Genomic DNA, 121,896 nt, shown 5'->3' on the forward strand with positions numbered 1-121,896 from the left:
AACTTTTTTGTTGACAAAAAAAAACCAAGCCAACATATCCACACTGGAATTTTGACTAGGAGCAATTCTAGTTTGATATATCAACAATTTATTTCTCACTAGTCAAAATGTTAATTCTTGATATCAAAAATTAATTTCTTACTAGTGTTAATGTTGATTGTACATATCCTGAACTTAATTACAACTAGCAAATTTTTACCATTGACTTCTATTCAAACTTAATTACAGTCATCAAAAATTTAATTATGACATGTTTTAATTCCAACTTAACATATCCATAATTTTAATTTGATTAGTTGCAGTTGTAATTATTGATATTTACATCTCAGTTTTTGCTTGTGAAAATAATACATTTGGATAATACCTTAAATTCTCACTACTGAAAATGTCAATCTGTGATATCAACAATTTTAGCTCTTATTAGTGGCAACTCTACAATGAATCTTACATTACAAACATAAATGTAATGCTAAATATCTCAAATGAAATTGATTGATATGCTTTGTGGTACTTTTGTTATATGACACCTTCATATCTGAATAATTTGTTGATATGTTTGACATATCAGAGAGGCAACTATTAATATCCAAAATGGTAAATGGCACTTCCATAGTCACAATCCTTTTTCTAAATGTGGAAATTTAATTGCAGATATCTAGAGTTCTTATTCTTACCAGTGCAAAAAAGAATTACTGATATCTATAAAGACATCTGTAAATCGGTTTTGACTCATCAAAATGTTATCTATAAATGGGAAAATATATCTGCAACATGTCAAAATTGTTTTACAGACATATTAAAATACATTTTAACGTGTCAAATGTCATTTTGACATGTGGCAATTTCAATTACACTTGTGAAAACTAAATGGCTACAAGCCAGACCTACTGATTAAATGTGTAAAGGGGTTGCCATATTCAGCTAAGTTTGTATATTGGCATCAGCCAATTACAATTAGAGTTTGAATCAACATTTGGTAAATTAAACTAAAGTTATCAACAACTTGTTTGCTAAATTACCATGAAGTTGAAGGATGAAATCATTAAAAAAAAAAAAAAGCTGCTGTGTTTTACTCACCAGAGCAAAATATGGATTCTTGCTTGTAACTTGGTTGCAAAAAACTTGGATAAACCGAGATGATTTTGGCAGAGAGATTGAGCACTCCCCAATCTAAATTGACATTTTACTTTGGTAGCATATTACTTTGGTACCAGCACAACCCTAATGTTTTCTGAAAAGACGCTCCCATCTGTTTCTGTGGGCTCCTCAGCTGTTTGAAACTGGAGTGCTGATGTAAACCCTTTTGTAAATAATATGCAAATACACAAAAGTCCATGAACTTAAGTTGGGATTTGATTCTTTGTCACCGAAACTGCCGAAACTGCAGTTTTGCATAAATGCACAAGCAGTGAATTTGTCTATGTAATGTTTGAGGCTGCATCAGGTTTGATACTCAAACTTACATGCTATGGCCACTTGATAAAAGGTAGTTTACCAGTCCTTTGGAGGAACAGTGAAGCCTGGACCAACCCTGAAAGCGCAGTGCACAGGCAGCACCCATTGATGAATGATCAGAAACTGTTGGTGTGTAAAGTGATCTCTTAAAAGAAGAACAATCACCATGGGGACATGCAGGAGGATAACTGACACAGTGATAATCAATATTATCCTAAAAGCCTTCAGTTTTGTGTTGCTCATCCCCTCTCTCTGCCTCACCCCCTCTCCTGGACCAGGCTTTTGTAGGACAAGAAGAGTAGCAATACAACAGTAAAGCTTCACCACACAACACACGGTGATATACCCTATAACAGCACTGTAAATTGCTGAAGTCATAAACATAGTGCCTTAGCAGCAAACCAGTGTCCAAAACCAGATTATCCCAGAGAAGGCCAGTTTGTACATCAGTAGCTTTATCCTCAAGAAAACCACAGGTTTAACTACATCTAGATAGCGATCCACACAAATCAGTACTAGAAGAGATGGACGACCTGTGACTATGAACCCCAGGAAAAACCCTCTTTCAACCTTCATCAAATGTGGGTTTGGAAAAACATATTTAGCCACTTCTAAAGAGTCATAGAAGCAGATGATGATTTCAAAAATCACCTCGTTGAGAGTATAGAACTCTGATGTGATCAAGTGCCTTGATATTATCAGTTGCAGGATGTAGATATTGGCAGGGAGTCGGAGGATTGGGCTGGCTATATTGGGTATCACTATTACATCGCTGAGGAGGAAGGAGCTGTTTCCAAGAGTAGTGTGATTCATCCCGAAGGGAAAGAAACAATTTATAATTTTTGAGTATACTTGTGAAAATAGTCTTTGCATTTTTAAATGACAGTTTTGATGGATGTCTCATACTGGAACACCTGCTAAAACACTGGGAAACCTGATAAAAATTAGCTTTAGAATCCTTTCCTATTGCCAGTTGACCACAGCTGTGTACACAGCTCTGCAGCCGACGAGTATGCCTTTCTATGTGTTTTTGACAAGGGGACCTGGGCAACCCCAACTTCCATGTCAGCCCACAGATAAAAGTCATCCCTGGGGCACTTTATATCTGATGGATATTTTATACAGCTCAGGATAAACAGTAGCTGACGGAGCAGCACACAGAGCAGCCGCACAAAAAACCCACTCTGAAAAGAGCACTCTGAAAAATATAAGGACACTGGCCACATTACCTTTTCTCTAGACGGCTGCATATGCTCTCTCCTCATTGGAAACAATTAAAAACAGATGCTGATGCTTGGAAAAAACAACACCATGTGGACACATGCCTTAACTAGGACTATACTAGTGACATGATATGACATGTAGCAGTGTGTTTAAAGACGACAACCAAATTGCCGGCATAAAAAAGTTGGCGTTGTATATTTCTGCAAACCATGGATATGTTACATTTGCACATTATTATGTCATGGCTGTATGTATCTTTACTTTTGAACAATGTTGTGGATGATGTGTGATTAGGTTTTGGCAAAATAAAAATATATAAAATTAAAAATTAAAAACACTTGTCTATGGATAGAAAAAGATCATGTTTTCTCAATGATAAAAGACTTTCATGTGTGTAATCTGATCTGTGATTTTAAACACAAAAACAAATTATATCCAAAAGCAGTTCCTGTTGTAGCAATAATAGTGTTCTGATGTTTTAGTAGTAGCATACATTTTTTTCCTTTTGATCACTATAATATGAGAGCAAAATATATAACATTGAGGAGAAAACAGATCATGAAACAAAACCCTAGAGGTTTTGAGCAAATGCATCTCCAGATAATTTACAATTGTTATAGATATTTTAAAAAATATAATGCCATTGCCAAACCTGTTGTTTTTGGGTGTTATCTCACTCCACTTGATTAAATGTGCCTCTGAAGCCTGTCCTCAAATGTTGCCCCAATAGACTTGATACTTTTTGCATCTCCATAAGTTCCAAAACCCGAGATACACACAGATAATGATATGCAAATTCTTAGGAGCATGGGCCATCGCTAAGGACGTGATTGATTGCTCTTTGGCAGCATGGTCACTGGCCCGAGCTGAGGTTGACAACTCAGGAAGCAGCAGTGATTATGGCCTGAGGATACCAGGAAATCGTAGAGAGGCGAGTTGTTTATGTAATGAGTTATTGGTAGCATTTGAAAAGCTATAAAATATCATATTCAAAGGTCACAGGATTAGAAAAAAATACGAGTTGCTAAATTTTATAGAGGTAGTTATTTAAATTGTTATACAGCAGCCTTAATATGGTGTACATGTATATGTGGTGTTGTTATTTGTACAAATGTCTAACAAAATTAAATCTACGCAGTGTATTTGAGGATGTAGTTACAGGGAATTGGTGATGCCTCTGAACATGAAACCATAGCTCAGTCTCGGCAATTTGAAGAAAAGGTATGCGTCACTAAAGGTTAGTGCAACCTCTCTGAGCCACTAACCTGTATTAAGCAGCAAGCCACTCATGTACTCACGTCATCTACATTCTCTTATTCCTCCCACTCTCAACAATATTGGCAGAATTTAAATCATTCTCAATTAAACCAAGAGCAAAACAATACTAGTATTCCCGCCACATGGTTGTATGCCTCTACGCACCACTCAATTTGCACCTACAGTTTGCATCCATGTCTGTGAAAACATGGATGCTTCACACATCTTTCCCCCGGCAGCACATAAGATCTATACAATCAGCACAGTTTCAAGGTGGACACCCAAGATTAGTGTCACCAATTCAGATAAAAAAAGTCTCCCCTTTTGTTCCTGAGTTATGATGTAAAGTAATGGCCAGGAAAATATTCTGGAGAGAACATTATGATGTCACACTGAAGTTGACTTTTGATATCTTGGATATAAAATGTCAGCACTTCATCATTTCATTAGACATTTTGTGTGAAACCTTAGCATATAAATTCTTGAGTTTTGTCCAAAACATGTTTAATGATGGCACAGCGACCTTGATGTTTGACCTTTCACCACTAAATTATAATCAGTTCGGTCTTGATCTGTGCCAAATTTGAGGAAACTCCCTCAAGGCCTTCTTAAGATATTGCATTCTCAAGAATGAGACAACTTCAAGCTCACAGTGATTTTGACTTTTGTCTACCAAATTTTAATCAGTTCATGGTTAAAGCTAAGTGGATATTTGTGTCAAACTTGAAGAAATTCCCTCAAGGTGCTATTTAGATATTGCGCTCACAAGAATAGGACAAATGCAAGGTCACAGTAACATTGACCTTTGACCTATGACCACCAAAATGTAATCAGATCATCATTCAGTCCAAGAGGACATTTGTGCTAAATATGAAAAAAAATTCCCTCAAGGTATTTTTTTTAGATATTGCATTCACAGGAATGAGACAGACAAAGTCACAGTGACCATGACCTTTGAGCTATGACCCCCCAACATCTGATCAATTCATCCTTGAGTCCAAGTGGACTTTTGTTTTTTTTAAACTGGGTTTAAAAAAATGACCAGTAAATCTACCATTTAAACTTGAAAATATCCTCTTAAGGCATTCTTGAAATATAACGTTCACAAGAATGGGACAGACGGATAGACGTATGTATGTATTGAAAACTGAAAACATGATGCATCTGGCCACAGCTTTTGTTGGAATGGAGGCATAAAAAATAGATTCTACAAGTGTTATTGTTCTCTACAAGAACAGCCCAAAGTTTTTCTCCTCTGCAGAGAATGGATTCATCAGCAACAAACTGGCTCAGAAGTTTATCCATGACCAAAATCAAACACTTGCTGATAAAGGAGTGTTCTTTGCTTATAAAGGAAGGGATGGCTGTGACATCTGTTTTTTCTTCTTGACCTTCCCCAAAGCTACAAATAATTTTTCTTTGAGCCTCCCTGAACAACTGGAGGAAAATGCATGACCTCCACTCCACAATAGGCCCCAACCATGTGTTTCTTCATATTCCATCCAAATGTAGGTACTGGGAGCCAATGCAGCGAGCAAACAGTGAAGGAGTGAGACTCATCATCAAAACAAACATCTGATTTCTAAAGAAAAATGCAAATCCTCTTTACAATTCACATCATCATCACACAAGCTGTGAGTGCACTTCAGCAGAATATGGGTGCTTGACAGCCACACACAAAAACCAACAGAATTTAATAAGCCTATTCATCACACACACTTCTGCACATGCACTCACTCATGCATAACAGTGCCTATCCAGCCGGCATTAGCAACATGTGTGGAAACACAACAGTGGCAGCAGTGGCCAGCCAGAATAATATCAGTAACTTGGAACTGCGATTGTTTGATTAGATTTTAAAACTTCCCCTCTGATGTTTGCAAGTTAAAGGTTAGAAGTTGAAAACAAAATCTTCAGTTGAAAAATGCATTTCCCTACTGTTATGCATGAAGGAGCGCAGAATTTAATGTTTGTACAGCATCTAGTTATTGCACACGTTTTATTTGGGGTGAAATTCTAAATGAAACATGTAAAATACATGCACATGCTGGCATTGATGTTAGGATAAGACAAAAGAGGCACATGATAAGGTTTAGAAAAAAAAACATCACATTCATACAGGAAGAGAATCACTGGACTCCTGCATAAAAGTCTTGATTTTTTTGGATCCATCTACTGCCCTTCATGCCCGCCCTATAGGGACCTACATGCCCCTTGTACAGACACACTCCAGCACTCCTTAAAATTGAGGTAGAAGTTGATGATGAAGTAGAGCAATTTTGATATAGGGTGGATTTGAATTTGCACACCTGTGAAGGCTGAAAATATCAGTAAACAAACATGCATTTGTTTATGAGTCACATTGCTATTAAAACCTAAGTGTAAATTGTCCAAGAATGATTTTCAAAAAACAATGACCCGTGACTTTTTGCTTTGATGCCAAACTAAACAGAGTCTCTCTAAACCTTAAAAGAACGAAACTTCCATGGCGTAGCGTCATATTTGCATACTGAGAAAAGTTCATCCAGGAACAGGTGGATAGACCTCAGAAAACAAAACTTTAGATGAGCAGCACGGCGCTCACTAACATTTACCAACCACTCACTGGTTTGCCTTAATGGATGAACAAAACCTTTGAGACTTTGAATAAGATAACTTTCTCTCTTTAGGCGTCACTGATCACGGTGATAGCGAATAGTTTTCCAGCCTTTTCAAGGTAGAGGAGAAAGTGGAAAAAAACATGGTAATAACAAATGTAGGGGCTGAGACTCTTGAGATTAATGCCCCCATAAGCATGGGAATGAGTGATCACAACTTAAGGAATGCAATTAATCAGTGCAACAAGGGTTATTGAAATAATGAAATTGATGAAACTATTGTTAATCATTCCGCTGTCCTCACTGCCAGAGCAGAAATGTTTCAAAGCTATTGGGATACCTGTAGTTGGGAACAGCCTCCATAGGATAAAAACAAAAAAGTACTTTCTGTACAGTTTTTTTTTGGATGGAATATAAACTGCATACAACATTATCTCAAATAAAGCCAGGTTGGTTGTAAAAATAAAACAGTAATGCAACAGTTTACAACTGTAACTATCAAAAAAATAAGCATGATAAAATTCTACATACAGAAGGCTAAGATTGGTATAACTGATGCACAATATGTATCAGGGCGATGAATTATTGGCTGATAATGAGAAATTTATATCATGATGTATAATTCAGATATGAAATTATAGTCAATAAATAGTGCAGATAACACAAAAGGCAGATTTCTTTCATTGACTTAAAGGCAACATCTACACACCCTGACATAGTTGGTGGTGGTATACATGTTTAAAGTTGGTTTGTGAGCTGCCAATAAACACAGAGAAGATGAATAAGAATAAGTAAAGCACACTGACAAGAGAGACAAACATTTCAACAGAGGTGTTTTTCACACTTTAAAAGAGGAAAACACAATTGTGCCACGGGGTCTGATGACCAACAGTCCAATCCCCCCAACTGATGAGCAAACTTCCTGCACTGTTCATCAGGTTTAACATAGCGCTGAACTGTAATTTCAGCATCTGCATTAGCTTGACGTTACACAGCAGCAGCAGCTAACATGCAACACCGAGCCTTTAAACAGTCTCAACAGATTCTACTTTGTTGTTAAACCATGAATAGCCGTTTGGTAACGCTAGCTGTTTGATGCTACAGTTAGCCCTTTCTTATTGTGCATAACATTTAGCCAGTCAAAACAATCAAATTGCTTGAAAAAATAATGTCGTACATTTCTACAAACCACAAATACATTATATTTGTATTTGATTATGTAGTGGATAAATGTTCAACAACGCAGTGGTTAAATGGCACAAAAAACATCAGGTTGAAAAAAACATCCATGTTTGGTGCCCAAAAAGCTGCTGGAAAAACAGCAATGACTTGTTCAGACAGAACCAGTTTTGTTGTTGCTCTCGAACAGTGGTCTGCAGTGGTCTGATCTTTGTGTAGGAGTCTCACGATCCAACATCCCCCACTCTTCTGCATGACAAAGTCAGACGCAGACAGTATTTGCAACAACAACAAACTATGACTATATCTGTTACTGAGCTAGCAATTAGAGGAATGACACATTAATCATCTCTGTCCCCGTCTACGCCTTGGTAATCATGCTGCTATTCTATTGTATCATTTACTATCAAATGATGAATGAACATTTCCTTGCTGATGGGCAAAAAGCCAATATCTGACTTCTCTTGTTGTCTTGTCTCTAGTGCTGTTACTAGATAATTGAGAGTTACATGGTTCTCTGAGGAATAATTAAATGTTTAGTCATCATTGGTTTATAGAGCACTTCAACACCCATAGTTTCATATCAAAATCTCATTAAGCAATAACTTTTCATCATTTGTCAAATTATAAATACAAGGTGGCTCGTTGATTCCTTACATTTAGAAGAACCCATATGATGGATGCAATAAAGATTATGTGAGAGTTTTCCACCTCAAGATTCTGTTAAGTTACGCAGCGAAAACCACTTGGCTATAATTAGGGAAAACCATGACTGTGGCTGAAAGACCTACAGTGTTAAGGTTAGAGAATGACTGTAGTTGTGACTAGAAGAGACCAAAGGTAAGTATTGGTCTGATCTGGTTAGGGTCAGGTACAGAAACAACTTGACTGGGTTTAGGGAAAAATCATGGTTTTGGGTAGGAGTACTCTGAGAAACTTTCAAATGTCTTTTTTTAAAAAATCAAATTAAAGTATTTTTCTCAGTCTACAGCAGCTGCTAGAGAATGTAAACAGTCTTTCATTTTAAAGTTATAGTTTTGTAATGTATGAAAAACTTGTCACGGTATGAACAGCGATTCAACCAGCCACAGCTCAGTCCTGAGCATAGAATGTTCATTTTCTACTGATTAATGAATGGACTGCAGTCTTTCTAGCTCCACTTTGTAGTACTGGATCTGGGTGCTAGGTACCCCAAGCAATGGTGTTACCAAAAAGGTGAACAGTTCCGAAGGTACTAAACAACTTTTCACAATGAAAACACAAAAAAAATGTGTACCAAACTGAACAGTACTGACCTGCTGGTGGAAACACCCTGTGACACTGGCAAACTTACTATCAGCACGCAAACGTAAATAAACCACAAACGTTACACAAATCTGCTGATTTTGATGTAATAATCCCACAAACGTAATAAATTTCCCACAAATGTAATAGCAGTTGCCTACTAGAAACGTCATACGGAATTTCCTTCAAATGTCCAGAAAAGACATCCATATGACATCCAGAAAAGACATCTATAAGTCGTACAGAAAAGACATCTATACTTCGTCAACAAAGACATCTATACTATGTCCAGAAAAGACATGTATACTATGTTCAGAAAAGACATGTATACAACGTCCAGAAAAGACATTTATATGATGCACAGAGAAGACATTTATATGAAATCCAGAAAAGACATCTATAAGACATCCAGAAAAGACAACCAACCAACCAACCAATCAACCAAGCCCTTTAGAGGGTTATTCTATGTCAGAGAATCCTGCAAAGAAAGCTGCTATTTCAGCTTTTGCAACAATTGCCAACACTGCAAAGCAACCCAAAAAAGGAAAACAGTCTTATCAAACAGAGAGTTTTAAAGAGAGTCTGACAATAACCAAAAGATGTGACAATATCAGTGAAGCCTTTCAGAAATTAGGAAAAATGCTAATAATTTGGACTTCTGCTTTTTGCAGCCAGAGGCTCACAGCTGTGGCTACAAGTTAACGTTTATGTAGCCAACATTAGTTAGAGCCGCAAATCACAACGTGTCATCTCAAAGGGCTTTGAAGACCTACCAGTTTGCAAAGAAAACAGGACAGTTATTCTTGCAGAATTGCCACCCTATCACAACACTTGGATCACAGTCACGATCAGGATGACTGAAATGAATGATTCATGCTCATACAGGTACAAGGTACAAGATGGCTTGATTGAATGATTCGTGCTTATAAAGGTTATTGTATGAGGCGCGTGGTACGTCTGGTTGGTGGGAGGGGCTTAAGACAGCCTACCCCTAAAACTGACCACCCCAGCTTTAAAGTTACAGGACTTTGACTGTTTTAATGCAGTCACTGTCTGCACACAGTCAGGAGTGGTGTCTCCCGAGTAAAAGTTCAACATTTTATTGATTGTCCAACCACCTCCACCCCCTAACTCTGCACTTTGTGTCTAGCTCACAGAATGCAGTAATGTTATTGTATAAATTGTTGTTACCCTGATTCGGTCATAGCGTAAAAACACCTGATGAGTTTAGATTCCATCCATTCGATGATACATAACATAATAAGAATCATAACAAAAATTGTTATAATCCTGACACACATGGCTTATTATGTATGAACAATGGTGAAGAAAATGGGGAAAAGGAAAAACAAAACAATGGAGTTTGACAAGATTTAAGTGGGAACATCACATATTAAGTTTTACAATTCACATTTGTTTTTTGGTTCACACTGTATGCTATTCTAGCGACCCAAAACTGTCCAATCATTATCTGTGCATAGAAATATTTTTTCAAAGCTGGGAGGCAAGACTAATCTATCATGTCAAACAGATGTGCAGCCTTAAGCTTTTCAACTTACTTTTCAACAATTTCTGGATGGTTATTGTCTTAATGTTTACAACCTTAGGAGCTTTCCATCATTATAGTGCTCTAAGTTTACCTCAGTTTTCAAAGATGTGTTAGGGATACTGCCCCCCACTGGGATGTTATCAGCTCATTAAATTGTTGTTATCTGTAGTTATGAGCAGTAAATATAGGTCAGTGGGGGGCTGCTACACCTACTGGTAGGTTTGGGGAGCTTTAATCAGCTTATTCAATGGCCATTATCTGTTTTTTTTTTAGGTTTCTCTTTCACTCTTCTAAGGTTAAGGCACTAAACTTATGTGGTTTATGGCAGTGTCATTAAATTGTTACATTCTAATGTTTTCTCACACCCCTTGGTGTGTGATACTGACACTGAAGACAACCAATGGTGTGTCTATGAGATACATCCTTTAGCATCTGTATGTGACACCCGCCTGTCTCCTATGTGAAACACGTTCTAACACTTGGTTAAGGCTGGCTGTCAAACAGTCAGGGTTAGATTTAGGCATCAAAATTTCTTGGTTAAGTTTGAAAAAAAGACAAAGCAAAGCAAAGCCTTGGCATTTGACAGCCTGGAGGAGAATAGGTTGGGCAGGTTTAGAAAAAGGTCACAGTTGGGTGTAAATGCATGGGTCTCAAACCCTGGTCACCTGGGTCAAAGTCCCCATCCCTCTCACCCTATATGTGGGCTTGCTTGCATATGGGAGAAAGTCCAGTGAAAGCTCTTCTAGGCAGAAAGTGTCTTTTCATGGCCTGATAGTGGCCTCCTTTCCTACTAACCCATACATATGATCTTATCCCCACCAATAAGCCATATTGGCCAGTACTGTCAATATAGCCCTAACATATACACTAGAAAAGACAGATTTAAAAGTTTTCACATTTCACACTCTTTTGAGTGGTGGTACTATACAGCTGCAATTAAATCTTTGAGTAGTTAAATGGTCTCAGATAGCTAACAGAAAAGCAGTGCTAATGCTGTTATTTCATTGCACTTATATGGGACAACAACAGTGTGAGAAGTAATATATTTTTAAAAAGTAGCTTTAATCATCAATATAATTAGCAAATTGAATTACTTTTCTTTCTTTAACATAATATAAGCCTGTTCAGATAACAAGCAGGATTCCTGGAGTCATGACAGAACTTCACAAACAGTAACTATCTTTAATAGTCTTTTGTGTGAAATATGCTCACCAAAAATGGGTTAAATATTGATTTTCAAGGAAAAGAGATTTTTAGATATGACCTACGCGGAAAAAGATGACTTTTTATGGTTGCAATCTTGGATAAACATTATTTCTGTAACTTCAGATCTAAATTGGGTGTTTGACAAAACTTTATGGAAGACACTCAAAACATCAATATGTGTGTTTTTTTTACGCAGTTGTCATTTATCACCATTTCATGAAATAATACTAAAACAAAATTTAAAAACGAATAATTTAAAAAGTAGAGAAAAAAATATATGCTGACAGAGTGTTTTGTGTAATTGCCAAGATAGGGAAACAAGTTAACACACACATGCTGAGTGGGAAGAATGAGAGAGCCTTTCTTTTGTGGGCAGCAAGTCTCAGGCTGCAAGTTTCACTATTTCCATGATTATTATTATCATGTCAGGATTGTTTACACCTACGTTATTCTGTTCTTCAGATGCCACTAGTAATCTGTGGCTATGATGAGCTACTTTTCAGCTAAATCAAATCCTAATAACTGCGTTGAGCTTGATATGTTGTCATTACATTTTCTGCAGTGTTATTTCACCAAATATCACTAGTTATAATCACCAGCAAACATGTTTTGTGATGACATTGCAGGAGGATGCAATAAACCTGTGCTCCTCTTGTGTAAACCAGGGAGGACTCATTAGTAGGCTAAATAACTTTTGGTTACTCATGATAAAACCAAAAAAAAAAAAAAAAACAGCTGATGTAATGTAGATTCTTACCTTTGGTGTGTTTGTAAATCAAATACAGGGCAACATACGACTGCAACTGATAATGATTTTCTAGTGCCAGCCAGAACTTTTGATTTGTGCATGCCCACAAAATTGGCCATCATTACAGAAGCTCTTAGACTGAGTATTGGACATACTAAATAGACTTGTATTATAGCAAACATTTGGACTTACATAGCTGGAAAAGTGCACATGTGATTGGTAACTTTAATGATGGCTCTGTTCCAGTGGGTCCAAGGGCCCTGAAACCTAACAACATGTACTCATCCTAAGTTGTCATATATTGCTACTTTGTGAGTGGACTTTTGCATACACATTTTATATTCCAGGAATCATTGTCCATCTGCTGTTGACATCCTGGACATTGCAACCAATTGAAGGATGTCAACAAAAGCACATGATTTGGATTACATTAGAAAGGCATGAATGGTTAGGTTTAGGCAGCAGAAGCACATTGTTGGGCTTGGGAAAAAACATCATGGTTTGGCTTTACATTCAGACAGAAAGCACATGACGATCTCCTGGGGGAAACCCATCCACCACCCCTTCCACCCACCCTATAGGTACCCGTGTGCTCCTTATATTATGTTGTAACTGGCAGCATTTCAACCTGACGCTGTCCTGTGGTGTATCTATGCTATGACAATGGCAGTGCATGTAGATGCAGCAGCTGGTAGCCATGCAAATCCTTGCTACTTTTTTGTTTCATTTGGCTATTTTTTCGGTACCATGGCCCCTTCTGCTAAAGCATGACTTTTCAACATCGGGAGAAGTTGAGTGGGGTTTGAACTGAATGCTGCAGACCACAAGAGGATCTCCACCAGTGGCCTATGCTGAACGGCGAGTCAGACCAGAGGGGAGCAACGAAACCCAAGGTACCTGACTTAGACCAAGAGCTGTTCCCCTACAAAGCCTTCTTCTGACTAATGTCTAATAAAAAAAAGTGGATGAGATGCGTTTATGGCTCATTCAGCAATGGTTTTCCAACACTATGGCCCGTTCTGCTGAAGCATGACTTTTCTACAATTTATCAGCATTGGGAAAGGTTGTGTGGGGCTTGGACTAAATGCAGCAGACTGCAAAAGGGTCTCCGCCAACGGCATACGGCAACAAGCTGGTCAGACCTGAGGGGAGAAACGAAACTGAAAGTGCCGGAGGGAAGGAGGTAGAAGAGTCGGTATCCCGGTGAGGCTGGCCTGACTCGGAGCGGAAGCTGTTCCTCTACCAAGCCTTCTTTTTTCTAGTGTCTGATCACAGGAGAGTGATGTGGATGAGATGTGATTTTGGCTCACTCAGCAATGGAAGATCTGGGACTGCTTAGTACACATCTTCACAGAGACATGGTTAACATCTGACATCCCGGATCAAGCTGTTTTACTGTGGATGGACTGACCTTGTGGAGGCCGTTTGGACGTGGGTCTCTGATGCAAATTCAAAAAATGCACTGCAGGAATTGAACAATGCCATCAGCAGCAACATCACCAAGCAACTGGATGGAATCTTCATAGTAGCTGCTGGTTTTAATCAACTCAACCTTCAACTCCAAAGATGTAGCAGGATCAAGGATATATGTAATTTTGTTTTTTAAACTTTGTTTAAAAAATTACCAATAAATCTACCTTCTACCTTCTATCATATGACAATGACAGTTGCCATCTAGCTGCATTTTACACTATACCACCCACCCACAAATTACACGGCCATAACAGTTGCCTTCCAGCCAACCAGTGGCATATCATTACAAACACTGGTGTTATGTCGGGTTGCATTAGAAACTGACATTGCCTGTTGGCATATCATACTGCCACAGAAGGTTACTTTTGTCGTTGGTATCTTACGCCAAAAACACTGACAAAGCGGCAGTATATGACAACTTCAGAATGAGAATGGGCTGAACTTGCACACCAAAATGGAATGCAGCCATAATCAATGTAATTAATTATACATGCTTGTCCTACTATGTCAAAATGTCTGCATCAAATGTACAAATGTAAACATCAACAACTAAAATGTGTGCGATACATCTGACACTTTTTCCTCAAAATTTTGCCAAACGCCTATAGTGGGAGCTGGTCTGAAGTCTCCCAAAGCCAAGTCTTGGAGGAAATAACGAATTTTGACCAACTTGTGGTAAGACATATTATTGAAGACACATTTAGAACTTAGGAATTAGTAATATTACCCATTATTGCCCCCAGTAATGGTGACGAGTAAGACTAATCAGCCAATCATGATCTGTCCCCTCTGATAATGTCCTGTAAGGCAATCTAATCAACAGGTGAAAACAGTGGTTACCTTTGAGGCTATGAAATAAAACCAATGTGGAAGTGCCAGAAATGGCAATTCATTGTATGGCCACTTGTGGCTTGCTCAGAGACAGAGTTTATCCCTATAGACCCAATGTTAAAATGCCCAACTTTACAATAGAAATAACCATGTTTACTACCTGGGACAAAAAAACAAACAAAAAAATACAGGTTGATTTTGATCTCTATAGTTAATCGCAACATCAGTGAGAAAATATGGTCACACCTGGCTCCAAAACACCAAACAACATTAAAAGGGGTTCTGACAGAAACTGTTAACGTTATAGCCTGCGAACAAAACATTTGCTTTTTTCACAATTAATTGTGTGTATTTCATAACAATTGGGTTAGGGTTCAGGGTTGGGGTTTTTGGGTTAGGGTAACCCCGCAAATATGCCCACAGTGAGAATGTGGACTGTCCATTGAAAGGATTGGATGATAGATGTCGGCACCAACAACCGTGTAATTTAACCATACCAGCTCAGAAAACATTACTCTGAACACCAGAAGATACACCTGCACAGTAGGTATTACTGTACACAGATCAGGTGCTGGAAGCTGCTGTATATCTGATGCTAAAGACTATTGTGGAGAGCAGCCTATTTGCTGGAGGCTTTATGCACAGTATCAACCCAAAAAAAAGCTGCATGGTCTCGGAAGCAGTTGGAATGGGAAGAACTCCCCTCTCTCCTCCACTTACTATCAGCCACAAGAAGTAGGCACTGGTGGGAGGACCCCGCATGAAGGAAAGAGAGTAGGCAACAGTGAAGAAGTACTTGGTGGGTCGCATGGAATGCTCCAGGAAAGTTTCTGAGTGGGAGAAAGTTGAACTGTTGCCTGAAGAGATGCTCATTTCGGCAGCCATTAAAATGTTCCTCAGGTTCTGTGATCTTCAGATTTACAGGGCTCCTGGAGGCAAGATAGAGCGAGAGAACTCAACAGTCAGGGATCCCAGAGGCAAGACAACAACCAGAAAACAGTGTAATTAGATGAATCCCATTAGATGAGGATGTGTAACACTCAATGGCCGGAAAATCATTATTAATCGTTGTAACTGTTAGCATATTACAGAGATATCTCAGAGCTGTTATCTTTCCATATTGGATTTTTTTTTTTTTTTGCATTTGTCTTGTCTGCTGGCGTCCAGTTCGACTTTGATCAATATTTAATAATGTTGGGGACATTAGTGACAAGGCAATCCAAGTTTGGTGTCTTTTGAGTTTAAATAACATTATCAAGACATGATGCATGTCTCTTGTAACATTTACATAAGTTGCTGATGTTGCAATGAAAAATGCAGATACATCTTTAACCAAACTGCCACAGTTTTAGACAGAAGCGGCACAAGGCTCCAATGATGTACTAATAGTGAACCTTACATCAAGAAACGCTTCATTATATTTTATTGAGTTTTGTTTTAACTTATGTTAGCATTCTAAAGAGCCCCTAAAGTTCCCAAAAAGTGATTTTTATATTATCCTGTGCAAACAAGATAACTTGTTCTGTCAAGATAATTATGTGGTGCAAATGAGTAAGCCTATTAATTTGGTTGCACTCATATTGAGTTATCATCTTATGAAAATAAGTTATTATTCTGTGTTAAATAAATAATTTACATCAACTTTGAGGAAAAAATAACCTATTTTTCTTTTTTCGAAAAATCTGTGTACTTCACCTTATTTTGTTGTCTTGCAACATGAATCTTAATAGTTTTGCTATAAACAGTGAAAACACTTTTTTTTGTTGATTCAACATGAATCAGGTTCATTTAACTTTAGATTCACCATTGCCTCAATACACCAAGAATACAGGTGACTTTCTGTGTATTTCATTTTTTGCCATGTGCTCATAAATACTTGGTTATCTCTGACCGTGTATTGTGAAAGAATATGGTCAAAATCACTGACTTCATGAAAATAAAGAATGTACAGGAAGAGTGTTACAGGTTGTAGAATGTTACAGTTTTACACGAGGAGATCTACATATTATAGTTCTAGAATGTTAAGGTTCAGTTGTAGAATGTGAAACAATAAATATTTATTGGCTCTAGAGTGTTAGGGTTCCAGACTGTTTCTAGCATGTTACAGGTAATAGGCTCTTATGAGTTTTACAATAATGGTGCTTTACAATGAAAAGGTCCAGGTCTAGAATGTTAGGGTTCATGGATGTAACTATTATGCCACAGGTTCTAGAGTGTTATCGGTTCTAGTATGTTCTGGTTTTAGAATGTGACTTTTCTAGAATGTTTTGGGCTGTAGACTGAAGGAATTCTAGAATGTTATAGTACCAGTCTGTTAAGGTACATTTGTAGAAGCTTTTCAGTACTAGACTGTTAAGGTCCCCATATGTTTCTATTATGCAACATGTTCTAGAATGTTACTGTTCTAGAATGTTTGGGGTTTTGGGAGTGTTGTGGCTTTACAATGTTAGGGTAGTCAGTTGTAGAATGTTCATTCATGGATGTTTTTCAGTCTTAGAATGTTAGGGTTCCATAATGTTTCTATTATGTCACAGATCTAGACTGCTCTCGAATGTTTGGGGTTTTAAAATGTAGGAGTGCTATAGTTCAAAATGTAAAGGTACAGTTGTAGTGTGTTAAGTCATGGATGTTTCTCAGTACAAGAATGTTACGTTTCTGGAATGTTTTTAACATGCAGCCTCTAACTCAGATTCTCTCTGCTACAATCGGGTTGTAGAGTCTTATGTATTATAGAATGTTGTGATTCTGGAATGTTACAGTTCTAGAATGTCTTGCGCTCTAGAATGTAGGAGATCTAGAATGTTAGAATCCTAGAATGTTAAGGTAAAATTGTACAATGTGAAAAAAAATATTTGTTAGTTCTAGAATATTAGAGTTCCAGAATGGATCTAGCATGTCACAGGTTCTAGTGTTTTCTTAACGTACAGAAAGTATATTGAAAAGGAAGCATGATGAAACCTTTGACAAACAGCTTTCCTGCAGATGAAGTCATTTCTGTATGAACTATTCAGCACAGCGTGGCACATGGATCACTTGAGGTATGAACAATGTTAAATTGTTTTCTTCTACTTTACATAATTTGTGAGGTGTCTTATTATCAGTTTCAGGCAGGAACGGTGCAGAGAAAGTGTGCCACCTGTCAGACGATATGTTTCTCTCCTTTTTTGCTCACTTCCTTGTTATTCTCCTTTGTGCCTCCGTGCTTTCCCACCCTCCCGAGCACAATGGCAGAATTACCACTTTCATCTTCACACCTAGCATCTCGGAACGGCACTCATTTTGTTGGAGGCACATTATTTAAATGTTATTTTATTTAAAATGTAATGTCAAATATGTATTCGTGTATTTCGCAAAGTTACAAGTGCAATGCGCCTTTGAATTGCTCAAGTTGTCATCTGAGGATGACAGCCAACTGGTTTCGGTACTTTTTATATTTAGGTGAGGCATCAGGGACACTAGTCGGATACAGTGCGCACACACAGACACACATGCGCCGGTGCCAATGCTGCGCAACAGTGAATGCTGTAGGGAGGGGGAGAAAATGACTGATTGCTTAATTCTTTTTATCAGAGAAATTTTAGAGAGAGAGAGAAAGCAGAAAAAGGAAAAAAAACTGTCATCTCTCTTCTGCCGGTGACTGGATATAAATAGCAAGTAGGTTCTCTTAAAAGTGGAGATGAAAACATATGCTTTGTTTCCAGTGCGTTGCTGTAACGTGGCTTTGAAACCTGAAGCAGGGAGAAGACACTCCTTCATGTCTCCCTCAGTAAGCCAGAGAATAACGAACAAGAAGAAGGCGCCTCTGAAATGCCTGACCTAATATTTGACAGATAGTCAAGACATATGTATCCAGGGACTGAAAGCTGATTTAAGGGAAAGATGAGCTCATATTGTATTTTATTGTTAAAAAAAATGGGTTGCTGTGTCTGAATTCCAGCATCGAAAGAGAAATTATTTCCTTTGTTCTTCTATTATCAGTGGAAATTCCAGCACATAATCATTCATACTGCCGTGAGAAACCTTGTTACGATAAAAAATACATTTTTACATAGTGGAAAATGTCATGTATACCCTACAATGAAGATACCTATCAGCGCTAATGACATTACAATACGAGGAACGTTCATATGCGGTAAGTATTTCATGCGTCATAGCTACCACATAAGATTTCCTCACTTGCTCAGAGCAACCCAAAGGCTGATTGACAACCTATATTGTGCTCCTTATCACAAAACAGATTGTGCATTGCATATGATGTGTCAAAAGTGGGGGGAACCCTCTCAAAATAAAGAGCTGGTGAAAGACATAATGAGGCATTATATTCATGAGATCCACCAGAGTTTTCTTATCATACTCCCTGTTGTGTAATTGACTAATCAACATCATCCAAAGTACACAGTCTTTGTTCTGCAGCTAATGCATTCTGATGGGTTCAAAGGCATGGAAAACAGGAGACTGAGCAAGTGAGAGAGAGCACACATGTGAATGTGTGTCTGCGTGCGATTGCATGTGTCAGGAGACCAATTACACATCCGAGTTGTACTTCAAATGAGGCACGCCGAATCGCTGCCCTTCCCTGATTTGGCTCCTGCAAAAATGAGAGCAAACCTTAGCTATATGCATGCGTACACAAACACACACACATAAACACATCTTTTGTCTCAAGTAACTCTCTCTGTTCGTGTTTGGTGGGCTCCGTGCCGAGTTACATAAGGTCTTTTCCCTGCGATGGCAGCTGCTTTGCTTAGCAGGTGAGGATGTAACAAAAATATTGATTCTGGACAAACAAATAGCTACCGACTCACTGACTGGGCAGAACTTGCAAGTAAACAGAATAAAAAATACCAATATTGATTCTGACAAACAAATAGCCACCAACTGACTGACACAAGCCCAACTTGTAAGTAAACAGCATAGCATGATTCAAATTTGAAATGGAGGAGGCGTACCTCGGTCGTTTGTCATGTGTCGATTTAGATTTGCTGACTAATCTTCCCTCCATCGGTTTTCTGTGTTTGAAAGGCTGAAAGTGGCCCAACTCTGCGGAGGTAATCTCACTGCAAGTAATCTTTAAAATGCACGAATATGGAGGGAGAAAGCCCTGGTTTCAAAGTACATATAAATGCGTAAATATACATGCTGTATGAACTTAACCCAACAGTGTATCCATGCATCCATTAATCCTTGGTTGTGAGTAATCCCAGTGTGTTTATGTACAGGGCTAATCTCCCTCCCTTCTGCTAAGGGACTGAGGACTAGGCTTCCACTCGCAGGTAAGCCTCATTCCCATACCTCGGCCATAACCACTAATCCCACTTCCAGATACAGAGGAGAAGAGCCGGAGAGAGAGAGGCAGCTTATGTGTGCCTGTGCCAGTTTGTTTGCGCACGTCTGGCAACTAGACACCACATTAAAACCATGATCTAATGGTTGCTGACTAATTTCAGTGACTTCTAACAACAGGTCAGGACCTGGCTGTTACCCAAATTAACCTTTGAAGAGTAACTAAACCCCCCACTTTTGGCTTGAGTGCCTCCTCACTGGAATGGGAAAAAAGTCTCAAAAATGAACAGGGCTGGGAGGGGGGATAAGATCGTGCCATCTCTCGATCCACAGAACCTCCCTGCCACCCACACACACACAAAGTAGTCAGTTGGTGAGAAGGTGGCAACAGAGCAGTGACAGGGGGCTCGACTAGTGACGAAACCAGGCTCCTGCTACCAGGATAAGCCAATAGCAAAATTCAATTGACAATGCAATCAGCAGCCTGGTTTCAATGTTTAGAGGGTGAGTCAGTGCTTGTTTCCAGTGGCAAGGTGTTTTGGAGCAAGGCAGCATTTTTTATGCAGTATACAGGGTTAGTGCCTTTTTTTCACTGCTGCATTTCCATCAGGGATTGCTTCCCCACTATCAGGTATTTAAGCCAAAATATGACCTTTCCCTAACTAAAATCAAGTGTTTTTTGTGCCTAAACCTAACCACATATTAACTACAGCATTGTTGAATTGTAAAGTGTCAACATAAAGTTTCAATGTATCAGCTACATTATAACGTACAAGCGTCACGTATCTTTGGTTAGCAGAAACATACAAATGCCATTTTTTTTCTGGCAATTGACTTGCTAATGGGGCTATGATTTCAGTTGCATATGTTTTTTGTCTATTTGTTTGCTGACATATCACAATAACTTATCAGAGGAAGTAATCCACTTTTGCTACAATTTTGTAAAGAATTTAGAAATATCTTTCTAAATGGTAGAAAAGTTATCTTGTTGATATTGACAATCAGCTAGTAAACCTTGTGGAATTTATTTGGCACAGGTATAATTGTCTACTACAATATTTATTTTATCTAAGTCCTGATTTAACTTTTATTTTGACCTCCCTCCAGCTTTATTTTTTTTTTTACCTCACTGCAGGGAAGTTCTCATTTCTCTAGCCCCCCATCTGGGAAGAGGTTAGAGGGAGAGATCAGACACAGAACAGCTCATCTAAACATGGTATTGGCATTCACAAGCTTCTTGCCCGGGGACATTTAAGCCAGACACGTTTACTGTTAGTGGCCCTTGAACCTGTGTACTTCCAGGAAAAGGTTGTTCTGTACTTCACTTACATATCACATTTTAAATACTGTTTTACCAATTTTAGATCTTGTTATTTTTACACTTTTTTGCAGCTTGAGCTGTAATTAATTCGCACCACAGTAGCTCAGTGTTCGAAAAATGTCATCAATTTTAGTGCAAATTTAATTTAAGATGTTTTTTAAAGATATAATTATAATCCTATGTCTTCTCAGCTTGTGGAGACTGTTTGTAGTTCATAGATTTAGAGTCACAATGGCTTTATTCTTCAATAGAAGGTCATTCTCTTTTCATTTTTTTTCTGAAACTCAATGATTGTACTGTTGAATTAATCAGAGATTTGACTTCCCTACTCATCATATTCTGAAGCCTTGGCAAAAACCTCTGGCATAGCTTTAACAATGATGGGGGCAGCCTTTTGTATTGTATTTTAACACATAAGGGGTTGGCGGTCAGATTAAAGCAACAAAACTTCTAAGTTAGGGTTAGGAAAAGATCATGGTTGACTACGTCACGGCTAGGGTCAGGCTTAGGGGTGACTGATGTGGCCCACTCACATAACAAAATAATGATAATGTTGACTTTTAGTTTCACATGGGACACAAACTCCGGTCTCCTGGTTTTAAGTCTTGTGCTTGTTGGGGCCATCCACCTCCCCTACCACATGCCCACCGACCTTAAACAGACTTTCTTGCTCTTTATATTATGCCTGTTGTTCTGTCTGTCTAAGAGTTAATTTATGTTCAGCGTGTAGATCCGTACATGGACACGTACTCTACATCCATTTTGTCCATTTTTGTGCATGTTTTCGGAAAGCTTGGAGATAGGGACTAAATGTAGTAGTACCAGCGGAAATCTTCGGGGTAGTTTAGTTGATGCCAGACACGGCTAAAGGCAATGGCAAAGACAGCTTAAAAATGGCGGAATGGGATGAAATACTAATATTATGAAAATAATTGTCTGGCCACATATTGTAATGTATTTGATGTCCTCGCCGACCACCACCGTCTGCAAAACTGCCTCCATCAAAAGGAACGTTTTTACAAACTCCTTCGCTGCTGACATGTTTGTTGCTCTCCGAGACTTTTGAGTCTGCCTTCTCGTGCCAAATATTAGAAGACTATATGCCAACGTATAGGACACATGGAAGTATGTGGGCATTGACGTTTTCAATGCTTGAAATAAACGCATCTATTTTCGTACACTAAGGGAGTATAAATACATCTTAATAATTCTGCTGATGGGTTTACATCGGAGTTTGTTCAAAGCATTGTTTTGATACAAAGCTGGTAAAGTATCCCTTTAAATGAAGTAAAATCACAATTTGCCTGTCATTCACCCATTTACACACAGCATTTGCAGAGAGCGAGCATGCAAGATGCAAGATGATCATCCAGGGCAATCTGGAGTTCACACTGTGGACATGTGGACCAAAGGAGCTCCATCTATTTTACATCTACCTAAAACTCTAAAAGTAATAGTTCTATGTTTGCGTCTGCCTCTCCTCGTTCATCTTTGCCGTCCTTGTTTTTAGCTGTATGTCTATTTCTATCTTCCTCAAAAATGTTCTTGGAACTGAAACTGGAACTAAAAACCAGTCAAATTACTTGCACACATACTTTGCCAATGAAGCTGATTTTGATTCTGATATTCCAGTAAAACACACACAAACGTCTCTCTTTTTGTATGTGTTTTCATGACATGACTATACTCAAGCAAAACAAATCTCCCTCTGGGGTATTAATTAGGAGTAATAATATGTCCAAGTTGATGACAGACAATGGCTGGTCTAATACGTATGAATTGTAGGTTACAGCATGGCCTTGAGATGGAACGGTTTGCAGTGTGTGTGTGTGTGTGTGTGTGTGTGTGTGTCTGTGTGTGTGTGTATGTGTGTGTGTCCTAGACACAGAGAGGCCAGTCTTCCTATCTCTAGAGGCCCTGAGGTCCCTGACCTATTTCTGCCTAGGAGTAGCTGTTTCATCACAAGCAGACACCAGCCACTGCACCTGGATGGTGCGTGTGTGTGTGTGTGTGTGTGTGTGTGTGTGTTGTGTGTGTGTGTGTGAAAGAGAGAAGATGCACCCTGTGTCTCTCAGGTATTTACTGTATAGCTCTGTTTAATGCTTGCTGATGTGAATGCACACTCACTCCCTCCTCCTGTCTTCTTTCCCCGCTCTCCATCTTTTCATAGAGCAGCATTTTCCCACCACACACACACACACACACACACACACACACACACACACACACACACATACATGCACGCACGTTCCTTCTTCAATCTCTCTCAGGTGCTGCCCGCTGCGATGTCCGGTGCTGAGTGTTGCTGTATCTGCGTTCACAGTAGGACCTGCGCACACATGTGCGTGCACACTCACACAAACCCACACACACACCCACACAGATCCTGTTACACTAAATGTGTTCACAGCAGGGTAAACCTGATTCAAACAGCTAGCGAGAAAGTCTAATGATTGATGATAAGACCGGAATATCCGCAGCCACAGCAAAATCACACAAACAGGTTATCTGGGACCTCCAGGCGCTGAGCTGCTTTCACATGGCAGAGGAAGAGGGCTCGGGATCATTAGCCCACACACACACACACACACACACACACACACACACACACACACACACAACAAGACTGTAACACCCCCCGATGAACATCCACATGCATACAGACCTGGGCACCGAATTATGCACAAATGCCTCTACATGCTAGCAGATCCTCATGTGCACACTCACACTCCTCGTGCACTGTGCTGCTGCCTCCCTTTTTCTCGTGTACTTTGAGACAACTTTCTGCTGAACTGCTGAGGAGGCAGGCAGGTAAGCAGGCACATCAGCAGCGGGGCAGAGGTGCTGTTAGTCTGATGAGCAGTAAAGCTGTCTAGAACACCAGAATAGCTATGAGGAGCTGCATTTGCTCTCATGCTTGTCGACCTAAAATCCTTTATGCTACAGTATATTTAACACCTCTTGTGCATGCTTTTCAACCTTCAAAGCATATAATGTGCAATTTAAGTCCAGATCTAACACGTCTTCTGCATCGTTCAATGCTGTTTGGACTGTATTTGTTGTTGTGTTATAGCATGATGAAGGTGTTGCTCCTGTACCAACAGTGTGATTGGAGTCTTTCCCACTGACGTAAGCCGGAGAAGGAGTATTCTCATACAGAACAGTGATGTAATGGACTGTGAAGGTACTAGTCAGGCTCCTTCGTTTCACTCCCTCCTCCTCTCTGTCTCACTGTTTCACCTTCCCTCCCTCTCTCTGTTCCCATCTCGTTTTTCTCTTTCTTTTTTGTCTTGGCAGGCTACTCTTTCTACTCCTCTGGGATCATTGAATTAAAAACCCAACAGCTCCCTCGCTCGGTCGCAAAGGGGAACTACATCCGTAGATGTCAGCTGCTGCTTGTGTACTCCCCACTGTGTCTCCATCTCCTTCCATAAGTTCCCCCCACACTTCTATTCTACATTTGCCTTGATCTTATTCCGCTCAGTCGCTGGTCGCCGCGCTACGATACCCAGGTCGCTCCTTGAAATGGTTTGTCAGATACTTTCTAGACACAGACGGTTCTTTTGTCACGTAAACTGTCAGAAACGTGAAAAATTTATTAGACTCAAGTTCCCACTAAGGAGTCCCATACTAGTGCTCCTCCTCCTCTTTTCTCCTGTTCTTCTCTTCTCTCCTTGTTCGCTGTCTTCATCAAAGAAGAAGCGCTGTCTGCCCCGGGGAGACACCACAATGAGACAGACAAAAAAAAAACTCCCGGCTCTCTGCTTGACTTGACCATCCCCGGCATGGGGAGGAAAAACATATGCACACATAAATGTAATAATGGCACCACTGCTCCATCTGCACACACACACAAACACACACTCCAGCAGTCTTGACTCTCTCCTGTGGGGGGCCCTCCTTGACTTTTCATGATGCAAAGGGCTCACAAAAAAGACACGCATGCACACACAAACATGCATACACACTTCCTGTTTTTGAATGAATCGACCAATAAGACGACTGCTGTCATCTTTTTTCCAGGAAAACTGCAACAGCAAAACAGAAGAAACACACACACACACACGTGCACACACACTGTATGCATAATTGCACACACACATTGCGACTATATATATATATATATATATATATATATATATATATATATATATATATATATATATATACATACTATAAATACAAGACACATACAAAAATACCAAAGTGCAACGGGGGTTTTTAGAGAGGAAGCCCACATCATAAATATCCAATTACCAAACACATCAAACGCACAGAGGATGAAATATTGATAACTTTGAGATATTTATGTAATCCACAATGGTGCCTTATATAAGTGTTCCATTTTACAAGGAGAAGCAGAAATGTGCAGGGAGGTATTGTTTTCTCTCTTTTTTTTCTAACATCATGGAAAAAGAAACTGTTGTATGTTGGCAGACAATAGTGAGCATATGAGAGTTGAAAGCGGTCGGACAAATGTGCTCCCTCTCTAGCTCCCTCTCCAACAGAAACACGGAAGAATGCACCCATACAAACACCTTTAAGTGACGGTGAGGCGCAGATCATATCATTATGTTATCTTAACAACAACGGCATGATCGAAAGCAAAACGAGGGATGACTTCACCGCTCTTGGAGCTCTGTTCTAGTGTTGGATGTACATTTATGAGGGGGAGTGACTGGGATATTTCATTTGGCAGTTCATATGCGGCTGTCAATCGTTCAGTGATAAAGGCTGTTCCAAGCATATGGAGCTGACGGGGGAGGTTTTTTGGTCTTCTGTCTTCGCTGCTCTGCTTTGAGCTGCAGATCATAGAGCCTTTGCAAAAGGCATAAACAAGCAACGAAATATGGATTCCCTCTAATTAATTGTAAATTGTCACTACTTGAAGAGAGGATGCTGAGTGATGCGCGCATGTAGAGTATGTGTTTGTGTTTTTCATGTGTGAGAGAGAAAATGAGGGGGGAGAGAAAAACAGAGGGGAAGACTGAATAATTCGACTTAACTTTCGTGCCTTATCAACAAGCCACTCTTCGTGGTTTTTCCTTTGAAACTGCTGTTCCCCACTAAGGCCGAATAAATTAGAACTCTAAATAGGAATAATAATGAGAGCATACATTATTTCTGTTGTTGGTACTGGTTGATGTTGTTGTTGTTTGTGTCGGCAGGAAGGCTCAGATCTCCATATATGCAAAAAAAGGTAACTTCTCTGCATGTTTTATAAGTTTGGAGGATCATTTTAATGGTGACCCAAAAAGATGTCCTAGATATTTGGGGAACATCCTTTTGAAAAATTCCTGAAACTACAGACAGAGAGCACAGAAGGGAGGAGAGAGAGAGAGAAATAAAGAATGAAAGACAGAGAGAAGAAAGAGAAGACAGAGAGATGAAACGGAACTTCCTCCTGTATTTTGAATGGCATGTAATTTCAAACGTCTGTCTGCTGTATCAATCACAAACTCTGTTCTCTTTGGACTAACCCCCTGCCTATATTAAAATCTTTCAAAAATATGAGAAGAAGGCAAAGAGCAGCTTAACAAAAAAATGACCCAAAAATTTGCAAGGAATTAGCGACAAGTAGAAGTTGTTTACCTAATAAAATTACAAAAATTAAATTAAATTAAATAAAAAAGAGTTAAACGTTAAAGTTAAAAACTGAAAAAAATAAGAAATAACCTTAAAATCGTTACAAATTCTAATAATTTTGAAAAATATTTTAAAATTTATTATCATAACAATCATAAATATAGCTCTATGGACATTTTTTACTCGCTTTTAAATTTTTTTTTTTCCAAATCTACAATTTTTTTGGCAATTTGTGGGACATTGCTTGCCAAGCTACTCCTTGCCTTTTCCCCATGTTTTGGAAAGAAATCAAACCAATTTTCTCAAGAATAAAATAATTGAATACTTGTGAAAGATGTCTGTATGCAGTATGAAAAGTGATCCAGGTTTTAACGGGTTAACTACTCAATGTGTGTAAGATTATACCATCATTATTAATGCCTATTTAAAGATAATAGCCCCCTCTGCTGGCTTATGACCTCCACCTCAACAGCCTCCCACCCTCAGTGGGTTCCACTAGCAGGGACTTTCCTGAACTGGACCCTCTGCAGTCTCACTCTCACTTTCACAAATGTTAACTCTGTTTTCACCCTCATAGCTAAATGAAGCACCCTTCATTACGGTGAAAGACAGGGATACTTACTTCCCTTGGGGGCCACTTTCTGCAAAATGACAGGAGACCAGGAGTCAGTTGCAGCAGCCCTGTATATGTACACAGGAGTATTTCTAAGATTTAGGACATTGGGGGCATAACTACGACCTCTGTGGAAGGATGGGGAATCCTCCACTGGCACTTTTTTGACAAACAAGCTCTGTTTTTATGTTTTCATGCACTCTGTCACCTTGTGTATATTATAAGTAAAAAAATACAGGGCCAGATTCAGACCATGGGCCATACATTAAGTATCACCTGTGTTGGGGATAATACTGCTCTCAAATGGGGTCATGTTTACTTTATTCACAAGAAGAATCCATATGAACACCCCCCTCTTGTGGTATTCATGACCTTGTAAGGGGAAATTTTCTGAAAGCTCAGAGTTCATGAGGTGTGACTAGTTGCCAGCCTTTATTTAAAAATGACATATGAACCTTCAGTTTTCAGTGGATGGCAAGTAAATATAATGTTTAGTCATACTGAGCTCTTCATAATAAGTCTGATGAGATTGTTGATATTCCCATTGGCTTCATCTTTTCTGTCTTTAGGGTTTCCCACAGTTATTTGAGGCAGCCTGCCGCAATTAAAACATCTGCTGCTACAAATAGACTGACTTTTTGGAGCAGGGCCATTTGTTAATAGCACTGTTGAAATATATACCATTTGGTTTTTATTTACTCAACACTCTTGGAGTCTAGAGCACACTCTGGGCACAGACAGAACAGCATAACACCAGGAGCATTGAAAGTCTAAAAGGTTTCATCCATCGATCTGATCTGATCATCTCTGAACAGATTAACAGATTAATGAAGTCACCGCTGGAGGATCCACCATAAGCATTTTAGTATTTAGCATTAAGCCCAACCCAGCATGCACCTATTGGTGACAGCACTGAGACTAAATGTTATTTGTCACCTACCCTCTGGTTAAGGTAGACATGTGTTATGATAAATGGCACAAAAAATGTGAGTTTTTCTTTATCATCTGACACTGCAAATAAACTTACTTGTTATCTTTTTTTGTAACTAGGAGTCTGGTTCAGTTACATCCTGCAGGTTCAAAATGTAAAACAAAATATTTATTGCAGATAAACTTAGAGAAAAAAGAGAGAAAACTGCAGTTGTAAATATTATTACCTGGAGGTGGCATATGGCAAAACTGCAGAAGTGATTTCTTTCCTTGCCTGTAAATGGCACACATTGGGATGTCAACATCAAGCGGAAACCTCCAAAGCTGAAAAAATGAAAGCAGTGCAGAAGTGCCAAAAACTGCAGTTCCCCTAATGGCCACTAGAGGTTGGCTCCAAAACAAAGTCAATCCCCATAAACCCTAAACCCCTCTTGCCTAAATGTGCCACAAGACTTGAACTGCACATCAAGAAATGTAGGTTTTTAGGGTGCTTTTACATCAACAACTTTGACAGCAACATAAAACACCATTTTCTGATATGAATAGCCAGTCTTTTTTTAGACTTTTAAACATTATGACTTGAGCAAAATGTTAGATTCTCCTGTGAAGTAACATAATTGCTCAATTATGCATCTGATTGCAACATGACAACAGAAGAAATACTGTATACTTAAGCAAATTTTGGAGGCAATATCACCCAGCTATCATATTATATAATATCTGGCCCACTTATTCCTTATATTAAGTTTTAGGTTGATAGGTTGAAAGAAACTTTTCTGCCCCAATTACCAGTGGAACGTCACCTTAAATTGTATGTAAATGTAGGTAGATGTGCCATATTTTTCTGTAGTTAGTGTTGCTGGGTATGGACAGTGGACCAGGCTGGGGTAGAGGTTAGTGCTGGTTACTCACCTCCACCGCCCTGTTTTCATGGAGAGCCCATCTGAAATTCCAACGTTGACATGTGAAATACAGACAGCATCTCCTATGGCCTCACAGTGCTGCACAGGGTGCTGCTCCTCCCTGCCCTAAACATAGACCAGCTGCAGAGGCTACACAACCACACACCAGCTCTACTGTCACAATATTCATTTTGGTGATTTAAATTACATGTACAGGCGTGATCTGACACTGTTAGGTGCATTACTTAAAGAGAAGGTGGTGTTTACTGGTTAAAGAAGGTTTCTATACCATGATTTCAGTTCTAAATGTGTTCCTTCATATTCTAATAAATAAATACAGAAACTTTTTTTTTCTGTCCAAGTCAGATGACAGATCAACATAAGAGGCTAAATAGGCCACAGAAAGGTTTTGTGAAAAAAAGTTGCTCTCACTTTGATTCAGTTTTCCAATACTATACAGTGTGTGTACTAGTTAGTGTTGATGGTGTGTGTGTTCGATCATACACACACATATATACTGTATATGTGTGTGTATGTGAGATATCGAGGTAAAGAGGGTGAAGAGGCTGTGTGTATGTATGTAGACAATATACAGTATGTATCAATGTAATAATCCCCCCTCTCCAGCCCAGTCACACGCCAAGTATGAAGTGCTACTGCCTGGTAGCACAAAGCACAATGTGAAGCTCATGTGACTGTATTAACCTTTCAGACCTAATCTCCTGCAGTCACGAATGAGAAAGCGAGAGAAAGAGAGAGAGAAAGATCAGAAAATTTAAAGTTGGAGGAATTTCAAAAGAATGCGACAAAGTAAGCAAAGAATAAAACAATTCAGATATGTTTTGTTGATACTCTGAAGCCCTCAAGAATTGGTTTCTATCTATGGTTGGTTTTTGAGACGGAGAACAGAGACTCTTGATATGCAGGAGTGCAGATTTGGCACTGAATTGTCAAATAAATCGAACTGAAGGCGAGATCACTGCGCAGCACCCCCCGTGGCTTCAAACGCAACACAGAGACCACAGAGACTAACACTGACATGTTCTTATACCAACACTGACAGCAGAAAAGTCTCTATTATTTCCGTAGCTAGTTTTATAGCTTGGGGCAGATTGTCAGTGTTCCTGCTGAGGGGGCCAGCGGGATGATAAGCTGGTGGGTCGAGGAATCTCATTGGTTCCATGACACAGGTTTATAGTTTTGTCACGCTTGGCTTTTGGCCTGAGAGTCAATGGAGCCTGTGGTCAGGATCAGCTGATTTCATTGAAAGGAAAGTTACATTAAAGCTTCCCACAGGGGCTGCTATTATTGGGCAGATCACAGGGAAACCATGTATGACCTCTCAAAGGCATATTATGTTTCTCAAATGGGAGGGAGACAGTGGACAGACATCTGAGAGAAAAGATGGAAATTTCACATATCCTGAAACGTTTAATTCCTTGAACACATTTATTAACTCTTTAGCCTTAATCGTTGTTTTCCACTGACCTAGCCGTCCATGAATGGAGCTATTTATACAGAGTATAAATGGCTCAATTCACGATCCTAGAAATGATGGCACAGCACATTCAAATGGCAATATCGTAATTGAGTTAAGCAGCTGAATATTAAGTGCTGAAGATGGATAGTGCAAAATTCCACACATTCTGACTCTATGGCCCATACGCAGCAACATTTAGTTAAAATTCTATTATATTTTACTTCTAAAAAAAAAATAATGAAGCCATCGCCAGATGCACCAAATTTTATTAACCATCCAAATCTGCTCTTATCCAGGTGGGCTGAATGATGAATCCCCCTTAATCATAAGTAACCTATTAGCATAGTAATGCCCAATAAACTATATAAGCACAGGTGTTGTGCTGTGTGCAAAGACTCTGGAGGGATGCCAACAAAAAAGGCTGCAAAAAGAAGAAAAGAACTTCTGTAATAGTGAAATGGACATTCTGATAAATAAACTTAAACAAAGTAAACATGTCAATCAAATAGATCTGTGTGATCTCCAAAAACATGTTCTCGGCGTAACGCCTGGATGGCGAAAGCATCAAAGAGCAGTATGTAAGCCACATACATCCAAGGGATCCAAGGGTTTTTAGTCTTAACTGAGATCAAAGGACCAATAGTATTTCTTTAGCGGACGACTTTAATAAACAAATCATTATAATAACTCAAAAACATGCATTATGAAAAAGAGGAAAGACGGTACCCCAAGGACTGGAGAAAGGTCACTTAACCCATCATAATTACACTAAGAGAGAGGTAAAAAAAAAAAAAAGTTCACTAACACTGTTCTGTCAGAGCTTTCTGTGTATGAGTGTGACGCCAAAAGCCACCTTCTGCATCCAACTGGAACACAGCTGGACGGTATCAAATGACAACGTAGTAAGACAAAACAGGTGGCGTTGTTATTATGTGCCAGCGGCCATGCAACCGCAAAGGTGGCATCTCATAAGAACATACCCGTATGGAAACAGTCACATGTGCATGACACACTGAAGGACAGCGTCAGGTAATAACACTGCTGGCAATAATGAAATATGAGGTGCATGAGTACGCTTATAGGGTGCATGGGTCCCACAAATAATTGACTTTTGTGCTGCTTTCTGCCTCAAACGTCATAGGTAGACACGGAAGTTCCTGATAGAGCGGCATCATGTGACAAGTTTGGAGTGAGAACGTGTTGAAAGGGCTGAGTGCTGACATTCAAATGGCAAAAGCCCCGCAAAAGAAAACCCTGAATAAACATGAAAAGATGATTTAGCATGTAGGTTTCTGCCTCATAGGTTGTTGCTGTTGTTTTACGCACAGTTCTATAATATAGTTTGGAGATAGTGTTGGTTATGTGAGACTATTTTCATGCAGTTACAGGGATTTTGAAGATGGTAACAAGTAGAATTGCGTTGAAAAAAAGAAAGCCACTAGCAAGTTTATACCTTCACTCTACATCCTGTGAGTCAGTCTAAGTTTGGACCAGTGTGGTTGACAGGGATGCATAAAGCAAGCATGGCGAAAACTTGGCCCACTCAGCAACACCCAAGCGCTGTTATCTATGCTGTACAGCACTTAGTTTATTTACAGCATGGATCTGTGCTTCCTTGTATTAACATAAACATACATTTCCTTAGATTTAGTAAATAACAAATTTATGATTGCAAAAACACAGATGCTTAATCTTATATATAGCTGCATCCACAGAGAAAATTTAAACACTTCAGTCCAAGTGCTTTTTGTATACTCTTGGGATGTGTCAATGATGCTAACCTGGATAGGAATATAAATAAACTGCTGCAGAAAAACTCAGCTGGGGATTTTTCATTGCCTCTAGCAACACACCGCAGCTGACACTGTACATTTACAGATAGATCTCAATTAATGTAACATCAACGTCCAATTTTCATGTATTCCTACACTAACCATTCCATCGTGAGACTGAGCTGGTACACGCTAAACATCCATGAACATGAACACTCTTTATAATGTATTACATAACATGATAGACACAGATGTCTTTGTTAGATAACAGTTAGAAACCACGGCACATCACCATTCTAATCTCAGCTATGTACACAAGACTGGTGACATAGAAATATAGTGCAACAGCAGAAATAAAGCCCATGAAAAGTGAGAAATAAAAACACATGTAACACACACACAAGTAAAGCAATCACACTCTCTGCATGAAAAACTAGAATACAACTTTTGTCAGGTGCAATGTGATATAATCACACTATTTTTTGTTTTACACTCAGATCTACTCTCTCTAGCTCTATGTCAGGCCTTAATGGTAGAATCACTCACGCCCAAAAATCACATCCCACCTATAATTGCTCCTGCAGAGTTCACTGTGTGTGTGACATGCCGTCCAAGTATCACCACAGTCCTCGCAAGGGTCTCAAAAGCATTTAACACTGAAGTGCCACTTTACCCCCAACTCCCATAGAGACACCTGGTGGTACGGAGACACCTCGGGGTGGCAATATTTAACATGGCGATGTTCGTTTTTTCACCCTCCCTCCTTTCGGCGTCACCTGTTAACATCGCCCTCCCTGCCCAGGCCCAATTTACTGTCCAACCACCCGAGTCTACACACTCAGTGCACGTCTTGTGGCGGTGTACACACTCACACTTGACGTTTGAGCAAGGAAGTAAAGAGTGTTTTCCTGGGAGACACTGGGGATTGTTTTGGACTATATTTTTTTATGTTTCCTCTGACAACATGGAGTACTGCTTTTTAAAAGGTTTCCTAGTGGTTTTGTTGATACAACACTGCATGTCTGAAGGTAGGGTGGCATTATGCAAATAGCTTTGATTATCTGTATGTGATGATGTCTTTGTATTTGGATAAAAGGAGTTACACCTGCAGACTGACTCCAAACCACAATTTTACTTAATAATTTCCAATAGCTTTGCACCTGATGTGCATATAGCTACTGTCTTTGTATATTCAATCAATGAATAATGACATAACCAAACGGTTAATGGTAAAGATACAGAATGTTGCTTTTCTCATTGAGCGACTTGCAGAGATTATGCTGCCACATATGGCGTTATAATCAAACACTCAATGACCATACTTTTTGGACTTGTTTCATGAGTGGTCCGCAATTCTAGGTCTGTTTACAGCAGCTACAAAACACCAAAATATTTGATGCTATCTCCTTAGGTCTGTCCATCCAATCCTCCACGGCGGTCACCTTGCAAGACAGCCAGACCTCACCCCAAGAACCAGAGCTTCCCTCTGCAGAGGTAGTACCTGTAGTGGCCCCTCCTAGCTTGAAGGAGGTGCAGCAGGCTGTGCAGGAGGCCTCAGAGCAGGTGGAAGGCCGTGGAGCAGAGGAAGTGCTGAAGGAGCTGCTCGAGAGGGTGGTTGAGGCAGCTCTGGGGCAGGCAGAAGTGGGAGGTGAAGCGAGAGCAGATGAGGCTGCAGTGCAGGAGGTGGTTGAGGAGGATGCCCTCGAAACTGACACAGAGGCAGAGGTGTTGGAGCAGACGGTTGAGAAGGAGGTGAAAGGTGAAGCTATGGGTGCCGAGGAGGGAGATACTGATGTTGGAGAGGAGCAGGAGCTGGCAGAGGTGGATGCATTTGAAGATGTAGCCGATGGAACTGCCGAGGGGGAGGCTGCAGATGTATCTGTGGAGGAGACTACAGAAGGTGTAGAAACTGGGGGCAGGGAGGCGGAGGGAGTGGAGGTTATCAATGAGACTCTAGATACCCAAGTAAGTCAGGAGGTTGTAGAGGAAACTGGAGCTGCTTTAGAGGAGACAGGGGGGTATTTTGCAGCGGAGGAGGCACAGGAGGAGGAAGGGGAGGCACAGATTGTGTTGTCTGAAGGAAATGGAATAGCTGAAACAGAAATGCAGGAGGTAGAGGAAACTCCGGCTGTTGTGGAGGCCAAGCAAGAGCAGGGGACTGTGGTAGACTCTGACCCAAGCCTGGGGGTGTCTGACGTGGAGCAGACAGGGGACTCATGGGGAAATGGTGAAACTCAGGTGGATGAAATTGAAGGTGGGGTGATTGTACCTTCTGATAATTACGAGATACAGAGCACACAAACAGCAGTGGGAGAACCAGCAGAGGAGGAAGCAAACATAGTGAAGGATGCCAGAGGACCAGAGGTGGAGGATGAACAAGGCCATTTAGAGTTGGAGGGAGGAGTTGTTGAGGAGGTAGAAGCAGAAGGTACAGAGGCAGATGGGGGTGAGAGACATGAAGAGGGTTTAGTCAAGGAGGACTCAGTGGCATTGGTAAATGAGGGGGGCAACCAACAAGCTGCAGAAGAGGAGCAGATTGCTTTAGAGACCTCCCACGACAGCGAAAAGGAGGATCAAGGTGAGATATTTGTTTGTGCAATGGTACTGAAAGCTAGCACAAAGAAATTAGGCTTCAGTGTGGTGGTCTGAGCATGGCACCATGCCCTGTTTCTCACAATTCTTCTCATTGATTTCTCCCCATGAATGAGTTCCATGTTTTAGCCGCCCAATTCTCTTTCCTTTAAGCTCATCCTCCTCATCCTCATCCTAATGACTATCTGAGATGTTGAATATGTAAAACCTGTTCATAATTTGGGTCACAAAAACCTAAAACTCCAATGGTATTTGTCTTTAAACATTCAGTTGCATTAGATTCAGCAGCTTTGGTTAAGCTTGCATTGTTTGCATCTTAACCCACTTTAAGAGGGGAAAGCTCTTAAATGAAGATTATAAGCCCCTTAAATGCACTTTACAAAAATATTGGTTAGTGGCCCATGTCCTGTGGTACAAACATGAGCTGCTCTGGTTGATTGGGAATGAGCAAGAGTTTGAGATGTTTTTAACAAGATTTTCGCTTTAGAAAATGTTTACTCAAAATATCTTGACACGGGCATGAATCATTTATCAGTTCCAAACTTCCAAAATTCTCTTAAGCCCAATGATTACTGTGACACATGCTAAGACTGATATGTTAAATACAGATTCTGCACTGTAGAGATACTGTAAGTAAGCTTCCAACTTCCAGTCTCAGCTGCAGCACATCTATGCATTATTCTACATTCCATAGGTCCACTCGACAAACCCTAAACCTTGACCTCTTTGCTTCATTTTCATGTGTGTGTCACATACCAAACCCCTCTTCTAGAAGTGCTGGTGATCTCTGCCCCAGAGCCAGAGGACGGAGATGAAGCCTCCATAGAGCAGAGCCCTGAGAACCAGGCGCCCACCCCCAGCCCATCCCTAGGTGGGGTGGAGGCCGGGGAAAACACCCTCAGTGATGAGAAATCCAGCGACGGCAATGAGATCATCAGCCCTACTGATGACCTTTTGCCACGTGACCCCGTCATGGCCCAACCTACACTGGATAATTCTGTAAAGGATGTTCTAGCTGAAGGCCCTCAGGCAGAAGGGGAGGCCAATGAGCTGGTGGAAGATACAGCCAGGAATACAGGTAAAATGGAATGTAAAATGATATCCAAATATAATAGAAAAATACATTATATTACTTTTCCACTAACATGGAATTAGTTCTGTTTTGGTTTCTGCACTAAATTTTGAAAAGTTCAGAGCATTTTGACTAAAAATGCAGCCTGAATGATTGGTTCCTTGCAAAGCAAACCTCCTAGAATAGCAAAATCTTACTCTGCCTTTTTCTGCCTCTGACTGGCTTATCCTAAAATTGTTACCCTTAACTGATCCTATTCCTCTTGCCTAAACCTAACTTATCCAACCAACATAGGCAAAAAAAAATATCAGCTAATTACAGGAAGAGTAGGGCGGGTTATACTTCGCTATCCTACGATTTTCAAATTTGTTGCTGGAGCCAAAAGTATCAGGTTTTGATTAACCTTAAGTGTGAAACTGTGACAACATCAATGGGTTTTATATTTTACAGGTCAGAGAGAGTCTTGCACATGATAGTCTTCTATGTCTGCTCATCACTAACATTTGGGTCCTTGCTTGGTTTGGGGATAAAAACAAATATATGTAATAACAGAACAAAAGTTTGCAGGCAATGCCCTGCGCTGATGACACATCCTTGAATATAATGGTTCTGATCAAACCTGGTGGAAACGTGGGATGAATCACTGAATAGCACCAGGATTCCAAGAATACTGAGGGGAACTCATTTAAGAACCAGGGCTAATTTGTTGGAAAAGGTGAAACAGTTTACTCCTTGGGCCCATTTGTACTCCTTTGGCTTTGACCTTAAGGCTCATTTGTAATCCCTTTACATACAAAAATGGATTCAACTGCAACTGTAACCGTCACTGCCCTCATACTTCTATGCATCCTTTATGTAGGCATAGTGACAGCATGGCAATAGAAGCTGGAGTCAAAAATGGCACACAGCAACAACAAAGAGGCAACAATGGAGCAAGTCGTAATAATGTACCTTTGAATGGAGGTTGCGTTTTAGACGGCAAGGGTCTGCTAGGCCATTAAACAGATTGTGATGTGTGTACAGAGACTTCAATTCACTATATTATTGATTTGTTCGGGTACGCCTTTTTTAAAATGTCTTCATCATCTCCTACTGTTTAATTCCCCCTGATCTACCCTACACTGCCCCAAATATCTCCAGTGGCACTGCTTCATGTTGTCCATATCCGCAAGCCTCAAGGAAGGGTGCACAGATGCAGATAAAATGAACACAAAGTATGGACAAAGGGTTTGTCAGTTTTTGTATACCTATCTGATGTTGAGCATAAAGGAGCCCTTTATGCCTCTATTCACAAAAAAGAATAAGAGGAATTGGACTTAAAAATATTATACTGTAGTTCTCAAGTGCACTTTCAGAACTTGCACATCCGGCTCTAAATGGGCTTGGGCATACATTACAACAGATTTTCTGCAGCTTAAAACTTGGGTAGAATAAAGAAGAGGAAGAAAACAGCTCATCATCGTGATTCTGCCAGCAAAATATGCAGATGGCCAAGTTGATGTTGTTCCATTTGAATAAACAGTGGAGCAGGCTAACTACACACTGACTGGTGGGGGAAGACCAGAAAGTTGGGACCAATCCGTCACTATCTAATATGCTGTTTTCTGCCTCACAAAAATGGATGAAAAGTATTTACTTTATACTCTCTCAATGCCCCCATGCATTGCACACATGCCCCTTTAAGCTGGTGTATTGTAAACAGCTGCGAGGTAGAGTGTTAAAATGACACAACAGCAGAAAAACAGGTATTTTCTTTTTGCCCTGCAAAACTGTAATGTAATAGTGGGAAATAAATGGGGTGTCAGGGTACAGCTTCCTTTATGTGCAGTTGAGGGACAGTTGATTGAGTTGTAGCAAAATGTAGTGCATCAGATTTCATGTTTCCTCCTCCTCTGCCCTGCCTTTCTTTTGCTCTTTCTCTCTGCCTTAATGTATCTGTTTAGAGACAAGTGAGCTGGGCCTGGAGGCATGGAAGATTGGGGCTATTTCTGCTGCAGCCTTCCTGGTTTTGGAGACGGTTATCATCATTATCTATATCCTCAAATGTCGTAACAAAAACAGGTAGGTAGTATCGATTTTTGTGCACTGAATCTCCAGGAACACTAAGGCAAAAAAGTTACCTTAAAGGCCATAAATTTCTGTTGGACTGAAAGTACCATCCAAATGTCCTTACCTAATACTTCTCAACTTCCAGCCAATATTATTGCCTGTAGTTTGCCATTCGTTGACATAATTTTAGGAAGCTGAGCTATTATACATCCAACAGCCTTGTACAAGAATAGACTTTCATTACAACCCTAATCTGACTGTAGTGTAGCATGAATTTTTGTTCTGGCACAGTCTTTGAAAAGCAGACTCTTCCCCTCTCTTTACTTTTCATGAATGGTAATCAAAATAATACTTTGTCTGTCTTTGCACTCGTACCAACCATATCACAGTGCTTCTTCTCTAATAGCCGAAATAAGCCATCTGATTGCTAGCTGTGCTACCAGCGGCACTACAATCACAGATGGGACTTACAGCAGTGCTGGTACATGATTGCTTCTGATGTTGCCCAAGCTGCAGCTAACATTTCCACACTGATAGATGATGACATGAAGAGACTGTGCCCAGTAATGGTTCAGTATTTCTCTCCCAAAAAGAGAGAATGACCTTTCATCTGTAATATTTTCCATTTTTTATTGATTTTTTCCACATGCCCTGATGAAGCACGTAGTTCATTTATAGATGGGTAACAGTAAGCAACAACATTAATATCTGAGATTTTTGTGTGTTTGTTTGTGTATGTGTGTATGCAGTGCCCCAGCCCTGCAGCGGGCATGTGAGGAAGGTTGTGTTGAACCGGAGGCAGCTACAGGAGGTGACTGCAGTGATGACACACTTCCTGCAGGCAATGGGGACGCTCAACAGTATGTTCACTCATCTATCTAACATCCATAGTGGTTAGATACATACAGATGGGCTATACATGAAAGGAAAGAGTCTTCAGGGCTCACGCAAGCTGCCAGAACAGCTTCAGTGCTCCCTGACATAGATTCTCTGAGTATTGAGAGGGATGAACACTATTCTTTAAAAAGATATTTCCCCATTGTGTGTTTTCATGATGGCGGTGGAAAGCGCTGTGTAACACATCAGTCTAAAATCTCCACTTCAGTGACCCCTTAATGGAATACTTCATCCAATAAGTGACCATTTGTATATCTATTACTCACCATGACAAGAAACTATTTTTCTTTCATGCCTTCATGGTGAACGAAGAAACCAAAAAAGTAGCAAAGTCTCATTTATGCAGTCATATGCTCAATACTAACCAAACACATGCATTTTTGCTAAAACCTTACACTATGAAGCACTTCCACCCTATAGGCAGGTTTCTATTAGAGATTTGCACAAAACAAAAGTGATAATTTCCGAAATGTCAATAAAGCATTATTGCAAGATCTTGCAGTAACATTCCAAGAAACATGGCGATGGACGTTCATAACATTAGCAGGTTTATTTTTATTGTAGCCACCGCATTAGCTGTCATTATTTTCAATCAAAGGTGACGCAGGCGTGTTATGCAAATAATAATGGAAAGGTAAGCCCCTTATACATGGGAGCGGCCACATATGATTTTTGGGAGGTGATAGTCTATGATTTCATAGAGGAATTATGGATTTAAAACTTCCGGGTGATCTGCTTAACTTTATTAACTTTACTTTGTTATGTGATGAAGTAACACCTTTTATAGCACCTGCTGCATCTTCCCGGAGGGAGCCAGTTCCTACTGACAAGTGCACAGCCGTAGCATCATGTGACCTATAAAAGCAGCAAAACTGTTTCCTTTGCAATTTTGCTACATTTGGCTTTTTTGAATCGCCTGAAATACCACCTCATGCAATTTTAAAATGTTTTTTGCAATAAATAGGAGTTTTTTTGTTTTTTTTTTAAAAACTGACATGTTTCCATTAGACAAATTTTATATTCACAATATGGATTTGCACAATTTGAGGGTTAATGGCACAGTTCAAATGCATGCACAGGCCTACATGTGCTACTCATCTGTGAGTGAGTCTGTTTGTACTGACTTGTTTAAATCATAACCTTTTAGCAAAAATGCATGGGTTTGGGAAATACTGAGCATACAACCTGATAAATGAGATAAGTTTTGTGAGAGTTTGTAAGCAGATGTTTTGATATAATTTTGCTGTTTTTAAATGTGGACTCTGATTACTTCAATGTTCAAAGAATGTTCACCTTTTTGGTTTCTTTGTTCCCCATGGAGGCATGGAGACAAAATATTTCCTATTATTTAAAATTGATAAACAAATAGTCATTTTGTGAATGAGGTATTCCTTTAAAGATAAACTATGCTGGATTTTAATTTATTTAAAAAAAGAAGAAAAAAATGTATATACTCATACAGAAGTAGTCCCTGTAGTTGTATAGTAGTCCGTCTGTCATTACTTATGACCCACTAAAGTGTGTTGAGTGAAATGCAAAATGAGACTTAATCTGTGGTTGGCTTTTATTTTCACTTCCGCTGGCAGATGAGTTTTGAAAACAGACGATGCTGTAAAGTATAGACCTACAGAATACAAAATGTATGGAATCAATTCTTATTCTTTTTACATATGCTGAATAAAAAACTGAAAGTTAAGATAGAAATCAGACAAAACATCTGCTGATAGCTTCCCGTAAATGTAATAAAGCGGAGACACAGATCTCACCATCAGCCTTCACCAGCCTTTATTACAGATTGAACCCAAGGACAAAGATCTCTAAACATCGCTATTCGGATTTATTGGGAGCTGTAAGTACAGGGTGACAGTCTTTTGTCTGATTTAAACAATTTCAAGGTTTCATTTCAAGGTTTACATGATCTCACTGAGCTCAGAGAGTACCTCTCTGCTAGGCTCTCCCTGTCTCTCTCCCAGATCCCCTCCTAGAGTCAGATTTTCTGCTACCACCAAACTGACTTTGACAGTATCAGTTTCCTTGTCACTAACACTCGCCGGATGTCGGGCTTGCCCATTGTCAGCCCACTAAATGCTACTCACTGACCTGAAAACTTGTGGTTCATAGGAACCACCAGTTGTGTGCTTCTCAGCTGATTCCCTCCAGGCTGTTTTGTAAGCTATGTGCTCAGGAGGCTGCCCACTGGGTCACATGAGAGTGTGAGTCCCGTGAACTCAAAGCATTACTGTGTAATACCACTTTCCTTCTTAATCAGACTAGCAGGCTTGGATCAATAATAAGCCAAAGGTGTGTGTGTGTGTGTGTGTGTGAGGAGTGACCATGTGAAAGTATGGGGCGAGGGTATGTGTAAAAAGCGAGAAAAAACAAGACAAAGATTGATAGTCTGTGCATTGAAACAAAATCCGTGCACGCACAGCGTTGTGTGTATTTCGATCCAATGAGTCTGTTGATTATGCTCGTGGAAGTGTGCAAGACACAAAGAGAAATCTGATGTGTGCCTAGTGCAGACGATAACAAAGCAACACTGAATTATTAAACAGTCGACAGAGTCATCTTGAAATATGTCCTTGTTAAGAGACTTTATAGCATCAGTGACAATCCAGTTGTCAGTGGAAGAGGGAATCACTAAAAATGCTGCCAACAAACAACAAAAGTCACTTTTAGAATTCTGTGGAAGTCACAATTTTAGCAACAGTATCATCTCAACAACAAATGCACAAAGTGCTGCTCCTTGTACACACAAGGATGCCAGAAGCCGCCGTGCAAAGCAAGCAAATTCAAAGAGTGTTGATGAAGCTATTATAGAGCTCAGGTACATTTCAGAACTCAGAATGTTTTTGTTTAACTTGATGTTTTCTGACAAGACGTGCATTTTGAAAATGAAGGAGACTTTGATTCCTACACCAGGCAAATGGTTGTAACAGAACCAAATTTATTAGTATTCACAAACTATTTTAAATATGCTGATCAGAATTCTACTGAAGTAGGTAGAGTATTTGCAAGGGCATTATGGTGCATTTGTAATGATAAGGAAGGACTGCACCATAATCCCAAGGCAGACCAGCTGAACCTATACTCACGTACTGAACAGGCCCTGCTCCCTTCCTACTTAGAGTATTATGTAGCACCATACATCATGTAGCCACTTGGAAAGCAAAAAGAAAGGGTCTGAGGGGGTTTGAAATGGAAAGTACTGTTTTTTAAGTAGGACTAATAATAGAAGACATGAGATCCACATATTGAACACACTGGGTGCTAGGGTTGCGTCCATACCTTTGAGGTATCAACTAAAATAACCCAAAACTTAGGAGTAGCAAAACTTCTCCGGCAAATACCTGTATGTGACCTTTGTTGTACTAGGAATGTCATTGCTTAACCCTTAAGTAGTTAACCGCCGAGAATATTTTGAATAGTTTACATATGACGTGCCATTTTTTTTAGACAGCTACACTGCACACCATGCGTTTCTGCTAGCTGGTGCTGCCATGATTACCTGTAATAACACTGTCTAGACCCAATAGTATTACTCTTGAAACACTGTGCCCACCCTCCAGCCGACCCCAGCTCACCCTCCGTAAAACCCACTGCTTGATCTGTCAACACCATCAGCAGTATCAGCATGGCTAGTGGTGCTAGCATACAAATGACAATTTGCTCAGAGCCAATCACTGCAACTCTTCTTGGATTTAAAGGTACAGTGGATATGATATAGAGGGTTATACTGGCAGCAATGGAATATGATAAAATAAGTATAGTATACTTTTTTTAAGTGCATAATCGTCTGAAAAAAAGGGATTGCAACGTTTTAGTTATCTTAGAATGAGCCGTTTATACTACGTTGGGAGCAGGGCTTTGTCTACAGAGTCCGCCATGTTTTTACAGCCGCCAAGAATGGCCAAACCAAATACTGGATCAAGATAGGGCCATTTTCGCATCAGCCACTGCAGTTAACAGCCACTCGTGGCTAACAGCCACAACACAGAGATTCACGATAAAACTGTTTGTTTTTACAGTATGTTCACTGCTTTCAACTTGTTTCTAAGAAAAGGAGACATCTGCTGATAACTCGACTCCCAGTTTAAACCTCCTGAACACTGAATACTGATGGATTTCTAACCAGGACTTCACGCTTGGCACATAAAAGAAGTTTCCGCTAGTTGCAATCTGTACTGTAATTGTTCTATGCTACTAAATCTTACCACAGCAGCCATAACCTACGTAGTCTGTGGAGAAGTTGAGCACAGTGTATTTGCAAAGTTGGCAAATTAGCATGCCGAGATGCCACCAAAATGTTTGAAAGTAAAGGCTAAACTACATGCCAGCGGCATCTGATGGCATTTTGTACATATGAAAGGTATCGAATGAAGTAGAAAAAATAGTGGTTAATATGCAAGAAAGGTATCAAACGTACTCAGTTGGTATCGGTATCACTTTAACAATACTGGTATTGGTACTGATATTGAAATATCCAGCTTACTGGGTGCACATGCATGGATGCAGGCACATTTTACAGGAAAAGACAGCAAAAGCTAATTAAAATATGTTTAAAAATAACAAAACCCAAACATGATCCAAGCCACAGCCTTGCTGAGAAAGACCCAGTGCTGTGGCAGCACGCTTGAGGTTCGGGCAGGTAGCAGAATTCTCTTGTGCACAATGCCAGACTACAGCAGAGGAAGTAATGAATGACCAAAATGCATTCTGGGTAAGCCCTTCAGCATGAGTGCTTTCCACATTTGGAATGACACTTAAGATGGTGGTTTGGATACCCTTGAGGGTAAATCAACCGGGGCATGCAGCACTTTTAGAAATTCATCCAGAACACTGTCACCTGCAATTAGTCAATAATGTCAAGTGGATCTATTTATATCTGGGTGTGTCATTACCTCCCAGCATATCTCCTTCCACCACAGTTTGTAAGCTTCTCCATCTGGTGCGTCATAAAATAAACAGACCTTGCGGTGAAAATATTAGCATTTGCTCGCAGCCCCATATTCAACAGCAGCTCGACAGCCATTATGAAAACACCAAATTAAGAGGTGTTTGTATTGTACTGGTACTCTAAGTGTCCCATCAGGATGGGCCTGCCTTTGTTCTCATGTAGAGCAAAACAGATTTTATCCTCATTTGTATCAAATAGCTTCTCCTGCATGCTCTCTGTGAGTGATTATTAATGCACTCCAACAGCCCCACATTTTCTCTCTCTGCAATTTATCCAACTGTTAAATGGCTGTCAACTGCCCCACTGTCCTCCTCTTTACCAGGATAGCAGCACTTGATCCATCTGATGTGGCTTCAACCCTGGCCCAAAACAAAGAGCAGCACCAAGAAGAGCATGCAATAGCCATGTCCGACCTCCCACCGAGCTCCATGGAGGAGTCAGCCAACACTGGCCCAGGACCAGACTCCTCACAAGACCTCAGGACTTCCATTCTCTAGGGCGTCCGACTGTTTTTATCTGTTGCTAACTGTATCTAAATAAAATCCAAAAAAGCCACTGTCCATCCCTTCAACCAGTCTACCCAGACCATCCAATGAATTACCCTAAATTCTCCAACCCAACACAGACTGCCTTGGATTCTGACTGTAATAACCAGAGGTGTGGAGTCACAAATTCGATGACTTTGGACTTGAAGAAATCAAAAAAAGGCTATTGACTTGAATTGTACTTCAACACCAATGACTCGATTTCACTTGGACTTGAGCTGTTTGACTTGATACCTTTTCCCAAGCTCAAATATTAAAACATATCTTATTTCAAAAGTGCCACAAATCAATAAATTTCCCTTCATTCCTGATCAAAACTAACATCAGTGCTATTTATTTTCAGCAAGCCAACACTTTGTTTGAACCAATCTGACAGCATCCAGTCGAGAAAGGAGAACCATTAGGAAATAACGTTATGTTACTGAGTAGGAGAGAACCATGGAAAACTAATGCTATGTAACTGAGCGCTAGCTGGGGAAAAATGATACCAAAGATAATAGCTTGTTTACCAAAACAATGCGGTGGTCAATAATATCAAACTGCAGTATGCATTGCAGGTTGAAAATTACATAGCTACATTATTTCAGTGGCTACAGAAAATATTTTTGCTGTTATCCTACATAGCTTGGAAGGTTATCCACTGAAGATCACCAACAAACTTCGTATAACAAAAAAAAAAAATCCATGACTTGTTTTTTTCTAAAACTTTGATTTTTACAAAATCCATGAATTTTCTGGGCCTGAAAATTGTGTTGCTGAAATTCCTTGATTTCCAGGACTAGTTAGGACTTGATACATGACTGGGGACCTACCTGTCTCGACTTTGAACTTGTGTATAAAAAATTCAGACTTAATTGTGATTTGCAAAACAATGACTTTGTCCCATCTCTAGTGATAACTACTGTATATGTAACACATTTCTATTTTGTCTTTTCTCTGCATGTCTGTGTGAATGTAAATTGAAAAAAAAAAAGATACTGTCACATGTTTGGTGTGTGCGAACGTCGGGGTGTGCGTTAACAGGTGCACAAACTTGTGCGAGTGAGTGAACAGAAAGGGTGTGTTTTAAAACACTCTGTGCATGTATGAGTGTGTGTGTGTGTGTGTGTGTGTGTTTGGGTGTGTGTGTAAATGTGATAAAAGTGTCATAAATCTAGTTTGGTGTCTGTAAGCTCCCGAAATTGAAATTGTTAATAGATGTTTTTCATACTGACCACCACTGTTGAAAATTATATTAAGGGGGCAGCGGGTGTGACCAATTTTCTTGCTTCACCAGTGATTCATTAAGTGCTTTAGCAGCACCACAGAGTACTGCACAGTCTCATTACAATGTACAACGCTAGCCAACAAGAAAAAAAAGAGATTTTCTCATTATTGACATGAAATTTGAAACTTTATTTGATGTTCATTCTACATAACTCCTGGCCTTTGTATCACCATTTTTGTGATTTGAGCAAATTAAAATAATGTTGAATCTTTCGTTCTTGCCTCCCAGTATGAAGCTTTTCGTATTCTGCAGGGCACAGTTTGAAATTTTTGATTACTTGAGCGCACAAATTAAGTAATTCGAGGAAGCAAATGACCAGTCTGTACATACAATTATCAAGGATTCCTCCCCCAGACACCTGACTGCCTCCATGGCTAACAAACCATTAGCAAGTTGTCGAAAGTGCCTGAATTCACTGACTGAATCTCACAGTTGAGTCTTTTTATTGTGCGAGTGACCACGCAGACTGGCGTCATTTGGGTTATGATCACAAGGCATATGAATGAGTTTTTGAAAAAAAAAAAGTAGCTGAAGCCTCAAGTGTATCGGGTGTGTGTGTGTGTGTGTGTGTGTGTGTGTGTGTGTGTGCGCTTACACAAGCTCCAGAGAGGTCCGGTCATGCGCTCAATAGCTATTTAAGCCAGCAGAGGGAAATGGGCTGACTCTTGGGGGGCTTTACAGTTCTGCAGAGAGAGGAGCAGCATGCACAGTCAGAGGTAGGGGAAACACATTCCACTGATCATTTTTCACATCATGAACTATAAAATGCAATAAGTCTTGAAAATTAACAGTGTGAGTGATTGCTTCTGCACTGTTTACAAACTGAAAGCGGATATGAGACTGATGCACAATTTGCTATTGGCGAAATTAAAGACTGAAAAAGTTTATTTCAGATGATGGATGTACGACAGATTACCACATAACAGCCTTTGTTGCAGTGGCTGAGCATTACGGTTGAGAAGTGCATTCAATCATTTATAGTGTACAGCATCTAGCAAAAGCGCAACATGTAAAATCCTTTTTTTCCCCCAAGTTTTTTTTTCTTAAATTGGCAACTTTTCTTCAATGGCTGTTATCACTGTTTTGTTGAAAAATAATTGCTCCTGCCAAACTATTAGTCCCTCCTTCATTCACTCCTAATCAACAAGCTTCAAAAGACAAAGCAAATCTAACTACATAAAAAAAGGTTGAAGCAAATCATCTCTTGCCGTCTGTTGTTGAAAGCATTTCTGAACTTGTAAGAGTTGAAAGCTAATGGCTTTGTGAATTATGAATAATGACTCGCACTGCCTGCAGGGGCGTGTAAGAAGTGAAGTTTCGGAATAATGTTAAGACAATTGGCTTTAACAAGAGAACACAAACCCAGCTGAGTTGTTCTTGAGCTTAATTGAAGTGCATGTCTGCGGAGTATTGAATTTTTTTGTCTTCATCTTACCAAAAAATGTGTGCGGGGAAAGGCCCGTTACAACCCCGAACATGATAAGTGGTTTAGAAAAAGACAGATGGATGGATGTGAAACAACAATGTAATATCTGTCTACTCTCTTTGTGTTTCTAAAATATCTAACCTACTTTATTCTTACCTTATTCCCCCTTTTCTAACTCACCACATGCACCTAAAACTCATTTTCCATCTGTGTGGATTTTGGCAGTACGTGGAGAGCGGGTATACTGGTGGTGACCCTGTGTGCCACCCTAACGCTGGCCCAGTTTCCCCGGGAGTGTGTCACTCCCGCGGGGCTGCTGAGTGGCCAGTGCTGCCCATCCCCTACAGGAGTGGCAGGGGACGAGTGTGGCTCCAGCACAGGAAGGGGGCAGTGTGTGGCCATTGCGGCGGACAACCGGCGCCACGGGCCCCAGTACCCTTATGCTGGGCGTGATGACAGAGAGAGGTGGCCGCTGAGATTTTTCAACCGCACTTGCCAGTGTAATGGGAATTTCAGCGGCTTCGACTGTGGGCGGTGCCGACACGGGCTGACTGGACCGAACTGTGATCAGAGGATCTCTGTGGGTAAGAAAGTTGATGCAGCGTTGGCAACCTAAAAATTTTGACTGTACGCTTCAAGATCTCAGCGGGCCTCGAAGGCGAAAGAAAAGACATCAGTTGAGGGAATGAGGGCAGCATTTATTGTTAGGGAAAGACTATGTCTCTTTTAATTTTTAATAACATTTTTCTCTTCTTTTGTCTTCCTTTGTTTCTCCTACACCTCACCAAACATTCCTGCCCTCCTTTCTTCCTCCACCCCATTAACCTCGCTCCAGTCAGGAGGAACATCATGCAGATGAGTGCAGCTGAAAAGCGGGCATTTGTGAACGCTTTAGATCAAGCTAAGAGGACTGTCCACCCTGACCTGGTCATCTGTACACGCCGGTACATTCAGTTACTGTATATCACACTACCCAAATGATTCTCTATGGATTGATTATGATTAAAAGCTAGGAATATTTAAAAGGGCATTTAATTAAAGAAGTTTGAAGGGAGAATGATCTTTATTCAGCCAGTCTTTGGTCTTGTATCAAGACTGTTAAGCAGACAGCCCAGCTTTGCCCAAAGACCTGCAGCCTCTTTTTAGCTGGCAGTTGAAAGCTCAGTAATATAGCTTCGGGTACATCCATGCTGTGTTTTGAACATTATCAGTAAAATCATAAAATTTCTCATGTCAGCTCTCTGTTCAAGCTGCAGGTGGAAGTGCAAATTATCAGTTTGGATAGAAGTAAAGGGATTTATAATCTTCTAAGTAGCAGTACATAAATCTGTGAATAACCTCCTTCCAAGTCAGTTGAGGATTATAGTAGATTAATTTTCAAAAGCAATTCTCAGCTGCAGGTAGAAGAACCCTTTTAACCTCCTAATTAAAAAATTAAAATTCTCTTGTATTAATGGGCATGCCTAGGATCTCAGCTTCAGGCCTCATATTTGAAGACAAATGCCCCCTCCATAGCTACAACACAGAAATCAACTGTAGTGGATACTGGGTTTAGTTTGCATTCAGCTATTTTATGGTCCTTTGAAAGTCACAGAAACAAAAAATGTGATATAAAAATAATTGTTTTCCTTACTTGCACTTATCCACTATGTCAAAACATCTGAAATTCACCTACTTTTTTTTTTCTCGTGAGGATAATATTTCAGTTCTATAGAATCAAAAGTAAAAAAAAAAAAAGTCTGTTGACTTAATGTATAAAATTGTGTAAGATATTGGAAAAATGGTATCGTTAATAGACAAAGGAATAAGCTACGCTGTAAGATTTGAAAGTATGTGATGATTGATGATACCTGCCACCATAATGTAATCTTAAAGTTGGGTCAAATGTGAGCAGGGTTGGGGTTCATCAATTTTATAATTGGTTGGCACACGTGACAACCAACTGTAAAATCATTAGTTGTAACTATAAATGTATTTTGGATGTTTAAACTTTTTTAAAGGGGTTTTAAAACAAAATTGATATTTTTAGTAAATTCTTACTATTTTGAATGGTAAGTAGCAAAAGTAATTAGACATTTTACTGATAAATTAATTAAAAATGCCGTTAGGTTTTAAAAATGGGCAATGGGTCTCTAGAACTTTCATATTATCTGGTTCTTGTTTCTATTGGTTGCTTCATGTTGTTGTTACTGTAGCACACTGTGCCAACCAAACCCATAATGTTTGCCAACCTACCCCTTGATGGGGCTGGTTGGCAGAAATGCACAACATGACTTTAATCCCAAATCACCTAATTTTAGAAAACATTTCTGTATATTAAAACATATTTATTTATAGCTGAGACCTCATCCTTTCATTTATGTTTGGTTTAAATATTCTAACAAATTATGCCAGAAAAATAGAGTGGAAAGTGAAGTGTGCTAAACCAACTCGTCTCATCTACATGCAGTGTCAATTAATTTGTAGTTTAACTAAACGGATGTATTCTCACTCATCAATCCAGCCAATATGATTTCTGCACTGAAAAATGAGGATAAACTTAGAGAAGTGTGGAGAAAACACAAGGTGACATTTACCCTGCTGCTCCTCTCACCTGCAGGTACCAGGAGGTGTTTGGGCCCGATGGCAGCACCCCGCAGTTTGAGAACATCACCATTTATAACTACTTTGTCTGGAGCCACTACTACTCTGTCAGTAAAACCTACCTGGGGCCTGGCCAGGCCAGCTTTGGAGGTGTCGACTTCTCCCATGAGGGCCCTGGTTTTGTCACCTGGCACCGTTTTCATCTTCTGCAACTGGAGAGAGACATGCAGGTGAGAAGAGGGAAGGGCGGTAGGGAGTGAGAAAAAGTGTGTGTGTGTGGGGGGGGTGTTACGTCGGGGGGATTGGAGAGGCAGCTCTTGGGCTGATGGAGTGATGAAGGAAGTGAGGACAGGAGAAGGGATGATAAGAAGAGGAAGGAAAGAGAGTGGGGATTTGAAGAGATGGAGACAGAGCGGAAAGCTATCCTGGAGGAGGAAGAGGGAGCAGGCAGGGAGGACAGACAGAGGTAAGAGAGAATTATACCAAGTTCACATCCATGTTTATGAAAACATGGATTCAACACACACATCCTCAACCCGGCAGCACAGAAGATCTATACAATCAGGACAGCTGACCCAAATGTCTCCCGTTCTGTTCCTTTGACACGTCGTAATTTAATGACCAGAAAAGTGTTTTTGCAGAATATTATGATTTCACAGTGCAGCTGACCTTTGATCTTTTGGATATAAACTGTAATTACTCTATTATTATGTCCTATTCAACATTTGTGTGAATTCTTGAATTATTGCCAAAAGCCACAGTTACCTTGACCTTTTACCTTCCGACCACCAAATTCTTATCAGTTCATTCTTGAGTCTAAGTCATGGATATATTAAGAAAACCTGAATACAGCATGCAGGCTGGGCCCCATTCATTCTTATGAGAGCTGCTCAGTATTGCATGAAGCAAAAAAATCTCTAGCGGTATGAATGCACCCGAATCTTCCGCAGTACCGTAGACATATCTTTCCCAGTGTAAGTCAATGGGAAAAATTCCTTCTAGGCCCCATTGCATCACACAGCGGACCCAGACAGTGTAATTCCATTTTTGGCCACTATGGAAAATTTGCTTCAAAGCCTGGCAGTCTTCGTGGGGGCTTGGTCCAAGTGGGCACAAAAATGAGATGAATGCAAGGTCCTGTGACCTTAAGCTTTGACTACCAAAATTGAATCAGTTCATTGCTGAGTCCAAGTGGACATCTGTGCCAAAATTGAAGAAATTCCATATTATTTAGGGGTTATTTAGATACCACATTTACAAGAATGGAACAGAAAACCCCAAAACATGTGCCTGCGGCCTTGGCTTTTGCTGGCACAGAGGCATAGAAATGAGGGATGTGGTGAAAAATCATGAGCTATTGAAAGCCCAAAGACAGTGGAATACACCGCATCATTTAATGAAATAATGATGATCAATTGTGAAAAACATTATTCCATCTATGCAGGACATGCTGGGTGACTCCACCTTCGCCCTGCCCTACTGGAACTTTGCTATAGGAGGCAGCGAGTGTGACATCTGTACCGACGACCTGCTCGGAGCCAGGAGCTCCTTCGACATGAACTCCATCAGCCCCAACTCCGTCTTCTCCCAGTGGAGGGTCATTTGTGAGAGTGTGGAAGACTACGACACTTTGGGCACCATCTGCAACAGTAAGGCCACTCGCAGAAACACACAAACACACACACACACACATTATACGGCACTATGCAGGAGAGCGGTGTTGATATACAGCGTAGTCTCAGCTGCATCAGAAAAGAGGGCAAAGAGCTCATAAAGAGAGCATGTAGAACATAAGCTGCTATAAATAATGCCTCACAGCTGTTGTGCCGCATTCGCTATTGCTCGCTATTACTAACAGTTTGTTTGAAACTACTTGACTTGTTAAACAACTTCTGCGTGCATCCAAAGCACTGCACACTGGATTTTTTTTCTCCCACTGAGCCTAATTTCTCTATAGCAGACATACAGTTTTTCAAGTGTTAATTCCCACTGGGTCAAGCGGTTTAGACAAGAATAAGGCAACTCTGTGTAACACTGTAATAAGGTAGACTTTGTGTGATCAGATTTGCAGAGATTGGCTCTCATTCCATGCTGGCACCAGATTACAAATTTTGCTTTCCAATAAACCTTATTCATACAATAATTTTTCATCTCGTATTATGGAATAATAGAAGAATGTCAATCCTCTTTTAGCGTAGGCCTCGTGTTCTGCTATAAACACAGTAAAGACGGGGGGAGTGCTTTTTGAACAATTGTACATGTATAAGAAAAAAGCTGATAAAAGGTAGAACATGTGAGCGGCCAACGTGTCAGTGATCTGTCTCATTAATCCCCTTAGAGAGTCATGACAGGCCGGTATTTCCTGCGTCAACAAGCAACGTCTCCTTAAATGGGTTAGGGGGGGTTGCCTCATTTGTGCATGTGCTTGTTGGAGACAGGAATCTAGCAGTCTACTGGTTTCTTTGATCTGAGAGAATAATCTTCAAACAGACAGACAACTCAGTTATGTAGCCTTCTGTTTATGGGCTCGTGTGTGCGTGCGTGTTTGTGTACGTGTGGGAGAGAAAGAACAAAAAAAGAGATCATGCATGCAAGAGACAGAAAAAAAACTTGTGTTCAGTCACAGAGCTCCCACTCACTACTGTTGACTTTTAGTGAATAATTAAAAAAGAAAACTGCCATGCTGTCATGTTTAAGGCTGATCAAACTAGTCTGGTCTCCCACATAGAATTAGAAAGTAGTTCAATAACACAGCATTTCTAATCATCCGTCTTTGCTTTTCTGTGGGGACCGCTGGCCTCAATCTGAACTACGATGCCCCACTAACCAAAAAAACTACAACTCTTCTCGTTTAAGACATCTTTTGTCTCTGATATTAAGCTTGGGTGGTATCTATTTGTGAAATTTCACCAGAGTATACGGTAACTTATTTGACGGTATTGGTCTGCGCTTCTACCTACCTACCACCCACAGCAGTTTGCTACATTCCACAAGCTCACTGAGCTCTTTAAGTCAAATACTTTTTTTTTTTAAAAAACTCAAAATTGGTAGAAAAGTACATTTTGACACCCATTTTCCTATTTTCCTTTTTAAACAGACAAATAAAAACAGTTTTTCTCCTCCACCAAAGTAAGATTAACATTAGGTTAATTACCTTGCTAACTCATTGTAAAACACACATCATTAAAACTTAACAAAAACAAAATAAAACTTGCCTAAAACAGTCTTGGTTAGTCTTGACAGTCCACTGTTCCAACACTTACCAACTCGGTCAAAATAAATAGTTGATGGCCAATCACAAAAAGATGCGACGCCAGAAAAGCGTCGCCACATAAGCGTTGCCAACAAAACCATTGTTATCCAATGTTACAGTGCGCCTGTCGGATGCTCCTCTCTTGCTGCTGCGCGACACATTTTTCTGGTGGATTTTTTGGCGCACATAAAAGTTAAAATATTTTTAGCTCAAGGTGTAGAGTCGCACTGCTCATCAATGTAACTTTTGGCTGAAGCAGCCAATCAAATCAAGTAGGAGGCGGGCTTTACTTCTCACCACGTACTTCCTGTTTTGTTCAGGGGCAGTGGCAGAAACAATAGGACAATGGCAAACAGGGACGAGAAATTAATTTTGTCTATATTTACATACAAAGAGCTTTACAATGATAGGTCTCCCCATTATTCAAACAGTGACTGCAGAACTCATGCCTGGAGCTGTGTGAGCAGCCAAATGAATCTTCCTGGTGGGTAAAATAGAACATATTATATTATGCACACGCAGTATGTGCATGCAGCTCCGCTCCTCAGGCGCTCCCAGTCATTTTTCCAGATGCACTTCCAAAGCGTTTTTGCAGCACTAACACCCACCATGACGCATTTGATCAACCCCTTAGATGTGAAACTATGCTGGTTTTCCTAATAGTCACTCTGCCGTTGCTAGCCAGGTGTTTACAGTCTTATGATGTTTTCCCTACCGCTCAACGTCTGCATGCTTCCACGCTTTTTTACTTAAAGACTGACCTCTGGTGGCATGTAATGTGAACTATATACAATACAGCAGAAGTACACAACTTGCAATTGATATATTGCAGTTTTGAATTTGTAAAATCAGCAAACAGTTTTTGGTTGTCTTTTTAGCTGTAATGTTGACATTTAAAAGATATATAGTTTAAACAGTTGTCTGACCTATTTGACATTTCTGCTGTCCTTATTTTATGTACTGTGTTGCTTTGATAAACCAAATCTACCAGCATGGAGGCTGCTGTGAACAAGAGCCACAGCAAAATAAATTTTAGCCACAAAAAAAAAAAAAAAAAATTAGTTCACTTTACCTTACACACTAACCAATCGAGGCTGGGGAAGACTAGCAACTCCCTTTGCACTGCGTATAAAATCATTAATTTTATGAATGGCGTCTGGTAGTTATGAGATAATGGTATTAGTTCCCTGTTGGAAAGGCATGTCTGGCAGCAAGTTAAAATGACGAAAATATTGTGAATATATTATATACTTAAAATGACAGACTTTTTTTTTAGCTGACCCTTTTTTAGTATGGCTAAAAACTAACCAACTGAGGCAGCGTTTGTTCATGGGCATTTTTTAAAATTTTTTGGGGGGGGGGTACGTGACAGGAGGTTTTCTACACAGAAGTTATTATTTAAAGAAAACATTCTCATTCGGTCAATACAGAATCTCTGTCTGAGAAATAGAAAGGGTTTGTATTTCTGATGGTATTGAGAATCAATCATGCTACCAATTTCTGAATATCCTGGTATACTAAACACCCAAGCTTAGTCACCTCAATGCTCTTTAGTTGGACCATACTATCTCTCACCTTAGGTTCTGTCCTTATCACCCAGACACAGAGACCAGTCCCATCAGGAGGAACCCAGCAGGGAACGTGGCACGGCCCATGGTGCAGAGGCTGCCACAGCCGCAGGACGTGTTGGACTGTTTGGAGCTTAACGCTTTTGACACTCCACCTTACTACTCCACATCCTCAGAGAGCTTTAGGAACACCATTGAAGGTGAGATGCCATGCAACACGGGTCAGAATTAAGGCAGCACCTACGACTTAACATATACCATCAACCTATAGAGGATACTCCGGTTTAATCAAGCTCAGACTGCAGAAATGCTTGAGCAACACACACACTACACCCTCCACTTAAATGGACATATGGTTAGCTTCCACACAGCATTTGTTGTTGTCCCTAATTTTGCTCTATTGGCGTTGTTGTTTTGTTTTGTACTTTCTATAGGCTACAGCGCCCCCCAGGGGATGTACGACCCCGTGATCCGCAGCCTCCACAACTTGGCCCACCTCTTCCTCAACGGGACGGGCGGGCAGACTCACCTCTCACCCAATGACCCTATCTTCGTCCTGCTGCACACATTCACTGATGCAATCTTCGATGAGTGGCTCAGCAGGCACCAACCAGGTACAGGCACACTGAGCTAGATGCAAAATACTTACTCAGGAGGAAGAATAAATAGATAAAGATATATTTTTCTCATCCTGCAGGTGAGGTAGTTTACCCCGAGGAGAACGCTCCTATTGGGCACAACCGCAGATTCAACATGGTTCCCTTTTGGCCTCCTGTCACCAACGCCGAGATGTTCGTCCCTGCCCCAGAAAATCTTGGGTACTCCTATGAGGTCCAGTGGCCAGGTGAATATCAACACACACAAATTCACACACGTTCACAAAACCCCTCATAACCTTCCTCTCCTTTCCCATAGCTCGTGCCTACACCCTGTCCGAGATCATCACCATTGCCATTGTTGCGGCCGTGCTGGTGGTGGCAGTGGTGGGCGGTGTCATCGCCTGTGCCGTGCGTGCCCGGTCCTACCGCTCGGCCGAGGCCCTGGAGCCACTGCTGGGAGAGACTTTCCGACGCTACTCGGAGGATGACCGGAGGTTGGACAAATCACAGTCCGTTGTCTAAATTCACGCCTTTTGAGAGAGGCCTAAATATTTTACTGCATTTTTTTTTTCTTTTTTTATGCCCCCCATTTCTTCTAATAAAGATGAACTGGTTTTGAACCCAGAGATCTGGTGTCTGTGTCAGTGTTTTTGCTGCAGCCAAGAGGTCAGACTGCCAGGAGCAGCTCGTAATGAGCGGGCAAATTGCTGCTGGTAGACAATAGAAAAGCCTTCCCTATTATGTCCCTTTTCAGCTCCCAGTTACATGTTGCTAATTCATGCAGTCAAAGTTCATCTATCTGTGGGATGAAAGCCAACCATCCTATCAGGTTTTGATGATGATAGGATTCCATTCATTCTGCACTTAATCTCGTCCTTTTATTGTGTGAATAATATGCTGTATGATGTGAACACACCACAGACAGTCCTTAACACTAGAGGCCTTTGCTGCAGGCGTGAATTTGCTCGTCTGAAGCCTGAGGCTTACCAGCAAACTACTTAGATGTAATGTTGCCTCTCACCGATGAGTCACATCAAGTCCATGCAAATGTCCATGTCTTCATAACAGCACACACACCACCCCCATGTGGATTTAACACATTACTGCACCCAGTATGAGATAACTCAATTTACAAGTCATGTACTTTTTTCTGCTACACAACCATTAGTCATCATAGCCTATATTCAAATCATATATTATAGATAAAGAGCAAAACATTTTGCTGAATGTAGGGAACAAGGTAATACAGGGAAAAACTGAACCATGATTAAGGCAGGAAAGGAACTTTCATTCCAAAGCTGTGATATACCATGACCTCCTGTACCGTAATTGCTGTATTCTATAATTCATAATTCACTTACCTCTTCCCTTTCTTCATGCAGTCCCTGCTCTCGCCCTAATGGGCTAGTTGTTCCTGCTGAGACACAGATACAATAAATGAATTTGAAAAAACAAAAATATTTTCACTGTAAAATCTGACAAGTTAATCCTACATAATAAAAGATTTTTTTTAGGGAATATATAGCCTTGGAAAAGGTGCGTAAAGATAACAATTAGTCTTAAAAGACTACTTTGTAACGAGGCCTGTGTTACCACAGTATAGCGAGAGAGTGCAGATGAATGGTGTCAACAGGATTTTTTCATTCTCATTCTCAGTATTTTTATTTGTGGCAGCCTGCCACAATAAAAACATCTGCCACCATGTATTGATTTTATATTTTTGGAGCTTGACCATTCCTTAGAAGCTCTATTGGAGTATATATACCTTTTGGTTATTCATTATACCACACTCTTAGAGCACAGAGTGTACTTTGGGCACAGACAGAGCAGTGAAAAGCCATACACAGAGAAAGCGATTCTTAGTCGTTCTTGGGCCAAAAAAGTTTGCTTTCCCTTGCATCAATAATTGATTTGATCTGATCAGCTCTGACCAGATCGACAGATCAATTATACCCCCTACGACTCAAACTTCTCATGACAAGTTTCGCCTGCACCGTGTTCACAGATCCACAAAAAAATTTAGAGAAGGGGAAGTTTGGCTCAATTCTGCCATTTATATTTTATTTTTTTTCCAATAAACCCTTTTCTTGCATTCACCAAAATCAATGTAATGTAGGGTAGGTTCTGAACTGCACAATGCGTAAAAGATCAGTGTGACCTCTGTCCTGTTTGGACCTTTTCATCTGAAGCGAGGCCCATTGAGCCTTTGATTCGGGGTCTCTCAGTAATTGCAGCCACATGCTGCTAATTATCGTAATTACCTGCCCACAAAAGCAAATGCAGCATGTACTTTGTGTTTAAGATCCCGTGTTGCATTTGTTGAGGCTGTACCTACCATTGAGGTCATGTTCTCATTTTTTGTGTGTTTTGTTTGTGTAATAGTAGTATTTAGGGACTGTACTTAATCACTTTATTTATCAGAGTATGGGGACCAGGGTGTGATTTCAATTTTTGTTGTTGTTTGTTTTGTAATATCATGACTCTCCCAGGGCGACAAATATTTTTCCTTCAGGTTACCATGGTGACTCGGGGAAAATGCATGACCCTCTTTTCAACATAAATAATCATATTTCACAGTTTTTGGCGATGATAAATAGTTTGACTTTGGAATTTTGTTTAAGAAAGCACACCCATATACTGCAAAATGAACTTTAACTTTGAGTTAGTGTCCAGGCTGCCTTAAAATTTATTAACTTGTCAAATCCAGTCAACTTAAAATTTTAAGGCAGCCCGGACACTCATTTTTCCACATTTTTTTTTTCCACAGCCAATGGAAAAATCCAATAGGCTTTTTTAGGGCCACAATAACTTCCATGTCAGCCTAAAAAAACATCATCCATGGAGCACTCTGTGGAAACCACTTGCAGGTTTGGCACTTCTGAGGATATCTACAGTAAAATAACCACAAAATACAACCATTTAAAGTTGAATATCCCACCCCTAAGCCAAATTAAAAAAAAACAAAAAAAAAACAAACTCTCTCCCCAGTGCTTAAAATATTATCTGAACAGCCTCCTCCTGTTTTGCAGAACTGCCTCCCCTGTCATAGAAAACAAACATTCCCTAAGAGAGCTGAGGTGCAGTTGAGCTTTCATAATCAAGTTTCTTTTAACAAACTGAGAATTCTACACAAGAAATTAATAAATCAAATGTGGGAGAATATATAAAATTAATGGAAACATTTTCAGCGGTTAAAAAACACTCAACCAGATGATGTGGCATGTCACACAGAGCTTTTCTGCTATAACTGCATGACGGTGTCTAATTATCTCTTGCCTCAGGCATTGCCACTGAATAAAACGGCATGACATAAGCACACATGCTTCTCTGCACCAAATTTCCCATCAGTCCAGCTCATTTGCTTGTGACAACTTAGACCTATATTGGGAAATGACTTAGAACTGGTGGCACTTAAATTTATAACTAATTTACGGTAACTACTGGAGACCTACAGTATGTACAGTGGCTGTCAGGGATATTTTTATCTTGCTTAAAGGAAGGCAAGATTTTAAGACTCAGCAGTGGACTGAACTGCTCAGGAATGGCGTTTTTGCAGTGCGTGCAGGTATCTTGAAAAAGAATCTCATGGGAATGGATGGAAAGGGAGAAGAGATTTTTTTGGATCCACCTTTAGTTGGCTGTTCTCTCTGTACCAGCAGGTTACACTGACAGCAAAAAGACAAGCATTTGGATTTATTAATATGGGTAGCTGTGACAGTCACACACACAGAACAATCATTTGGCCACTGCTAGCCTCCTGAGAGAGTGGATCATTAGTGGCTTTCATGTCAAGTGCGCTCTCATGGACGTCCTCTTAGTCTCAGCTGCAGAGAAAAGCACTGCGTTTTTGCAGACACAGTGGACAGGCCCCACTTTCAGTTTTATACATGATGGAGACAGACCACGGGGTGGAAAAGGTGCAGTGCCCTGCTGGCATATTCCTCATAAATGTTTGAGGTAAAGGGACTTTGAGCCTAGTTGTGAAAACCAGCAGATCAGTTTTCTCGCTTAATGAAAGAGAAAAAAGGGAGATGTCAATGCATCTGCCCCCTGCGACTCCCACAAGACTTGTATGGAAATCCATTGAAGCTCGCATGATAGAAATACAGAGAAAATATGTTTTTTGGGATGCCAAACAAGTAGCAGATATAAAAGTTTTATCTTCCACAAAATAGCCATTATATTGTTGGAAAATTTTCTGCTTAAACGCACAAAAAATCATTTAGCCATTTCTCCATCTTAAAACCCTCTTCACGCCAGCCTTTAGGCAAGGCAATTGTTCATCTGGAGAAGGATAAACCAGCCTGCGATGGCTGGGTTTCAATAAAGCTTGCAATGTGAACAGATGGCTTTGATTAATGCGGAGGCTCCAGACAGGATCTCCCTAGATGCCTCCTATTTCCTAAATGAGACATTTGTGTGCAAATGTATTGTTTGTCAAGTTGTCACCAGTAACTCCGGTAATTAAAGCGAAAGTTCTGTGCATTCACAAAGAAATGGCACAGGTTTACCCTTCCTCAGTGTTTCTTTGACTCAGGTAGAAAATGTCTCATTCCCAACTTTGGACTCATTTCTTTAACTGCCTGCACAATGTTGCACTTCACAAACAAATCATTCTCTACTCAGTGGTGAAAAGTAGCCACGTACATTTACTCAAGTACTGTGCCTCAGTTCAATTTTTAAGGTATTTGAACTGTACTTGATTATTTCCACGTACTTTTCACTTCCATTGCACTACAATACAGAGGTAACTATTTTCAGGGCTTTTATGGCCTTTACATGACAGGAAAGCTGGAGAGATGACAGGAAATGGGGATGAAAGAGTGGGGATGACATGCAGCAAAGGGCCGCTGGTCTGATTTGAACCCAGGGCTGCTGGGACAAGGACAAGTAGCTTCTTAATATCGGGCGCGGGCTCTACCAAAGGAGCTACCCAGCGCCCCAGAGGCAACTTTTTACTCCATGACCAATCCAGTCGCCAGAAGAATATGTTGGCATTTTACCTCTCTGCAAACCACCCTTGTTTCATTTGCACATTTTACACATATCAACATTTCTAAAGTGAAGCAATATGTGAGCTGACTGTATTATAAGAAGGTGAAGAGGATGGTAAATGCTGTGTGACCTCAGTGAGGTGCCTGCCAAGCTGCAAACAACTGTTAGAGACATTCAAACAACAAAACTGGTGTGTTTTAGCCAGTCATTACTTTGTTTCCAGTGGCTTTTTAGGCACCAAACAAGAGTGGGAGTTGCTGTTTTTCTAGCAGGTACTGTGCCACAGAATTGATTTTTACTGAGACAGCACTGCTTTTCCAGCCGGGATAGTGCAAATAAAAGTGGTTGCTTTTTACCGACACATCTTAGCATTTCCGGCAGAGAAAGTGCCAAGAAAAGTAGTTGTTGGTAACTGAGACACTGAGAAATTTTTCAGTGGGGATTATGCCAAGAAAAGTGGTTGTTTTCTACCACCACCACCACTGCATTTCCAGCGAGGATAGCACCACAAAAGTGGTTGTTTTTTACTGAGGCACTGCTACATTTCCAACCAGAATAGCACCACAAAAAGCAGATGTTTTTTACCGATAAATAGCTAGATTTACAGCTGGGACTGTGCCATTACAGCTGTGGTCCTTTAAGTGAGGAATCACTGCATTTCCAGTGGGAAGTGCCAGGAGAAGCAGTTGTTCTTTACAGAGACAATGCTGGCTTTCCAGCCGGGATAGTATCTCAAGAAGATTTTTTACACAGACATTGCTGCTTTTTTAGCAGGGAGGATTGCACCAAAAACACAGTTGTTTATTATAGAGATGTTGGCGCAATTCTAGCCAGTAAAGTGCCAACAAAAGCAACTGTTTTTTACTGAGACATCACTGCTTTTCTGGCAAGGATTGTGTGGAGAAGCAGATGTTGCTACTGACACATCACTGCTTTTCTAGCCTACATTTTACTAAAGCAACTGTTTTTAACCAGACATTGCTGTGTTTTCAGTTTGAATTTCCCCCCCAAAACAGGGTTTTTTTAAGCCAAAACTTGATCTTACTCTAACCATAACCAAGCGTTTTTAGAGACTAAAGCTAGCCACACATTACCCACAGAGTTGTTGAAACGTAACGTTTCAATAAATCTGCTACATAATAATGAACAAAATGTGCACAATGCCAACACTTTTTGGCAATTGTGTCGCTACTCCATGTATTTGACACCTTAAGTTATTAACTTTTCAAAATCAGATTGATATTGCAAAGCATAATCAGCCAAGAAATTGTGACTAATTACTATAATAATATAATATAATGAGTTATATCCAACATTATGAAGAACATTACTCTCAATGGGCCATTGTTCATGATTAGTACTTTTACTTTTGTCACTTTAAGTATATTTGGTATTTGGTATTTCAATGCTGTGGTTTTCATCTGTTAACTTAAGTAAAAGATCTGAGTGCTTCTTCTGTCACAGCCTCTCCTGTTGTCACTCACCTGCTCTGTGATTTAGTGCTGCCCTGCCACTCCATGATATACGGTGTGACACACACTTCACTGAACCTGAGTGATATTGAATATGTATTCATGTCTGACAAAGACAGAGAGAAAGAGGGAGAGACAAAGAGCATAACCAAGACAATAAAACACCCCCAAGGCAAAATTCAGTTCACTGGTTTGAAAATAGATGCAAAAATATGCAACAGAAAATCTTGCATCTTTCCTTAAAAATGTAACTGCAGGCACAGACGGCCTCGTTTAACAGTTCAAGAATCTCAGAGTTTCTCAGATATTTCTTTCTGGTCTGCATCTGTGGGATTTGAAAGTCAAACAATGTGATATCCGCCAGCTTATCCTACTCAGTATTATTCCTGAGAGACATCTCAAAGCATCAAGACAGATCTCTGTGTTGTTGTCATCCCTCATTAAAATATGACCATAGTTAGGTAACTGTTTATGCACACAAGTACACCAGAAAGTAAGTAAGAGAACCAATACAAGTCCTGAACTATGTAAAGTTTTGTATACAAAACTCTAACAAATGAACATTTAATAGGATGACTTACAGAACATTCAGTTATACAATATTACATCCCAGAAACACGCATGTTTGAGGACTACCGACATACATGAAATAAAATAAATGACTGTGAGGAAAACATAAATATCACAGTATAAATAGATTCATATAAAACATATGAGGTTTCTAAATAAAGATTGCACATTGAGCTAGAACAATACTTCCTAAAGAAAATGATCAAGATATAGATTATGAAAACAGTAGTAATTGACAAATAAATCGCACATGCTCGCTGATATTAAAAGTATTGGAGATATGTAAAGTACAGTGACAATTAAAGCAATCATGACACACTTTTAATTATTAGAATATGAGAACGAAGAATAAAATAAAACAGTCTTCCAAAGCAACTGTCCTAAAACCTTATTGCCATACAAAAGATTGGCAGAAGCACTTGGCATGTTTTTGGGTCTTAGTAGTCGATCACAGTAGTTAACTCTGAATGAACAGAAGTCTATAGACAGTAGGTCATACATGTGACATTGTGTGTTGAGATGCTTCTAGTGCATTCATGTGCATGGATTAAGAGGTTTTGCGATGGTAATTTATTCATGAGTGGGTTTACATGAGCAATGATGCATATCATTGCATAACTATATTATAAATACCTTGGATGGGTTAATTAAGACAAGGTATTATCAGTTGGTCTACTGCTGTTTACTTAAAGGGGACATATTATGCTTTTCCTTATGTTGTCAAGTGTTTGCTCAGCACCCGCCCCCACAAAAAAAAGAGGTTTTTTTTGGGGGGGGGGCAGGTGGTGAGCAAACACTTTGTTATAAATAAAACTTAAAACATGTTTTACAATGTAAGTATGTGTAAAAAGTCTGACAGGCAGTCGAGGAGGAAAGGAAATGTACACGTGCAGGTTAGATGCTGTTGCTTCATTTGGGAGATGAGTGCAACGCCTTTTCCCTGTGAAACTCCAGCACTGCTCTGCGGACTACAAAACTTCACCCGACTTTCCATCGGCATGAGGGTCAGTAGATAATGAATTATTACTCCTTTGGTGCTTTAGTTTGCTTTAGCATCACTTCTATGGTAAATGTTGTGTTTGTAAATACGAAGATATTCATGATTGGGATGCGAAGACTGATATAACATCAATTTATTAGTTCTAATAACACCTTGATGGGAATATGAGTTTGTACTGCGGAAAACTGTGCAAGTGAACACACCCAGCTGCAGTTAGAGGTAGCTTCCCTATACTAAACGTAGATACATTTACACCAACAGACTCTACTCTTCTCCTGATTTTTAACAAAACTATATCACTTAAACTGTCCACATTATCTCCTCAGGTTTAAATGAGGAAGCTACAAGACTTTACAGAGATACATGACAATGAGATTTAGTTGGATATGTCTCACGAGAGTACCGTTAGGACTACAGTTCCCTTTGTCCTCTTGAGGATGTCCACAGCTTCAGCGTGTGTCACACCCTCCAGACAGTTTCCATTCACAGCAATGATCTGATCTCCACGTTTCAGCCTGCCGTCCTCTATGGCCGCCCCCTGCAGAGGACAAACCAGACATCAAAAACTGTTAATACAGTGACGGACATACACACAACAGACAAAATAATACAGTTTCAACTCAACTCATACTGAAACAAAAGTCTTGAATTCAGTAACATTTATGATCAGAATTCTAAATAATGAAATAATTCATGATTTTTAACAGCAGTGACAACATTGTGATGGGGCTGGTATTGTTTTTACCTTGTTGGTCTGTGTTTGTGTGTAGGTGTGTGTGTGTGTGATCATGGTGAAATGGGGTTCTGGTGACACCTACCGTACTGAGTACTACCACAGAAGCAGTTTTGAGTATTTTAGCAGGTGTTTATATGTTTGTATGTCTGTCTGTCTCGCTGTCTATGGACAGATTTTAGTCAATATGAAAATGCTGCTACTGTGCAAGATGCAGTTGTAAATTTTTACAGATGTGAATTCGAGATCAAATTGAAAGCTGAGTTTGATGATAGGTGTGGTCTGAACAATGGTGCAAGCAGTATGGGGGTAGGAAGGTGGGAAGGGGCTACCTAACGCTCCTAGCCAGCCTTCACTTCAAGTCACAGATCATGGACTGCTGGATTGTGTATCGTCATATTGCTAATCTTTGTATTGTTGTGTCGCTGTATTGCTGTATCATAATATCATAAGATAGTCTTTATTTCAAAGAGTTACAGCCAGTAGTAATACATGTACTAACACTACAGCGTAAAGATACTCTGTCATAAGTATAAGTCATGCATTTAGTCTCCAAATTAAAAGCAAAGAAGCAACAAAACATAGTTAAAATATCAAAAGCAAAGGATTACCCAATAGAATGGCCCAATTTACAATTGTATCATATTACTGGATTCTAATTAGTGATGCATTAACGTGTACATCACTTCAATTTTGTGGACATGATTTTAATAACTTTATTCCGCTTGGTAGCTTTTCCTATAATTTGTTGATTTATTTGTTGCATTAAAAATCTAAATCTGGAAAAAGTAACTAAAGTTGTCAAATTAAGTGGGGTAAGAGGTAAAATATTAGCCTCTGAAATATAGTAGAGTAAAATTATGAAGTAGTATAAAATAGAAAATATTCAAGTACATGTACCTCGAAATTGTACTTATATGCAGTACTTAAGTATATATACTTAATAACTGGTATAGTGGAGAGTATATAAAAATTATGGGGTATACCCGCCTCTTTTTCTGGCTGTTTACAGTATTTCAGCAAACGAGAAATTGGAAAACAAAAGAGAGTATATCTACTTCCTCCTCGATAACTTACCCATCTTCCTTGCAGTACACACACCTCATCGACTACGACTTCACAACTGTACCATCTCCTCTCTCACCAGCTGTTAAAAACCTTAAGCCATTAATTTGCTGTTAATTTGCCCAACCTTTGTGCTCTTGTCTCTCACTGTACAGTATATGAACACAGACAGTTTGCCAGTATAACTCAACAGATTACATTTCCCGACCAGGATCCTCATGAAAGATTTTCCCCCCAGAGTACATCTCCTCACCTTGTTGAAGACTGTTTTGATGTAGATCGGCAGGTCTCCGTGAGGGCTGCTGAACCCTCCTACGATGCTGAAGCCCAGGCCTGCGGAGCCTCTCTCCAGAGAGATGGTCTTGTATGTGCGGGCACTGTGGGATGCAAAACAATGGAGGTGTGTTGCAGGGCACGCTCATGCTGCATATTAGCTCAGTATGTGTTTGTGTGTCAGTAAAAGAAGTATTTTGTCTCACCAGGACAGACAAAAGGTGAAAAACTCAAGCTGCTGGCACAAGGTTGTATGCCTCTGCACACCAGTGAAGTTACACTTACTGTTTATCTGACCAGTTCATTTTTGAGTCCAAGTGGGTGTTTGTGCCAAATTAAAGAAAACTCCCTCAACGCTTTCTTCAGATATTGCGTTCACGAAAACCAGACAGATGCAAGGTCACAGTGACCCACACCATTGACCACCATAATCTAATCAGTTCATCATTGAGTCCAAGTAGATGTTTGTGCCAAATAAAGAAAAAAAAGAAAAAGTTTGGGAGTTCTTCAGATATGACGTTCACAAGAATGAGACAGACAACCTGAAACATAATCAGGCCATGGCTATCACCAGCATAGAGATATAAAGAGAGGTCTTTTTTCTGAAATGTTCTACTAATCAGAAGTACAGAAGTATCAGAAGAGCACAGTTTCTTGACTTTTGTGAACAAGAATTAAATTAAGGTTGCAAATAATTACTTTTGCAAGTAAGTCTTCTTTTACTTACTTTACAATATCTTCAAATGTATTATGTAGGAAGTGTATTATTTAGCTTAATAAGCTGTCAAAACCCCCCACAAAAGTGTTATTTTTTAAAATGAAATAAAAAACAAAGATTTCTCTTTGGTTTTGTTAGCTGAAATTTACTTTAAAAATCATTGAAAACACTCAATTGAGAACAAAGCAAAAGTACAAATCACAAGAAAAACTGCGGTTCATTCTGTCCAAATGCGACCATTCGTCTCAATGCATCTCACACAGCGGTTGCACTTTCTCATTATTGTCAAGGAATTGTCTGCCTTTGTCCTTATTTCGGTGACTAAACCAGGAGGCAGCGAGAGTAAGATCATAAAGTACAACAGCAGGAGACTGTCAGAAAACTGATTCTTACCAGAGGTTGTTGTGAATGCGGGGCAGGCTGCTGGGCTGGCCTGACGACCGCGCGATCATGTCATTGTGGTCCTTTGTGCTGCACTCACCCGAACCTGCTGACACCTAGATACACACAATCGGACATCCTACTGCTCTAATAACACCATAATGCCTGCCCCAATGTGAATACAGTGGAGTAAAAAACATTAACTCTTTTGATGTTTTTTTAAAATACACAATGTACTTGTCACTGAAATCCAGCTCTTTACAAATACCTCTTTTTTTTGTTGCAACAAAAAGCTTTCCAGAAGCTTATTAACATGAAGACAAACAGCGTGAAATCAGTGTCAGACACACTATTGTCTTAAAATTACAGTATAGTGTTCACATATGAAATGCTGAAAATGAGGGGACAACTGAAACTACAGCATAAAATCATTTTTATTCCTTATTAAATACATTTTTAAAACTTTGTTATTATGTCTTGTTGCATTTTATAAAAGTAATAATGACCTAGAGAAAGCAGGTAATGGTTCATTAAAGCAAAACTTGCTGACATTATTGCAACTCAGTGCCTCACAGGCATTTTAAATTAACTAATGTATGTCTCGCTGTGACATTACCTGCAGACTGATGGTTCCGGTGGCATTCTTCAGCAGGACTCCAGCCTGGACATGAGTCATCCCCTCCACAGACACATCATTGATACTGAGGATCCTGTCTCCTGTCTGATTAACACACAAACCTCTATATTTGCGGGGACATTTTATTGACTTATGGAACATTCATTCCCTGGAGACATAACCTAATACAAGAACACAACATAACTAAGCCCAGCGCTTACCCAACCTTAAAGGGACATGTCACCCTAAAATCAAAAGAGCTTATTTTTCTCTCATTTTCTCACATGTACTGCTATTTATCAGTGTAGATTGTTTTGGTGTGAGTTGCCGAGTGTTTGAGATGTCGGCCGTAGAGATGTCTGATTTTTCTCCAATATAATGGAACTTTCTGGCACTTGTGGTGCTTAGTTCCATTATATTGGAGAGACGGCAGACGTTTCTACAGCCAATATCTCCAACACAAGGCAACTCACACCGAAACAATCTGGACTAATAAACAGCACTACAGCTAAGAGGAAAAAAATATGATTTTTGACTGAAACAATGAACTAATAAGAACAGTTCTCCCCAAAAATATGTATTTTGGGGAGAACTGTCCCTTTAACCCCGTTTTTTTCTTTTCTTTTACACAGCCTTCTTTTCTTTTTTGAGGCTGTGTTTCTTAATCTATAATTGGAATAGCTTCATATATATTGAAGGTATTTCTGAGTTTTGCATGTCTCAAAATATAAAATAATCCTTTATTAGTCCCACAGCGGGGGGAAATTTGCATCGTTACAGCACGAAAGGGGATAGTGCAAAACAAGAAGCATCAGTAAAAAACACAAAGCGAGATAATAAGTAAACAGTAGAATAAGCGAAATGTACTATACATTTATTCTTTTATACTGAATGTTATAGAGGTATTTCAACCTCTATGCACTGCAAGTTTTTAAACTTTGTCGGTCTCAATCCTAATGACCCAATCTGCATCTGCAAATATGCTGATCAATATGTCCTTAACACAGTCATAAGTCAGATCCCAACCCTTAACTGACCCATTGTCCCCAGACAGGAGTGGAGTTCTTATGATTTAATGACAATAACAGATCTGTCCCCACAATGTGGTAAATACACAATGCACACACACACACACACACACAGTCACATATATACATTGGCACTCCCCACCTGTAATTGCTGTGTTTTGGCAGCCAGTCCATTGGTATCCATGGCAGCAATAAAAAGAGGTACGTTGTCATGGGGACTGCCCACTCCTCCTGCTACACTGATGCCCAGGGAGTCACACGGACCCTGTGGTGATAGCGTGCACACACACGCACGCACGCACGCACGCACACACACACACACACACACACACACACACACACACACACAGTATAGACCCTGTTAGACAATACCGGTGAATCACATGGCAGATTGTGCACATGAGATAAACACCTAATGTTATGTAAGCCTGGGTCTGGCCAGGTAACAAGGCTATTTATAGCTCTAATTTGGAGTTTGACATTTGAAGTGAAAGAACAAAAGCTCTCAGCTGTAACAACTAAATATCAACTTTCTTAAAATATACACACATTGAAAGTCAGTTTCTCCAAGACAGTATGCAGCACCAATAAAAATTATATTATTATTTAAAGATTTCACGCATTACCTTTTGTATTATAACTTTTCTGATGTTAGGGTAGTCTTGAAATGCTGTGGGAGGGGAAAAAATATATATGTTAACAACATTATATCCAATCAAAGTAAATTGTGACTCAATCACAAGCATCAGAGCCTAAAGCCTTAATAACAAACGTGTATATGCTTTAAGAAGATGAGGGCCACTCACAGAAGCTCCCTGTCTTGTTATCTGTCGCCCTCTGGTGGCTGAAAGGAGCATCACATCCACTTGAGGGGGTCAGGGTGGAACAGTCAGACTCTTCGCTCTGGATAAAACACAACTTAAAGTACTCCTAGGTTCACAAAGTACTATTGTTAAAATGTGCAAAAGAGCAATAGTTGAATAACAGGCAAAATTAAAGCTACAAGTAGTTACTCTAATGAAAATAACTTTTTGTCATATTTGCTGAAACTGTCACTATATCCACACGGTGAGATTGATAGTCTGTGGGGGAAAAAAATCACATCCTCCTCCTCCTTACAGTGCTTCTAATGACATTTGCAAGAATGAGTCACAACAAAAACAACCAATCAGACGTGAGGAGTCTCTAACTTAGCTGTCGATCATGTCAATTGCTCCATGAACTGCAGTTAAACTAGGCAGTGCTGATAAAAAATGAATAAAGATTCTGTTACTAAATTGCCTATTTTTTAATTGCTAAAATGTTTTCAGAAACATATTTTAGCGTACTGTTTAGCTGTAAAATGAGAAAGCTTGCTCCGGTTGGTGGGCAGTGCTTGATTTTGGCTAGATTCTTTTCAACATGGCAGCCACATGACAAGCTTTCTCATTTTAGAGCTAAATAGTACACTAAAATATGTTTTCTTGCTTCAAATGTTTTCAGTGTTAGTGTGTTAGAGATTCCATGGTTCTGATTGGCCAATCATGTGGTGGATTCTTGCAAATGCTTTTAGAAGCTGAGCTGGTTTAGGAAAATTTGGTCTCTTAATACCATTCAAATCAGAGCTAAATTGTAAAAAATGTATATTTAACACCTGATAACACATAGTTTTCTATGAACTTTGACAGGCTGACTGTTTACCTGGCTCTGCTGTGAATAATGCAGCCCAGCTTTAAATCGAGCCACCTCCAGGTGGACCACTCCACTGCAACTCTGAGAGCAAAGTGACACAACGCACATATATAATGAATCCTTAAAAAACACATAACCCTGTACCTATTTACTTATTATTTTGTATGTGTGAGTATAAATGTGTCTGACCTGCAGAAGTTTGTGTGCATACTCCTGCGATGCTGCACGGACATCATCACCATTGATTGACAGGATTTGGTCACCTAGTGACAACCTGCCATCCGAATCCGCTACGCCTCCTCTGATGATATCTGACACAAAGATGCCCGTGTCATTACTGTTGAAAGAAAACAGAGGTCAAAAACTGTGTCTGCGCCACGCTTATAGACTGAATTATGTGACCTATAATCCTGCTGTTTTGCATAGCGTCACACTTGATTGTGCAAATTATGATACGATGATTATAAACCTCTTTTTTTACAATAATGATCTCTTTTGCTACAGAGTGCCTGACCTCTAACTGGGTAAAGGCCCTGAAAGTCAAGAACACTTTCCTCTTTTGATACTTGTAAAGGACTGTTTGACTTTAAATTACTGTCATTACCAAAGACTTTTTAGTATACACCCTTCACTATTATAAGCACTGGAAAAGATTTACAAGTACAGCTAATAAATATTTTTCCACACTGAAAGGGTCCAATTAACAAGAGGACAAAAATAAACGCACAACTTTTGAAAAGATACCTTGAAAACAAACCCAACTTCAAACATGCTTAAAAGCAAATAATAACATCTGAAGCTACATCAAAAAGAAAAAATAAATTGTAAATATGTATCTGGATGTGAATTTTGTACTCGTTTTTCCTCATCAAATGAGGGTAGATAAACTAAGCTTCAAAGTCCTTTTGATTTTTAAAAATGAATAACAAGAAAGAGTTTTACATTAGGATGGCAACTGTGATTAAGTGAAACTTACATATCCAACCCTGTAAATATGCTTTATGTCTGGAGCGACCACAGTGAACACACTGGTAATTTCAGAGTTCAGAACTTTATTATTAGATGTACATAAATATTACTTTGTGGGCCAAATGATTAGCGTTAAACCAAGAGACAGAAGGTTGGCAAGTGTTCTTTTTGACTGAAACATCAACATGAACAATTTCTGATTAAAGGTAAACTACGTTTTCCTAAAAAACTAGAGTTAGCACCTTGTGTTTGTATGCCTCTGTGAACCAGTCATGTTGCACTGGAGCACATGAGATTTATACAATCAGCTCAGTTTCAAGGTGGACACCTAAGATTAGTGTCACCAATTCAGTATCTGACCAAATGTCTGACCTTTTGGATATAAAAACTCATCATTTCATCATCTTTTCCAATCATTCCAATTCCGATTAGCAAATTGATTCTTGAGTTATGGCCAAAAATGTGCATTGTGAGGTCACAGTGACCTTTAACCACCAAAATCTTATTAGTTCATTGTTTCAGTCAAAGTGAGCGTTTGTGTCAAAGTTACGGGTATACCTCTTCCCCACAGTGGTGAACCCCAGCCCCTCTCCAGGACGAGGCCTCAGCTCCAGGCTAAAGACGTCCCACAGGTCCTCCTCCCTGTAGGCCTCCTGATGCCTGAAGACACACAGGCAGACGCGCTGGGTGGTGAGCCTAAGCACACCGATGGCCTCATCGTGAGTGGCCTGCCGCAGGTCTATACCATTGACCTGGGAGGAAGTGAGACAGATAAACGCCACAGTAGTTGAAAGGAAGTTAAGAGGAACTGCATTTTTGCAAACATCAGATGGATTTTAAAACCTCTAATGACAAAAAGTGCGTTTGTGGCTACATTGAGGCTCATTGCATCAATCACTAAGCATGCTATTGCTTTAAACTAAACCTAGACATTTCAGGCAAGACGCCCTTCTTGCTATATTGACAAGTCTAATTGCTTTCCTAGTCTTTCCTTTTTTTAATATCTGCTGTACATCAAAGAACAAGCACTCAGTTTTCAAGATCTAATCATGAGTTGAGCTGGTCGTGCTTATTTTTATTGCTTTGAACCAGGGTGGATGGATGAGTCAAACAAACACAGGACTTTTACCAAGGAGACCTCTATTTATGTCCCGTGTGCAACCAAAAGTCAAATTTGACTTGTTTTAACTGACATACGAAAGTTGACTTAAGTAATGTACTTATCTTACATTACATACATAATGTAAAAAAGAAACGCTATTTAACAAACATACTTATCTCTAGGACTGCCCCTCGACTCGGCTCGAATCATACGGTTGAGACCCTCAGTCGACTGAGATTGCTTCAAGATGAGCAATTGTTTTTTCTGTTAAGTGTACCTCTGGGGATGTTTTGGTCTCCAGAAATTCCTGGAACGTGAGTGTTCATGACTTTGATACTACTCTTTGCAGCTGCAGACATGCAGGCAGCTGCAAACATGCAGACAGCTGCACGGAGGGAAACTGCACTGTGACGTGAAGAAGTGGTGACTTTATAGCTAACAGCAAGTTAATGAGATACAGTCTGTGTTTTTTGTTGATATCTTGTGTCGACAAAAATTTTGTTATGGATTTACTATATGATTTGAATGCCATTGTCACACTGAATGTCCCACAGAGAAATTATTAAATTATTGAAAATAGTGCCATGGTATTTTACATCTCATTTGTTAATATTCTTTACATTTTTAGTATTTCCTCATAAAATTGTTGAAACTGTATTAATTCACCACATGATTAGGCACACATTTTTAATAACAAATGTGCTTCAATTGCAAAACATAGAAACCTGAAAAATTACACTGGAAAACACAGAATTTGATGGAAAAATAAAACAACATCTGGAAAAAAAATGAAACAAATTTCATAGGGCCCTTATTTTGGGCAAGAGACTGCACTGTGCCATCAGTGTGTAAGTGTATGTGAATGCTTATCTGACAAGAAGGTTACACCTTGTGTGGTGGCCTTGGCTCCAGTGTATGAATGTGTGTGTAATGGTGCTTGTGTTGTAAAGTGCTTTGGATGGTTGCTTAGACAAGTATTACAAAATAAGTGCATTCCATTTACCATTGACTTTATAACATGTTGCCAAGGCCAACCACATAACACTGGCATATACTTCACCAAAATTAAATTGTAAATATTGAAATCTGACCCAAAGTTTGATTTTTTTGCATCCACTTTTATGATACTACTATAATGCCATCTAATCAAATAGATTTGGATAAAACTGTCAGTGATTCAGTCAAATCTATAGATAATGGTGTGTTATCCACAATACCTCTAATATCTGGTCTCCAGCCTGCAGCCTTCCATCTCTCTGTGCTGCTCCTCCATCGTTTACTTCATGGATTATTACTGCCCCCTGGTGGAACAATCACAAAACACTTGTTATTACACAGAATTTAATCCAACTCAATTAAACGAGCACTGAACTACTTAGTTTTTAACAATACAGCATCACTACTTCCTATGACAATGCCTCAGCAGATGCATTGTATTGTGATGAAAACACACAAACCCATAATGCCAAATTGTTTAGGATTATCATGGAAATTATGAGTGATATGTGCTAAATGATGTCAAATATTAATAAGCTTTCTCTCACCAGCAGAGTGTCACATCCTCCGACGATACTAAGGCCCAGGCCTACGTTTCCTTTACAAAACTGTATGGTGGTCTCCCTGCCAGCCACAACCGGGCAGCTCAGGGGGTCCGAAGCTGTGGGAGCTGATCCCGGCCAATCAGACGGCCCTGTGGGAGAGGGCTGCAGGGTAGCAAGTGATGAAGAGTCAGAGACAGGGAGGGAGGCAGGAGGGAGAGAGCAGAGGTTGGGTAGAGATGTCGGGGAAGGTAGAGGAGAAGAGGGGGAGAGACTCTCAGAGCGGCTGATGGAGAGCTTGACAGTGACCCGGTGTTTGAGAATCAAACTGGACACCTGAGTACAGAGAAGACAGGTGAGTCATAAATCATTAAATCAGCTTGACCTTGTCTGTGTGTCTGCATGTGTAGGTGTATGTATGTGTGTGTGTGTGTGTGTGTGTGTGTTGGTACCTTGTCCACTGAGAGTCCTGCCACTGGTTCGTCACCCACCGCTATAATTCTGTCTCCAACCTTTATCCTGCCATCCTGCACCCAGACAAAAACGCGAATAAAAAAAAAAGGAGGATAAGCAAAAAAAATGTATGAAAGTGTATGTAAACGAAGGACAGAGAGGAAATGAGAATAAAAATCAAGCACACCCTCTGGACAAATACTGAATAACTGTTGCCTGGGGGGCCAACATGAAAGCTTATTAGTATATGACGACACCACTTTAAAACATAGAAACCATCATCTCAAGGTTTCTGTGGTTCAAATATAACCAGAAATACCAGGAGACTAGAGTCATCACAGATTACGCCTGCATAGATTGTGCAGGAATGTGGTACTTATTGATGCCTCTTTATTCTGATAGATTATTGATTGACAAGTTATAATCAAGTCATTAAGGCTTAATAAGCTGTAGGTGTAAAAGTTTGATAAAAATTATTCACAACCTAAGTGCTGAAATAATTCCAAAGTATGTGATGTGCTCACAGATATTTTATATAGGGGTGGCCAGATGGGCCCCCTGAAAACCAAAAGTCATTACTGGATTTCAGGAATTCTGTCAAGCCAACAAATTCACAGCCCGACTCCTGCTTTGTCAGTGGACTTTCGTATCTACATATGACGTGCTCTGTATCCTCCTGTGTCTGTTCTTGACCTTCTGGGACGCCTTGTTAATTTACGCCTATAACATGCATTGTATCTTTTCAATATACACTTACATTTGTAAAAAACCTTGTATTTAAATATATTTCTCTCTGCAATAATCACACTTGGTTAGGTTTAGGCCACAAAAGCATGTGGTTAGATTTAGAAAATGGGCTCCCAGGTGAAACTCCAGGGTTTGTTGGACCCGACCCCCACCTACTCCTGCTTTACTTGAGTATTTCCACTTTATACTTTAACTTTATACATCTAGGTGGCAAATACTGTACTTTTTACTCCACTACATTATTTTGATAATATACAGTTACTTTAAAGAACAGTATTTTACATGCAAAACTATCTTGTAAAATATGATGCATAATTATAGATTAAACTACCCAACGGCCCAATAAGTTGTTTAAGATGGCTCCACTTTACCTGTCGAAAACACTGAAAGCTGCTTACACCTAAATGCATCAGTAATAATAATCCAATAATATAACAGCACTCCAACTACTGCATATGCATAATGAATGAGAAAGTGTTAAGGATTCTTAAATATTATATACATATATATATTACTTATATATAAGTAAGAGAGGAGCCAATCAAACTGAAATGGCTGAGATACAGTAATAGCATGAAGGCTACACAAAGAAATAATGTTATTGATTCAGACGTTAAAGATTATGATGATGCTGCTGGTGATATCACACCTTACTGGCAGTGCCGTGCTGGATCAGCGACCTGATCACCACTCCGTCCCTGGACTCCCCCTCTGCCAGGGAGAGGCCGAGACCCGCGTGATCCTGGAGGGAGATCGAGAAAAAGTTAAAAACTCTGAACCAAGAGTTGGTGAAGCAAACAGCTGATATTACATTGACAACAATATGGGAAGGTCATATTTTGACTGTTTTTTTGCCCCAGTAAGAGTCTGCTATCACTTTACTGGTTTGCTCAAGCTGTTAAGATATGTGCAGCTGGAGGCCTGACAAGAGTTAATGCCAAGATTTACTGAAGGTATTCTACCTGAGGCAGGATGATGTGCTGGATGTCTCTGGATAATCCTCCACGCTCTGCACAGTCTGTCTCAGTGTCCTCACACTCTGTTGGGGATCCCTGCGCCGTTTGACCCACAGCTGCTTTATTCCTGGCGAAACAAAGCCAAATCTGGTGTTATCCCCGAGCTGGTCATAGAACCCTTCTATCCTGTTTAAAGACTGAGATAAATGCCACCAGAATATCACTCTGCATGTTACCTGATGAGGATGATCTTGACTTTAGACGGCGCATTATTTATGATGGTGGAGGCGTTTTGGTGACTTCGGCCGTACAAGATTTGACCATTAATCTGTAAGAAAACTAGAGTTACCACTTTGTGGTTGTACTGTATGTCTCTACAAACCAGTCAAGTTGCACTTACAGTTTTTATATTCCTGTCTGTGAAAACATGAATGAACAACAGTGACCTTAACATTTGACCACCTAAATCAAATCAGTTTATTCTTGAGTCCAAAACAGACATTTGTACCAAATTTGAAGACATTTCCCAAAGGTGTTCAAGATATTATATATTCATGAGAATGTGACGGATGAGGTCACATTGACCTTGACCATTGACCAACGACAACAGTTAATTCTTGACTTAAAGTGAATGTTTATGCCACATTGGGAGAAAAAAACCCTAAGGGTGTTCTTAAGATATTGGGTTCATGAAAATGAGACGGCTGCTTGGTCAAAGTGACCTTGACCTTTGACCAACAAAATCTAATAAGTTCATCTTTGACTCAAAGTGGATGTTTGTACCAAATTTAAATGAAATTGCTTTTGGTTTTCTTGAAATATTGCGTTCATGAAAATGAGAAGGATGCAGGGTCACAGTGACCTTGACCTTTGCCAACTTAAATCTAATCAGTTCATTCTTGAGTCCAAGTGGATGTTTGTGCCAAATTTGAAGAGAGTCCCTGAGGGTGTTCTTGTGTTATCAGGTTCAAAAGAATTATACATACAAGGTCACAGTGACCTTGATCTTTGACCCATGACAACCAAAATCTTATCAGTCAATCTTTGGTCAAAGTGAATGTTTGTGACAAATTTGAAGAAACTCCCTCAATGCATTCCTGAGATATCTCATTCATGATAATAGGAAGAACAGCCCCAAAGCATAATACCTCTGGATGCAGCAATTGACGGCACAGAGGCATAAAAATCATGTACTGTCTCCTCACTGATCTTTCCTCTTTATTCTCTCCACCTCCGTACAAATCTTTCTCTCTGCCATCTTCTTCTGACTCTCCTCCCCCTCAGCCGTCAGCCTCTCCTCCACCTCGATTTTCCTCATCATGTCTATTACACGCTTGCTCATCGTGAGAATCCGGCCCAGCACCAACCATCCTTCAAATGGTAATTTGTCTGATAAATCTGCTAGTGCGGGCACTCAACGCTCTCTACTCATCCATGCCTCCTACCCACAACCCACTCCTCTCTTTCTGCTGTTCTCACTTTTGATATTTTATCTCTCTCTATGACTCCAACCCTTCTTGCCCTCCTAAAAACTCTAATATCAGCCCTCCTAAATGTCCCTTACTGTTCTCATTCACGGTCCTCCTTACCTCCAGTAGCTCATCTCCAACTTGAATCCTCCCATCCAAACCAGCAGGTCCTTGAGGGTCTATATCCGCCACGTGGACACTCATACGGGCCCTGGACCCATCTTTGTTTCCAGAGAGGCTGATTCCCAGGCCAGGAGCTGCAGGGTCCTTCTCCAGCTCAATCATATGGAGCTTCCCAGACAGGCTGCCATAACGCTGAAGCATCTTTTCTAGGAGAGACAGAGTTAACAAGGAGGGGGAGGAAAGTGTGGAAAGCTTTATGTTATGACTGACACTTGATGTGGAGAGTAAGCATTACATCCTAAAGGAGCTTGTGTAAGTGTGATGCTGCAATTTATCTGTGCATTTCTATATCCATATGCATTTACTTATGCTCATAAATAAATGTGTGACTCAAATTTACATGTGTAGACACTGATCTAGGGGATGCCAAATTATAAAGCAACAGAGGATGTGGATATAAGCAATTCGGGTTTCAAACTTTAAGAATCTTCTTTTCAAAATGTTTTAGGAGAAAAGAAACATTTGTTAGACCTCAAGGATACTGTGCTTTTTGTGAGTAATACTAAATGTAAACAGAGAGTTTGTTTATTTACAAGAAAACTCCAGGGGGCACTCTTAATACTATGAGTGTAATATGAGTATAATATGAGTGTAATGCAAACAAAAGAATGCAAAGAACCTAAATAACTCTTACTGTGTGTGTGTGTGTGTGTTCCAAAGAAGAGACTGGAAAATCTCAGCAGTTCTCATCTGAAAAGCTCAAGCCCATTCATTCAAATGAAAGCTGCTCTCAAAGAACATACTGCGCTGTATGCAATTTTCTGTGAGCGTACTTTACTTTAGCTTGCTGTACTTTAGAGAAATAAGAGTTCTTTAGGGTTTTGCATTCTTGGCTCATAATACATTTTCATTAAAGTCTGATATGCAGTGGTGCCCCCAAAAAGGGACCAAGGGCATCCATGGCCCCCTGATGCAATTGCCTGATGTCATCTGCAATAATAACTGGAGGCTGATAAAATGTTTCTAGCTCATAGGTTCTAGAGTGGTACAGGTTCTAGAACGTAGTGGTTCTAGAATGTTACAGTTCTACAATGTTGTTGGCTCGGGAATGGAGGAAATCTAGAATGTTATAGTTTTAGAATGTTAAAATTGTAAAAATAAAATTGTAGAATGCTGAATAATGAATATGTGTTAGTTCTAGAATGTTAGGGTTCCAGATTGTTTCAAACATGTCACAAATTCTAGAATGTTGTCATTCTGGAATGCTAAGGTGCAATTGTAGAAAGTGCAATAATGAATATTGGTTAGTTATAGAATGAAGGAGTTCTAGAATGTTACAGTTCTGGATGGTTAAGGTACAATGGTAGAATGTTCAATAACGAATATTTGTTAGTTCTAGAATGTTAGGGTTTTGTAATGTAATGTTTTTAGCATTTCAAGGGATCTAGAATGCAGTGGTACTGTATGTTAGAGCTCCGGATTGCTTCAACCATGTCACACATTCTAGAATGTTGTGGTTATGTAATGTTACTGTTGTATAATTTTTGGGGGTTCTAGAATGTTATAATTCTGACATGTTAAGGTACAATCGTAGAACGTTCAATAATGAATATTAGTTAGTTCTAGAATGTTAGAGTTCTAACATTTTGGCAGGTTCTAAAATGTAGGAGTTCCAGAATGTTACAGTTCTGGATGGTTTAAGTACAATGATAGAATGTTATATAATGAATATTTGTTAGTTCTACAATGTGAGGGTTATGTAATGTTTTTTTTAGCATTTCAAGGGATCTAGAATATTGTGGTTCTAGAATGCAGGAGCTCTAGAATGTTATAGTTCTAGAATGTTATGGCGCAATTGTAGAATGTTAAATAATGAACAGTTTTTAGTGTAGAATGTTGGGTTTCAGTATTTTTCTAGCGTGTCACAGGTTCTACAGTGTTATGGGGTCCATAATGTTACAGTTTTAGAATGTTTTAGGTTTTTGAATGTAAGAGTTCTTGAATGTTACAACACAGCAGTAGAATGTTACTAAAGAGTATTTGTTAGTTCTAGAATGCTCGAGTGCAGGAATGTTTCAAGCAGGTCACAAGATCTAGAATGCTGTCGTGGAATGTAACTGTTCTAGAATGTTTTGGGTTGTAGAATGGAGGAGATCTAGAATTTAATAGTTATTAAATTTCAAGGTATAATTCTAGAATGTTAAAAAATTAATATTTATTAGTTCCAGAATGTTAGTGTTCCAGAATATTTCTAGCATGTAACGGGCTCTAGAGTGTTACATATTCTAGAATGTCATGTGTTATCCTGTGAAAAAAGACAATCTAACAAACCTTGTTGGGAGGGGAGCTGAACAAAACTCACAAATTTTGTTCAATTTTGGAGAAGAAACAACTGACATGGCCATTTTCAGGGATCCCTTGAACTTTCACCTATATCTGAATTCCTGTCAATTCATCTTTAATTTGTGATCATTCAAAGAGAAATTTGTAAATGTGTGTGAGACTTCAGGCATTTTCATTTGAGTATTAGAGCTTTTCTTTTGTGGTGGAATTGCAAAACACAATGTCTCTGGGCCAGAGGGCATCACGTTACCTGCACTATGAAACTGGCTGCTACACCAAAACACCACACAGCTTCTGTTCCTGGCTGCTCTAAAGAAACCCTGTGTGCATTTGTGTAATATCTTCATGAAGCAGACTTACTCCTGCCAGTATCCCCCTCATCTTCAGCTGCCGCTGTGATTGGTGTTGTGTCACTTATAGGGCTCCTACGATCCATTCTATCGTATGTCGGCGAAGGTACCTTGGGAGAAGTTTTGCATTATTGAACAGGCAGAGTTGGAAATGCCTCAGGGGTCCTTCGGGCATGAGTTGGACTACCCCTGAGGCTTGTTCAGTGTGCTTGATGTAGCAGTTGGGAAAAACTGACGAACAGGATGAATTAATGAACACAGTTTTAATGTTGGCTAAAAATAACATGAAAGATGACCAGAATCATGCATTATTTTGTAACCAACTTACGAGTGCATGGGAAAATAACTTCAAAAGAATGCACTGTCTATTTAGAGAGTTATGCATCTCCACCAAAGAGGAAAACAAAGGGTTTAAACAAACAAGGTAGCTGCAAGGGACTTTGAACTACAAGGGTTCTATCTACAAATATGCACGTTAATTAAGTTTTTGGAAGTTGGCTTAGTGCAAATGCTAATGCAAGGCTGCTTTTAAGATGCTGCATACCCACATACACACACACACACAACAGTGTACCAACCTTAAAGGGGGTGGGAGTGAAGGGGTTTGTAGGGGAGAGACTAAGGAACAGACTGGGAGTCTCTGCTTCCTACGATCATGAGGGGAAACACAGATATAGTCCAGTACACATCATCACCAAAACAGCAGTCTGCCTCTCAAAAGACACTTTAGAGCTCCTTCAGTCCTTTTGGAATACCATGTGGGCGTTAATGACTCATCACTCTATATATAATATAGTGTATACATAACATCCTCTATACACTACAGCTGTACACAGCCAAACATCAGTGGCTGTGTGGGAACAGAAACTGTGAAAAAAAAGATTTCACAGATTGTCATCTGTTCCAGTGGAAAATAAAGTAGTGGTCACGACCTTAAACACGCAAAAAAGTAGCTACTGCTTTTGACTTTGTTGAACGCTATATATATACACACACATATATATATATATATTCAATGCATGTCATTTTTCACACTACACCATCAATACATCAAAGTTGGAGTAAATTTTACGCCACATTCATCTCTGTAAAAGCGTAAACAGCCTTGTGAAGCTCAGAGTATCGTGTAGAGCAGTGTTACCTTGCTGCTGTGTGAGTTGGATGTTGGAGTTAGTCTCTCATGGTTGGTAAGCAAAGGGGACTGTGGGTGAAACACAAGATGCAAAGACGGCAGATGGATATCTATGCGACTGGGAAACATACTGCAGCTGCTTCTAACGATGCATCCAATATGTTACATTGTATACTAGATAAGTTCCAGTCAAAGATAATTTTGTTCAATAGGCTTTGTGTCCAGAGGACATCAGATTGTAATGCTACAAAACCCCCACGCACAACATTGCTCAAACAAGTGATGGAAAGAATATACTCTGCACCTTCTCTTTCCAATTGCTGAATATTGAGATTCACTGTGAAAGAATCCATAGCCTCAAGGGACTCAAATGCTAAACAATGCAATGTATGAATACCTGAGTATATATTGCACAATATATTCTAAGCCAGTAAAAATGAATTATTTGTTGGCTGTTTTCTAAGATGCAGTACCTGAGATCGGTGCTGTCCAGACTGGACCAGGAAGACCACTGAGTCTCCAGCCCTACGGATGGCCTCCACCGCCTGCTCATGGCTGGCATCTCTTAGGTCCACACCACACACCTTGGCCAAATCAACACACAACACAGCAAATGTTAAACGAGATGACATTAGACTAATCTCATGCAATCATAGGGAAAATTAATGTTTGGTCAATCCTGTACATCCAAATGTGTCTTCTGCAATGATCTAATATCATAAAGATGGCAGAAACCAAGCTGCGACTTTCAGTGCTGAAAAATAAATCCAACACATAAATGCCCAAAACTGCAGTTCCTAAAATAGCCACATCCAAAACTGAGTCAAACCTGTAGACCCCCATGTTAGAATGCCATATTTTTCAGCCTGGTAAAAAAAAAAAAGTTTATATATAGCTTATTTCCTTGTTCATAGCAACTGTACACTCTCCATGGTAGCAACAATGCGACATAATCTGTTGGTTACATATGCTGCCTTCAAGTGCTCCTTGAAAATATCGTATTTATCATAATTACGAGGTACAACCACATGAATGGCCCTTCAAAGTTGAATAACAATTTAATTTTGGGGATACCTAAGCATGCGCGGTGAGTATGCTTACATTGATAACGTAAATTTAGCTAACACTGACATTACAACATTGATGAGGATGTTTTTTCAGGCCATGTGCGCGGAAAAAAAAACTTAGCGTCTATGTTTGTTGCTTTTTTCTGAGCAGAGCACTTGAATGCATGTGTGTTGCAATTATGACTGCACAACTGGGTAGTAGTAAGTGTGATATTTTCGAGGAGCACGTGAAGGCAGCATTACATCATACAGTTATGATTAAAGTCATTTAACAGTTTTCCCTTTTACTCTAATTCAAATGCACAGTTAGGCTCTAGATATTTATTGGCATGAGGCACAGTAAGTGGCACTGTGGAAGTCCAGTGTGCACTTTATTAGTTTGTATGACAAACTATCGCACCTAAAACACCCGTGTGTACAATTGAATTGCATTGCTTTGTGCAATCCTGTATTGTATAATGATGATAAAAGTGAACTGTGAACCTACAGCAGATAACAGGCTGGAGTCCAACCCATTTTATGGTTATTTAGGCAACAGGATTGCTCATTACTATAATGTATTATCATCAAATCGTTATCTTTCAATACAATGGACACCACAAACAAAACCAAATTAGGGCACATGCAGCCACAATATATACACACACGCACACATACACTCCTTTTTATTGCCGCTTCTCAGTCTCTTTACCACTAACAGGCTTTTATACAGTATATAGAGGAAAACACACACACTCTTTCCTGCAATTTCTGTCTACATTGCACACACACACAAACACACACACACACACACATACACACACACACACACACACATACACACACATACCTCTAGTATCCTGTCTCCAGTCCGGAGGGTGCCATTATGTGCTGCCGGGCTGTCGGGGCTGATGTGCTTGATGAAGACTCCCCTCATCATCTCTCCACTGCTCAGTCTTCGGCCCATGCCTCTGCCTCCCATTATGCTGATACCCAGGGACTGGCCTGGCGCTCGAGTAAGCCGCACACTGGAGCACAAAGCAGGATACAAGACACATCCACGCATATTGTGGAGCTGAAAATCCTCCTTACAGTACGGGTTACACTGATGATGAATGCATGTCCTCTGTATGCCTGACGAGGATCTACTTGGTTTGAAATATTACTGCACAAGAAGGAAAATTAATCCAATGGGTGTGCTTTTTTTTCTCTCCTTTCAGTCTCTATCCGCTGCTTAGGGCCGCGGATCGAGTTTCAAAGATTAAGTCAAAACAATAGAATAATATACCTGCCGGGGAGAGACACACAAAAGCCGCTCTTTGCATGCAGTGCGGCTTATGTGATTTATCCAAGCGGGATGCAGTCATAAATGCGATAAATGCAGGTTGTGAAAGCAGTCGGTTTCTCCAGGCCTGAGAAACATGAGCGTGTTGAGTGTGTGCTGTGCTGCTCTGCCCCTGCTGTGAACATAACCTGAGCACACTAGGATTGTGCTAAGCCTTCTCTGGCAGAGAGAGGATAAAGGGCATCATGGGCAGAGTTTGAAAAAAAGGGGAAAAAATCTGAATATAATCTAATGGCTAAGAAAAAAAATCACAGGTCCTTACATCAGTGATTTACTAACCTTCTAGGCTGATCCCAGGAAACGAGGAGGGTACGAGGAGAAAGCTCCTCCTCAGCCTCCTCTTTGCCATCCACCCTTATCTCCACCTCCAGCTGTGGTATCTTCCCATCTGCACTGCTCCCGTTCTTTTTCTCCTTCGCTATCTCTCCATCTTCTCTCCCTCCCTGCTTCTTCATATAAGCTAGAGGTTTTGGAATCTGCCAACTGATGATGAAAAAAAAAACATGCAAACAGAATCAATATTTTAATCAATGTGTCATGTTAAATGGAAAACCTGATGATGACATGCATGCTCAAGGTAAACATGGGGAGATATGAAAATTTCAAGTCATGATTATTCTAGACCAAATTATTGCAGTTTGTTATATTTCCCAAATAATTATCCAAAATAGGCTTGAAACTCTTAAAATGGCACTAAAACTTACTGAAATGAATTTGCATATTGTTGAGAAACAACAGAAGAACAGGACTATGTAAAATGACATATCTTTTAATATGAAATATGCCATTACTTGATTAAGATCTTTTGCGTGTTCTTAAGTTACTGTGTGCAGCCTGTTTTTGCTCTTTTGTTTTTGGTCGCCCTGCAATCTCTTTGGTTGCTACTGGACACAATATTTATGACTGTCAAGATAATGAAAATTCTCCACAAATTAACTTAATGTGTTTTTATCGTGATCCACATGAAAAGTCATATATTGTCCAATTTCTAGCTCAAAGTTTTATCAATTTCCTCAAGATATTTTACTTAGAACAAATTTCCGCACATTCTCGCTCCTAACTTGTCAAATACTGATGATCAGTGGCCCTACATGCCAAACTATGATGATTTAGGGTCCAATTTTTGATGCTCAGAGACAGTGTGTCAATTTACGCTTATTACTGTCTTTTCAAAATAAATTTCTGTAAGCTTATGTTATGCATGTTCTGCTCATTATAGCATACAGTCTCCTTTAAAAATAAACATAAAACATAAGTTAAAAAAAAATGTTTTTTTAGGCTGATTTCCTGAAGGTTTGGGCAACAAATAACTCCCCTGATTTTTCTTTTACATGGGACATGAAATGCAGGCTGCTCGGTGAAAGTCGGAGCTTGTTTGACACATCTGCTTTACCCTCTCAACCGCCCCATGCAGATTTTCTCCTTCTTTATACTACTGTATTTGCCCTGAGTGTCAAAAAAACGCTGCTGCCTTGTGCATGCCGCTGCAAAAGGGGGCTTCATTGCATCCGTTTGACACCAAGGGTCACTGACCAAATATTTGCATTTGAAGACCGGGTTGCAAAATATGTATTCAATTAATTGATGAGCTGAATTAAAGACAATGAATTGGCAGTCATTTTGTTAATTAATTATTGATTAATATCAAGAAAAAAATATCAAATATCAAATAAATATTCTTTCTTTCTCTCGGACGTGCATTTCTGTTTTTCCGTCAATGGGTTAAGACAGTAAGTTGGACATAAAAGATAATAAAAAATTGAAGACATCACTTAATGCTCTGCATAACTGTGACAAGCAGTTTTCACAATTAAAACAATAAAAAAAAATCTATAGATGAGTGCTTGGTGAAAATAATCGTTAGTTACTTTCCTCTCTCTGAGTTTAATAGCATTCGACTACATCTTTCCAGCTGAATTGCTGTGAATAACAAGGTATTTTGGCATACTTTGTTATTCTTTCAAGTCCTGACACACTGTGACACATGGCCAATAGCCATTTATATTGGCAGGCCTTGAAAAGATATACTGCTTTCAGTGCAAATAGCCCTGCAAAGACACATTTTCTGCCAGCGAGTTCACTGTAAGGTAGTGTCTTTATGTGTGTGTAACACATACAGCATTTATACATATATTTCATACACACACACATATATATATATATTTCCTATATATATAATATCTCTCTCTATATATATTATATATATATATATATATGTGCGTGAGTGAGTGCAGAAGAAAGAGGGAGAGAAGGAGAGAATTTTTCATGAATATATTTAACGGTGGAGGCCTGTAATAAGCCCATGGAGGTGAGTGATAGTGGTGCTATCTGCGCAGCAGGAGCCTGTAGCCAGTTAAGTTACAGAAGAGGGCAGAACAAATGGTTCCACCAGGGCTGAAAGAGAGCGGCCAGGAGAGGAGGATAGGACCAAGGCTCGCACGGGAGGGAGGAGAGGGAAAATGAGGTAAAGAGAAAAAACCAGAGAGGGAGAGAGAGAGAGAGAGAGAGAGATGAGAGGCAGATGTAGACACAAAGAGTCAAGAGAGGAGTCTAGCAGAGAGAGAGACAAAGACAACGCACTGGAAGATAAGAGCGAAGAAAAGGCTGCGCAGAGAAATGGGAGTGAGCGAGGGAGGAGAAAGGCAGAGGCAAGAAGATGGAGCGAAAGCAGGGATAGACAGAAGCGAAACAATTCATTTTCGCTGACAGTCAGCACCGAGATCCATAAGCGAACGGCTAAATATAACTCAGAGATTCAACATTCAGAGAAGCTTTTTTTTCTCTTTACCACAAAGAAGAATGGAGAGGAGAAAATGCGGACTGGAAGAGACTCAAACTGAGCCGGCAGCGTACTGAAACACATTGTTTCTTCCATGGATACGCTTAATTAAAGTGTCAGATAATAACTCAGATCATTAGCATGACTTTCAGCGGCTGAAAAGTGCGATCCGTAACAGTAATAAAAGCCTGGCTGCTATAATATCAGGAGGTTGACACAGAACGGGCAGAATGTATAGAGTGTATTTCACAGCCTGAACTCTCTGCAGCAAACATATCAACATGTAATAAAGCAGGAGCCTTGAAGTCTAATAAACCCTGAGACAGGTTTATCTCACACTCTGGGGGCCTGACTAGGGATTAGGTGACCATAAATAACAGAGTGAGACCTCTGGATCTTACATTACCTTGAGTCTGGGGCCGGGGTGATGGTGGGGACCACGGCTGGGCCCCTGGATGGAGCTTTGAAGGAAGCCGAGGTTCTGCGTATTGCTGGATCTGGAGCTGCCGATTTAAATTTGACCGAAGCGGAGGGTCTGAGGGTGAACGAAGCCGGAGTCGGAGCCGCAGCAGCTCTGATCGGATCTGGGGATCTGGCCGGAGCCGAGGCAGGCTCTGGAGAAGGGGTCGGTGGGGTGGGTGAGGGACTCGCGCTGGTTGTTGCAATGGATGCCAGAGGCGGTAAACACAAACGGGCGCGGTACTCGTCCACCTGATGGGCTGGGACATAGGTTATGCTGAGGGCAGAGGAATGTGGGAGAGGAAGTGTGGGGGCAGGGTGAAAACATTTAAAATATTAATATGGAGTTGACATTTGCACATTTTTTTTAACATTCTGCACCAAACAATAATACATAGGATGATAAAAAGTGAGAGGAATGACACGGCACTTTGTGAATGGTTTCTATTCATGATAGATGGATGATTATTTCAGCCATTGAAGGAGGGAATAATGAAATATTATAGTTTAGAGGAACAGTCTGACATCTTGAGAGATTCTTTTAGTAACTTTCTTATTGAGGGTTAGATGGAAAGATTGACACCACATCTGTACTGTAGCAACAGCCAGGAGTCAGCCATCTTGTAAGCTTAGCACAAAGACTGGACACAGGGGGAAACAGCTAGCCAACATTGTACGCTTCCAAACCTTGGATGCACTACAATTGTATATATCATTTTTATCATATCAACGTTTCTAAAGTGACGCAGTGTATGAGCGGACTTTGTCGTCAGGAGGTGGAAGGGTTGGTGGATGGCGGGACTCATAGCAGACCACAGTTTGAGACCAAAACCCAAAAAACCCAAAATGGTTGTCTTTTAGCATGTTATCCCTGCATTTCCTCTGGCTTTTTAGCCCCCAAACAGGGGTGTTTTAGTAATTTATTGTTGTGTTTCCACAGGGGATAAAAAGCAGATATTTTCTATTGAGATATCGCTGCATTTCCAGCCACGAATGTGCCGCCAAAAGCCAAAGTTTTTTTTTAGCCAAAACATGGTCTTTTCCTATCCATAACCAAGTGTTTTTTTGCCTAAACCTAACCATACATTAAACCACTGTGTCCTTGCACTGTAAAGAAGTGAAAAATGTCAACCTATCCAATGCATAAGAATGTACAGATGGATCGTGTCTGGGGTTTGCAGAAACACAAAATTCCGACACTTTTTCTGGTAATGAATTTAATTTAAAAGCTCACTAGTAAACACATTATATCTTAATGTTAAATGTTAAATTAAATTTAAAACTGATAAACTGGGGTTTCATGGAATATTTTTTGACTAGTTGTAGGAACTTCCTGGAGTCTTGTTGTCTACATGACATTTGAGTGCGATTGGTATCGATCTTTTCAACCAACTCTTGGTAAGAAAGCAAATAAGCATAATTTCAAAAATACCAGTGCTTTAATTCATATTCATTCCAGGTACAGGTTAACTTCACAAGGTCAGAGCTGTCAATCAGGTGATTTGACAGAGTGGATGCTAGATAGTACCCATCAAACCACCAGAGAGTCTCACCTAGTCTTTCCCTGCTTATGGTCATTGGCTAGTCTTCAAAACTTGATGAGTCAAGGTTGAGGTGGTTTGCGTTAGGGCAGAAAGGTTCGTGTTAGGGTTAGCACTAGCCAATCACAGCGCAGTGGGGTGGGACGAGGAATTTGGTGGGTACCGTCTAGTATTGACCATTTGACAGCTTTTAGCTTTAACAAATATGTACCCTTAAATAAAAGATGGTAAAGCTTCAAGCACCTTAAGCAATGTTTAAAGTGGAAATAGAGAATATTTCACTCTAACATATAAATGTGAAGAAATTGTTGATTGCACAATTTATTGACTAGACTAGAATAATGACAGCATTTGTCTTTAGATTGCAGCTTCGCTTTCATTATACAATTCTGTTTGCCCCTGGAAACGACATACAGGGCAAATAAAGGCTCTGCTTACAGCACAAAAGAAATGCGTTAACAATTGTGCAACCAAAACAGGAAGAGGATTGCGCTTTTGTTTTCTCTGGTAGCTATTGACTGCCATAGAGCATCAAGTGAAGGTCTTTGCAGTCACTAGCCTCAGTAATGGAAATTGTGGCATGAATGAAATGAATGAACAACTGGACTAACTGCGTGAACTCTACCCTGCAGAAAAAAAAGGAGTGCTGTTGCTAAGCTCTTCAAACATGCAAAGTGATAAAAAGTTGCCAGTTTCCACTTTAATAATGGTTAACTATTCTACTCATCATTAGTAATCGATAAGCAATAAACCCTTTGAAACTTGAGCAAATTGACTTGATTTCTTTGAACATAGGAGGGTGAACTGACAAGAAATAGCCCAGAAATTAGTATGAAAATGACTTGAAAATAAGCACCCTCAAAAAAGAAAAGTTAAAAAATACACTCAAAAAGAGTGCCAAGAAAAATTGAAAAGTTTTCCTGTCACAGAATTTTAAATAATTAAGAGAATTAGAAATATAGTTTTTTAGACATTTTTCCCATGTTTTTGATCATATGCAATAATTACCCCCCAGCTAATTTTCAGGTTATTTCCTTTTCACCCTCTTTTTTTTATTTCAGTATGCAGGCTATATTTTGCCAATCAGACCATCAATTTCTCAGGTTTTAGAGGTTTAAATGCAAAACTGATGAAGAAAACTGATGTCAATCTAGGTGTTAAAGGGTTAACAATTATTATTATTAGTTTTATTTATTTATTTTTTTTTATCTAAGATCTAAAAAACAATCAATAACCAACCACTAATTTTAAGGCTGCTGTCTTACATGTCAAATGTTTTTCAGTGGCCTAAAATGACAGATGTGCCCCACTCTCTCATCACTGCTTATGAGAAAAATGAAAACAAAATGTATATTCCACTGTCACTACAAGATGCATTTTTGATTCAAGACAGCTCTAAGCATTTCTGAAACATAACATTTGGAATAATAAAATGTGTTTTGCATAAGCCCGGATCTGTCTAAGCTATGGCGTAAATGACATCATTTAAATAAAGTGTCAGTGGGACATCATTAAAGCCCCTCCCCCTCCCACTTCCATTCTTGTGTGACGCCACCAGCAGACATGCTGTTTGAATCCACTGAAAGAGCCAATTTCTCTGTTCCACTCATGGTGGCAGATTGAATATGGAGGTCTTCCACACTAAGCTGTTGTGACTGAGCCATGTGGACAGCCTGTCGTGTCTCAACAGAGGCAGTTTGATAGTGACAAGCCCTCACCCTTCTATGTCTGTCTTATTCTGGGGCTGCCAAAGCAACTCATCTGCCTCCACTCTCTGTTAGTTTGTCTGCAGTGCTGTCAGGAGGAGGCAGTGTGAGCATGTGTGTGCGGGCGAGTGTGTTTGTGTGTGTGTGTGCATGTGACGGAGAAAGACAGAATGCATGTGTGTGTTCATCTGTGTGTGTACTGTGGTGTGCATCTGTGAGAGGCTCTTTAAAACGCTCTTTTATTCAGAAGCGCACTGTTCAAGGTGAGATGAGCGATGAATTATTCAGAGATATTTCCCATAGCAGGAAAAAGGTGTTTTTGGAGGTTAGACCATTGAAAGGCTGTGTATGTGTGTGTGTGTTAGTGTGTGTGTGAGTGTGTGTCGGTAAAAGCAAGAGAGAGAGAGAGGGAGAGGTTGATAGAGAGAGAGAGAGAGTGGGTGTTTTGCAGGGCAGCACAGTAGTGGAGGTGGGGCACATTTCCAATCAGCCAAACAAGCATTGTCAATGTGGAGCCATAACTGCTGATGTTAGAACAAGTAATGATTTACCCAATTTTCCCTCCGGCAATCTTTAAAATTTCATCATCTAATCTAATTTAACATGACTGCGGCGCCTCAGTCAACTATGACTGCAGTGTCAAAAACAAGGTGGTAATGGAGATCCAAAGTGAGACGAGATCGTTTAGACGTGATGATGCAGTGAAAGTCATGTTTGTGACTGCGGCAAGCACATATTTATATTTATGATGCACATATACTCACTCATTCGAGTCACACAGACTGTCAAGATCTGCATGGGTGGATCTAGAAAATGTGAGCAGTATTCAATTACTTTTTTTTGTAGCAGTTGATTGTTCTCTACATTCCCAAAGGAGCTCTCTACATTCTCTCTAAAGTAAGAACTCTGGCTTTCTCGTTTTTCAAGCAAAGACGTGTTTAAACTATGACATGAGGGGAAATGCATATGAATGCAGTATAAATAACTGTGCTATATAACTGACTGAAATCTGCTTTACATGTGCCACACGTGTCCTACTTTCACGCTGAGCCCAGTGCAGGGCCTTGTTTTGGGTCATAAGTGGTGGTCACTCAGCCCAGTCACCAGAGGAAAATGTTGGCATTTTACATTCTGCAAACCACACATTTCATACATGGAATATCATCATAGGTAACATAGTTTATGAGCTGATTTTGTGATTGGGAGGTGGAGATGATAATAATGGTACCATCGGCGAGACAGCTCCCGAGCTGCAGACCACTGATCAAGACAAGACCAATAACAAAACCTGATTGTTTTTTGGCAAACCTTTGCGACATTTATTTTGGCATTTGAGCCACCGAAACTGGGTATTTTTCCATACTTTTACAGCGGCTTTTTTAAAAGTCAAAACGTGATCTTTTTTTCAGAGGGGAGTCCTGATCAAGTAGTAATTTAATATTGAGTACTTGCCCATACCGATTTCTGAGCCAATACTTTATTTTTCTAGATAATAAGATAAGAAGAAGTACAGCATTATCAAATCAATCAAACGTATATGCATGACTATTAAAAAGCTCTCAAATGTGTGGAGAAAAAAAAATAAACCTGCATCCAAGCTGTAGATGTTTTTTATTTTGCTTTTTACACAATAACTAACAAACCCTCCCTTTAAGTTTTTTTTGGCCTTGTGACTGTTGAGAATGAATTTCTCTGTCCCTTTAAGAGAGTATTTTCCAGTGTTAGTTGCTTCCATGTAGCTTTTGTTACCTGCATAACCTTTAATCCGTTGAATAAAGCTGATACAGAAGAGCTGACATAAACACGGAATTGATTCGAGCTCACAATAGCTCAATACAGCCAATCTTGATCAGTTGAGAAATGCCTTCAGTGACTCCTGTTACCGATATTTGAGATCAGATCAGGACATCCCTAGCTTATTGTACCTAAATCTAACCAGTCTATACCACAGCGTTGTTAAGAAACAAAAAGTTTCATTGTATTCTCTAAAAAATAATGCACAAATGCAAGATATCCATGGTCTGCAGAAATGCACAATGCAAACACTTGTTCTTTTGAATCAAATTTTTCCAATACAAAAAACAGCAGTGTTACCATGTTATGTGTTATCTTTTAGTCACGTTCGGCCACATTATAACCTACGAAATTCACGATTGTGGTGTAGTAGCCATGGTAACTGGTTGCATTTTAATGATCTGTACATTTTCATACAATTTTTTAAGATAAAGTAAGCTCATAACTGATCATAGTTTACAGAGATAAGTAAGAAGAAGTTATCCAGGCATAATGCACCAAAAAAAAGTCCCAAATTTCAATTTACCCAAGTATCATGCATTTTGTGCCAGGTGGTTGCAGCACACCTCTGGCACAGTTAGAGATGCATTGGATTAGGAGGATCATCATCACTGGGTGTGTTGGGGGTTGGGAATCATCATCAAATCTGTTTTTCTAATTGCTTTCGAAAGCAGATCACTTTTTGTGATGGCTTATTGATGGTTTCCTAATACTGAATCAAGACCGAAATCTCCAAAGAGGAAACTGATTTTGCTAGGCAGAAATAAGTATTGGATCCTAAATATGAAACAGTGGGAAACATTTGGAATACAGCACATTGTGGCCACTACTGAAATAAATTCACAGTTCCAGAGATAGTGAAGTTTCAGTCATGATGTTTCCTGCATGTAATGATGTAGACTTACATCATTAGGGTGATAAAATGTGTCTCAAATAATAGAACTCAATTTTTTGAGTTTCCTTTATACAGGTGTTTTCACTTATGGTCCACAATTTCACCTCTTCTAAGGTCAGTGTGGGCATACACAGACCTTGTTTGATCTCACAGTGCATTACACTGGAATGTAAAAGTTGGAATATCCGAGTGACTAATCAAAAATTCCAACTGGAACGCCCCCAAAAGTGTCTGATTTCTGACACAAAATCTAGTTGTGCTTGATTAGTACTTAATTCTTTCGAAGTCGTTGCAACCTAAAAATGACAAGTAAAATTAACTTGTTCATTCTAAGTGTTAGCAACTTAATAAGTTAACCAAGTTAGTCTGACTTAACTTGATCGTGCCAAAAAAAGTTTTTTCATGTGGTGTAGTGAGGATATCTGCAAGTTCTCTTTTGTAACATAATTAAGAATATATAAGCAAAAATTATTGGAGTTTTGCAACCAGCAGTTGCAAAGTGCTGTTTAGTTTATTACTCTTAAAAGCATAGACATAATATGCATATTTTGATGGAATGTTTCAATTTGATTGTAAGCTGACTAAATCTTGATTGAATATTTGTTTTTGTGATAATAGTGTGCCTTGGAGCCCTGTTAAAATCTTAAATAAAGTCGCAGAGAGAGATTTAGTCTGAGTATATCTAGATTTTTTTTCCCCCTAAGGCTTAAAAGTGAATTTGTTGAGAATGAATAATTCCATTTGTTTCTACAAACACTGGCCTTGTCTTAAGATGCTCAGAATAGCATTTTGTTAAAATAAAAAACAAACCTCTGAATTAAACAGTCTTTGTTGTACTTACCTTGTTTATCTGAGGCAAACAGCTTCCTAAATTACACTAAGTAAGCAACACTGTTCAATTAAGTTGGACTAACTTGTTTTACTTAAGGTGCTAACACTTCAAAAGAACAGGTTCATTTCAGTTGTCATTTTGAGTTTCAACAACCTCACAAAATTAGGTTAATGCAAGAAATGTTAATAATACATAAAGTCAACATAACTTACATCTAATACACTGAATAAAGAGAATTGTTAAACAACTTTAAATAATGACTTCTATCGGTGACACATAAAGTTTTTTCAACTTAATTTCCAAGCAGTTGTGTTACTCAAACTTGATCACTTGATTTGAGAATACTTAATTATTTTATGTGTTACTGAATGAAGTAATTTTTTAAGTTGGTTAATAATGCTCTTTTTCACAACTTACCTTTTTCAAAGTAATCGTTTTAAAACAGATTGATGTGTCAGATATTACAGTGGGTTGGAGAGACACATTTATCATTTCATATCGCAAAGTTACATAAATCCAACATAGCTCAGCCTGACTTCAACCTCAGAAGATGTCTAATTAGCCAGAATAAGTGAAAACACCTGTCTGGGTTGGCAGGGTCTTTAAGCCATGGGCCTTTTTTCAACAGAAGGCATTCTGACGTTGTCACGGCAGAGAACGCACAGGGATAAACACTGAAATTAATGACGGCTGAATTCTATTTAGCTGCTTCTTTCCGAGGATCCTGATCACTGACACGACTTACTGGGACACTAAAATGAAGCCATCGTTATTGGTATTCGTAACACCAGTGCTTTTACCACCATGACAAGTCAAGAAGACCACATAACATTGCTGCATATCATAAAAACTGTGGTTAACATTCTGTGCTGCTGGGCTGCTACTTTCAAATTAGCAGAACTTTATTTTCAGCTGTATTTGTACTTGATGATGCCATGTGGGGTGTCAGAGCCAGAGGTCCCTCTCTACGACAATTAAGAAATCTGAAGCAGCACTTGAGCCATTGTAAGAGGGTGACGCATACAGTGTTCCATATCCAGTCACCTGGTTTTTCCGGAGTCACACTGAGAATTATTGAAAACAGGTGATTCATAGGGAGCACGGTGATGTAGACTGAGAAAACTTTATAATGCCTGGAAGAGCTTTTATAGAGTTGTGCAAAGTACACCATGATTCTATGGTAGCCATCACCTGCAATGGTGGTGCTTGCCATAGGCGATCTATGCGGCTGCCTAGGGCGCCATCCCAGGTGGGGCGCCAAATTTACTACCCAGAAGCTTCCACTGAGTTACACTGTAGGTGGGTTTCAGTTAAAGATTTTCAAAAAAAAAATGGATTGCACAAAAGAAGAATAAATGAAAACAAAAAACAACATATAAAAAAACATTGTCATCAGCTATCTGCCACATTGTTAATTTAAACATTGGTATCAGTATCTGCTGAGATTTTCAAAATCTGTGCATCCACAGTTCAATTAGAAAGTGAACTTGTATTTTTTATTATTATTTTTCAGGTCAAGTTAGTTTATATTTTCTTTTTGGCCATTTTATTTGAATTGTTTAATGAGCATTTATTGGTTATTTATGTATTTGAATATTATAACATATGCCCAACATGTTACTAGCACTAAAAGCAAATTAGCACATATTCTTTTTTTTTTTTTTGTTGGTTAGATTTTTATTTGTTTTTTTTTTAAGGGGTAGGGGTGCCAAGGGGGCTTGTCTAGGGCACCAAATGTGCTAGAACCACCCCGGATCACCTGTTCCTTTTTCAGCCCAAAACAAAACCCTCTACATAATGCAATGCTGTTGGACAGTGACTGGCTCCTCACCTCATCTCTGGCCCTATGACAGAGTGTCTGCGGAGCGTGGCCCTGGCCCTGGCGTTGGTCAGATTGGATGTAGGTTCTCCGTTGATGGCCAAGATGGCGTCCCCCACCCCCAGCCTGCCATCCTGGCTAACAGAGCCCCCCTGGACCACAGTGCGCACCAGCATGCCTGAGCCGTCCTTGATAGCACTCACCGACATCCCTGCCAACGCGCACATACACAAACACGTACACAAACACACACATGAGCACAGGTGAGTGGAGGGTTGGCTAAGGCTGCTTTGAATGCATGCCAAACAGACAGACAGTCGCCCAAACAAACACCTGACACCTGACACCTGGCATAATCAGCATAATCAAGACAGACACTAGGCAGATTAGCACACAAACATGGCTACACATGCTTGACATTTACACAGCGTCATCCTTCCCAGTCACATTCGCATAAGGTGCACAAACACAATCGCACCCGCAAAGGGCGCAGGGCACAGGTGACTCGAGGGGGTGACACATGCCAGTCGCACAAACACCTGACTCTGGCATTATCAAACCGGACGCTAGGCGGATTACACAAACACTTCATTAATGCAAACAGGCAGAAGCAGGTAAATCAGGCATCACACACACACACACACATACGCGCACACCTCACACACACACACACACACACACACACACACAGTGCAGACAGGGAAGGCCACAGCAAATTAGGAAGTCTAGTCTACGGCGCCTGCATACTACATTGCCATCTAATGGAGGACTATGCACATCCACAACACTATGGTCGTACAGAATTTGAAGTTGGTCAAAGAAATGACTTTGTGCTTATTTTTTGATCAAATAAATAGTTTATTGTTTTTTGGTGTTACATTCAAATTACAATACAATCATAGTGCATGGAATACAGTCGACTGGAGACACAGCTACTGACGCTGACAAGTCACACATTTTGAAGACATGAGAGGAAGTCTGAAGACTATGATTAATGTCTCAGGTGTTGCTAATAACACAGCATCAAAATACATTTTCTGTAACAATTTCCATAAGAAAATCTATTTGTTTTGACCTCAACAAAACTTCATTAGAGTACCACAAACATACAATAAGTGCAACAGATTCACACCATTCAAGAATTCACAAAGACTTCTAACTAGGCTGCTTATATTCACGTATTTAGACGAGCAAGGCAATAAAAAAGACCTCATTTTAGTCCATTAAACCTTCTTCTTTAACTTTCTTCTTGGCTCTAAACTCCATTCAGTCCTTGTTATACAAACCAGCCATATGCTGTGCTTGCTGAACATGTAAGGATGTCTCATAGTGATGCGCGGGCCGACCGACGTGTGGGTCGGGCTGTTTGGGTAAAGTTGTTGGAAATATTGCTGGTTTTGAGTGGGCAGATCACAAAGTTATACAGCAGCCTGCTGAGTAAGTTATTAAGTTACAGAAACATTGTGCAATAATCCAGTTTCCACTTTCTCTTCCCCTCCCTCTGTCTCCCTCTTTCTCCTTGTCTCTCACCAAGCAAGCAGCTTTTTCATCAGTGCCGCTGTGCTCAGTTATTAGGCTTTTAACCAGGAATGTTTGTTGAAGTACGACATATTTTGGCTAAATCTTTCCAGTCATAATGTCCGGTAAAAATATTTTCCTCTGCAAATATGGCCTAACACCATGTCCTAACAGCCAGCACGTGCCGCTCTAAATCCGTTAAAAATCCATTTCTCTAATGGTATGTAAACAAATCATCGTACTTATCAGCTGTGTGCTCATGTCAACAAACCACAGAGGTTATCAGCTGTGCGCTCAATATCATACTTTAGATATAATCATGTAACCCTTTGAAGCCTGGACCGATTCTTGTGCTGCTTTCAGATGCCTTTCAAAAGTAGAAAAACCTTTGAGCTCAGAGTATATTAGTGTGATTTTTTTCAAAAACATAGGAAAAGGTAAATGAGCAACTTGATAATAAATGTTTTACAAATTAGTAGATTTAGAAAATTATGTTTTAAAAAAGCTAGGGAAAAATGTCTAGGAAAAAAGCTACTTGTAATTATCATAATTTCATAATTAGATATTTAAACTTATGTGACAAAATCATTGTAATTTTCACTTTTTACTTTTTAAAAAAATATTTCATTTTTAATACTAATTTTCAGGTAATTTTCTTGTATTTTTAACTAATTTCTTGCTATTTTTTAATAATTTCTTGTTTCATTGCTCATTGTCTTCTTCCCATGTTTTTGGAAGAAATCGAGCCAATTTTTCTAGGGTTTCAAGTGGTTAAAGATGGATGAGCAGTTGTTGTTTTCCATTATTTTTGTAAGCAAAAAAACATGTTTTATATTGTAATATCGAATTACTTACATTATGGCCAATAGCAAATATGTTGTTATTACGGGTGGTCATTTATCTAAAAAACTTTAAGCTCCGGTTTGCAAATTGCGGTTTGGGTTCAGGTCTTCGATAAACTCATATGGGGCAGATTGGCTCTCAGACCCTGACCCACACATCACTAATGCCTCATCTCCAACATTGGGCATAAAATCATAGTTGCACAATGGATAGAATAGTACATGGCACCTAATAATAGGAAAATTGTAAAGTAGTGCAAAGAGATATCGTACTACATAATAAAAAATCTCCAATAATTGGGCTTTACAGATACAAACCATAACTCTGCCCATGCTGAAGTTTTTGCTTCCAGTTTAAATATATTAAAATTAACAAAAAACACAGGCAATCTGTATACCCTCCGCATCCAGAAAGCCATGCTACATTAAATATCTCTGCAAGAGGGCCTACAATATTTTAAACAGATGAAAACCAAAGAATGTAGTGACACACAGACTGTAGGTTATGACCTTGATTTTCTCTACCTATGAACATTTACATAATTTTAAACTTTCACACACCCACAAGTAGTGTGGCGCCTTATTAGAGCAAGTTTCCAGAATACAAATGAGTTTGTTTCATTATGGTTTGCACAATACCCTTAGATGAAAGTGCAGGAGCGCCTTACACCCTGTTGTTTCCTCCCTGTCATGTTTGAAAAACCAATGTACTCTCAACATTGGAGTATGAAAACATGTATATTTAGATCTGCATTCAAATTTAAATATACTCATATTACTTCTTAATGTTATTTCATATTACTTTAACCTTCTGTGCACCCTCATACAAGCCTCTCAGACAAACACACACACACACACACACACACACACACACACACACACGTAATCATCTCCTCTCTCGGGTATGAGGAGCACATCATTTCACCACTCCTCTTCAGGGCAGTCGTCATCACCACCGCCTATTAGCGTCATTATCGCCATGCCAGCGACGTACACACACCAAGACATCATTACCATGAGAAAGACGGAGAACATACCAAGGCTACGGTTGCCCCGGACAACAGTGATTGTCCTCTCAAAGCTGGTGCGAGGGGGAAGAGGCGGCGCTTGCTGCCCATCCTCGTCTTCCATGATGCCGAAACGATGTCGCAGACGGTTTTCCTTCGAGAGAAACGACAGAGGGCATGAGTGAGTAAGAGCGTGACGATGGGGTGAGAAATTCACAACTCTGAATGGATTGTCGTGAGATTTTATACAGACAATCATGGTCCCCAGAGGAAAAGTCGTGACCATTGTGGTGATCTGCTGACTTTACCTCTAGCTATACAGCCTCAACTGTACTCTGTGTTTTGTGCTTTTTTGCTAAAAAAAAGACACGGAACATGGTTAACATTATACATGTTAAACATCTGCTTTGTTAGCATTATCATTCTAGGCATGTTAGCATGTTAGCAGGCATTGCTGTAAGTAAATACAGCCTCACAGAGCTGCTTGCATGACTGTAGACTCAAGCTAAATCCCAATACAGCCCTTGACCCTACCTTGGCCCTTACACCTCTGTTTTTTTGCATTCACGTCTAGGTCTAGGGTGTCCCGATCCTTATTAAGATAGAGGGGCACAGCCAAGTGTTCAGGCTTTTTGCCCTCTAAGTTGAGATTTTTTTTTTATCCCAAGACTGCTGAAGAGGCAACAAAGAAAGCCACAGATGTATTTTCTTTATTGATGAAGATTTACAAATCTAAAAACCATTGAATTATTTTAGTTTAGTGTTGTTTCAACATATCATGGCCCTTTTCTTTATAACAAGCATAACAAAAAATGCTAGTAGTAAGCTATGCTATCCCTGTAGCTAACTAGCTAGCTAGCCCAAGTTATGTAGTTTATCTCACTCTCATACATATTTGTTTGTTTTGCTATTGTTGTGCACTGCTGTCATTACTACCTGTAAAGCCCTGTGTATGATGCTTTGTAAGACAGGGCTATAATAAACTTTGGAATTATTTCCATATCAAATTTCCCCTCTTCGATGGCATTTGATGCCTGAAATTTTACTTAAGTCCACAAACAAAGTTGCTGCACATGTTACCACTACTCTAACATCAGTGTAGACTGCCAGGATAGGAGCACTGGTTGCTAAAGTTAGCTTACAGAGCACCCCTAGAGACCTAGTAATAAAGTAGTGTTTTCTTTTGTTTTTTTTTCATTTATTTGATGACTTTTTATTTGATGGCAAACTGTCATTGTGACAATACCATCATTGCCATAGTAGCGTCTGCTTATGTAAATGTCATCTATGACTACAGATGACTCATAAGGGTCTTGAGGGTTCATCCCAATTCAAAGGATTCTAACCAGCATTCCTTGTGACTGTGTTCTGATGTGCAAAGGGACACTCGAAAACAAGGGGTAAGGCTAAAAATAAGAAATTGGATTTGATGTTACTCTAGTTTTATCAAGTTATTTCACTCTGAATTACAAATATCAACCACATGATGTCACAAGGAGTATTCATTCAATAATTGTTGCAATATTTGTGTCTGGACCAAAGTGGTGGACCATCCAACAAACAGACATTGCCTTTTTAAGAGGTGTGCTGCCATTGTAGATTTCCGACGACATTAGCTTCGGTGCACATTCAATGGAGCACATCTCACAGCTTCTAAGAAAGTAACCCATATTGCAAAGATAACCTGGCATTAAAGTCCCAAACTATTATCATCACAACCAATCAGATTTCTGATGTGACAAAATTGATTTCAAACAACTATTAAATCTCCGGGGTTAAGGCCTTTGGAGTAATTCAGAGATGTAAAACATGCAGGAAGGTAGACTTCTTTGGTCCCCCTGGGCACTTCACAAAGAAAAAGGGCAAGGAGGAGATTGTCTTTGAACCTTCACAGAAAGTACAAGAAGCACTGAAGTTCTGAAGCTACCTTTGCAACAAGCCCGTCTTTGATGAGAACACACTGACACTTGCTGCTCTGGGTCTCTTTGTGTGTGTATGTGTGGGATACATCGAGGCAGGACTGTATGCCCTTGTGCTAGACCAGGTGCCAATGTCATGCAAGTAGTAAGCACTTTTCATTGAGAGGCAATTGTTGGTAATTAAGCAAAAGCGAGTACAAAAGGCTGCCTCAATAGGATTGAGTCAAGGCCACAATGGAGGAACAAGTCTTTGACACTGAGCACTTTCTCTATGCCTGACCCAGTGATACTGATACAGCCGGCTCTAAGCTCCCTGCTATAGAACATGAACAGAGAGAGCAGACGCCGTCATGGTAATCTCCCTTAGAGCAGCTAAAATGGCTACTCACAGAATCTCAGGTTTGCATGGTAATGAGCAATGCTTCCTGTGTGATGGACTACATGATTCAGACTGCTGCAGTGTTACTGTAACTGTCATTGCAAAGATGCTTCCTGCTGAGTGTAAAGCATCAAGCAAATGCTCATTTACAAGGATCCCATTGTGCATGATTATGAAAAAACTGTACAAGTGAGTTTATATTTATGAACCAAATAAAACATGTCAAACTCGTGAAATTCAACAAGGACTGAGTCGATTCTGTTTATTTCAGATTTATGTTTTGCACTTTAAACAACTGTGCAGTATGGCACCTAACATTTGTCAAGACAAATGTAGGAAACAAACACTGCCCTTCACTCTCCTGTAAGCTGAATGTAGGAGAAAAACACTGTCCCTTACTCTACTGTAAGCCAAATGTAGGAGACAAACACTGTCCCTTACACTACTGTAAGCCGAATGTAGGAGACAAACACCATCCCTTACTCTACTGTAAGCCAAATGTAGGAGACAAACGCTGTCCCTTATTCTACATTAAGCCAAATGTAGGAGACAAACACCGTCCCTTACTCTACTGTAAGCCAAATGTAGGAGAGAAACACTGCCCTTTACTCTCCTGTAAGCCAAATGTAGGAGACATACACTGTCTCTTACTTTACTGTAAGCCAAATGTAGGAGACAAACACTGTCCCTTACTCGACTGTAAGGCGAATGTAGGAGACAAACACTGTCCCTTACTCTGCTGTAAGCCGAATGTAGGAGACAAACACAGCCCTTTACTCTCCTGTAAGCCGAATATAGGAGACAAACACTGCCCCCCCTCTACTGTAAGCCAAATGTAGGAGACAAACACTGCCCTCCCTCTACTGTAAGCTGTATGTAGGGGACAAACACTGTCTCTTACTCGACTGTAAGGCGAATGTAGGAGACAAACACTGTCCCTTACTCTGCTGTAAGCCAAATGTAGGAGACAAACACTGTCCCTTACTCTCCTGTAAGTCACATGTAGGAGACAAACACTGTCCCTACTCTACTGTAAGCCAAATGTAGGAGACAAACACTGTCCTTACTCTACTGTAAGCCGAATGTAGGAGACAAACACCATCCCTTACTCTACTGTAAGCCAAATGTAGGAGACAAACGCTGTCCCTTATTCTACATTAAGCCAAATGTAGGAGACAAACACTGTCCCTTACTCTACTGTAAGCCAAATGTAGGAGAGAAACACTGCCCTTTACTCTCCTGTAAGCCAAATGTAGGAGACATACACTGTCTCTTACTTTACTGTAAGCCAAATGTAGGAGACAAACACTGTCCCTTACTCGACTGTAAGGCGAATGTAGGAGACAAACACTGTCCCTTACTCTGCTGTAAGCCGAATGTAGGAGACAAACACAGCCCTTTACTCTCCTGTAAGCCGAATATAGGAGACAAACACTGCCCCCCCTCTACTGTAAGCCAAATGTAGGAGACAAACACTGCCCTCCCTCTACTGTAAGCTGTATGTAGGGGACAAACACTGTCTCTTACTCGACTGTAAGGCGAATGTAGGAGACAAACACTGTCCCTTACTCTGCTGTAAGCCAAATGTAGGAGACAAACACTGTCCCTTACTCTCCTGTAAGTCACATGTAGTAGACAAACACTGTCCCTACTCTACTGTAAGCCAAATGTAGGAGACAAACACTGTCCTTACTCTACTGTAAGCCAAATGTAGGAGACAAACACAACCCTTTATTATCCTGTAAACCAAAGTTTCATTTGTTTCTAAATCACAAAAAGTAAGGAGAAAGTATGTGCAAAGAACTGTACAGCAATATCAATAAATTACGTATTCTACATATGTTCGTTTTGTGATGCGCAACATACCGTTGTAGTGTAACACGGCTGGATGATGCTGTTGTCCTCAGAGTTGTAAGAGTTGGTGTTAGCCTCCGCTGCCTCAGCTAGCAGGCTGATCTGAGTGTGGCTGTCAGTGTCATCACAGGAAGCCCGCAAGCTCCTCTCTGAGATGGGTGTTAAGCCGCCACACAGTTCCAGCTGAGAACACAGAATTCCACAGTTGAAATTAAGGAGTTTAGGAGTTTACTTTAAAAGTGTGTAAACTCACATGGACACAAACAGGCTAGAGAAGGTGACTGTGAATTAGACACCCTCTTCTCCTCTCCCCTTCTCTCTCCATCTGTAGTGTGGTCGAGCATTGTGTTCATCTCTCAGCTGCATTAAAAATTCAGACGGCCTGTAACTGGATTCTCTGTTCCTTGTTACCAAGCCACAGTCCACAACAAAAAGGAGAAGAAATGCTGTACTCTCAAGAAAAAAACAAAAATGTGCATTTAAGTAATTGTCTTGCACATGTGTGAATACATCTCTTTTATAAGTTTATTGATTTATATATATTTATATTATTTTGGTAAGTAATCCTGGAAAGAGAATCCATTTTTTAATACATAGGTGCACGTGCTGCAGCCCATGATGTGATTGTATGTATGTATATATACATAAACACCATGACAATATACATTTGTCAATTGTCAGATACATACATCTATATGATAGTGTTCATTCATTCCATAACTCTGGGTGATTAGGTCATTGTGGGCAGTGCTGCAAATTACCGAGTAGGAATTCCTCAAAGCTATTGTGAAAATTTGTGTTTTTTTTTAAAATAAATCATAAACAGTTTGTCATTTGACTTTTAAGAAAATGAACTTGACAACATAAAATAACATATCAGGATGAGAATTTGATCCACATCAGCCACTTCTAGTTCTGCAGATTAGAATCTTCTGGGTAAAGATTTAATGTCACAAAAACTCAATTCACTCAAGTGCTCCACACGAAAAAAGTAAATGCACTCCTCCTTATTAAAATAAATTGCTCGCTTGAATTGACATCTCTTTACATACCGGTAGTGGTTTGGCAACTCCAATGCGGACAGGGCCATAGCCGGTGGACTTTAGGACGTGCACAGCATAATCCAGGCTGGAGCCTTCCAAGTCACATTCATTAACAAACATGAGTCGGTCACCAGGCAGCAGGCGACCATCTCGATCTGCTACGCCTCCAGGCACCAAGGAGCGGATTACCAGAACTGTTTTAGTGGCATCCTCAGGATCCTTCAATTACACAGAAGAACAGAGAGGATTATTTACTGAAGATATACATGGACAGTTTCAGAGAAATTACATGTTGACAGAGGTGGAACCAAGTCACTGTTTTGCAAGTCACAAGTAAATATCGAGTCTTTGCGCTCAAGTCTCGAGTCAAGTCCCAAATCAGACTGACAAGTCCCTAGTCAAGTTCCAAGTCAAATCCCAAATCAAGAATAAGTCTCTAGTCAAGTCCCAAGGCAATTCTCAAGTCAAGTTCTACAAGTTCCAAGTCAAAATGGACAAGTCCTAAACTATGCTTTGAGTCCTAAACGAGTCATGATGTGCTCTTTGCTAAATGCAATACCGTTTTAGCAACAGTGAGTGATAATATATCAAATGTACAAAAATCATGAATACTAATACTACTTAAAAATTTGTATTTTAAAATTTTTATTTATTTGTTAAAAGCAAGTTTGTTCAAACTAGTACGACTGAACTTAATTGTAAAAAAATAGTACTGACATTGTACTTACACATCTTTAACTCTATTTCTATAAGACCTAAAAGTGATATTGTATGTTGTTACATGTTTAATGTTCTTTCTAAATGAAATTTAAAAATCATGAAGAGAAATGATGTATAGTGCACTTTTTAAGTAACATACCTTTTAATCATTGGGCTTGGAAGAAGGCATAAAGTATTTTGAAGTCAAAAAGCTCAAATCAAAGTAGTGTCATGAGTCATTGGTGTTAAAATCCAAGTCAAGTTGCAAGTCTTTTTTGATTTTGACAAGTCTAAAGTCTTCAAATATGTGACTCAGGTCTGACTTGAGTCACAGTGATGTGACTCAAAGCCACACCTCTGAATATTGCTGAAAATATTGATAAATACATACAGTAGAATATGAGTAAGATTATGAATAGCATGCAAAACAAATGCAGGTAAACAACAGAATAAAAGGCACCAGTGTAAAAGCTACTCTTTACATGGTTTTGAAAGCCTTAATGTGGATTTTTGTTGAAGATTAGACGTGTTGTGAATCTAAAACAGCAACTGACAAAGCACTTTCCAGTCTCAACGGTTTTGCTCACAAATATACAAATATAAGAAGTCCATATGCTTCTCTGTTTTCTTCACCCTATGCAACCCGACATTGATATTCTTAGACTGCAGCCTATTTGAGTGTGTTCTATTTGTAGAAAGGCTTAGGGGCATGTCTCTGACCTGGTAGTCCAGGATACTGAAGCCCAGTCCCGACTCGCCTTTCTCTAGCTCGACCACCTGCGCCTCTCTCTCCCACATGGCCAGAGGAGGTGACATGGGGGGCACGCCACGCTTGGTGATGTCCTCAGCTGTAGGACAGGGGATAACACAACCCTGGTCCAACTGGGACGAGAAGAGAGGACGGAGAGGACACGGGGAAAGAAGATTGGTTTAAGAGCATGTCAGTGTTGTTTCAAATGCAGAGGATGTAGAAAATGCGGTTTGTACTATTTTAGATTTGAAACACTAATGCTCAGGCCTTCATCCTTTCATCAACATGCACCTTCACCTTGTCATTGAACTCAGCCAGCAGCTCTTTCAGGGTGAGATGGACATCATCCTCGTCTTCCTCATCACTGTCGGGAATCGCAGGGGGCACAACGTGAGAGCACACAAGGCAAACATGCTTCGGCAGCTCCTTCAGAATATTGACCACCTCCTTATGTGTCTCTCCAATGAGAGGGATCCCATTCACCTGCCAGGAAGATACATAATATATGTATACAGTATTTCTAAAATAGATATCCCCATTGTCAGATTGGCTGAGTCACTCTCTTCCTATGACTGCGTGTGTGCAATCTTCATGCCAAAAAAGGCGAGACAGCCCTAAATTTTGATATTATTTGTGATATTTCAGTTTTGGGTGTCGAGGAGCAATTAGTGGCCACAGTACATCAAGTCACAGCAAGTACAATTAAAGCTGCGAGCGGTAACTAAAACAAGCGAGGCTCATTTAAAAGCAGACAAGAACAATGGCTCGCCATGCTGATGTCGTCTGAAGGAGATCAAAGCGTTGAGCTGCCACGCAGATGTTCGTTTTTAGAATCAAAGATAGGAAAGACATGAGCCACTTTGCAGCATTTTCTCTATAATGCAAAGCAAAGCTACTGTACATTGTCCAAGAGTTCATCTGAGTGCTTGTCATGGTGAACGATGTGGGTGCATGCACTCGCCCGGTAGAGGGGGCGGAGGGCTAGCTCTCCCTCTACAGTAGAGGCACAAATGCACAGAAGCGCACACACTCACACCCACCTTCTTTTGCTGCATACTGTACTTAAAATTGTGTGGTATTTACTATATGTGTAAGGCTTTAAAATGCAATTTGCCTCTCATTCCAGATTTATAGCTGTTCTTACCACTTGAAAGAACAGGCTTTCATCGCTAACTGCATTAATGAAAGGCAGAAACATGAAAGAAACTGAACTGTGAGCCTTTGTGTTAGTCATTCAGATACTTCCTACAGATTTGTCAAAATAATCAGTCCCACACAGATCATATCTTATTCCACTTTACATGATCTCACATCTTTATCAAACGAATTAAGGGTGAGTTCCAGAGCAACTAGCTTAAAGGATCAGTGTCAGTCGGTTACCTCCAATATCTGGTCTCCGGGAAATATCTTGCCGCTTTGCCCAACGGGCCCCTCAGGTAAGACGGAGCACAGGTAATGGTGTCCCGCCCGAGCTTCCAGACTGATGCCAAGACCACTTGTCTCACCGAAACGCTCCAGCTGGCACACCTACAAGAGTGATGTGAAGTGGAACAGTAAGAAACTAATGAAGAGAAACAAAGTTTAATGGGTAAGAGAGGTGTGGAAGGGAAGAGTTGGCATCACTCTGTGAAGTAGGTAGGCTTTTCTTTTTAAAAGGGGACTTACTATGGTCATTTTAAGGTTGATACTTTTCCTTATACACTTTGTGCTGGAACACCTGTATATGCCCTCTGTCCAAAATGCTCCATTTTAGCGCCTGTCTCTTTAAACTCCCCTCTCTCAAGAAAGCCCAGTCTACTCTCATTCATCAGCATTTCCGGATACAGTAATGACACTTTCTACAACAAAAAGTAACCAATAAAAGCTTCAGACATCTAGAAGGAAAATAAACCAGAATTGGGGCGACATTAACAACCAAGATTACATGTTTCCCTGACATTAGCATGTAGCTACATGTAGCAATGTACATTCAATGACTGTTCTATAGAATAGCAGCACTTTTTCCTGGTGAAAACAATAAAAGCTTCCAAACACAGTCAAAGATGTTCCAGGGGGGATATGATCCAAAATCAGAGAGAAATTAACATCTGCAACTAAGATTAGATGTTTCCATGATGTTAGCATGTAGCTGCATGAAGCAGTATACTTGCAGCAAAGGAAATGACTGTAACAGAGAAAAGCTCTACTTTTTCCTGTGTAAAAAAAACCAAAAACTCTATAAAAACTTCTTAACACAAATGAATATGGTCCAGCAGAAATATGTTCCAATATCAGGGAAAAATTAACAATATCAGCAAAGAAGTTAACCCTGCCATTAGCATGTAGCTACATGTAGCAGTGTGAATCCAGCCAGAGAATGACTGTGTATAGCTGCACTTTCTCCTGTTCAAAATTACTAGTAAAAGCTTCTAAAGACAACCAGACATGTTCCAGCAAGACTATGATCTGAATGTTTCCCTGACATAAGAAATATGTAGCAACTTGTAGCAGAGTAGGCTTCATATATAAACACTATCAGTTGTGTGCTTGAAGCAGACAACTGTAAAAAAAATGTATATAGCCACATTCTCTTGCATCAAAAGTAGAAAAAAAATGGAAGTTGGAAGTATTCAGAGCTGTCTGAAGCCTGAAGTTGTTGCGCATACGGTTTACCTTTAAATATGTTTACCTGATTATTTGAATTCTTTCAAATGAACATCCAAAACTGTGCCATTAAAAATGTCAGCGAAAAAGGAAACACATAAATAGAAATGATAAAGCATTTAGATATGTACAACACTCATATTTTTAGACCGTGCTTTGTTGTATTTAATTCTTATTTAAATTACAGAGAGACGTACAATAACTTCATATCGCTGTCCCACTGCATGCTGCCACCTCATTCTCAGGTCTTCCTCCTCAGCTGGCGTCAGTTTCACACCTGTGAAATGTGCACACATACAAAGACAATCAAACTCGCACATACACACGCATTCTCGTTCATGTTGTTCCCAACCCTCTGAGCCAATCAATAAAGAATGGGATCCTATATGAAAACATCACTTTGGCTGTTTTATAGAGAGAAAACATCATAATTGTCTTTGTGGCAAAGGAAGATGTAAACCACAACCACTCAGAGAGGAGCACACACACACACGCCCACACCACAGGCGCACATGCATATTCACACCCCCCATCTTATGACTTCTTGGCAAACTAATGTTTTCTCGTTCGTCTATTAAAGCCTCAGCGCAATCAGGGCTTATTTGGCTGTGCTCTCTAATCAAGCCCAAAAATCCTTGTCTAAATAAAGCCATACATGCAGGCGGGGCGAGAGACAAATCATCTGGAATGAGCTGAATGAGTTGGATAAACACATGACTGAACAACACTATAAATAGACTCCCATCAAAGAGCGTGCTTCTGCCACATTGCCTTTCCCTGAGCCCAATCAGCATATCAAACTAAGACCCATGATCCAGTCCCAGACTGCAGTGCAGCATGGGAAGGGGAGCTTACCGTTTCTGGAATCGTGTCGGGGTCGTCTGTTGGCGTATGCTGCTCGCCGGGAGATTTCACGCAGTGTGGAGATTCCTGGTAGACAGGGGAAACACATTTTAAGCACACATGCAGGGATGCAAACACACATGGACACAGACACATTTGAGTTAAAACAAGACTGAGTAATGGCCAGAGAAGTGTTTTTGCAGAACATTATGATGTCACAGTGATACTGACCTTTCACCTTTTGGATATAAAATGTCATCCCATCATTGTTTAATCCTATTAGACATTTGTGTGATTTTTTTAAAAAATAACTGAAATTCTAATTAGTTAATTGTTAAGTCCAAATGGATGTTTGTGCCAAATCTGGCATAATTTCCTCAAGACTCCTTAAGATATCATGCTCACGAAAATCAGACGGATAAGAACACAGTGACCCTGACCTGTGAACTATGACCACTAAAATCTGATCAGTTCATCCTTGACTCAAAGTAGATGTTTGTGCCAAATTAGAAAAAAAAATCACTCAAGGTCTTCTTGAGATACTGCATTCACAGTAATGAGATAAACGTAAGACACAATGACCTTCATCTTTGACCTTGACCACCTAGATCTAATCAGTTCATCTTGGAGTCCAGGTGGATGTTGGGCCAAATGTGACGAAATTCCCCTTCGGTGTTCTTGAGAACTCGTGTTCACCAGAATGAGATGGAGGCAAGGTAACAATGACCTTGGTTTTTTAGCTTTGACAACCAAAATCTAATATGTTCATCTTTGAATCCAAGGGACTTTTGTGCCAAATTGGAAGAAATTTCCTCAAGGCATTCTTGTTAATGAGACTGAGATGGACACAAGGTCACAGTCACCTTGGCCTCTGACATTTGACCACCAAAATCTTATAGGTTCATCCTTGACTCAAAGTAGACGTTGGTTCCAAATTTGAAGTATTTCCCTCAAGCTGTTCTCAAAATATTGCATTCACAAGAATGAGATGGATGCAAGGTCACAGTCACCTTAGCCTTTGACATCTGACAGCAAAATCGAATTGGTTCATCTTTCCATTAAAAATGGATGTTCTTGAGATATTATGTGAATAAGTATGGGACGAATGGACATACAACCCCAAAAAAATACTTATTGCCAAAGCTGAGGCATAAAAAGATATTGTATAAAAGTTTTCAACAGGCATGGTGCTGGTTTAAAGAGATATAGGAAAGAAATTTGATCATGATTTAACCAGACAGGGCAGGTAGCACATGTGGATGATTACCTACATAATAATTTACATGTTTTATTATTTTATTATTATGTTAGCACATGCTGTCAAATCACATGCTCTCCATCTGCTCAATTACTTCAAAACCAATCCCCTTATGATACCACTGAGTCAATATGTCCCCCTTTCTCAGCACAAAGCACCTGTCTCTTGAATCTTGTTGAGGCCCACTCTGTAGGGGTTGCCCTCATGGAAGCTGTGGGAGTGTCGGAGGGGCTGCAGAGGAGGAACTGGGGGCAGAATGTAACTCAGACGGACAGCCTTCCTCATCAACCTCAGTCTGACCAGGGGACCTGTCCTCCTCAGCACCTCCATGGCACGCTGCTCACTGCAGCCCTGCAGGCTCACCCCATCCACCTAAGGGAGGGGACGAGAGATTATTAAGTAGAAAGTAGAAAAGAGCCAGCGTTAAAGTACAGGTATGATGAAGTGGATGGTATAGAGGTAAGTGCAGGTAAATTAAACTAAAGAGCAAAAAAAATCAATAGTAATCAAAAATAAAAATCGAGCAAGATGGAAAGCACAGGTAAAGGGAAGAGATGATGAAGAGATGGATGGGAGTAAAAGTAAAACTCAAAGAATTCTCCTTCATCAGCTTAAAAGGACCTTAAGTGGTTTGTATGGAACTACTAAAAGTTGCAAACTGTGCAGATCTGGAGATGCTGAAATCGTTAAGATTCAGCAGAGAATATATTTAAGACAACACAGTATTTGTCTTCAGAGGGCACAATAAAAAAGCCATCTGTTGTGTTTTTACTGGAACTCACAGACAGAATGATGTCTCCGATGTTGATGCGTCCATCTTGATCGACAGTGCTGCCTTTCACTATGCTCTTCACGATCACGCCAGCGCTGTAGACTGGGGAAAGCAAAATAAATGAGAGGGAAACTTAGTATTGACAGTAATACCTTGGCAGCTATTATTCATAATTCTGTTATTTTCCCAGTTTGTGTCCATCAATTTAGCTTGGAAGAATGATAATTGACCAGTTTTTCCACAAAGTGAAAACTTGGCAAGTATTGTTACCTGAGTTTAGGTCACCTATGTAGCTGGAAATGGAGAATCCCAGACCCCGACTGTTCTTAGTGAACTGCACACTGAACTCATAGTCATCATTCAAGTCACTGAGCTGGAAAGAAGCAAAGTTAAAAAAAAAAAAAAAAACTCGATGAACCTTTTTGGAGCATAGGGAATACTGTATTATACAATTAATGTCACTGATAAGCCAATTATTTGACCAAAAAAGTTAGAATTTGACTTTAATTATGTGCTGTCATCCTTTACACACACTCTCTCTTTCTTACACACACACACGTACCTTGCCGTCCAAGCTGTTCTGGCTGAGGACAGGAGAGGAAAGGTGGTTGTCCTTGGTAACATCCCTGGCGATGAGCAGTTTCACCTTGGTACCAGCATTTCGTAGCACCTGGGCCAGGTGGTTATTTGTGAACGGATGAAAGGGAAAGTGTGTGAAAATTACTGAATAAATAACATAAACTGAAAAATCTGTAAAGAGACAGCTGCCCCGTAAAGACATTATGTCATACGGTAGATTAGACCTGCTTGGGACTGTCTCATCCACTGTGTGGGAGACAGTCCCTGATGGTTCCATAGAAAAGCTCAGGGAAGCGTCTGTGCGATGCTCTTTAACACAGGTGGGGAGGTTAACTGGACATACATTTGCCAAACGAACCAGTTGGTCCTCATCCTTTATGTGTTTTTTCTTGAAAAACTTAAAAATACAGTGTGAAAACACTTCTGATTAAGACATACTGCACACTTCCCTGAGCTGGGCTAAAAGTGGATACACACAGTTACTGGATCAGACTAAGTCAGGCATAGCTGTTACTTAAACACACATTATCATTAAATACAGAACAATGACATCGTTTTTTTTCAAATGATAGTTTACCTGTGCCACCTGCTCGCTGTTCATGCCTGCCAGATCTGTATCTCCGATGCGCAGGATTTGATCTCCACTACGCAGGCGCTTATCCTACAGAGCCCCATTACAACATGACATTAACATTTTTAAATACATGCTGCAGATTCTACAAAACACACTTCAGTGAAATACTGCATTCTAATATGTTGTTTGTTCCAAGATTTCTTTCATCCGTTAGGAAGGAAGAGATTGACAGTTTGCCACTTTGAGTTAGATGAGAAGAAAAATACCACTAAAGCCACAGCCAGCTTAGCTTAGCTAAGATAGCCAGGTCACCAGTGAAACCAGTGCTTCCAGTCTTTAAAGTATTTTGGCATTTTTATGATTGTCCCCCATTTCCCCATTCAGAAGTAGCAAAATTCCAGCTAATATCAGACTCATATTCATTCATATTTCCTTCATAACTTATGTTAGGATGACTACTATTGCTAATAATGATGTTGACACACGATAAAATGATAATCTGGTTGACATAGTTATGAATTACAGCTGACTATTAACCACAATCCCATTTTGGGTTAGGGTTAGGGTTAGGGTTAAATAAACAAAGCTAAGCTAAGCTAAGCTAAGCTAAGCTAAGCAGCTCTAGATGTTAACTTAATATTTATATTTAACAAACATGACAATGGTATCGTTTTATTATCCAAGTCTGGCCAAGAAAGTAAAAAAGTGTGCTTTATCTGCTTATTAAAGGTTTGGCTATGTCATCGAATGGCAGGTGAATTTACCCGTCCAGCAGCTCCACCAGGAAGGATGGTCTTGACCATGACCCCTGTGCTCCGCCCTCCTATGATGCCAAAACCGAGCCCTTTTCCATCATTGGTTAGCTCAATCATCTCCACATGACGCCTCTAAACAAGGCAGGGACAGGAGAGAGAGAGAGAGAGAGAAAATCAATTCTAATTCAACTGGCATAAAAAAGGGAAACACCATTGACAGGTTACCAAAATCTAATCAGTTCATCCTTGACTCAAATCAGATATTTGTGCCAAATTTTAAGAAATTCTCTCAAGGAGACCTTGGGATATTACGTTAACAAGAAGAACAAGAAGAGGGATGCAAGGCCACATTGACCTTGACCTTTGACCACCAAAATCTAATCTGTTTATTGTTGAATCCAAATGGATGTTGTGCCAAATTTGAAGAAATTACCCAAAGGTGTTCTAGAAATATTATGTTTAAGCGAATGAGACAGACAAGGACACATCACCTTAACCTTTGACTTATGACCCCGAAATATAATCAGTTTATTGTTGACTTTAAGTACATTTTTGCCAAATTCAAAGAAAAATTCTCTCAAAGTATTGTTGAGATATTGCGTTCACAATAATGAGACAAATGCAAGGTCACAGTGACCTTGGCCTTTGACCTTGACCAACCAGGTCTAATCAGTTCATCTTTGAGTCCAAGTGGAAGTTTGTGCCAAATTTGAAGAAATTCCCTCATGTTCTTGAGATACTGCATTTATGAGAATGGGATGGATGGACGGACAACCCAAAAATATAATGCAGTGCACATACAGCGTAGGGTTGTGTGAGTCACAGATAACGTACAACGGTCAGAGTTCATTTTGGCATTGTACTGACTGTTTTATCAGTTTTTGGACTAAGCACTGTGAAACTTCAACTTTTTCATGGAGTATGTATAATATGGGTAAGTTATCTACTGACTACAATCTACACATTAACAGGTTAAAGTGCTCAACCTGTTTAATTCCATGGTTTTTCTACATTCACAGACAACGCATTTACCCACTCTACAGTAACACATCACATGTACAGTGAGTCTGTAGCTGTACCTCATGAGCAATGGCAGATAGGTTTCTCCCCATCGACATGGTGCGGGAGATTCGAGGGGGAGTGCAGTACTAAAACATAAATGTCGTGTAAAACAAAAGCAAACATGAGATGACATCGAGTTAGCCGAGCTGCCTCTTTCGATCAGCTACAACCCTCAGACAATGTAATACCCAACTGTGCTGGAGTTTTATAATGCGATGTAATATTCCCTAATGTAAAATGTGACATTTGCAATGGGGATGTGTTACATTTTACAATTGAAAGAAAAAAAATATTTGGTTGGCTTGTGGCCTTAAAGAATAAATTACTTCCTATCACTAAACTTCTCCTAAATGACCTTGTATTGACGACGGGTGTTTTACTTACTTGTGATTCAGCGTGAATGCAGTTCTCTTGGTAAATGTCGGAGAGGGACAGATCCTGCGAGCCCAGAGAAGAGATGCTGCCGTCCCTGTTGATGGATCTGGCATTGCTGGGCCTCCGGTTCTCCATGGCCCATGTGTAGGAGTCACTGTGGCTCAGCGTCTTCAGGCCCATCGCCATGCCTTGACAGGGGCCACAGTTCATGGACACCGATTTGGAAATCCTCCCCTGGTAAGATGGAGAGCAATATGTGATTGATAGATAGGACTAGGGTTGTCAAAAAAAACATACTTATTTGTTACTAAAAATTAGTATTGGATGCAACACTCATTTGCAACAGTATCGATACCAGCAGTGCCTTTCTCCGCCTACTCATTAGGCGGGTTTCCATCACAGATTTGCACCAAACTTGTGTTTCCAACCTTGATCCGCAACAAAAACACCAAATCACCAGGAGCACAACAAATAAATAGACATGAGCATGTGATCTTTGCTGTTTTTTGTTGTTCTTCTTTTTTTCACTACCTGAGGCAACCTAAAAGTATTGTTGTCACTGATGTAATAGTTTGGTATCGAAAATGGTATCAAGTATCGAGTATTTTTCTGATTATTGGTACTGAGTTAGCAATTCTAGAATCGTGACAACCCCAGATAGAACACATGGTGAGACGAGAGGAAGAGGATAAAAGTGTAAAAATGGAGAGGATGCATGTAAAAGAAATGGATGGTGAGAGACCAGATGAACCAGAGAAGGATTGAGGAATGAGGGGGAAGGGAGGAAGAGAGATTGGGAGGGAAATGGATGGGGAAAATAAAGAAATGGGGAGAGGGATTGATAGAGATGTGGAGGCATTAATTGAAGAACGGCGATATGGAGACAGAGAGGAATAGGATGAGAGAGTGATGGAGATGGAGGGAAATAGAAAGGATAAAGAAATTGAGAAAGGAGGGCAGTGTGATACAATGAAGAAAAATGTGGGAGGGAGAACAGGGAGGGAGGGTGAATGTGTGTTAGCCAAAAGAAAAAAAGTGCAGAAAAATAGGTTTAACATGGAGCAGGGAGGGGAAAGATAGGAGAGCAGGAACACAAGGATCTGAGATAAAAGCTTCTGCTCAATACCACATAACCAAAAACCTGCTCCCTTTTGTCTTTTAGGTTTCTGTTTCAATGTTTAAAAGAGATTTCTCTGTATTTCTGATCTGTATGCTTTTCCGTTCTAACTGCTTTGACACCTGTTGGAAAAGAAGTCATAGAATAAAAGCAGGAACACCATCAAAACACTAATGAGCAACTTTGCACTCCTTTGATTTGTGCTACATAAAAACTGTGAGCTTTAAAAAAAACAACAGAATCCCTGCTGGTGTCTGCCCTGATATAAATCCAGACACCACCGACACGATCCAGTTCCATGTTTCCTGGAATGCAGAGATGCTAAACGGCTACAGGCTCACATGGCACAAAGCTAATGTAATAATCCTGGTGTGTGTGTGCAGACGGTGGTGCTTATAAGGTTAGCCTATTACAGTATACCACAACAGACAATTACAAAGCCATGATGATTACCGCTGACAACAGTGGTGGAACAAGTTCTCAGATCTTTGACTTACTTAGGTCAAACAACAGTGCAGCAATATGCTGTTAAAAGTAAAGGTATTTCAGACTAGGAAAAGTACAAAAGGACCAACAGTAAAAGTTCTCTTAATCTTCTCTTAATTCCTATCAATCAGAATGGATTGGAATTATTAATCTGTACATCGCTTTTACCCTTTGAAACCTGACATTACTTGTTTTTTGCTGCATTTAGACAGCTTTTACAAAAATTTCACCCTTTATAATATTTCTTATAATATGTTGAAAATTATGTTACAGAGTTATTATTTTTGAGCACCTTTATTCCCCTTTTTTATTTAAACTTTAAATTTTGGAGGAATTTACTCAGGTTTTAAAGGTTTAATGGTGCAGTTGGTAAAGGTGGGGCTAGTTTTAATAAGTTTATATACAGCTGGGTAGCAGGTGGATCTACCCCAATTCTCATCAGGTCTCCTTTTATCCTACAATAATCCATCATAGTTTGTTTGTTGATCCTGTTCTATATAATTATTCTCATTCTCCAAAGTTGCTTAAGTTATCAAATAAATGTAGGGCAGTAAAAAGTACAATACTTGCCTCTGAATTGTAGTGCAGTAAGTATGCCATAGCAAAAAATCAAAATAAATTTTAATTACAAGTACCTCAAAATTGTACTTTTAAGTAACTAACCCTAACCCTATGCCAATGTAGAAGTGCCAAAAATTGCAGTTCCTCTAAGAGCCACTTGAGGCTGGCTCTGAAAGCGAGTCAATCCTCATTGACCTCCATGTTAAAATGTCCAAATTTAAAGTAGAAATAAACATGTTTGCAGCCTGGCACAAAAAATGGTTTTGGTCTCTAATTTCTCACATCACGACAACTCTCTTTTTATATACCTCCCTCATTTAAATGTTATTGAGAATTTTGCATAATTGTTATGTGCAAATGTTGGTTAGGTAATGTAACCATGACGTAATCCTGGATTCACAGAGTATAACCTTAGCTAGGATAACTCTATTTTTAGTATGTTTTCAGTTTATGAAAGTTTATTGTAACATTTTGGTCTCCAGAAAATAAGTTTTGGTCAGCATTTAATTGCATTTAATTGATTTTCTGCTTTTCCAGTGAGTACATTTTGTTGTTATGGTTTTAAGCCTGTTTTTCGCTGGTGAAAATCAGCATTAGAATTCAGTTAGGGTGGCACAGTGGTGCAGTGGTTTGCACTTCTATCTCAAAGCAAGAGGGTCTCGCGTTTGAACCCTGGCTTAGGGCCCTTGTGTGGAGTTTTTATGTTTTCTCCAGGTTCTCCAAAAACAAGCAGGTCATAATGAAGGGCATGGTCACTTTGAATGACATGTGGGTGCCATCTATCTTAAAATTGGCGACCTTTAATTGCCTGTTTGTGTGACAGTAATGTCAGCTCTGTGAGAGTCTGGTGTTCCCCACCTCTCGGCCAATGTCAGCTGGGATCGACTCCAGCACCCCCACGACCCTTAAGAGGATAAGTGGTTACAGAAAATGGATGGATGGATTATCACAGTTAAACATAACCTTAAATGCACCGTGCTAACTAAGCTAGGTTAAGGTTAACTCCACCCTCTACTCCAAATATGGTCACTTTTTGCTCCAAAATCCCAAGATGGCCAAAATTCCAAACTAACCGCTTCAGAATGGCAGTACACAAACCAGTGTATGCCATCACGGTAACTACATTGATTATTCTATACAGTCTATGGTTAACCCTTTGAAACCTGGATTGACATCATTTTACTCCCCTGCATTCAGACGCCTTTCACCAGTAAAACCTTTGGATCCTGAGCAAACTGGTTTGTTTTTGTCAGAAACAGGAAAAAAATGCAATGAGCAACTTGGCAAGAAATGTCTAATAAACCGCAAGAAATTAGTAGATTTAAAAAAATTACTTGTAAAATAAGCTAGGGAAAAATGTTCCAGAGAACCATTTTCTTAATTATTGTAATTATACATTTAAGTTATTTATGACCGAAATATTATAATTTAAAGCAGGTTTTTCATTTCATTTTGGTTTTAGGTTGGCTTTTCGTGCTGATTTTCAGACAATTTTCTTTTATTTTTTAGGAATTTCTTGATAATATCTTGATCATTGCTTCTTAAAATGCGTATTGCCTTCTTCCCATGTTTTTGAAAAATAAATCAAGCCAATTTGCCCAGATTTCAAATGGTTAAATCCCTTAATGTTGTCATACAACATATACTGTGTGTGTGTGTGGGTTATAATCAAGAAAATGTGTTTGAATTAATACCCCAAAACACACACAGACCCTAAAAATTTATGACAACCCCACAGATGACTTCTGCAAACTCCTCGACATGATATATAGCCACTTCTTCATCCCTCCCTCTCTTAGTCTCTCTCTCTCTCTCTCTCTCTCTCAGGGCTTTAGTGGTAAGCTTAGGTAAGCTGATTACTCATCCAGTTTGGTTCCTGCATTCAGTATTTTGGGAACGATTCCGGCTCCTTCCCCACCATTCAATATACACCAAACGCCCACACACTCATGCTCGCGCTGTACCTTCGCCGGGGGCTTCCGCTGAGCTTGCTGTAAGCTGAGTATATGATGGAACAGGGGGCTCTGCAGGACAGTTTTGAGCAGGGAGAGTTTCTCCTGTGTGGGGGCCTCTCCTCGCTCCTTCAGTTTGGCTTGCAGTCTCTCCACAGCTTCCAAGGCACGCTGAGTATCTGCACAGATATTGCATATCATTTGTGTCATTCGGAGAAAAAAAACGATTTCTCCCATTTGACTTTGTGTTATTGATGTTGTTGTACCATTCCTTTACCCTTTCCTTAACCCATTCCTTTAATAATAATCTATGAAATGCCAATGCTTAACTGAGAAGTGAAGGAGATTTCTCAAGTCTTTGCTTGTCTTTAGAATTCAGAATGACTTCTGTCAGCACTGATTCAGTGTGATAAGTTTTAAAAAAAGGGAAACCGACTGCCTTAAAAAATGTAATATAAATATTAATTTTATGTAATGTTAACTATATCTAACTGTTAGGTTTACTTAAAATTTAGTCATATTAACTTAGTTTTGTGAAGTTGTTGCAACTTAAAAATGACAAGTTGAATTAAATCAATCTTTCAGAGTTTAAGAAACCTCATTAAACCAAGTTTACTGAGCTAATATATGTATTCTGCTGGTTGCAATACTAGTTATTTATATTTGTATTTTCTAAAATATTTTAAGAAAACAGACCTTGCAGTTCACTTGCAAAATCATCTTTGTCATGATCAAGTTAAGTCAGACTAACTTGATTAACTGAAGTCAAAGACACTTGGAAAGAACTGGGTAATTTTGCTTGTATTTATTTAGTTGAACATAAGTTATATTTACTTTCCCTTTTAAAGGCCATTGGTGTCCAAGATTTTTTTTTTTTAACGACCTGTCAGATTTTACAGTGTGGAGGTAAAATGTCTGAAGGAAATATTCCTGGACTATTGCTGCAGCGAGTTCTTTCAATTTCTAACTGTTTCAAATGTCACATACCCCTCATCTCACTGACCCAATTAGTTTCAAACTGCAAATTTTTGGGTTCAGCTTGAGCCAAAATGTTCTTTTTCCATGTGGCTACACACAAACTTTATCAGGAATCATTAGGATAGTGCTGAAGGAGGACGTGCTGTCCGTTCTGCAACAGTAAAAAAGCGAAGGCAGGAGCTGCGTCAGGTCATATTGCCCTTGTTTATTTAGCAGAGCAGGAGCTAATGAGCACAAGCCACAATTGCAGTAATTGTATGTGGCAGAAGGTTAAGACCCTGTAAACTCTTCACCACAAAGTTTTGACTACCGACCAGACTGTGCCACCTGCACATGTGACCATTCCCTCCCGTCTGGCTGCAGCCACCCCGTCCCTGACACCTTAATTGTAAGCCTCTGATGATGGTGGTGGCGAAGAGTGCTGCTAAGGTTACTGGGACGTGTTTAGCTTTAAACATCACTGGCCCCGGATACACTTACCCATGATTTCCATTGCTTGAGGAATTGTTCGGATGAATTTGTGACTTTCAGTCTCAGTTAAATGTCATTCTTCTCCTTTTGGCACCTGCGACATGAATAAAAACACAAAAACAAACAGCTTCAACATGACCTTGCACATATTTCTGTGACTCGTGGAAGCTGGCATTTTCTAAAAGATGAGGTTTCACCTTGATATCGCCACTGCTGATACATTCTCATTACAATTAAGCCAGTTTTCTTTTTGGCTCCCCACCTTGCTAATGTGCAATTACTAAAAAATGAGTCCCCCGATTTGTATTTTACATCTCTTCTGTATCATTTCACCTCTATCATCCTCTCTTCCGAGGCCATGCTTGTTTGCAAGCGCCTTGCTTGACAACTAATGCTCTTTAGCAGGATTTAAATCTTCTCCAAAAGGCTTTATCAGTCAGTGATGGTAATTAACAGCGACACATGGCCTCCCGACCATTCTGGCTGCAGGGGAAGCCTGTATAGCATCAGAGCATGATACCAATGACATGATTCGATTTGCAAAAACGATGTGCTCGAAATGACAACGTCTCATCTGAGATTTAATTAGAAGGCATTGATAGGCAGTAGGGGTATGGCAGCACTTATATGCCCTTCACGGCAGCCCTAATGAAATCTATATCTTATACCTGTTGATATTAACGCGATGGTGACTGCTTTAGAATAAAAAAAAATCATTACGGATGAATGATTTGCAGCAATTAGGCCCATTAGCTGTTCATTTGATATGTAATCAACAAGACAGTGTGTTAATTTCTTTTAAATGACCCGGGCATGTTAGAGCTGACGATCGGACGGACATCACGGACAGTTCAGAGAGAAAAAAAGAGCCTCCTCTCACCTCCATTGCAGCGCCGGTGGGCTATCAACAGGTCCCCTCTGAGCTCCGAGCCTCAGCGCATCCACCTCCCGCACCAGTCCGCCGGGTGTGTTTACCGAATGCCGAGAATGACACTTTCCTGATGGGACAAGTCATAACAGCGCATTGAGAGAAATCAAGAAGCAAAGCCGCGCGCTTTATTTTTCCAGCATTGTGTCCGCGCGGCTTGTGAGCGCTCCGTGCCAGTGCGCATGTCACCCTGTGATCTCCAGGCACACAGGGCTCATCCCTAATGAAAGAGAAGTAGCCCTGCGGTAATCCCGTAATACATTTCAGTGGGACACTGCAAACAATGTTATTATGGAAAGTCCAACTCAAAGCTAGCCTATCACAGTACCTGTTCCGTACCTGTATCCTTCTTGTGGAAATGTTACAGCAGAACAGTTAAAATTAGAGAACAGACAAAACAATGTCAAAAATATGAGTATTTCAAGAGATTAAGTTATTAAAAATGCTTAAATATTGATATTAATTTTTTTTGTATCAAACACTTTCATAACGTTTCTGCGTTTTTATATTCTAAATAAAAAAATGTAATGGAATATAAGTAAGCTCTCTGGCATTCTGTATTGCTTTCAAATATATTTTCTTCTTTAGATCAGCTTTTCACATTTAGTGTATAGTGTTTCCCATAGAATGAGAATATGTGTGTGGCAGAGGCTGATGACGGTGGATCAGCAAGTGTCCCTTTTTTTGTTTGTTTTTTTTTTATGGTGTGTCTGTGCATGGATGGATGGATGGGTGGGTGGGTGTCCCCTCTCTAAATCTATCAAGCGGTTCAGAGCTGATCAGATCGATGGATGAGAGGAGCAGCTGCTGCAAGGGCAAACTTTAATACCAGCCCAATGGTCGGGTTCATTTTCACCTAACACTATGCTGCTCCGTCTGTGCCCAGAATACGCCCTGTGCTCCTGGTGCCATTAACAAATGGTATATATATTCCATTAGGGCTCCTAATGAACAGTCCAGCTCATAAATATATAATATCAATACGTGGTGGCAGGTGTTTTAATTGTGGCGGGCCACCACAAATAAATCATTGTGTGTTAAACCCCAATGTTATCTCTGCTGAGTCGACACACATGGAGGCATGACTTACTTCAGTCAGCATTGGTGTATTT

General features: G+C 39.8%; 2 protein-coding genes across 2 annotated transcripts; one reads left to right on the forward strand and one right to left on the reverse strand.

Annotated features, from left to right (window-relative positions):
- The first annotated feature begins 46,750 nt into the window (after window positions 1-46,750).
- Window positions 46,751-56,117, forward strand: tyrp1b (tyrosinase-related protein 1b). The gene is made up of 9 exons (XM_042485595.1): window positions 46,751-46,785; window positions 47,721-48,079; window positions 48,331-48,439; window positions 50,095-50,308; window positions 51,523-51,727; window positions 54,932-55,099; window positions 55,334-55,513; window positions 55,597-55,743; window positions 55,815-56,117. The coding sequence occupies exons 1-9, from the start codon at window positions 46,772-46,774 to the stop codon at window positions 56,018-56,020; spliced, it is 1,602 nt and encodes a 533-aa protein (XP_042341529.1). The 5' UTR covers window positions 46,751-46,771; the 3' UTR covers window positions 56,021-56,117.
- Window positions 56,118-63,926: 7,809 nt separating this feature from the next.
- Window positions 63,927-119,878, reverse strand: si:dkey-92j12.5 (multiple PDZ domain protein). Its single transcript, XM_042485523.1, has 44 exons — window positions 119,866-119,878; window positions 118,420-118,586; window positions 114,301-114,525; window positions 113,934-114,002; window positions 112,864-112,986; window positions 112,103-112,186; window positions 111,509-111,616; window positions 111,217-111,319; window positions 110,957-111,048; window positions 110,333-110,546; window positions 108,929-109,003; window positions 108,271-108,350; window positions 106,811-106,957; window positions 105,728-105,913; window positions 105,400-105,561; window positions 103,990-104,199; window positions 102,950-103,120; window positions 98,816-98,939; window positions 95,431-95,629; window positions 90,843-90,884; window positions 86,779-87,108; window positions 83,873-84,076; window positions 83,099-83,276; window positions 81,676-81,786; window positions 81,212-81,271; window positions 80,649-80,717; window positions 80,081-80,180; window positions 77,375-77,583; window positions 76,022-76,113; window positions 75,792-75,912; window positions 75,479-75,571; window positions 74,082-74,156; window positions 73,636-73,965; window positions 73,309-73,392; window positions 71,548-71,741; window positions 70,210-70,357; window positions 70,030-70,101; window positions 69,156-69,252; window positions 68,976-69,019; window positions 68,492-68,614; window positions 67,322-67,426; window positions 66,718-66,821; window positions 65,587-65,710; window positions 63,927-64,073 (listed from the first exon to the last, which is right to left on the reverse strand). Exons 1-44 carry the CDS (start codon window positions 119,876-119,878, stop codon window positions 63,927-63,929), a joined length of 5,808 nt encoding a protein of 1,935 aa, XP_042341457.1.
- Between the last annotated feature and the right edge of the window lie 2,018 nt (window positions 119,879-121,896).

Source organism: Plectropomus leopardus, chromosome 4, assembly GCF_008729295.1.
Source record: "Plectropomus leopardus isolate mb chromosome 4, YSFRI_Pleo_2.0, whole genome shotgun sequence".
In the NCBI taxonomy this organism is placed as follows: Eukaryota; Metazoa; Chordata; class Actinopteri; order Perciformes; family Serranidae; genus Plectropomus; species Plectropomus leopardus.

Excerpts from the sequence above, each read along its gene's own strand:
- tyrp1b (XM_042485595.1), top strand. Across the intron at positions 48,080-48,330 it reads TGATCAGAGGATCTCTGTGG|TCAGGAGGAACATCATGCAG; the intron begins GTAAGAAAGTTG and ends ACCTCGCTCCAG. Across the intron at positions 51,728-54,931 it reads TTTGGGCACCATCTGCAACA|ACACAGAGACCAGTCCCATC; the intron begins GTAAGGCCACTC and ends CTTATCACCCAG.
- si:dkey-92j12.5 (XM_042485523.1), bottom strand. Across the intron at positions 80,718-81,211 it reads CCAACTCACACAGCAGCAAG|GAAGCAGAGACTCCCAGTCT; the intron begins GTAACACTGCTC and ends TCATGATCGTAG. Across the intron at positions 71,742-73,308 it reads CTGGAGACCAGATATTAGAG|GTCAATGGTATAGACCTGCG; the intron begins GTATTGTGGATA and ends ACTTCCTCCCAG.